We start from the raw sequence: 144,179 nt of genomic DNA on the forward strand, positions 1-144,179 counted from the left end.
TCTTTACTCTGCACTGGTGAGGCTACAGCTGGAATACTGCGTCCAGTTCTGGGCTCCCCAGTTCAAGAGAGACAGGGAACTACTGGAGAGAGTCCAACGTAGGGCAACTAAGATGATTAAGGGATTGGAGCATCTCCCTTACGAGGAAAGGCTGAGAGAGCTGGGGCTCTTTAGCCTGCAGAAGAGAAGGCTGAGGGGAGACCTTATCAATTCTTACAAGTATCTAAAGGGTGGGTTGAAGGAGGATGAAGCCGGACTCTTTTCAGTGGTTCCCAGTGACAGGATGAGGGGCAACAGGCACAAGCTGGAACATGGGAAGTTCCATTTGAATATGAGGAAGAACTTCTTTCCGGTGAGGGTGACAGAGCCCTGGAACAGGTTGCCCAGGGAGGTTGTGGAGTCCCCTTCTCTCGAGTTCTTCAAGACCTGCCTTGATGCAGTCCTGAGTAATGTGCTCTAGGCAATCTTGTTTTAGCAGGGGAGTTGGACTAGATGATCTCTAGAGGTCCCTTCAATTCTGACAATTCTGTGATTCCATGATTCTTAAGGCAGTAGGTTGCCATTTAAAGAAACAACAAAGAGAGTTGTCATTGGCTGTCATATCTTGGAATACATGAATGGGTTATATTGTGATTCAAAAAGTGAAAGTAAAACATAGGTTGGAAATGCTTTTAAAAGTGTGGATCACAATCTATAAGACACAATAGTGATCATTATTTTTGCATGATGATACAGCTACTTCTAATAATCCTAGAAAGCTGACAGTAGGTAATTTTTGGCAGTCTTGAATATGCAATGCAAATGCAATTAGCAGTTGGTGGCTAAGTCCAAAGTTGCTAGTGCAAGTCATTCCAGTTTATGAAGTGAAACAATTCCCAAAGTTCTCATTTCAGTGCACAAGATATGTAATATTAATTTCCTTAACATGACTTGGATTTTCCCTTAATAGATGTCTTCTAATATAAAACTTATTAAAAAGCAGTGGAGAAGGGGAAGAAAGACACAAGTGAAAGATAATCCACCAGTTGAATCATCCAAGCTTTCAGCATCATCCTGAGACAAATATAATAAAAATGAACCAGTAAAATTACACTGATACAAACCAAGTGCACAGAAAGGTCAAACAGCGCTTGCATTTTGAATGAAACAATTTTAAATCTGACCTTGATCTTCCACTTATTTTAGAGGGTTTTAAGTATTTAATGAAAAAAAATTCCAACAATCTCATATAAAACATATCCCAAATCAAACATATTGTCTAATAGTGTTTGACTATTAACCATCTCTTTATGATTAATTTATTAAATAGCATTGTTCCTCTTGCTGTACATTCATCGGTTTTAAGGAGCATGTCCTCTGGAGACTGGTTTTATGTCGCACAGGAGACAGAAACTGGAAGCAGAAAAGACACTTAAAATGATAAGAAAATTGAAAGAAGAGCTCTGTTCCATAAGTAGTAATGAAATGTACCATTTATGAAAAAAATAGATACCATAAAACCAAAGATAAATGCATGTGCGTCTCTCTCCAGAGACTTATGTGTTACTGAGCACTGTACAGATCAAACCCTATATATGTACAGACACACACATAGAGGCATATTATAAAATAAATAGGCACAGTAAAAAAAATAATGTGACATTTGGTATCGTCATGAGCATATGCAACGTGTTTCTTACACCTGCATAAATAAAATTCTATTTTGCATATATATATTATACATTTTAATGCAAATATTTTCACCTATAATTTATATTAATTCAGTTTATATTATATTTTGTACTCTCTGCACCTTGATTATTTGCTATTAACTGCAAAAGGATATGTAAGGAGGATTTGTTTGGGAAATTAATGTTCTTCTTTTATGTTTTCTTTCTCAGACAGAAAAAAAAAAGGAAAAATCACTCTGAATATTACTTGCCTTTTCTTTAATTAATTGGGAAAATAATAACAAGCAAGAAAGAAAAAAAAAGTAGCTGAATGAAAGAAAACAAGAAGAACAAATAGGAGAACAAATCATAGTTATTGGGGTTTTTTCATTAGGGAAAACAGCTCCCACTAATCCAATTACTCTGTTCCATAATAAAGAGAAACGAGGTCAGAAGTGATTAGTGGTTTGGAGTGAGATGTCCTGTGTGTCACCAGGGGGGTGGATGGACTCCTGACCAAACAGCCTGTTTGGAGAAAAGAGGGAGCTGGGAGAAGGAAGGGCTCTCATTCGTAGTTATGCATAGGGCTGGTGGTGGAGCAGAAATGTTGGCCCACCATGTGCAGCAGGATGTGCGTGTGTGTGTCACACCATCTCTCCTCTTGCTGTGCCAGCTGTTAGCCCCTGGCAGACCTGACAAAGCTCATCCCTTACCGACCCCAGGCTAAGTCACCTGCCATCCCGAGTGGAGTCCCAGCAGGCACAAGGCATCTCCAAGGAGCAGCTGACATGGATGGGGCTCAGATTCTCGCTCCCCAGCCTGCAGCGCAACCCATGCCCTGAGACACAGAGATGTAGGAGCTGCCACCAGCCTCATGAGCTGGTGCCACTGACATCAGTGGTCACACAGCTGATCCAAGGACCCATCAAGAACCTCAGCTCAAAAATACCTTGGCTTCTCCTATAACACCTGTCACCTGAGGTGTATGAACTCACCCATGTCAACCACACTATCAAGTCATAGACGTGTGCTGCCAATAAGAGAAAAACAAAAATGTTCTTCAGAATTTAGGGCGATCACTTTGGATGTGTGATGCAAAGTTGTTCAGAAAAAAACCCAAAACACAGCACTAGAAGCCGAATGCTCTGGGGTATGTTTTCCTGAGTGTTTTTCTAGCCCCTGTTGATTTACTTGCAATGTTTTTCCCCAGGAACTGTAGTGCAAGGCAATAACATATTTCTTTAATCTCACAGGTTGGCCTGTCCAATTGTCAGCTTTTCCAACACCAGCTCTGAGCTCAAGGGAGCACTTAATTCCAGACAAAAGCTTCCTTAACAAAAGAAACTGAAAGCAAATGACAAATATTTGCTTAGATGGTGTGCTTTTGGGAAGTGTTTTATACCGTTTCTTTACTCTTCCAACTACTTGTTTTTAAAACAAATCATTATGGCTATATCCAGATTTTCTGTTGCCAACTTACTCATAGCATTCAACAGCAATTGCATCAGGACAGTGAATACATCAGTTAACCAGAAATCCTGCTGTTCCCTCCGCTGTCACAGAAACTCTGCTAAACAAGTAAGTGGATGAGCACCAACGATTGCAAGTTGTTAGGCCATGTATGCCCAAGCAGGATATTGTCACCTGTTTGAAGGTCAACAGCAGCCTTCATGGCCTCTGATGGTCCACGGGCTGAACAAGTCTATTACCATGTCACAAATATGTCACAAAAATCTACTGAAGGGGAACAGCAAAACATGATGGTGGAGTTGCTCCCAGCCACAAGTTTGGGGTAGAAAGTTGTGTATGTAATGCAGTGGCTTAGTCTGGTCTCTGGTGGAAAACAATGTGCTGGTCCAGCTAGTCCAACTGTTGTGGCTACCTGAGCCCTGAAGCACTGCACCCTCCTCTGCACCGTGCCCTGGACTGCTCCCCCACAGCTGCAGAAAGCCCAGGAATGCAGGGATGCTCGTACTCCTAAGCCAGGATCCCCGGGGTGCTGTCCTCAAAATGAAGTCAGTCCTCCAGGTCTGACACACAGTTTGGGCACCAACACCCAAAGGTCTCTGCAAACACCCTGGGGAATAAGGGAAGACGAAACTGATGCCTCCTGTGGCTCAGAAACTGGAGGATCTTCCTGCAAATGTAATCCAAGGCCCGTCACTTATCCTGTCTTTTTTTCCAGTCAGACATCAGGTTCCCTTTGAAGGCTTTTTGTGCTGCAATCTGTTTGCTGGCTCTTAAGATTCTGATTCACATTAATTCCCACTAATCAGAGAACACTTTGTAATTTTTAAGAGTTTATTTTTAGTTGTGTACCATCTTGCATGGCTGCTGGAAAGAATAAGGAAATAGATGATTAGCCATCTTCTTGGCAGTTTGAGAGTGCTGATGAATGTTAGTTCATACTGTAGCGAATATAGAAGAAAGAGTAATGCACTGAGTATAATTTTTAATTAAAATCTTAAATAAATGAATAAAAAAGTGCTAAACTGAATTTTAGCTTCTTCTGTCACAGATCACACTAGTAATTCTGTGCATATATTTATTTTTTCTGCTTCTCTGCAAAGTTTAATGCTGATGATACCTAAATCAAGTAAATCCTCTCCCTCCACAACCACTGCACCAGCTTGGTCTCAAAATGGGTGATGACACTAAGTCTCCAACAGAGTTTACAAATGTGTCAGCTTGAAATGTTTGTGAAAATAAAACTTTTCTTTTCCTAGAAAGGTAAAAGGTTGTGAGCTCCCATTTGGGATGGCAATTCCGAGATGTGACCCACAACAGCTCCAGTCTGGTGAAAGGGAAGCTAGTGATTCCCACAGGACTCTCTTTCAAGATTCATACCAATTTGAAGGTGGCATTTGGTTGCAGAACAGCAAGTGTGAGAATTTGTGTCTTTCAGAATTGTCAAAGCCAAGAGTCTGTGCAATTTCAAGCCAAGACGTCATATGTGCACAGCAGATATGGGTTGGGTTATATCCTTGAGCTTTCCATTCACCACCATTCATGAAACAAAACCTAAGATTTTATCAATACCATATCAAGACCAGCTACATTTTCAATGCTTCAGGAATTCTGTGGGTGTAAGCCAATCACTCTTCATAGATAAAATATTGGTAGCTGATAGAACCAGTGCTAGTTGAAGTATGTCATGGATGTTGCCTGTGAAAGCACCAAGCACAATTTATTTTGCTAAGCAAGTTAGTTGTATGGGTTCTACTTTAATTGGCAATAATCCTGAATCAATCTTTATAACTAATTTTTTTCTAGAAGTTTCATGAGGCAAATAGTGATCTATGAAACAAGCTTCAAAATAATTAGTTGGAAAAGGAATAAAAAGAATTGGTAACATCATTTTAATTGGAAACAAATCAGTTTAAGAAAGGAAGAGTAGGGAGATCCAGATTACATGTATACAGCAGATAAAAGAGTCTGCTAGTGAGCTCCAAAGACAGTGCCCTTTAATTAACATGAGTGCACACGCACAAAAAAGTAACAGCTTTCCAGAGCAAATAACAGTTTTAGCCTTTGACGGCAAGGCTTCATTTTAGGGTACTGGTCTTGTAACCACTGATGCTTGTATAGGGGAACTAGTGAATTCTAGCTGAGAAGCACAACAAAAAGAAATTACTATCTCTTGGAGAAAAAGAGAAAACCTACCTCAGCTTCTATGTACTCTCCACTAAAACCCATGCAAAGACATTTTAGAACAAAATTTATGTGATTATGTGCCCAGAGAACTACATATCTGCAGTACCTTTAGTATGATATGCTTGTGAGAAAATTTCCATTTTCTTTCTGGAGCTTTAGAAGAAGCAAAAGTTGACAACAGTGGTATGAAAATCATAAGACATTTTCAGTTTATAAGTTTGTGCTATTCTCAGAAATAAAAGAATTAATGAAACTCAATTAGAAAGGTCATTGGGACTCCATAATGATTTAATACAGCAACAATATCTGAATTCATGAATTGCAAAAATGCACCAGGAAATGTATGGATATGCATACACAGATATATATGTGTATAATTTTTTCAATTTCAGAAAAATAAATCAAAAAGCAGGGAAATTGGATATTTGTAAGTTTTTGTCAACAACTTTGTTCTTAGCTTGGGACGTTGCTATGGCAATTTGCAGCCTGAAGCAAATTTTTATGGTTTGAAAAAAGTTATAAATCCCTAAAATTATGGTTTCGTAATGGAAACTGTGACAGACCCTTAACTATAGCAGCAAGAAAAAGAGATTTTTATAATACATATTAATATATCTCCTTGGAAAATATAATTGCAAAGCAATTAGGCAGGAGGCTCTCTACCTACCAATTTCCACCCCACCCCCCCAGGAGAAAGTTGGCAGCAAGATTAAGATTAATTTTAAACTAGTTAGGAAACAATATCTTGGCTCTGCGGTACAGTAGAACATTGCGTGTCCTTGCAAAACTGGTTGCCTTGGCTTTGAGACATCAGGCTACAGGCAGTGATATCCCTGACATTTGAAGGTGACACCCTGTCAGGTGAAGGATAACTGGGCGCTGCAGGGCTGCTTTGCAATCACCTTTCAACAGTCTTTTGGCCCATGTTTGTGGTATCTGCAGCATCCCTGTTGTCAAGCTGTGGAGCACAGTACCAGTCACCTTGGCTTTTTTGGGCCACAGCATCATACCTACCACTAGGTCAGAAAAACCTCTGTCCCTCCCCTCACCCAAAGAATCACAGTGAACAAACTGCTATGGTAAAAGTGGGGTGCCAGAGGTATTTCCTTGGTGTTATGTTCCAGAGTTTCATTTTTACTGCTATTTCGAGTCCAGAGAATTTGAAACACACAGAGGTTCACCTTAATATTGGACAGGTACAATCCAGTCAGGATACAACTAAGCAGACTTAATAATTGATCTTCATTGGGTTTTTTGGATCCAAAAAGCCAGCACAGACTGCAACTCACCCTGGATCCTATTGATTTTTGTCCATGGCATGCTCGCACCACTTGCTGGACATTTTTGAGCATCTCAAAAAGCCACTGGAATTTCCAGTGTTACCATTTATATTTTCTCTGGATGCTTAGTACCCTGATTAATCATGTTGACAATTCCATGGCAGTGTTGGTGTCCGGTTACATCCTGTGCAGTTCTCCTTGATCAATACCTGCGCAGCTCCTGTACCCTGACCAATCCCACAAAACATCTCTACCTAATCAGCCCTTGGACCACTCTGCAATTTCGTCTGGAAAAACGCTTACATTCCAAAGATGGATTTGCAGCGTGTGTATCGCTAAGACACTAAACAGAAATACATCTGTGTTTTTTTGATGATACTTGGGAGGAGGTGGAGAACATATCAACAGAGGACTCGCCACTAGCGGCATAGTGCTCTGTGCATCCCATCCTTTTTTTCTCTCTCTCCCTTCTCCTCCTGCCCCTGTGCACCACTTGCTACTCCTGCCACATATTTCCACGCTGATCTTGAAACCAGACTTGGCCCAAGACTTGGATGCAGGATGAAACTTCCGATTATAGCCTCTGCTCCTCACCCTGTCTTATCATAGTCATTGGGTTGAGTTGTACAGCCATGCTCCCTAAAAATCTTATTTCCCACCTTCCACAGAAGCTGCTTTGGGCTTCAGATTGGGGTTCACCGCCAATGCCTGTGAGCTCAGCTCCCAGAACACAGCAAGCTGTCCCCAGACAGAGTTTGATCTGAAAACTCCCACAAGATACAGCTCTCTTGTACATTTCTGCAGATTCGGTATAAACATACAGACTCACAAGAACACTTCCACAGCAAAAACGCGTGCTCTACATCCACTATTGTTGTCCTGGTTTGAGGTAAAACAGAACTAATTTTCTGTTCAGCAATTTTTCCTTTTTAGCTGGTCCTCTTCTAACTAACTAAACTCTGAAATTAACAGCATATTGTTCAGAAACTGCTCGCTCTCAGAGTGATAAGACCTGATTATACCAAGGAATGGTATGCAGAGAGGCCTTTGCTTATACTTATTCCTATAACAACCAAGGTCAGGTAAATTTGTTATTTGCCCCGTTGGAGGGTCGGAAGCGGAAAAGCGTAGAGGGGTCACACCTGGAGGGAGGAGCGGACAGGACAGGTGACCCAAAACTGACCAACAGGGTATTCCATCCCATCTGCATCATGCTCAGTATAAAAGATGAGGGATCAAAGGGTCATCTCTCTTCCTTCAATGGCCGACCTCTGAGGAGAACCCTGTCTGTTCGTCTGCCTTTGATCCCGATCCGAGCAATCCTGACTCCAGATCTGGAATCCAGCTCCTGCCCATCACCAAGTCCAGCCTGGGACTTTCCCCTGTGCTTGCTGGTGACGTGATCATCACCCTGGGAGCTTGATACGTTTTTGTATATACTGTATACTTTTTCCCCCCTTTTTTTCCCTTTTTTAAAATTATTTATTATTTCATTATTTATTAATATTTTCATTAAAGTAGTTTAGTTTTTTCTAAACTCATAAATCTCTTTTATCTCTTCCTCTCCTCTCTTTTCCTTAGTGGCGGGGGGGGGGGGGGCATCTGTCATTCTGATTGGTCAATCTGGTCAAAACCGTGACAATTGTATAATGCAATTTAAATCTGTAAAGTACCACTAGTAAGAGTAATACTGTCTTTATAGTGAAATTGATACTCTAGGTACTCTAACAGAAAACATGTGTTTGTTTCTGACCTCCTTATATTTTCATTTTGCTGTAATTACACCCAAAACTGTGTTAAACTATTTTGTCTTAGATATGTTTATGTTTTAAAAGGAGTTGAATATTTTGTGATTAAACAATACTTGCTTTTTAAGTAGCCAACAAAATACCAAAGTCCCTACCTAAGAAAAGTTTTTTTCCCATAAATACATAGGTTTTTGAGGTAACTGACACTCTCTGAAAAGCCTGCAAGGCTGGAAAACTTCTAACTTACTTGAAGCTGTCTCACTTTGGACTGAAAGTTAAAAGATGTATTATTGCTGAACAGTGGCAAACACCTCTGGGTAGGTCAATTTCGCCTTAGGGATACAATGTCAGATACTCTTTTAAAAAGGCAGACTATGTCATAAAAGCTGTATTTTCCCAAACTAGTAATGACACATGGTGACAGGAACAAATTAGACACCACTTATTTCTCAAAGCATAATGTTTAGAGTTAATCAGCTAATACCAGATAGAGTCTGCACTAGTGCTGAAAGGCAGCTTGCCACTAAATTTGGTGGAAAACTAAGAACACAGTTTCTCAGGCTGTCTCTGACAAAATGGGGACCTATGGAAGTTACAAAGATCTACAAAATTTCCTGAATTTTGCCTGTTTTATTATTCCTAATCTAGGTGTTTATAGAAAATGCATATAGATATATGGTTACTTTCTTTTTTAGAGAGCTTACATATGTGGCAGAGCAGATTTTGAAAAGCTGTATTGAAAAGGGACTATTATGAACAGGATGGGGGAGGTGGGGTTTATTGATAAGACTGGATATGAAATCACCCAGCACAAGACCTGTATTGTTATTGTAGATATCATGGAAGCTAAGGAAGATGGCTCGACTTTCTTCCTTTAATTATACAAAATAAAAAAAAAAAAAAGTAATGTGGCTTTTACATCTCAGAATTTGAAATTGATTTTATATCCTCTCCTTACATTTTTGAAATCCAAAATTATTGGTTTACTTCTTTGTTCAGGTAAAACATTTCATAAATGTAAATAGCAATGCCACACACACACACACACAAAAATAATCCAGTGGTTAAACCGTTTAATTAAACGCACTGCGGTATACCTACATATATCTACATGCATTTTCCAGAGGCTTTTTCTATGGGGAAACTATGTGTTTATAAGAAAACTTACATCAAAAATGTCTGGATCCCATAAATTTGCTGGTTATGGGGATACTTTTGGTGTGCTGCAGAGCTGGAATGGCATATATGGAGCGTGTGCTGTATCCTTACTGAGACATACATGCTGCGGTAAAAAAACCTGCTAGTTTTGGGGCACTCCTGTTGGTATCTCAAGCCACTCCCGGTCTGAACTGGCAGAGTTATGTAGGAAAATACTCACACACCTTCCCACAGTGCTCAGAGCCTGAACAGGGTCAGGAGCAGCTCCAGGGTTTATGATGCTCACTCCAAACAGAGAATTGCTTTCAGCATTGGATGTCTTAACGCCAAATGCATGGAGCCCCACTGCTCTGTGTGAGGAAACACAATGAACTGCTGGGATTTGAGTCAAGATGGAAAAATTTCTGACTACCACCAGGCTTGGCATATGAATTTCCCAAGACTCTGCCAAGAACTACCCCCAGGCTCTGCAGGACTCCCAGAGATATCAGTTCACCTCCACAAACACCGTGACGGTGTTGTGTATGACATGAGCCTTATCTGCACCAGTCAGCCCGCTTAGTTTAGCAGTGCTGGTGACAGTCCCAGTCCTATGGAGTCACCAGTCATTGTCTCTTCAGTGAGTCGCAGCACAGGGCTCCCAGCTGCAGTTTGTCCCTGATCCCTCAGAGAAACGTTCTTCAGTAAATGCCAAGTTGTCACCAAAACCCGGTGTTGACAGAGATTTATTACATGATAATATGAAAAAATAAATAAATAATCAGATAAGCAGAAGACACATAGAGTTTGATGCTGCTGCCTTTTTCTCATCATTCCTGATGAAGAAATGACTGAGGAAATACTACAGGGTCGGAGAACATGTTGGCAGTCGGTATAAATTCCAACATAGCACACTGACAAGGACTTTGTTGAAAAGTTTAATTAATTCAGGAATTAATTAATCTACAAACTATTGGAAGTGGTTGAAATCCTAAAGTAAAATAAGTACAGTGCATTGTAGATACATATTATGCACGTCCATGTTTCTTTAATAGAATAATTTGCTAAAATTATTAGCTAAAAGAGTAAAGGGAAACAAATCAAAACAGAAAAACGACCTATCTTTTTATATCTTTTTAGGCAGAGGAAATCAAAGAATTTCAACAGGACACAAAGTGCTCCTAATGAGATTCAGCTCTCTGAAAGTGTGGGTATTATATAGGCATGTGAGCTACAAAAAAATCATCTTTATCACACACTTGAGATGCAGTACCAGCAATTCTAAAACACTGAGCACTGTGACATCAAAACCTAGATACCACCCTCAAGCCCAAAGAGGACAAGCCACTGAGGGATAACTTGGACCTTTCCAAACCACATTTCTAGTGCTCTGGGGAACAGAACACACAGGGCTGGGTCTAGAATTGATGAATTAACTGGTACCATGAGCTGTATCTGTGTTTTGGAGGAAATGCATATACACAAAATTAGGTACGAGCTGGTTATATCTGTGGCCATCAGCACTTCATTCTAATTACTGCAAACGCTCAAGGTGAAAACTCTGCATCATTGCTGTGTTGTCCTTCTGCACGTTGCCTGTGCCGTGCTGCCCAGACTCCTTACAGGGCTTCCTCCTACCCCTGCACACACGCTGGGTCAGGAGTCTGCAGATACTTCCTCAGCACAGGCTTTCCAAAACAAGGATTCAGCCTCATGATTCCAAGAGGAAAACTACAATGTCTGCTTTAGAAAGGCTGCCTCAGTCCTTGGAAAGTGTGGGCATCTGCTGAAATCGTGCCAGGTACAGTACTGGGAGCAGAATGACGGAATGACAGAATGATATGGGTTTGGAAGGGACGTCTGGAGATCATCTAGTCCAACCCCCCTGCCAGAGCAGGTCCACCCAGAGCAGGTTGCACGGGAATGTGTCCAGGCGGGTTTGGAATGTCACCAGAGATGGAGACTCCACCACCACTCCGGGCAGCCTATTCCAGTGCTCTGCCACCCTCAAAGTAAAGTTCTTTCTCATGTTTAGATGGAAGTTCTTATGTTCACATTTGTGCCCTTTACTTCTTCCTGTCCCTGGGCACCACTGAAAAAAGACTAGCCCCATCCTCTTGACACCCACCCTTTAAGTATTTATAAGCATTGATCAGACCCCCCTCAGTCTTCTCTTCTCCAGACTAAACAGACCCAAGTCCCTCAGCCTTTCCTCAGACTATTGCCTGCTGCTGTGAAAAGCCTTTGTCTTTGCCTTGGGGCTGAAGGCAAACACCAAATGTTCAGGTTGCTGAAGACAACCACGCTATAAAGCTCCGGTTTTGTTCGTACATAGCTCTCCAAATGCATGGAATATGGACTTAAATGGAAAGAACTGCAAAAGTGTTTTTCAAAAAGGGTTAAGGTTATCTTTTCAAGAGAAAAACCATGCTATATAGCTTCCCTTCTCACCAGTAAGAGGGAAAAGCATTTCTCCAATTCCTTTTTCTTTTTGGCAATAATAAATACCTCTTTCATAACACTTGCTCTATAGATGTCTTTCAAAAAAAAAGAAAAAAACAATTGGGCAAAACATCAGGACACAAGTCTTGGTTACGACAGGGGAGTCCAAAATGTTTTCAAAATTCTGAATATTGATGGATGTGGAATAATTTTCGAGAGTACTTAACATGATAAAACCTTGCACTTCTTGAAAAAAATAGGCCAGGTCTGTGTAGCTGTGCCAGTGCTCACAAGCTAAGAGTTTGGCCACAGAAAGCTTCAAAAAGGCTCTGAAGACTAAGTCTGGAAGGAAGATAAAATTGGCAGGAGTGCTCACAGCAATACTCTTTTATTATCCCTATTGTTTTGCATTGTATCCTGAACTAGATATTACGCATTCTTCTCATGTGCAGACAAAGCAGGTTTAAATTCATTAAAGTACATACTTGGGAAACTACCAGTCTATATGAATGTGGTTTTGTGTGTGTGTGAAAAGCCTGAGCATCTGTTCCTATGGCATAATAAATGCAATCACTCCTCCTAGGCCCATGATCTTCCTTCCAGCTTTAACCAGTACGTAAGAAAGTATGAAAACCACAAATGTTGTTCCATCTAAAACAAGGGATTATTTTCACTCAAAATTACAGCATATAGCCAAATAGGAAAGGATGGCCTACTAAAAGAGAAGCAGTACATTTGTAAATGCACATCTGTTTGTGCCACCCTCATCAGAGATGTGCATTCCTGCTCATATGAGGAGCAGAATGTACAAAAAGACACGTCTTGTCCTGTTTTACAAAGGGATGTATCTATTAAGGCCACATAGGTCTGTTTGACGCCATACTGCTTATTTCTAATGTCCAGCTTGAATTTACTCTGCAGAGCCTGGATAGAAGCTGAGTCAGAGAGGAGAATCTTGTTGCAGAAAGGAAAGGACAGGCCTGGAGTAGAGAAGGTCCCCCCAGAAAGCAGATGTGTTTCTTCAGGAGGGTGGAAGAAGAATTGAAATCAGAAGTATAAACACTAGTATCTGAGAAAGTTTTGCAAAATTCTTGCTTCATTGGAAGAATAATCATAGAATCTTAGAACCATCTGGGCCGGAAGGGACCTTCAAAGGTCGTCTAATCCGACCCCCCCCGCAGTCATAATGAAGGGTGAGAATATGAATACAATACCACCATCCACCAACAGGATTTCCCATTGGTTTCAACTACCAAATGCAAGGGAATACGATTCTAGACACCCAGCAAACAGCCACATCTGACTCCTAGACACACTCTGAAAACCAGTGTCAGTTTGCCTGTTTAGAAACATGATTACCACCACGGCAACAGGGACAAAATTTAGCCTTAAAAATTTTTTCTTGCTAGGAAAAAGGAGGACTTCAGACCCGTCATAGCATATGGAGAGGTAGGCTATGTGTGAGATGGTTTACTTTTATTAGTGGACACTTGAATATAATTTTCTAAATGTAGGGAAAGTATCCTTATCCGCAAGGCCAAAAAAAAACTATCTTGCGGTTTAAGAGTGACTCACCCTGAATAATAAAATCATCCCTAAGAAAGAGCACAGCTGACTTGCACATTTGCGACTACTGGCTGTACAGGACAGGCCCTGTTGCACAGGCAGAAAGAGAAAAATTAAAGACTATAAGAAGGAAGATGTTTTGGTTGCTTCCAGAGTTTCTGTGCTGGCAGACACCCATGCAGAGAAGAGGCAGGATGCCCTGCATCTGATCTACACCTCAAACTACTACACAAATAACCACTGTCACGCTTAAGGTAGCAGAAAATAAATAAAAGCTTGGAGGCAATGAATAGTCAGTTGGAGACATGTCTGTAACCCATCACCAATACATTTTTAAGATCAAATATGATTTTATAGTCTTAGAAGGCCTGACAAATTACTACAACATTGTTTTCTAAAAAATATTTTGAGAGCTAAATCCCTCAGACTACAGTTATTTGAGACCAGTAGTTTTGTTTGTTTCTCAAATCAAGTGCCATAATTTTTCATGGGGCCGTTCTCTTTGTTCAAATAGTCCTGGACTTGTTCCTCTTCTGCCTTTTTCCTCACAAATCCGACAGCTTTTGGTTATGCCTGTAACAGCCTTTGTCAGCCTCTATCACACATTTACAACCTCCACCACGCCTTTGCCTCTGGGAGCTCAACAAGTTCCTTTCTCACTTAAGCTTTCTCAGTTCTCCTTTGACTTTCCCTTTCCCCTGGACAGAAGGCAGCATATATATCTTCACTCTAATTAGCTGCTCTACCTCCTTTTTCTACCTGGAAGGCAAAGATTACCTTGCAGGTGCCATCAAATCTGTCAACCAATAAGTTGGAGAGGTGATGGGAGAGAGGTGACCATAGTCTTTCCTTTACTGGTCCTTTGCAGAGGAGTAGGAGATTGGAAACTCTAGAGAACTGGATTTCTTGAATCCAGGACTGACAGGGATCTAGTGCAGCTCAGCAGAGATGTTATGGAACTGGGCCATCTGCTAAGGCAGGGTTTGTGGCAACTTGCATAGGGAGCAGAAGGTCAACAGGGAAAATCTTTGCTGAGAGGGGGATTTTCTAGTGAGGCTTTGTAGCTGTTCTCCAGCTCCTGTGCAGTATGTTTGAGCTACCACTCATAGTTTTCCAGAAACAGTATCTGAAAACGCAATGCAGGCAACAACACTGTAAAAGTAAGGCTGATAATTAACTTTGCCAGCCCTTAATTAAATCCTTAAGGTACATTTTAAATCAGGTTTGAAAACACCTAGTTGTTAAAATTGGCTTAAAACGATAATTTTAACTGCAGCATGAACAAAAATTAAACATTTCTACTTCAACAGGTAAGGTCTGTAATAGATCAAGCACAATCCTTGAGTAGATTAAAAAACATCCAGCCAGTGCCAGAAGGTATCCTATTGTCAGCAGAGCCAAGAGATCTATTTCATTGCCTTTTATAGAATAACCTGAGTCTGACCTACTCTGAATTGGTGGAAAGATACTCAGTCCTTTCCAACAAGCTTGGAAAAATCTCCATATCTGTAAGCTCTCTATCAGAAACACACTACTAAGTAAGACAGTAAAGGACAATAGCAAGGTAATTTAAAGGCTTATGTAATGTGGTAACTAGCACAAATTGAAATTTTCCCCACAAACCATTTATTTCTGCTGACCATTGTTCCCTGATTACATTTTCTATGGAAAAAAAAATGCACTCAGTTTCACCACTATGTTTTTGCTTTCATAATTTTTATCTATATCTATATATATTAATAATTTCCCAAGATGTTTCACAATCAGAATAAACTGTTCAACATCTTCCGTCAGCATAATCACAGAAGAAAAAAATCTACTTTTGTGCAGCCCAGTGTAGTTATTTGGAATCAGCACTTGTGCATGGGAGCAAGGCCATTCAGCAATATGTGTTAAGATATGACAGCCTGTCATGTCAAAAACATTTAATTCCAGAACTTCCAACCTCACGTCTTCTCAGACAGGACATACAAATTCAATAAAGTTTGCATTATATATTAAGCCAATAAGAACAGAATGTTTATATTGAGGTAGCATTTTATGGGTGTCTGCTTTGTATTGGCATAGAAAACCAAGGAAAATGAGTCTTACCTGTGCTGTAGCTACAGATCTACAGTCTGTTCCAGCTGATTGTGCCGCCTGAAGTCAGGAATACCTATGTGTGATGCAATTTCAAGGAATGTGTTCTACCATGATTAGTGTACTTACCCATCCAATAATCTGGGAGCCAATACCCAACCATCTGCTTATTATGCCCATACTGGGAATGATGAAACACAGGAAAAGCATTAACAGAAAAGACAAGTAAGTGAATTTTTTATCCTAAGCATAATTATAGTGCCAAAGACACAGCAGGAACAATTCTGAGAAGAAAAAAGCAAAATATTTTCTCTTTTACTCTCATTAATACGCACTCTGCTATTCCACTTAATCAGCTGTGTGGTAGCCTTTCTACGTAAATAATTGTGACATACTTCTCTCTCCTCTTCACCTTGATGGAAGGAATATATTCTTCCTTTATGACTCGGTGCCTTAAAAACACAACATGGATTTCTTTGAACAATTTATACGTGCTTAATTTTCAACACTATTAAGAGCAAGAAATTATATCCCCTCCTTCTCTGGTCCTTTTCACCAGCATTTACTTAAGAAAGCAAGGAAATAACTATATATACAGTATTGACTCTTTAAAGTTATACAGGTAATAACAATGGCTTTATTACAGAAATAACAAAACATCCCATTGAAAAGTAAAGCTCTTCGGGCACAAAAAGATGTCACCAAAACAGATATTTATATTCTATTTTAGAACTCTTTACTGCTGACATTTTAAGGGTTTGGAGATTTGGATTAGTATTTAATGGTCCTTAAGATTTTTCTTCTTTCAAGGCTCAATAGTCCCATATGATTTATAATTATACTCCGCACATTCCCGACAAATACTTCAAAAGAATTTCAGCTGTAACTCACTCCTGGAACAAGGGAGCATTGGCAGTAAGAAAACTTTTATATAAATTAATCGCAGATCTCAAAAATGAATTCAGCATCACATAGAGTGTGAGCCTTTTACTCTCAATGAGGTTAACAACAGTTACGTGTTCATGTGGACCTTGATTCAATGACATATTTAATCATTTTTGCAGCTCTGAGCATCTTTGAAGCTAATGGGAATAGGCAAAGACTTCAGGTCAGATCCATGATAATAATACTTTGTTGAAAAGGAATGTAAGTGCAGGAAGTTTTTTGCGTAACAATAACTGGGTGCTCTTAATCCCATCTCTTTGCAAATAACAGGCAAAATTTGAAGAAAAGAAAAACATTTGCACTGTAATAATAAAATGCATTGAAGGTAAGGTCTTCACCTCTGCTTTTAGTGCAAATATTTTAATTTTATATTTACAGATTGAAAGGCTTGAGAGTATTAAACTAAAGTTTTTTTCAATTTGCAGTAACACTGAGGACCTTTAAGTTACTTTAAGAATCTTGTATTTTTTACTTTTGTTCTGTAAGAGTCACTTCTGTAGCTAAATTAGTAATGACTATAGGTGCCAGGATGTGGTAGGTAGGACCATGTAATCTGCTCTGCCAGACTGAACTGAAAGTTAAACTTTGCTGTTACCCTGTCTGTACCCAAGGAACTGGAATTAACGAGAGCATCCTGTATCAACAGTGGTACAAGCTGCTTGCAACATCCTTTTGTTTCTGGTGGCTTTGAGACTGGATTGTCTGAAGGGTACAAACTTTAGTGTGCTCAATATACCAAAAGCTTCTAATTCCTTGAGTTTAAAAATGCTGTACTACACTGCTGGAAAAGTGAAGGGCATTTTGTAGCGTCTAATTCTTAATGCACGCAGAAATACTTTACACTCTGCTACCTGGTCACCCACTTAGTCTCCAAAAAACTTAAAAGTAATGGTTATGTGACTGAACATTTTCATTTCATAAAACTTAGGAAAATAGCATTTTGTTCCATCTGGTGACTGAGTCATACCTGGGAGAACTGTCAAAGTCTCACCGTGAGGTTCAGTGATTTGATCCTGCTCAGGTCCAAAAGGAATCTAAACCCCCATGAATGCATATTGTACTAACGCAGCTCTCAGAGGCAGCTCAGTCTGGCATTTCACTTAGCAGGGACCTGGAAAATAAACCTATCATCTCCTACAGGTTGAAAGCTAACAAGTTCTGCATGGAATTTTATGTTCAAACAAATATAAAAATCTGTCCACAACAGCTGTTGAACCAACCTGATGGAAATTAGATAAAAATCTAAAGATACATTTTTATCTGGTTCCTACAGGGTTTGTTTAACACTCAGCCCAAAACTATCAAAAAGTTTATGAAATTCAAAAACTTCTGGAGCTTGTAGACCACGTTTGCAATCAGCAAGGGTAAAAACATTTTCCCTTCTTCCACTGAGTCTTTACAAAAGCAATGTAAGCTTTGCCAAGAACACCTGCATTGATAAGCTTTCCAAATGAAAGAAAAAATGGCTGAGTAGCTTACTTTTATTGTGATTTAAGAGACTATGAAACTGAACACTGAATGATAAACTAATAAATAGCATTTATTAAACATTAAAGGAAAATCCAGAATCTCATCAACTCATTCTAACCTTTTTGTTCTTGCCAAGTTCAGTCAACTATCAGGATATTTGAGATACTTTATTTTCAAGCAAGGTCAGAAATACTCTAACGTTGCAACTGCAGAAATACCCTTACAGTACTATTCTCATGGTTATTTGACATATACACTCCCTACATGAATGAGAAAATATAAAAGCAATACAGTTAACCAATTGTTCTTGTTTTGAAGAACTTTCTTCCTACATCGAGATAAAAATTCCACTCAAAAAGCAACTTGTGCCCATTGTTAGAGTGTGCATTTTCATGAAGAAAGTATATCCATCTCCTCTATGGTAACTTATGAAGTATGGGAAGACTGGACTTAGATTCGTCTACCACCCAGCACTTCTCTTTTCTAGGTTGGACAAACCCAGTTCCTTCAACCTTTCTCCACATATATGCCAAGTTCCTCAATTCTCTGATCATCTTTCTAACACTCTGCTGGACCTTATTAAATTTTTAAATGTCTTGAAGTGAGAAAATCAAAATTGGACACAGTATTCCCAGTGTGGCCTGGCAGGAGGTGAGTGGAGTGGGATAATCACATCCTTGATCTCCTGGCTATCTTTGTACTAGTTCAAACCAGGATGCTGCTGGTCCTTGCTGCTGTCTCATGCTCAACTCACTCTCATTCAAGGGTCTGCAAAGGAGCCCCAGAGTCTTCCCATTACAGCTGATCTACAGGCAGTCTGGCTTTGGCTTGTTGTACAGCTGTTTCAATCCCAGGTGCAGATTCTTACACTTATCTTTGTTAAACCTCACACAGTTCTTGTTGGTCAGTCTTCCAGCCTGTTGAGGTCTCTCTAAATGGTTGCTTTCCATTCAGCATATCTACCTCTTCTTCTAGTATGACTGTCATCCAAAAAATTGGTGAGGAACTTTTAGTCCTATCACCTTGACAGGATATTTAGTATTACCAGAGTGTTATTGAATATTCTCAGATACCAGTACTGTCTCCTGAAGAACTCCTCCCTTGATTAGCTTCCGGTTTGACTCTGAGCCATTAAACACTAGCCCTTAAGCTCTGGAGTTCAGTTTGTTTTCCACATAGTCAATGGTATATCTGTCCAGGCCATATATTACCAGCTTGCCAGCAAAGACATTGTGAAAGATCAGGTCAAATGCCTTGCTAAAGTCAAGGTAGATGAGGTTCACAACTCTTCTCCTGTCTATGATCAATTTGTGTCAGTATAGAAAGTATTCTGGTCAGTCAAGGAACCATCTACCCTTCATAATTCTCTATTGCATTCTTCCATTCCTCTTTTGTCTTTCATGTGCCTGGAAATAACTTCCATAATGACTTATTTCATAATTTTCCCAGAGACTGAGTTGTGGCTGACTGATTTGTGGTTTCTCAGTTAATCTTTTTATACCTTTTCATAGATGGTTTACTCTTTTCTAGTCATCTGAGACTTGCCCTGATGCCCATGGGTTTTCAAAGATCATAGAGAGGCTTGAGAATGATGTCAGCCAACTGTCTTGATACCCTCAGATGCATCCTATTATGTTCTCTCTGTCCAACTTGTGTAAGTGGTTCCTGACTCTACCCACCTTCCTTGATAGAAAGTTGTAATATGAGTCAGGAAGTAATTGGCCTGGCTTTCTTTCATAGACAATGATGGGTGCTTTTCTATGTGTAATTGCACTAACTTAGTTTATGATTGTTTCAACTTGTCATATTTCAGTTAAAGAGAGAGGACAAAGGAGAGAAGAAGCACAAAAATTGGTTATTTTTCCCCAGCCTATTAATATTAACGTACACATAGAATCTGCTTCAGGGAAAGAAACAGACACATATCTCAAGAACATCTCAGGGGAATAAAAATTAATCAAGGCAGGGAACATGTCAAAACCAAAAGAGTGATTTAATATTAAGAGACTGGAAATTTCAACAGAGCACCTCTGACTTCACATGTCTCTGGCAGCAATTGCACAGCAGACAAACCCCCAGCCTCTGGTAGCACTACTGGAGAAAAATCAGTTTTTTGAACTGATTCAGCTGGTTCCTTATTAGCTTGAGTTGCCTGCGTACCATGTTTAATTTTGCCTTTTATTTTTTGTACTCAAGAGAATTTATTTGCAATTCCCAGTCCAATAATGAGAATTGGATTAAGACATCTCATAAAAAAAGAACCTTTGAAGTTTTCAATGAATCTCATAAATATTAACTTACTTATCTCCTTACATATATAGTGGAAATAAAAAAGCAAAGTGTTTGCTTAAGCAGATCTAGAAGTCCTATATCTATACAAATGTTTGTGAAACTCACAATTCCAAGAGCCATGAATGAAAATAAGACTCATTTCTACAAAAATCTCACTGATTCAAGCTCCAGCTGAAGTTTTCCCTATTATTTGTTTATTAACAAGACCTCCCTTAACTAAGTTGCTTGTAAAAGGCTCAAAAATACCTGGAGAGTGGTGGGAGAGGGGAAGGGGCATGGAGGGACTAAAATATGTACAGACTCGTATAATGTCTTACAGGAGTCTGACTCACTTTGGAATTCAGGCTGAAAGAAATACCCACTTTACATTTCCAGTTGCACTGGTTACAGTTACTGAATATGCCGGGGGAGACTGGTGTTCCGAATTCCAAGCACATCAATTCCAGTTTTCTCATTCAGGTTGTTCTTAAACACAGATGTAGAGAAGAAACCAGATGCCAACTACCGTGAACAGCGATAGCCTGAAGTAGGCACCACATCTCACTGAAGGCACACTTTGCAAATTGGTTTGCTTTCTGGCTGCCACCTACATGTGTTGTAATACCAAAAGCATTGCAACGGGTTTGAAATATTCCAACAGAACAAACTGATGTTCAATGAAGTCAGCAATGTGGCCAACACCACCGGAGATTGCCAGAAGCTCCAATGTCACGACGGAGGGAAGACAGGGTCACTCCATATGAGTGATCAGCAAGCTTCGTTTATTGAACAGTACAGCTGTCTTTTATGCTTCGTTATAATTAGCTAATACGTATTCTGCAATACATCTTTCTGATTGGCCTGTCCTCCAAACTTCAACCCCACCCTTAGTTCCTTCTTTACAGTTACTTTCATCCTCTTTTCCCATGCCTGAGCAGCTGCAATCTCCCTGTTATCATACAACAATTACAGTCAAGGACAGGGTGTCCTTGCCAGCTCAGCAGTTACGGGGGCTGAATCCGATATTTCTCAAGTTCTTGCTCGGCCAGCTGGATCATGTCTACGCGACCCTTCTCAGCTAGCCAGTCTCCCACACTCCAATGGTCCTTACCTCTAAGCTAAGGCCCTAAGATATGTTTCGGATGCATTCAAAGGAAGTCATTCTGGTGAACTTTGCTCAATGGAAATGTTTATTCCTTCTGTTTAGATATAAACATTATTTTCGAACCTCCAAATTTCCTTTAACCCTTGGGCTCCAGTGTGGACACATCTCACTGCTGCGAAACGAGGGAAGACCTGGTCTGTGTGCCCCCATTTCTCTCTCCTTCCCAGCCTTGCTCTCTGCCCTTGTTCCTGCAAGAAAAATCCATTCCAGCCCCTTCCTCAGTTATGGGCCTTGCTGGAGCCTGGACTGTACAGCTGGACATGACCAACATGGCAGAAAACAACCTGGGTTGAGCGAGTGCACTCACACCACAGAGCTCTCCAACAAGCAGTGGGTCACTCAGGGTCAGACAGCAGGGTGGACACCTTTAGTAATGAGTATTTTCCAGACAAATTGAGCTCCCTTTGCCCATGTTCTGGAGTGACTAACACCATGCTCAGGTAGGAGAACGACATCAGGCTTATGTTACACACCTCATCTCTGTGCAGGGCTTAGCGGCTCAGGATCACGCTGGCTTTCCCCAGCCTTGTCCGCAACAGCAGGCTGGGCATCCCATCTTCAAAGAGTCTCAATTGCATGTGAAAAATGGAATGTATGTTCCTTTATTTAATCATATCTCTAACATACACACCAGCACCCTTTCTGTGTTCTGCTTTGGCTGGAAATGTGTTACTGGAGCAGAAAACATGGCTGTGCTAGACACCTGTTTCATGAAATTATTAGTTCCAGGGACAATGCCAAAGACACTTCAGGGCTTAAAAACAAAGGTAAAATTATTGCTCCATTTGACATTCCATTTTCTTTGAAAGGTGGCAACAAGAAACCTTTTTAAAACAAAATCTTATCTCACTGTACCAGAAACTATAACTTTTGAGAGCAATTGTTTTAGCGGTACTTTTTTTGAGAAAGAGAATCCCTACAGAAAATCTCTGTCAGGGTGTTGAATAGTTACATGAAAAATTTTAGGAAGGGTCAGAAAAATTTAGGGTGTCTGCCCAGGAATCTGGGCACTGACAAAGGTGACAGCAGACGTGACCTGGTAGCATCTGTGGATATACTCACTGCGATGTGAGGGCTCTAGGCAGTGCTAAAAACAAACAAACAAACCAAAACACGCAACCAAAAACCAACAACCAAAACCAACCAACAAAACAAAACAACAACAACAACAACAAACCCTCCCAAAACCCCAAACCAAACCTTTAGCAGCAAAATTATTTTGGCTGGTTTAAATGCTGCAAAATTAACTGGAGACAACTGTGAAAACCTATCTGGGTTACAATAAATTAACATGATCAATTTAAGTGGCTTTTCATCACACACCAGCTTCAGTTTTGCTTAATGATGAGATCCTTCTGTCTGTGAACAAGACAATGACATGGTATTAAATATGCAAGCAAGAGGAGAAGGAGACAAGGTTCTTTCCACTGAAAAGAAACCACGAGTCATTTTTATGTCATTTTACTGGGAATTACTTCTTGTCTCTACTTGCCTCTCCTAAAAAGACCACTTACATGATTTCAGCATGATTTACGTGATTTCACCAGCACACTGGTGTCAGGGACACATCAGAAAAGCAAAAGTGGAATGACTGAAAGTGTCACAACTGCATAAATCCTCTTCTTTATTTTTTGTTTTGGGCTTTTGGTTTTTTGACAGCCAAATACTAGAAACTTTTTCTGATGTTTCTTCTTCCTCCCTCTTCATGACAAATATTTATCATAAAATGCCAGTGATAACTAGTTTGCTGATTGCATATTAAAAGGGGGAAAAGACATTTTCCAAGTTAGATATAAAAAATGATCAGTTGAACAGCTAAGCATGACCTTTGCATGACTCACTCCAAATTTCACTTCATTTGGAATTAGACATTAATTATAATGCTAGAATTTTGCATGCAGACTTACGAATGCAGCAATGAAAGCAATTTAAGTTGATGATGACAACGAAAGAGTTAATGAACTACTTGAGGCATAAAATGAGAAAAAATACATACATGCAGAATAAACTATAAAATCACACCACTGAAAGCTAAATACATCCAAATAGCCTCCTGTCTGAAGTGTTTGGTTTTTTTTTTCTTTGTTTTTTCCACTGTCCAAAAAGATATTATGAATTATCAGAAGCATTACATTTTGGCAAGGATGTTGACTTGGGACTTACTGGCTCATATCCTGTGGTTTACATTAAGCAAGACCAAGTCCCTTGCAGTTATTTACTGCTAACAAAACCAGAGAAGAAATCCTAACTTTTTGTTTTACTGCTCAGCAAATGTTCAGTAAAGATTGATTAAGAAAAAACAAAAAATCTTAGAAGTGCAGTTGAGGTGAATAAAAGCCTTCCCTGTGACTGCAAAACAACGCTATCAAGATGCGAAATGTCATAGTTAAAAGAAGCCTCACTGAGAGTTGACTTACAACAGAAAAAAATAGTTATGGAAACAGAAATAGGAATTGTCTTTTATTCACCAACCATTTTTAGGGTTTACATGTTACTTTTAGTTAACACACTTATGCTGTATTCTTTTGTCTCAACAGGGACTACATGGTGAAAAGATACTGCTGGATTGTTGGGTTTAAATTTTGTTGTTTAAACACTAAATAAATGGATAAAGCAAGGTACAGCATACAAGGATGAAAGATCAGTGTTCTGAGGAAAAGGTTACATTTGAAGTATATCAGACAGGAGAATGTAATGAGATCTCTGCAGCAAACACTACAGTAATGAAGCATTTCAGAACAACAGACCCTGAAGTCAGGATTGACTGGGAAAGGAAACTATTACCCTGCCAGCAGCGAGGTGACTGACTCACTCAACGCGTGTAACCAGCCCCAAAGTTACACCAGGGTCCTCATTCTGCAACCATGTCCGGCACAGCATCAGCAGCAGAGAGACAACTGCGCTTCGAGCACATACAAAACAAACCCCTTTTGAATCACCAGCTTTGGGTAAAAGCTTGTGTTCGTCAGTCAATGCCCATCTTAATCTGAAATACTGAGAAGAAGATGCCATGTTCTGGTCAACAGTCAGGAAGAGACCTGCAAGCTTGGCATATTTCTCTCTTCTGATCCGGCAGGGCAGGTCACTCATGGTCCTGTTTTATGCTCACTAGACATGAAGTTTGGATTCATGCTGTCATTTTCTTTGTAAAATGAGATGAAATCTCTTTAGTTCTTCAAGAATAAAAAGGATAGGAACATGGAAAAAAAACGCTGGCATGAGTGAGAAAGATCATAGCTGGTGAAGGAGGGTAAACAACTGAAAATTGTTTAATTATTGGCCAGAGTGGTGTTACTGTGTCAAACTCTCAATTTGGGAAAGTGCCATGAGAAAATGAATGCTGAAGGCACTCACGGCCTAGAAGGGCATTGCAGTATCCAGCACGGGGGCTGTATTTTGTGTAATAGGTGGTAAGACGCCTGTTGAATATGTAGGCTTATCTACCTGCAAATTAAAAGCAGATTTTTCAACATTCCCCTAAATATATCAAGCAGGTCTGCTTAAGTCATCATCACGTGGAGTGATAACTCACAGTTTTCAAAATAATTTCACCAGGGTGTGAGCAGTCTCCTCTTTTGAGGAGCTGCACTGATATTAATCTAGTGCTCCAGAGACTCTGTGTGGACAGGAACCAGGACTCCAGAGGAAGGCAGTGACTGAACTCCTGATTGTTCACTCCATTTCAAGACTGGTAAAGAATTGTATTTAAAGCAAGTTATGTTTAATTCCTGCCCAAACCATACACTATTGTTTTTTTGACTGGAAAAAGAAATCTGACTCCTCAGTCCAATTTGAGGATGGAGAGCCAAATACTGGTTCTAGAAAAAAATGTCAAATATTACATATTATTAAACTTAGCACAGCACATTTGATCAAATCATAAGAATCAGAAGCACACATCAAATTCCCCAAAAGATTCTGACTTAAACATGAGAATATTTTAAGCTCCATGAAAATAGTGTTGGTTTTAAAGTATAACACCAGTCAGAAAAAAATAAAAATAAATCAAACCTAAACCCAACTAACCAACCAAAAACAGAAAAAAAAAGAAATAACATTGTGTAATTCAACAAATGTGTTTTAAGTCATCCGGCTTATGTTAATGGAAAACAAGCAAGACACAATGCTAATGAGGTGCAGGATTCGTGAGCTTGCATAGTAATGTGAGGCTGGTGTACTGATTTGCTGAGAAGGAATTAGAGATGAAATCCCAGCACACAGTATCTGACTAAAGCCCAGTAAAATATTTTCATCCCACTTTTTCTGTAGGAACAAAAATTATTTTGACAACCCCTATATAAGAAATTGCACCATCTCTAATATTTTGAAATGTTGAAAATATTTTTAAGTATGTAGATCTTTAAGTTTAAAAATATTACATTATTTTCCCTTCTTCATGTAATGCTTCATGTAATGGCATCCCAGTAATGTCACTGAGGTAAAAAATAGACTGCTTTAATTATGATATGCCTTTAAGAAATGTTGATAAACCCAAGAACATTTGAAAAAGATGTTCTATAAGATTTTCTGGAGGAAACACCTGTGTGGAGACTGAGTTCTAGAAGACTAGCAGCTCCTTAGTCACTGGAACTTGTTAATTAGAAATTGTTTGGTTTTTTGAACTCTCACTGTACAGCAATTCACAGTACAGCATAGAACAAGCACCTCCTGGGACTCGGTGTGCTATGATAAGGCTGACAACTTGCCCAGCATGTCTGTGAGAAAAGCGAAAAGGTCCCTCCCAGTTGAAGAACACAGATTATTCCACCTCTTCAGGGCAAACAAAGTATTGTGGAACCAGACATGAACAAGTTGTTTGCTGCTTGTGTTGGCCATTTCATCCAGAGCTCCCTGAAACAGTTCAGGAACACCCATTCCCTTTCAGGGGGAAGTTCTGGTTAATTGCATAAAGTGGAAGAAAGACACTTTAGCTCCTGGATGATGGCTAAGCTACCAAGGGTGCTGGTGAGGCATTAGGATCCCTGTGAATTGAGCAGTCAGTCCATCGAATTTGCTGGCACAGTGACTGGGAATCACAAAATCATGACAGCAATTTTAGGAGTGGAGTTTTTTCCTCTTAAGAAAAGAAAACGGAAAAATCTGGCTAATAATGTATTTGAGATTGTTCTAGGGATGATTATAACTATCCCTCATTAAAAAATAAAGCTGTTCAGATGCACATTACTAAGATTCAATTTGCAGAAGAGATATCCTAATTTTCTGGCTCTCTGCAGTATAATTAATCTCCAAAGCAACCAAAACTTCACAGTGAATTCTGAAGGGTTCCACTCACCAGATTTTTTATTAGCCATTTTTCTGTTTAATAAAATAAAGAAAAAATATTTTCACACATTTCAGGTAGGAGGTCTAGAAATTAGGGAAAAAATGCTGAAGAAGGGAAAACTGCATGTGGATTCAGTGCTCTCCAGCCCACATTTTGGAAAAAATCCCAGAGCATGCAGTATAAAGGTTTGCACTAAGCAGTTGTTTAACATAAATTGGTATCAATATTTCATGAAGGAAACATGCAATGGAGGGTTTCATTGCCCTGAGATACTCAGGCCTGAAGTAGGTTCAATGCCTTAAGGACAACAGAAAATATGGCTGGTAGGTCCCCCTTGCAGGGCAATGGGGAACAGTTAAGGGATTGACTGATATTAGTGGTAGTTCTAGGCTTTCCTCTTTCCCCCTTTCTGGACCCCGTTCCAAATCCACACCTGGACAATAACATAGCTAGTCTCTAAATAGTAATGGCTGTGGCAGGTGATCATTCTCATTTCTCCAGTACTTTCAAAGGCAGACAAAAACTATGTCTCCTTTTACAGTTTCTCTGGTTCTTGCAGTGATTGTAGATTCCTCCTATAGCAATAGGCAGAGACCATAATTTATTGTTCACATTTATTCTCTGGTTTTGGGCAACAAGAATATTGACCTGATGTCACAGAACTACAGCAGTAGACAGCTCCATTGTTTTTCTCTAGCTAAATCCAAACTATGTGTAAATACATCTCCATCAAAGACACCACTGGGTTGTCTCTACTTTTCTCTTCCCAGATAAAAAGTAACAACCTTAGACTCATCAAAGAGAAGCGCATGAAGATGACAAGACAGGAAAGCTGCTTCCAGGGCTCATCAGCATGTGCTTCCCTTCCACAGAGGTCCGCTGACTCTCTGTTATCAGAGCACCCCAGCTTTTCTGGTCACGCTCGTCTTTTATGTCGAATGGGGATGATCACAGTGAAAGGTTGTTCTTTCACCTTGCACATGCTAAAAAAGTTTTTCGTTTTTTCCTGGATGAATGAGTCGCACTCCCACTAACCTCTAATTGCTAGCTGTGGCTTTTTACATCCATTCTGTAGATAGGACATTAAAAAGATTGAAAGCTGCTGTTTAACTGAATGTTTGGAAGCTCTCTTCCTCCACAATTATGTGTGATTCTGTTAGAACTCAAAGACTAAACTTTGAAATGCTTGTGGATTTCCATTTAGAGATGTGAGTTATTTGCATGGGGCATCCTCCTTTTGGACACTACCCATTCAGTGTTGCAATGAACAGCTGTAGTTTGGAGAGGATGTAAACTGGTTCATTGACACCGAACATCACAAATTTGGTCCTAAGAAGCTCAGGTTTTTTATAACAATTTCCAGTTGGCCAAATGCAGTAATAAAAACTACATTATGTTTTAAAGAGTTCAAAAGAACAGGTGTAACCAAATCATCTAGGAAGCACATCAGAGCGAGTAAAGTACTCTCTGTTGAAAGGCAATTAAGTAAGTGTGCTATCATAATATCTGCGGATTTCAACCAATGCCCGTGATTTACCTTTTGGAGTTATACAGACAAATCCTTACTATTGTCAAGGCCAATGAAGACATGACATTCATGACACTGGAGCTCGCATTTTAAGAACTCTCAATATTGTGGTGGTTGTCATTTGACCTCTGAATATTTAAAAAGTTTGTTGAAGTATTTTAAATAAACTGAGTAAAAGAGAGCTGAGAAAAAGGGATTGAAATTACTGAACTTGGACCTAGCACAGAACAAAAGCCTCTCTGTTTCTCAGAAACAGGAAAAAACAAACAGTGGAGGGATAGAAGGAAAATGAGATACAAACAGGGACACAAAATCCTGAGAGGCTATGGAGGATCACCCATTTAATCATTGATAAAAATGTAGCAATAGTGATAGGTTAAATATGCATGTGAGTAAAAAACAGTGATCAGGATTTAATATCTGACCTCAGGAAAACCGGGGGCCTTCATACTGGGGAAGATCTAAAAGAATGGAGAAAACAGTAGTCTGTTGAGGATGGAGTTAAAAATTTATCATCCTCAGCATTGTAAAATATTCAACCACATTAATTATATGGAGGAAAGACAGACTGACAGAGGACAATTATATCTAGAGTTGTTAATTTTTATTTGTTTCCATTCTCCAGGGTTGGTATGGTTTACTAAAGACAATTGCTTTCATTTGCTGATTAATGACGTAAAAGGGTGATTTGTGATAAATGCCACTGGTATAAAACCTTTTTAAAAAAGCAGAACATATGACATTGATCATTGGATATGAAATAAGGAGAGGACTGAGCAGTTAACGTGTGGTCTCCTGAAAGTTGTATAGTTTATATTACCAGCACAAAATAGCAAATGATTGCATTTTATTTCCTGTCATCGTCTCATTTTCTGGGTTTGATAAGCTCCATAACTAGCAAAAAAATTTACAAGGTCCTTTACAACAAGGAAGGTTGCAAATACATTATATAGTTCACTACTGGCACATCACAGGGAAGTAAGAAATCACCTGTCATATTTTTACCCTTTGAAAATTTTTTCCTGGAAGACAAGGACCTGATTCAGGGAATAATTTTTGGTTAATTTCGATGTAATCACAGAATGACAATTACTTGTTTTTAAAACCTTTTTACAGATCCCATACACTTTAACATATCACAAGATACCTCTCCAAATCATTAGATGATTTACGGAAATTACTTTCCAAGAAAATATATTTAATTCATGACTGTTTGTCTAGGAGCAATAAGAGAAAAAAATGGGGCGAGCAGAGTGTGTCAAAATCCACTCTTTAAGAGGTAAAAAATACTTGTTACATCTGCCTGCTGCAGGTCTTCCAATCTCTCCTTGTAGCTGCTACGCACTTCCAGAGAAGAGAGGACAGTTTATCCACAAGACACTGAGGAAAAATACTCACAGATCGTGCCATCCTAGTGCAGAGCTGACCACACTTTCCAGTCCCTCACATCCCTAGCATGGACACAGAAGGTTGAATATTGCTTCATTCTGTGGACACCAAGCCAAGCCAACTCAAAGAGGGTTGTTGATAAGAGTTCAGGTTACCTTACCCTTAAGACCCCAAGAGATCTTAGGTGTACCAAGAAAATCACAGCTTTCTTAGTAAGGAGATTGTCTTTCTATAGAAAATTATCTACTGTGTTTCAAGTTGGTAAGTCTGATTTTCTTCCAAATGAAGGAAAGCTTGCCCAGGGAAAAACTGAAGGCTGCAAGAGCTGCCCTGATGACAGGAGACACAAATGCATGGGGACACCTGACTAACAGTCACTCTGATCCACACAAACCAGTGTCGACAGGGGTCCTTCCGCACAGACCTCTGTCTGCCTGGGAAGGCTATTCCTGAATTCAGAAATTTGGAGAAGAGAGTTAGCAAATGATTATGCTCTAAGCTCTCCCATACAGACAAGTAAAGATCCAGAAATTGTCATTTTACTACTACTTTGAGTTTATTGTCACAGCTCATAGCAAAACAAGCTGGCAAAAAAGAAATATTTTTTCCCATTTAGATCTTTACGTAGCAATGGATTGAATCATGTCCTGTGAAGTGTAGCTACGCTGACTGCCCCAGCAAGATGCGAGCTTTCTCTGTCACACTCCAACCTTTGGAAGCTGAGTAGCCTCTGTGCCAGTCCAGGAACTGAAGCTTACACCATCACAAACATTGTTTTCTGTTAATAGAGGACAATAAACAGATGACCTTAGATAGTTTAATTAGTAAAGGATGGCTCAATACTGCTTAGATCCAGGAAGAGAGCAATGAAAAGATGACAGCTTCGGTTACTCTTCTGTTACTACCGGAGGGCAGCATTTCCCTTCTGCTGCTCTCAGTCAGCAGGGAAGTGTCTTGCATGTTTACATGTGTGCCTGAAGAGGACATTCTGCCCACCTCGGAGTCCAAATAACATGCAGAGTAAACTTTTACATTCAAGATATTACCTTGTGTTTAACAGCTGGCAGGAAAAGGGTAGGGATTTGCTGTAGGTCTTTAAGTGCAATGCTGTCCTGAGGCTCTGTGTGTGTCTGTGTGCGCAGACAACAATGTAATCGAATATATGTGTATAGACATTTATAGACATGTATGTATATGTGCATGTGCATATCTGGGAGTTAGAGATCACTGCAATGAGGGTGTTTAGACACAAGTTAGTTTAGTTTAAAATTTTAAAATAAAAGTTTATTGAATTAATTCATTGAAAAAACATTTATGCTAAAGGTTTATGTTTGCATATTTTCATGACTCACTCCATATGCTGAACTGTTAAGTTTTCAAGACTTATCCTAAATTGGCTGCATGTATGCAGCACCAGGGAGCAGATGCCATTCAGTTAGCATTGATGGCTATGGCGGTTTGGTGAAACCACCACCTTGGTGAGGTCAAAGTTCCAGAGCTAAGGTTGCCAGGCTTGGGAGACTCTTGACAAGAGCAGTGAGCACAGAAGTGGGAAACTTCTTCCCACTCCATCCCTCATTGCTTATATTTGTTCATTCTACACCACTTGCCCCCTTACTGCCAGAGAGGGTCACATCAGCTGCCAGTGCTGTTTATCTTGTTTGGTGTTTTGTGAGAAATCTTTTCTCCCTGTTCACTAACATGCCTGGCCTATTTGCCATCCCCATGTTTATCTGGTCCTTTCCCTGGAAACTCTTTGCTACATGGATGCTTTCCAAGTGCAACTATGATGTCAATGTTTGCCCTTTGGTACTTACATTTCTCATATTCATTTAAAGTGCTTATACGCTGTGTCTGCCTACAAAATACTTGCATATTCTTGTGGTTACACTCTTTTAGTATACCTGTCTTTGGTTCAAGACAAGATAGTATTACTTACATCTTCATTGGAGCACTTTAAGTCATAGGGGTCACAGGTTTTAATGATATACACCTCTCTCCCTCCACTCTATATGGTAAGTGATCAATTGTTAAAAAAAACCTCTTACATTTTTGTAGTCTACCTGGTTCTATTTTCAAACAAACAAACAAAACAGCAAACAAACCCCAGAGTTTCAGTTTCTGGTGATGTTTAAATGTGGCATGGTATCGCTTAAAGCACCACAGACAATTATTCTTCAGCGTTTGCTGGATCACAGCAATTGGATGCTCCCTGCTCTAAAGAAAACACAGCAAAAATGCACCAAGGACAGAAATGGCTCCTTAAGCTGCAAAATATGCAATTCCACTTAAACCCACTTCAAATACAAGCAGCACCACTTTAATTTTTCCTTTTTTTTTTTTTATGATACAACCCTTCCTATCTCCCATCCATCAGGAGTAGCAGGAACAATTTCTTTTCACTCTGATTACCACACCCCTTGCAGAGGTGAAGATAAACCCTGAACACCAGCTGAAGCCTTTCAACCCAATCACAGAAGTTACAGAGCTAAATGCAAGGCAACAATGTGCTAATTCCCATTTTCCCTGATAGAATGCAGTTCTTTGTGTGGCCCAAGAGAAGTGTCTATAATTTCTCCTCCTTCCTCAAGGCCAGCAGGCTGTGCCTGACAACTTTAAAATTCTTCAGCTTTTCGTGGTTATGGCAGTGACTATAGATATCACAGGGCTGAGTCCATCATAAAATGGTGCTGGTGAGAACAGAAGACTGCAAAAAGGAAAAAAGTCCTGTCTGCTTTATTTGGGAAGCTCTTACTACCCACATGTATTTATTTTCTTTCATCCATTTATTTGAAATATGACACTGAAAAATCATTGATTCCTTAATATGTTTCCCATGCAGTGGTTTGTCTGGACTTATGAAAATCCTGGCTTTCATTTTGAATGCATTTGGTTTTATTCATAGAGGCAAATTCTTCCTGGGATTCTCCTTAAGGTCAGAGTTCACTAATGACCTGAAAATTCTGCCTTCAAAGGCTTATTTACAACATTATTTACCTGTTGGTCTTTCTTTTAATAAAGTAGACAGATTTTGCTCCTTTACCACAAAATACATTGTTGATCCATTAGGAATTTTAAGACTTTTCTCTACAACCAGCCCAGGCTTGCAATCTTCATTTCAAAATGCTGACATGAGCCACCAGATCACAGGTATTTGTATTAGCAAAGCTGTATATCTGTTTCCTATATTATGCTGCCTTCTTGTTTGGTATGACCAATTAAAAAATAATTGGCAATAAGTTTCATGTTTTCCCTTAAAATCAAAACATAGATTCATAAATTAAATCTTTCTTTTCTTTTTTTAGGAAAGCTTAGATAGGTTTTAAGAAGTGTTTCCGATTTCCTAAAAATCAAGGGAAAGTTTGCCCTTTCTTTCAGAAAGAGTGGAAAGGGTTCCTTTCAGAAAGGAAAAGTGTGTCATCAGAACTTGCAAAAAAAAATCCTGGCACTTTCTCCTCAGTTTCTCTGAGCAGATTTTAATTGATATGACCCTCCTTTTAATAGACAGGACACTCTGTAGTCTCATTGCTCAGCTAGGCAATGACAATAACTGAATCAATGCATTCAGAATAGGACTAGAGATAGACATTTAGTTGTGTTGAGTTATTGATTTTATTTTCTCTGGATAAATTCAGATGGAATTATGAAGAATATTACAATCTTACTTGTTCAAAAAAATAATCGAGTGGGCTGCCCAGAGAGGTGGTTGAGGCACTATCCCTGGAGGTACTCTGAGCAGCAGGTTGGACTGGAAATCTCCTAATGACACTTCCCACACACTTGATTTTATAATTCTGTGATTCTAAATACTATCTTTTTTCTCAATTTGAAAGGCAAAATGTTGTTTTCTTTTGTTTTGTTTTTTAAACTTAGTATGTTGTATATTAGTGGCATTCCCACAGACTTGTAAAATTGCTTTGCAAATGGTTGATTAGCTCGGGAACATGAAGATAAATACCTACTGTCTGCTTGCTGATGAACACAAGCTGGAGAAATAACAGTATATAGTGGTGACCTGTTAAATCAATGTTACTTACTGTATTTCAAATCTGAATGTAAAAAGGTGTATTAGTAAATTATATTATGTCAAATAGGAATAGTGAATGATCACCTTAAAAAAAAAAGAAGATATTTAAAAATCAAAGTTCCAATTATTTTTTCTCAGAAAGCATATTTATGTTTCCACTCAATGGAGCCAGTAAAGTCTCACACTGGCTCTTCACACTTGGGTGTGTTCTATAACGTTGAACATTTCACCCATTTCACAAGGCAGAGGGGAAAACAGTTTCACTGTACTCAAAAAACCACAGATGCTGAGATGATAAATAACCAAGGTCAAATATGATTTCCTGCAAAGTCAGGTGAACACTGCAACTTTTCCCGTTATTCCCCCCCTTTACTACCCCTGCAATGGACCGAGGCATTTTGATCAAATTCCAATTTCAGAGTTCCTTTCCCTGGGTGAGCATCATAATTATCAGGCAAGTCAAGCAGTTGGTGACAAGCAGAGACATGTGATGAGCTGAGGGGAGCATCCCTGAAGGATTTCTGTGCCAGAAGGGCTGAACAGGAGAGCCCTCAGTGTCCTCCTCGGACCCACACAGTGACCTGTCGGACACAATCCCCATGGGTGCTGTGGGCCAATGCGCAGGTTCGGCAGATATTTTATTTTCTTCTGCCTGCCTTCCTCCCTGTCCTCCCCAAAAGGCTGGAGGGAAGGTTGTTCACACCATAAACTGCCCCAGTCCCACCATGTGAAAGTGCTGAGAGGTCATTGCTGCTGAACATGATTTCCTTGGTTTTGCTCTGGCAAGAAAAATGGATTTTGGAAGGAGAATCGGGAAACTTTCACAAGTTCCACAGAAATCGCCCAACATTACAGTGAAACAGCAGGGCAAATGTTGTCCCTGTGACAAGCTGTTGTCAGCCTCTGCCACTGAAGCTCATCACTTGCTCACTCTTCTGGAAGAGGAGGCTTTGGTCTGGGACGATGCCTTTGCTGACAGCTGGAGTCATGGTAGCTCCTCTGGGACTGAAAAGAAAGTTCTTCAAGCTTTCTTAAGTCTCATCAGCTCAACAGATTCCCCGACCAGGGTGTGTGATGAAAGACACCCAGAGCCCAGATGCCTTGCTGTCATGGAACTGTGAAAGGACACAGAGTCCTACACGTTTTACAACAAGAACTGACAACTTTACAAAGGGTGTAGCACTAAAATATATTGCTTAGAATAACTGTGTATATTAAAAAGGATAACATCATAATTAACTACAAATAATTGTCTACAATACTACTACAGGTTGTAGATTATGCATAATTACAAGTATAATAATAAACTAACAGTTTTATCTTACTAAGTTTGTATCTTAATGTGTATTTACTTGTTAAAACCTATGTAAAATTATTGCATTCTTTAAGCAGTTCCTAGTAAAACTCTACCTAGTCTACGTATGTATACATAGGTATATTATTTTGCAATATATGCAAGATAATTTTCATTTAATCATCTCAATAGAAAGTAGTGCCTATACAAAATACTGAAACAGGAAGGGTTTGTGAACCATTTATTTATTTATTTATTTACTAATGAATTACTATTTATAATAAATGTTAATGTAATTACCTATTATTTCTTGGTTATGAGTCTAAAGAATCTTCTGTTATCAGTGGTTTGACATTGTCAACATGAGGCAATTTCTTTTTCTCACTTCATGCATATTGCACACTTCATGCACTCAGACAGAAGAACCTTCCACGGTGTGAATTTTGAACTGCTGACTTGTAATAACAAAGAATTTCAGCTGCTCTGAATCAGAATTACCTCTTAGCACCTGCTAAGAGTCTGGCCCTGCTAATATTTCTATTTCTTCCTCTTTACAGATAGGCATTAAACAAACATTTTCTAAAATGCAAAATACTGTATTGTATATACCCCAGTACCTGCTTGCCTCCGTGTGTAATTGGGTACCTCTACCCTCAATTATTGCAGCAATTCAAACACTGATTTATTTTGTGGAGGTTCCTTATATTATTTTTGCTGACATATGCTTAAGTTACCTCTGGCAATTACATACATTGACTCTTCAGAGGAAGTCTGCTCCATTTTTCCCCTTACTTTACAAATTTTTAGAATAAACCAGTTCAACCTGGAACAAGTAGGTGAGCTCTTTAAGGTTAATTCTTGCCAACTAAAGTTGATAGCTCAATACCCGTCAATGAAGCATTTAGTGGCACATGTTTGTATCTAAACTAATTGCCAAAAACATGTGAAATCAACCAAAGAAATCCCATTAGTTCAAAGCTCTTGCATGCAAAAATCATTATAGGTCTTTAAGGAACTACTGATAAATATTTGCATGTCTTAATACTCCATGGTTCACGTTCTGTGATTTTACAGCTGACAAACCCAAGCTTTATATTATCCAGTAGCAATAAACAACTAGTTCATAGACCTTTGCTCATAGAAACATTCAGACTGAGGACCTGTGTTTAATCTGGGTTTGTTCACCTGAGGGATGATTTTGACCATTGCTTTGTGATTTGAATTTTGTGTAGGAAGCAATGATGCTCTGGTGCTGCTATGGGGAATCCCTTGAGCAGTCAATAAAAATGCCTTTTATTTCAAGTCTCCCTTTAATGCTGTGATGGGAAAACCAAAATACTCCCAAGACGTAAACTCTTACTGAAACTGTCATTTCTTCTACTGACGGTGGGTCACCAATGTACTTTGAATAGATTCTGCTGTTGGAAGAAAACCTGAACAATTATTCTTCAGTCAAAAGAGCTAAAGTTTACTTTGACTTTGCATGAATTCCGCCCTCAATCTAACAATTTTGTCTATTTTTCAAAGATTTGATAATCCTGTCTGACAGTCCTATCTGACAAGAGACATTCTCTATAGCTTCCTACAATTTCTGAATCTAATCTCACTGCAATATTCTGCACACTGCAGGTAGACACTTTTTTTTTAATCTCTTCAGTTACAGTGGACTTCAAATTCAATATCCATGGCAAATGGTCACATTAAAGAAAAACAATTCCACATAGGGTCCTTTTTCTGCTTGTATTTGGCTTATTTCTAAGAGTCATTTCGTATACCCATGACTCAACCTGATAGTCTCCAGTCCTGCACCTATCACTTCCTCTTGCTCACAAAGTCACACTTCTGACATATCAATTCAGTTGTTTTTCACCTTCTCGGTGCATATGATCTTCTGTTCTCCTTTACCAAGTGCTGCAATAATAGACCAGTCACTTTATTCACAAGCCCATTGTTCCCTGATAGGCAATCACCCTCCCTGAAATCTCTGTATTCACAGGAAAACACTGAATTCAATTAGACCTAGTTTCACAGCATTCTTATTAACCACAATCCTCCACAATTAAATGAGAAGTAGTCCCAGGGAGTGTGCTGCTCCGTTCGTCTTCTTAAAGACATTTGCATCCCTAAATACCTTGCAGAATTAGATATTTACAGCGCAATGACGCAGAATGGGCATTAGGAAGCATTGTCTCCCCCAGGCCTAACTGAGAGCAGTCAGAAAGCCAAATTCTCAATTTCTGCAGACAGAGATCCTGGAACTTAATAACCTGACTTTAACCAGTCATTTGCTTCAGCTGAGATAATGGTAGGACTGTTGTATTTCCTGAGGAAACATCCTTCCCAATTTGTGCACTGGGTTTATCGGATAACAATAGGCATCTTTCAAGGCAGTTTTGTTACTAGGCAAGTTGTCAACATTTTGTTCTTACAGAAAACAGCTATAGTCTCTCTGTTACGTTTTGCGTTACTGCCTCAGCTTTCAATAAGCACAAGAAGATTTGTCTGGGAGGCTGAAAGAAATCACACTGTTAAATATGGAGGCACAGTTCCCAGGAGTAGAGCTATTATCCAGTCTGGTTCTCCCACAGAAATCTTCTTTGAGACTTCAAGACCACTTGCAGATAAAATCTGGCAGACCCACTTCCAGAAATACAAGGTCTTCTACCCTCAGTCCTTTGCCATGGTAGACATTGGTTACCTCCTCCACAGCAGAGGCACTGGAGAGGAATCAATGACCATATCACTGCCATTCCAGCTCACTGCGATACTCTAGTTCAATGCCAACAGAGGTCAGTTTGAGAAATGGCCCCTGAGGTGGCTGAGCTGCAAGTACATGCTATTTTTCCACTTCTGTTACAGATACATCCACCTCTGGATGGGTGGGCAAGAGGGGGACCTCAGCATATTGAAAGCCTACTGGAGTTTGCTGCACAAAGCTGTAGTCAAAGCTTTTGCTTTTCTTCACTCTCAGACTTGAAATTGTCTCTAAAACCCCTGTTTTCTCATTTTAAAAGATATTTCTAGTATTTAACGTAATGTCATTGGGCCAAACAGATATATTTGTATTTCTGAGAAAGAGCAGAGAGATCAAAATACTGGTTTAACACTTGCAGAGGTCAATGCAATCTCAACTTGAATGGGAGGGTTGCATAGATTCCAACTTTTTTTCTCATAGGCACTGCAGAGCTGAGGCATCAGAAACAATCTCAGAGCAATGCTGGTGACCTAGATGCAGCAATAGTAAAGTGTCCCTCTCTGTCAGAAAATTCTTCTACCCCACAAAACGAAATTTCTTTCTCATTTGTGAATTTTACCTGGCTCCATAATCAGTAAATTTGACTCTCTAAGTTTTCTAAGTTTTGCATGTTTTAATAACTTTTTGTTAATGTATTTTCTCAATACCACTACAATTCTTGATCTAGTGCCAGTCATCTTTTTCATCTTTGGCTACTCTAACTCTACAAGATACTTTACTGACATACGTAAGAAGACCTGAGTTTAGAGCCATATCTCTACTTTCTGTATATGCTGTTCTTTCAGTTTCTCTTCATCTTCCAACAGACAAAACTCTTATTTTCTCCCTTGTTCTCTTTCAGGCTTGACAAACTCTTCAGAACCATCAAGAATTTCTTTTGCTCCTCACCCTGCCCTTCCCTTCCATAGTTACTTGGAAAGGGTTGGATTGTCTGGCAGCACCTAGTACATTCAGTTCCAGCTCAGTTTTCCCTAGAGACGACTCGACTTTTGGATGCCCATCCTATCCAGGGCTTCAAAAGACACCCTCTTTTTAATAACATTTTCCCAATACTGAGTTAATCAGACCTCATCAGAAACCTTGAAGCCTAACAGGCTGAATATAATACAATGGGTACCAACTGCACTTTATCAGCTGCTTGTCTTTTGTTTGTACTGGTGTTTTCATGGAATCACGGAATTGTCAGAGTTGGAAGGGACCTCTAGAGATCGTCTAGTCCAACTCCCCAGCTAAAGCAGAATTGCCTAGAGCACATTACTCAGGACTGCATCAAGGCGGGTCTTGAAAATCTCCAGAGAAGGGGACTCCACAACCTCCCTGGGCAGCCTGTTCCAGGGCTCTGTCATCCTCATGGGAAAGAAGTTTCTCCTCATATTTAAATGGAACTTCCTATGTTCCAGCTTGTGCCCGTTACCCCTTGTCCTGTCACTGGGAACCACTGAAAAGAGTCCAGCTCCATCATCCTTCAACCCACCCTTTAGGTAATTGTAAACATAGATAAGGTCTCCCCTCAACCTTCTCTTCTCCAGACTAAAGAGCCCCAGCTCTTTGAACCTTTCCTCATAAGGGAGATGCTCCAATCCCTTAATCATTTTAGTTGCCTTATGCTGGACTCTCTCCACTAGTTCCCTGTCTCTCTTGAATTGGGGAGCCCAGAACTGGAAGCAGTATTCCAGCTGTGGCCTCACCAGTGCAGAGTAGAGGGGGAGAATGACCTCCCTCGACCTACTGGCCACACTCCTCCTTATGCAGCCCAGGATTCCATTGGCCCTCTTGGCAACAAGGGCACATTGCTGGCTCATGGAAAGTTTGCTGTCCACCAGGACTCCCAGACCCTTCTCCTCAGTAGTGCTTTCCAGAAGATCCACCCCTAACCTATATTGATGCCTGGGGTTCTTCCTCCCCAGGTGCAGGACCTTACATTTGCCCTTGTTGAACCTCATTAGGTTCTTCTCTGCCCAGCTCTCCAGCCTGTCCAGGTCTCGCTGGATGACAGCACAGCCCTCTGGAGTGTCGGCCAGCCCTCCCCGTTTGGTATCATCAGCAACCTTGCTGAGGATACATTATGTCCCCTTGTCTGGGTCATTGATGAATATGTTGAACAAGACTGGACCAAGTATTGACCCCTGGGGGACCCCACTGGTTACAGGCCTTCAACTTGACCCTGCTCCATTAATTACAACCCTCTGAGTTCTGTCACACAGCCAGCTCTCAATCCACCTCACTGCCCCCTCATCTAAGCCACACTTCCTTAATTTTCTAATGAGGATGTCATGGGAGACAGTGTCAAAAGAAGTCTGTGCTGCTCTCAGAAAAGCAAGTACCAGCACAAAGCTGTCTTCTTTTTAATGAGTTTCTATTTGATGCGATATATCAGACCAGAAATCATTGATTTCTGTCCTTGTAAGTGCTATATCTATCTCAAAGATATGTGTGGAAGTGGATACTTAGTGCTCTAACAAAACAAAATATTTAAGACGTTTCTACCACTGTCTGTATAGAGTTTAGGTTTTACCATTTTCTTCCACCTCTCTCACGGCCACGCCATGCTGAACCACTAATAGGAAGTGAAGGCCTGCCTACCTCTTTCTTCCTTTCTAGCATTTAGGAAAAGATACCCTGATGGTTCCTTAAGCCATCTAGAAACTAGAAGTGAAACACATCAGAAGCACCTCCCAGATGGGAAAAGCTGTACACCATCTCCCTTGTGTCTCACAATTCTTAAGTTCTGAAAACAAACCCAACTAAGGCATACCTGCATGATTTTCTGTGCAGTCAGCTTCAGGAGAGGTCCAAGGAGAAGGTTAAATTTCTTGAGTGAGGAATTCCTTTGATGTGAGGAAGCCTTCTTCCAAATCTCTAGCAGCTGTGCTGCTCTGTAAAGAACCACATTCATCTTGGGTGTAGAGTGCATTTGAAAACTGTGGGGGCAGTTTAACATGAGGAGGGCCCTTCTATCCTTCTCTGTCAAATACATATGTCAACACTAATTTCATGAATCACCTTGAGATCTAAGGATCAAAGAAGAGACTTACTCCACCTGCATCCCCCTGAGCATGGTTCTTCTGGGAACAGCTTTTGCACAGTGATAACACAGAGGTCAGGTGAGGAATCGGCTTCCTTGAATTCTCCTGTCCCTTCCAAGACCCCTACAGTTAACCTTTCCAAGGGATGTAACCATTATGTTCAGGGATTGTATGTTTTTCAGATGGTAATTCAGCAACAACCTGCTCCCCAAGAAAAAAGAGGTTATGCTGGGGTAGGTTTGTCCATGAACGTAACCAAGACATTGTCTCAGCTCAGTAAGAGCAAGCTGTTTCATATGACGTGTGTGACCTTAAAAGAAAGTTGCCCCACTGAGTATATAGGGAGTATGAAAGACATGGGGTCCACACAGGAAAAACTAAGAAATATATCCCTCTCTAGAAAACTTTATTTTAGATTTATGGAACAGGAAAGATAATAGTTTAGTGATTTTTATTTTTTCAATTTTGAAAAAAAGCAGAAAATTATATGTTTTTTTTTCAGTACCAATGTCTACTTCTCAGCCATCTCCAAACAACTATTACATCAGTTTTCTCCCTCTTGTTATGAGAAGGCAGAGTAAGCTACATAATAGCCACAAATACTGGGGTACAGCTGCCTGCATAAAAGATAAAAGGATGATCTTCAGGCATGGGTGAAAGTTTAGTTGAGCCAGAAATCTGGCTTCTAGAAGAAAATGTGAGCATGAAGCACCAAAATTACAACTTTTCAAGGAACCATCCAAATGTTATGGATAGCAAAATATCTCAACTCTCAGCTGTGACACTGGCTTTTGGAACAATGTGTGAATATGGAAGAGAAACCCACTCCATTGTGTTTGTTTTCTCCAGTCTTTTGCGACAACCTGCTGAGCTGGAAATTGTTAAACCAGTTTTCTTGGAAGCCTGTCAGAGCAGAAATTAAACATTCAGACATGTGATGACTACTGAACATTAAATTATTCTTCACTGATAGGAGTGGGATTAGAGAGTCTCAGTTTATAAATTCCTGTGAACCTGTCCAAATAGGTAAATCAATTAACAAGTATGAAAAATATACTTGGTTTGCTCATCAGCTCTTCGGGTGAAACGGAGGAAGAGAAGTCCCCTCCCCTATTATGCCCAAACCCTACCCAGTTTCAAGATTAGGTTGTTGGAAAAACTCACCTCTGACATAATACTGGTGCTAGAGTACTTTAATAATGTCTTCCCTTATGAATTGTTCTTCCCTTTTCACTCTAGTTGCCTCCCTCCATAAATCTTGCTTCGTATTTTCCTGCTCCATTTCCCACATCCATCATTGTACTGCTGTCTGAGGCCACCTTCTATTCCTTTGGAAAGTAACGCAAGATCTCACTGAATTGCAGTAGCACTCGAGGGAACAGGACGTTCAAGAAGTGTTTTTTTGGAGCATTCTGACATGGTCATATTAATGATGGCTCATGACAGAGGTCAGTCACAAACTGAAACAAGTCTCCTTCCATCTCAGGGATTTCTGAGCACTCCGGTGAAAAACCAAGTTGTAGGAAGGAAAAACAATTTCCCCATTCTGATCCCTGAGTCAGAGCAGTTCATGACAGACCTATCAAGAATGAAAAATATTTCCCCAATAATGCAAACTCGTTTTGTCTAAGCAGCCTAATGGCCATTCTCTGTTGACCTCTTCTGGAGAAGTGGGTGCTCTCTAGTGTCAGCTTAGACATAGACTTTGCTTCCTGGAGGGGACAATGCTGAGAAATACTGTGCTTCCTACATGTATGAACTCTACTCTTTTTGCTACCACTCTTATCTGCCAAGCTGTAGATTGCAGAGTTAATTCATCAACTGCTCAGGCCTGTGTTGTGGTTTAACCCCAGCTGGCAACTAGGACCACACAGCCATTCAGTCACCCTCCCACCCGCCTGCCCTCAGTAGCACAGGGAGAAAAGGGAGAAAAAGAAAAAATACCCCAAAGTTGTAAGCTGGGGTAAAGACAGTTGAATAGAACAGTAATGGAAGATGATAATAATAATAATAACAACAACAACACCACCACGTAAAAGACTATACAAAATAAGTAATGCAATACAATCGCTCACCACCTGATGACCAATAGCCCAGCCCTTCCTGAGCAGTGATCACAGATTCCTGCTGTCCAGCCAAGCTCCATTTATATACTGAGCATGGTGTCTGTGGTATGGAATATTCTTTTGGCCAGCTTGTCCTGTCTATGCTCCCTCTCAGCTTCTATGGGAAGCTGAAAAAGTCTTTGATATAATATAAGCATTACTTAGCAGTAACTAACACCCTATGTGTTACTGTGATTCTCATACTAAATCCAAAACACAGTAGTTACTAGGAAGAAAATTAACACTATCCCAGCTGAAGCCAGGTCAGTCTGGTGTGTATACAGCTGAGCAATTCTTTTAGTTACTGCCACAATAGATTCGAATTTGGGCATATTTAGTACAGCTTTCTATCAACTTCAGTTTCCAGCTGTCATCATTCACAGCTGCACAGGCTCCTTGCTCACGAGTTTTCTCATGGGACATATCTCTAGCTTGCTCTGTAACAAGTATTCAAAAATAGCAGTTCATCAGCTGGAAGATACATTGCCCCTTAAAACTCTAGGAGCTGTTTTCAGGCAGAAGATTTACTTTGACTGGAAAGATCCGAGGAATGTGTTAAGAATGCAGTTTTCCTGTGACCTCGGAGTTCACCTTTTATCATGACCTGCAGCATTAATCTCACACAGACAGTTCATGCAATCTGATACAGCTTCACAGCAGCAGGGCTGAAGGACCTGTGCATACGTAAATTTGATGTTAAATGTCCATTGTCTGCAAATTGTTTATAAAATGTGCTTCAGGAAAGAACTACAGCAGCATAGGGATAACCACTCGTGTAGGGGGAACATAACACCACCACCACCCAGTACAAAAATCACCAGCCCTGTTCTGTAACCCCCCCAGAGTGTGGTGGTTTGTGCTGAACGGAGCAAACTGACCGCTTTTGCAGTGTCATAGGCTCTCTTGTCCCACAGGCCACCTCTGGAAGTCAAACTGCTAAAACTATGCAGGTTGCAAACACGTCCTCATGAATTCCCTCCACCAAATGCAAAATTTCCACTTCTCATTCTTGAAGCACACCTCCATCACTTTCTCCACAGCTTCCTACAGCTTCCCCAGACCCTACTTCTGTTAGTGATTTCCTCACCCTACCTCTCTCTGTTGTCCACAAGGCAGCCAGAGTTTGGGTTTCCCTCTGTGTAAATTCATAGGGAGATTTATGACAAATGCAGCTTTTTTTCCCTTCCTAAATGGGCATTCAGTTCAAAAACACCTTCAAAATAATCTTAAGTACATGCTCATTCCCATGGCAGGTCTAATCCTGTCACTATGTCCAAGAGACACTTCTTCCTTGTACTGTTTAAGAGTGGGAGTACTGCTGTCTTGGAGAAAGACACACTGAAATTAGTGCCTAACCCTCCTGATCTTTCCCAGAGAGGATTTCCCACCACCTTGCATGGAAAATATTCACCGACATGGTGCGCTACCTAGGAGGTCATTCTAGATAAACCATAACTGCTGTCCCCCAAACAAATTTTTCCTGCTCCACATGTGGACACAGAGAGCAACTTAACAAAAGCAATGCCTTTATGTGACTCGTTGCAAACAAAGCACTGGTTTTATTGGTACTAAAAGAAAAAGGACTTGAGATTATGTTTACAACTGCAAGAGGTTACTCACAGCAGCAGCACGGGGGGAAAGAGACAGTAGATATTTATTAATCTTCTATTCCATTCCAAAACCTGAAACGTTAAGGAATATTTGCCCTGGGTCCTCTTTCCTGAGGTTTGGCTTTTGTTAATTGTGCAGGGAGGGGGCAAAAAGTTGCAATGAAGTCTGGTATAGACAACAGAATGACAAATTGCCCTGTCTTCCAAGAAAAGCAAATGTTTCAGCTATAAAAGTGAAGTGCAGATGTAAAAATTCTGCCATTCCTTCTGTCTTTATAAAGTTAGGCCATTTCATAGCAGCAATTGTATTCTTCCTCCTCCCATTCTCTTTACAACAGAGCTGATCTGAATGAGAAATCAGAGCTTTAGCGCATAATGTGATCTGCACATTACCACCCCATTCTGAACTTGACCCTTCCAACACCATCCCTTCTGATTGCTGTTGCCAAATGAGCAAGACAGTGATGTTTGCCCATCTTAAAGCCCTGCTGGACTTGGCCAGTCAGAGCCCTTCAATGGCCATTTCCCCATGTCTTCTTCCACACTGGATTATGGTAGGGTTCTTCCAGCACCAATGCTCTACCTCCCCTGCCCTCGCCCAACCACACACAGACCCCTCCAAACAAACAGGTGGATGCAGAGTGAAGTTGGCACACACCAGCTCTGATCCTGGGGTCAAGTCCTTCCTTGTACCATCTCTGGTGCAAAAAAGGGGCAACAGGAAAGAAATATAAAGGCACAAAAATATTGTCACCAGATTCAGCTAGTATTCAGATACTTCCTAGCCGGTTGAACGGTTCTTTGCATCTCACAAAGCAATACTGTTTGTGTCCTCTCTGGGTAAGCAGAGAACACAACACGGAGAGGCTGTTCAGTACCATAGTGAATGAGAAAGCACAGGCTTTTGCCGGATCTTTCCTTGTCAACCCTCAGCACTTGCAGATCCTGCTCTGTCCACAGTCTACTCTGGTTTTAACTCGCCCCACTCATCAAGCCTAACTATCCAAAATCTCCCTTGTTGTTTAAATTTATCGCTTCCTGTTGTTCACATCAGACCCCAAGAACAATCTACTTCATTCCTCTTTTTAGCAGCCTTTCAAATGTTTGAATGTTTTCACATCTTCCCCTGGTTATTGTTTTGTTGACTAAACAACCCCTACTCTTTTGGTCTTTCCTCCAAGCATGGTCATGGACTCTCTGAAGTTGTTCCACATCGTCCTTTAAATACATGGCCTATATGGGACATGCTCACTCAACTGAGGCCTCCAGACAAATAGGTTCTTACTTTCCTGTTCAAATGTGCTGGAATGATGCTGCTGACTCAGCAGTCTGGTTCACAATCTGCTGGTAAGTGCCTGGTCTTTTTCCACCAGAATAATGCACCTTTTTAACGATTCCCTAGCTAGCCATCTCCTGGGCCAAAATTACAATTGCTAGTATACTTCTACAAAATAAAGACAGTTTAGGGTTTAGGAAGAGACCTCAGGTTGTTTCCTGCTCTGTATCACCTAACAAGAAGGAACGAGACATCACCAACGTTTTAAATGCAAGAAGAAACCACTCCTTTGGAAGCTTCCAGCTTCCTGAAAAGCAGAGATTTAGAAACTTTACTATGTCACTTTTGAAAAGGAGCTGCTACCCATAAGAAGCCATGAAATCCCTCCCTCTCCCATCCTCCATTTTCAATTCATCTGCACCAGAATGTTGCTGAGTTGGCATCCCCTGCACCGGCAGTTATCTTTGAGCTGGTGCAATGCAAGCAGTCTAACAAAGAAAATCAATTTGTGGAAGCATTTGTATTCCACCCTTCACACGTCTATCTGAGTTAAAACCACCTCTCTATGCAAATAAGGATTCACATTAAAAGTGTGTTTGTAATGACAAGTCCTTGAATGAATGCACAGTCTGCAGCTGAAACAATCTATATTAAAGAAATGCCACTGAACATTAAGGGTAGATGACTGTCTCTTTCTCACGAAGCCAAGCATATGGTTTTAGTCATGAGGGATTAGACCTCCTTCCTTCTCTCCCTCCTTCCCCCCTCCCACCCGTTTTTTTTTTTTTTTATGAAAATCTAAATAATCACAGTAAAAGTGATTCATAAGCCATGAAGAATGCAAACAGTACATCCAGGGCAGTATTGTTAACATTAATTCATCTCCAAACATTGATCCTTCAGCGCTGCTGGGGTTACAGCATTTGCAGAGCCGTGGACCTCAGCTCTTGCTTAATGTTTCATTATCACCCACTACTTTTCCCCAGACCCAGTAGAACCATGTTTGGCATGTCCTTCTTTCCCTAACTACAACCATTTCGTGAATGATATGAACACTGTTCTACAAGGCATTTACAACACCCATTAAAATATAGAGAACCACGACTAGAGTCACCTTAAATCATTTTTCCATGATAAAGCGCATGTGCTGATGATGGGTTTAGCAGCAAACTGCAGAAAAGTCTCCACTCCCCAATGCTACTCTTTCCCCAATAAGAGAAAGGCCTGGATAAATGCCTTTCTCATTATTTTAAGAGGATTTGGTTAACTCGTATTTGAATGAAGGTTGTTGATGGTACAAGAAATATACTGAAACTGAAAATGTATTAGAAGTACAAATGAGGAGTTACCACTTAGAAATGTGTTAGCCAGTTAACCTCCGAGATTACTCAATAAATCACTACTTTACTCACTATTTAAACAGAATAGATGAATGAAGCTTCTTATTTGTTCTTAAACACTCATTAAACAGCCTTTAATGAACTTCTGGTTACTGATTATTGCTTGGAGGAAAAGTGATAGATACAGATAAATAATCACGGTGGAAACCTTCCTCTCACTAAAATCAATGACGAAGAATTTAATTGATCATGTACCTATGGCCTCAAAGAGACAACAATTCCACACACCCTGTATTATTAGTGAACAAAATGTCACAGTCTGGTAAGCAATGTATTGCTTGTTAACTTTTATCTGCCTGAAAAAAAAATAAATTGCAAGATATGTAAATAAGGAAACATTGAAATAATTTACCAACTTATTATTTTTTTTCTGCGCACTGTTCTGAGGGGATAGCTGAAATTAATAGTGTGAGAATTTTGTAGATAAGAGGTTAACAATGCTGATGTCCACTAATCTCTTGTGGGAACCCTGTGGGGGGAGAGCCAACAGGTAGGTGTGAAAAACAGCCAAAGAAGGGAGTCTTCTGGAGGCAGAACGGTCCCGTTTTGGCTCAAAATTGCAGGAATAGGAAGATAAATGGCTTCAACACAGAATCTTGAAGGCCACAGTGCCTGGATTGAGACTTTTTGCTTGATTATCAGTGAAATGAATATTAAAGTTGACACCTCTGAATATGATAACAAGCTAAAAGAAGATCACGCTAAACATATACGACTATAGCTCTCCGGCCAAATCATGCTAAAACATCACCCCAGGGAGGGGGGTCAGATAAGCTTCGACTATAAGGGGCACTATGGACAGTATCTGCATATTGAGATATCTCTCCAAGGGAGAAGAAATTTGAGACCTAGAAGGGACAGTTGATGGGCTGTACTCCTCTTCCTCTACCAAGACAGGGACGCCTTCACAGTAAGTATTTCACCTTCACCTCCTGGTGAAGAACTCCCAGAATAACATTTATTCGTTTACTCATTTACTCATTTGCTCATTTATTTGTCTATTCTGCTAGCATTATTGTAGTATAATAGCGCTATTGCAGCTAGAGCATTTATCAATAGCAATTCCAGATGTCTTATAAGTGTCACTTCAATAAATCAATTTTATCTTTTCAACTTTGCAAAACTGTCTCAGTGAAATTCCCTTGCAGGGTGCGAGGATCGGCAAATTTCAAAATGTTTCAGTGAAGGCCCTTGGCAGGGCTCTGAAACAGAAATAAAACTAACACCCTTTTAATCCAACAAAGAGAATCTTTAATTACTTTTTTTATGGAGCAATTCCTATTAAAAAATGTAGATGAGTTGAAACTTCAAAAAAAACCCCACTCTGCAGAAGTATGTTACCTGGAATGACAGTTTTAAAATGGGAAAAAAATCCCAACACTTCCTTCAATAGTTTTGAATTATTGTGTTAGAATTTTTTAAGATTAATTTGAAGCAACATGTGCATATATTTAGCATATAATCATAACATTTTCTATATTTTATGCAAACATGCTAAAATTAATTAAAACCCGAAAATGACATATTTTTAATTTTTTTTCAGTTTTGATATTGACAGGCAGAGCTTTGTTTATTTATTTAATGATAAAAAACATTGAAATAAAAATAAATGTGTGTTTATTTCACTAATAAAATGCAGGTGACAAACACAGGAGAATCGTATCTTCAATTTCAGTGGTTATCAGCATTTGTTCTTAGCTACAGAGCCGGAAAGCAGTGATGATGATTAACAGAGACAGACAATTTGGTGGATGGGAAAGTAGTTTGCATATTCAGAAATACATTTTTTTGCCTTAGGTTTGCTTATCTTTTGTGCCTCAAATTGTCCCATGCTAGTTAGACTTGCTCCTGGCTTTGAAGGTGCTGTCATTGAAGACTTTCCCTGAACTTATTTCCTCTGACAATCACAGACTCTCATCCTGCCCTCAAATTAAAATATCCACTTACCACTGTATCCAGCATGGTCTGCACAGCAGCTGGGGTATCACAAATGGGGTGTGTTTCTGCCTCTCGAGCTACATGTTCTTCACAGAGCAAGGAATCTGTATCTTTACCAGCTGTGAAGTTTTCATGGACTTTTGGGGAAAACCACAAAACCTATGGTGAAAGGCCCATCCTGAGCTAGTTTCTGTAACTCACTGTACTAAAGGTTTTCAATGTACTGTAACCGAGTCAAAACATTTTTAATGGAAAATAATGTCATGCTTTACCAGAAAACATAGTTGATGTCATTCCCCAGTTATTTTCATTGTCAATGGGATAAGAAGCAATAAAAAAAAAGATAAAATCTGAAGTTTAGAAAAAAGTATATATTTTTTGATACATGAATAGAAAAAATTGTAGGTAGTCTTACAGACGCTACCAGTTTTGGCAGCTGCTTAACTGGGCCAACAGTCTTTGCATATTTATGCAAAAAAACTAGTGAATGAATTTAGGTGACACTAATACAGTTTTAGACAGAACCTCCTCGAAAGGCTGATGATGAAATATTCTACCAACACCGATCATATTAATTATGAGATGTAATGAGGAAAATCAGACAAATTGGAATGGCTGGTTCCTGTGTGACCACAGGTTTTTTTTTTTGCTATCATAAGAGATTGCAATCTAATGCATTAGTAAGACATAACTGTAATTCCGTCTGTTTAATGGTGATTTAAAAACTCATCAAAGCTAATTCTTAGAGCTGCAGTCAGGAATTTCACTGAATATTTGGAGGAATTATTTAGATAAATGCATGGGAAACTGGCCTTAGGTGTTCCAAATGCTGGCTGGAAGCCTGCAAGTGTGTTTCCCTCACCCCTTCAGTGTTTTTTCTTCTCATAAATAACTTCATTGTGTTTACAGAAATGGCATATTCTCTGGGAAATTGATATTGTAAGCAGGATAAATTGTTTGTGCACAGAGAGATTCTGGATAGCGATTGGAATTAGGTACAACAGATGTCACATTAACATTTGTCAGCCCAGATGTCAGATGAGTGATTGCAGCATGGAAGTATTAGGCAAGTTGATAATGGGCTTCCTAACACATGCTGCTGTCATCTCATATAGTTGGACTAAAAGAGCACCCCGACTGAATACAGAAGAGAAACAGAGAGGAAAGGTGTATTACATTCAGTATTATTCAATACTATTCAGTCAGGTTCAGCTTTTCATACATTTCCCTATTTATCACACCTATACATACAATAATTAAACCAAAGATATTATTAAGTAACTGGAAAAAAAAAAAAGCAGCCTTCAAAGCAGGTAAAAAAATCCCAACCCCTCAAAAAAAGCCTATATTTTCTGCTATAGATTCCTGTTAAAGTAAGTGCAGATATATTTCCCAATGTAAAACAAAACCAAAACAAGATAACCATGAAAAAAATATTTAGAAACTGTCCCTCATTCAACAGGTAATTATGTTTTAAAAGACATTGCAGTAGAATAGAATAGAATAGAATAGAATAGAATAGAATAGAATAGAATAGAATATTTTCAGTCGGAAGGGACCTACAATGATCATTTAGTTCAACTCCCTGACCACTTCAAGCCTGACCTGATACTTGGTTAAACTGCTATCTGGATTAGGCTCAGGTTCTTTTAATTAAGCATAAATCTAAGAAAATGACTCAGTCAAGTGAAGCACCTTGATCTTATGTTGCTAAAGATTCATCTGGTCCATCTTTGTACAGCTTCTAAGTAGTGATATCTTGATCTTGGCTGGTCTGTGACCACAGAGTTCTGTGATAACTCACCCAGTTATCAAGAGCTGAAACTCACTGGACTTCCTCATCATCCAGTTAATTACTCCATTTTTCCAGAGGAAAGCTCACCCCAAAACAAATGATCCACAGGAATGAAAATCCTAGATGAATTTTAAATCCTTCTTTTTCATCAAACTGTAATTTTCCAACACTTTACATATGGAAGTCAGCCTTGTGTAACTTCAGGTTCACTTTCCCTGTGGACCTGACCCAGAACAGGATGGCAAAGGAAGCCTCCTAGGGCATTCACCAGCAGGTTGCTACCACCGGATAAATAGGTCCCGACATAACACTCACAGCAAAGCTCTGTCAAACAAAGCTCTCACAACTGAACAAGAGTCCATCAAAGTAAGAACAAAACATCTAGACTGAATATATATTCCTTTCTACTTAAATTTGACTTATTGGATCACTGGAATTGTGCTTAAGTGACCTTTCTGAAAGGATGTATTGCTTTTAAATAATACTAAAAATTACTCTGTACCTCTAGAAATAGAAAGCTGGTCCTGGAAAATGGGAAGGCAATTTTTTGGGTTTCATTCTGTTAGATATAAGAAAAAGAAAGTTGTGAAGCATTTTTTGAGCAAGGACAAAGCATAACTGGGGCAATGAATAAAAATAGCTCATCAGACTGTCTGCTTTGGGGTAGACTAGGTGTGCTTGATCCCTCATTTTTGTATTTATGTCTCCAGTTCCAGCTGGAAGCTTGCTGGTTCTAGGAAGACTGAGAGGGACCTGTGTTTCTCTGACACTCTCACCGCCCATAGAAGTAAATCTGTTGTTGTGTCTCCATTCACTCGACTGTCTCAGTCAGGCTCAGTCTCTGCAAGACCAACAGAGAAATTACCCACCACCCTGGAGCAGCTGGAAGCAACCCCTCCTCCTCGCAAAGCAGCCAAACCCAGGGACCTCCTCTGAGTCACCAGCAGCAAAGTCACTTTCTTCCTGGCTCCCTCACTGAGAAAGCCAAGGAGGTGGCTGAGTACCAAACAGCTTGCTCCAGACTCTGTTTGTGGTGAAGGCTCAGATCCATACCTGGAGAGGAAAAAATAATAGTTGGGGCACTACCAGCATTTCTGATGGCCACTGCTAACGCCTCTGACAAGACAAATTAAGTACCAGTTCCAAAGTCCCTCTTGGGGATTATCCATTGCACTTGTGGCAATGTACTTTTTCTAAGACAAGAGAATGAGCTCTCAAAATATTAATTCTTCTCATCCGTTTTTACCATTTTCCCCTTTTTCTTCACCGTTGTTTTTGCTTCATTGATATTCTGCAACATTGTCTCCCTATAAATTTGAAATATATTTTGAATCAAGCTCTTGGCTTTCTTCCCTTAACACAGAGCACAAATGCTCTTCATTAATCAAAGAGATAAAAGGAGATTAAGACATTAGCAGAAATGAACTATGTGTATAAAAGAAGGAAATAAGACTGGACTGAAGAGGTACAGGAGACACACAATGCCCAGCGTGGATGCCATCTGTGCTCTCCACAGGTTTAATCTTACATTACAACAAAATGTTCAAGGCTTAATAATTCACAATGTGCCATGCAATGACACTTGCTCATCAGTTGTAGAGATGAATACCTTCTGCTAAGATTCTTATTGCTGCAGATGGGTTAGTGAAAAATGTTTCCCGCCTGACTGTCACTTTAACTGGAGATCAGAGTGTCCGTCATAGGGAACCTTTTAATTGACAGAAACTTCCCGTTTCCCTCTCTCTCAACATAAGAGACCTTTATCTAGTACAGTAACTTGGGCTTGGAATGCTGCGGGGACAAAGTGGCTTTACAACCCTCCAGCAGAGTAGTAAAGTCTCATATTAGGGGTTGGGAGAGTTCTGTTATTGACTTTCCCCATGACCTCAAACAAGCCACATTCACGGTTTTCTTCTCATTCCCTCCATCCACCTACCTCCACCCCGCACATCTCTCTGTGTGCATCTGTACAAAGGTTGCCTCCTGCAAGCTCTGCCAGTTTCACTCTGTTTGAGGACTCCAGAAACCGCTACGATACTAATAAGAATTTTCCTTCCTTTATGGCAACCTGAAGACCCATGAAGAAAGGCAGTCACCCCCTTCAGCACATCTTTCCAGTCATGTCTGTGTCGTGCATAGTTTTATTTCTTTCCAGCTTGACAGATGTAGTACATGAGATCTTTAACCAAATGTCACTATTCATGCTGCAGAACTCTCTCAACAATGTTAAATTAAAGAGCTTCTCAGGACTGCAAACACAGTGACCTTAAGTAATGCATATGTTATAAACCAAAAGATCCTAGAGACTTACTGTATGGGAGCACCCAGCCAAACGGGTTTCAGAGCACAATAGGTGAGATGCAGGGGGTTGTCATCCGACTCAGCTTCATCTCCGCCTTGCCTTGTCTATGCAGAGATAACTTGGGGGGAGCTGCAAAAACGGCTCAGCCCGGGATTGTCTCAAGATTGCATCACAATAAGAACCGAAACAGAATGGAGCCTTAACTCCCTTAACAAATAAAACGCCCTGAGTCCCATCCCACCACTATTCCCATGACTTTGAGTGCCAGACATCACAAAATTGGCAACAGAGACTGGGCCATCGCACCACCAGAGGTAAACATCCCAGATAGTGTAATCCACTCAGGCATAATCCTGCACCCCCACAGAATTAGGAAATATAAACCGCAAGGTTTGAGGAGGAAAATGGGGGGGTAATCTTCCAACGATACAGCTGGCCTGTAGGAGATTCGTCCCCCGCCTTGTCCAGGACGCTGTACAGGGTAACTTCCCAGGGATTGAGCGACCTTACCTGAGAGAAAGGGTAAGTGATAAAGAAACATACGTATGGTATATGGCATGCTATTAAGATCGTGATTTATACACTCTTTTAAGGTATCAATATCTAGCGCGCTTGTGGTTTGTGTTGTTACTTTTCGGGATCACTTGTAGGTTGCAATAGTGTATTCCGCGAATTGATTTTAAATTGCAATAGTGTAATCGCCATTGTACACATAGAACTCGCAATAGTGACATATTGGACCTGTGAGTGAAGTCCAAATAAATTGTTAATTTGAACCTCTCAGTGAAGTCCTTTTTCCCGTTTAGTCACACCTACAGCAAAGTATATTGTTCTTAGGCCTCTGCCCAGCTCCCGAGGTATAAAGGCCAGATCCTCTTGGTTGAGTGGCTCCAGGAAAATAGGGAGATTTGATTCACTCAATTTATCTGTTGAAAAAGCTGGTGCTTCTCTAAGGGTAGTGGTAAATCCATGCACTAACAGAAACACATCTGGACAGCTGTTCATCCTAGTCTAAGATAAACTGTGGGACGAGGCCTGAAGAGCACAACCCCGAGTGCTGCTCAGTTGGCAAGCCGGGACATGTTGGAACTTGTAGGCCATAAACTAAGGGTGGGCCTGACCATAAAGGGTTAGACAAGAACCTGAAAACAGGTACTTGACAAATGTTGCCACACTGAGATGGACAGCATTGAGATGGCGCCCTGCCTAAAAAGGCCTTAAGGACTGAGTCGTTAAGTCCTCAAGATAAGCTATGGTTGTTGGTATGATAATATATCACTGACCAATCAGATGCAGCTGTGCGAGCAGTGTGTGTTCAAAAAGACCAATCAGTTTAAAACACGCAGCCAAAGTAAGCATATATAAAGAAATGATGTTATACAATAAATGAACATTTTGCTTGCATCAAGCTGTGTCCCGTCTCTCAATCGCTGCAATAAACATTTACCCTTCTAATGGAAGGGGAGGACCTCAGACAACCTCTTTGAAGCTCACTGCCCAGCTTCCAGCCAGGGAAATCAAGTGAAATGAATCCCACTTTTAAAGTCTGTAAGCCAGTAAAGCTCCTCCATTGTCAAAGTGTCGCAGTTGCACGTGCTCAGGACCGGTACCCGGAGAGGTGAGCACTGGCATCCAAGCTGAAATGAGTCCCCTGGGGATGGCAGGGGGCAGGGGCTTCTCATCAGGTGTGTGTGCCCTGGCCATGCATTGCCCAACACAGATATGTCAGGTCTGAGCTGCTGTCCATCAGGGGGCATGGCCAGAGCTGCCCTTTCCGAAGTCTTCATTTAGTGTTGAGCATTTAGAGGACAAATGCACAAACAGGTCTTGGGAAGAGGCTGGGGACTCCACCTGAGGGAAAGCCCTTGCAAGCAGGTGATCGCTCCTTCTTCTGGCCCCTGTCTGATCAGCAAACTGCTCGGCTTTATCAGGACTGCCCTCACTCTTCAGCAACTCAGTCTGGTAGTGAGGTGAGAGGCAAGTCTGAAATTCCTCTGCGGGAGACAGGCCCTGGAAAATCTGTCTCTTTCATCTGTGTGGCCAAGAATCTTTGTCAGTTTTTTTAAAAGGCTGCAATTCACGTTTGAGACAGGGATCTGCATTAGGGGCATCAGCAGCTGAGACCCCAGGGGTGAGCCAGATGAAGAAATACTTACCTCTTGAGCACTTGTCATTGATGCCTCTAACAGATCATTGTTCAAAATAACACAAAAATAACACTGCAGCACACATCCAGTGTGACATTTCACCTTCATCCATTTGGTTGGCAGGGTAGTGACTAACAAATTGAAATTTAACCATAAGTAGTGTTGCTACTTCTCTTTACAATGGTAGGTGTTCCTAGTACTTGTATTCCCAAAGCGAGTTCAACTTCTGCAAATGACAATAAATTGAAGAGCAGTTTATATACTTATATTTAGCCTGGTCTGCACAAAGCAAAAGGTTCACTGACTACAGATAAGAGATTTTTAGGTCGTGTAGGCAATGACCACACTACGTAATCCCTCCAGAAGCCCAAGGGACCAGAAAAGTAATGAGTACGTGTTATTTAAAGGCTATGCAAAAGTCAAAGTGGTTTTGATTGTCAGAGATGCGTAAATAGAATGAAAGCAGACCGCAGTTCAGCTCTAAAATCACAATCCTCCTTGATTCACAGCCAAAATAATACAGAAACATACTCTGTCCCATGCATTACTCTTCTTCACATATGTTTACAGAAATAATCTATTTTTCCGCAGTATAGGTGGCTAGTAATTTCCTCATCCTGTCCTCTAGTTCTCCAAGTGGATTTATTTTCTTCTTCTTCTTCCTACTACCCACTTGACTTTTGCTATGCTCTGTGAAAGATTGACACAAACCATCACTAGAATTTATACTAGCCCATCCTTCATTTTGCAAAAACTTTATTTATAGAATCACAGAATCATAGAAAGATTTATGTTGGAAATGACCTTAAAGATCATCTAGTTTCAACCCCCCTGCCATGGGCAGGACACCTCCACTAGACCAGGTTGCTCAAAGACCCATCCAGCCTGGCCCTGAACACTTCCAGGGACGGAACATCCACAACTCCTCTGGGCAACCTGTTCCAGTGCCTCACCACCCTCATTGTGAAAAATTTCTTCCTGATGTCTAATGTAAATCTACCCTTTTCCACTACTGCTCATCCTATCACTACATGCCCTTGTAAAAAGTCCTTCTCAGCTTTCTTGTAGGCCCCCTTCAGATACAGATATTTCCCAGACCACAGCCTATTTCACCATAATAATCTTCAGATAATTTTGCAATGTAGAAGAAACATCCAGGGGCGACGTGTTTCCTCCCAGTTCACTGAAGTTCCCCAGCAGGTCTTGTCCCATGGAATGACTGAAAACTCCACAGTCTGGATGACTGCACTCACAAACCATATTTTCTACCTCCATCTCTACACATCCAACACAATTGTCCATGGAATGACCACCTAGAAATGCGGATACTTAAACACTCTGCAAGAAGTAACAACTTTCACTCTGCTTGCAGAAATTGAGTCTCATTAAGCACAATTGCCACACGGTTCCTGCCACTAAGCAGCAAGGATTGGCCACTCCACAAAGGGCAGGGAACCAGGAGTTGAGCGTGGAAACAGGTTATGTGCATATTGGGGTGTCTTAATGGAATATCTTCATGGAGAAACCCAAACCACCTGACACCTGTGATAATCTTATGGAGACAGATTTTTTTTTTTTCTTCTATTTTGAAGGGTCATTTATTATTCCTTGTTAGCAGGATTTTCCATTAGTTTGTATGCACACTTTCCTGTGTAGCTGTAGGCCTTTTTTATGTAGGTTCCTGCTGTTTTAGTAATTTCCATTCAGTGTTCATACTTGCTGTTAGACACTGATGAAGGACTATGTCCATGCATTCTCACAGCTATCAGGTCTCATCGATGGTGATTTACCCAGACATCTCAAGCAGCACTTCGGAGAACATCTTAGCACAATTTAACATCTTCCTTCAAAGATAATCTGTCTTGGATCAGTATTGTGCCTTTTACTTACAGCATCTGCTGTACAGGATACTGACTGATATTTTATTTTCTACAAATAAGAACAGCAAAAAAACTTGTCCTTTTGTTAGAAAACACCAAACTAAACAAAAACAAAGAACTGGAGGTTTTAAAAGCCTTAAAACATGAAAAAGCAAAGATTTGTTCCTGGGACTGATACCAGCATTCACAAATCTGCTTATCTGCTGGTAGCTACCTTTCAAAGAGAGGCCCAGGATAGCCTGGGACACTTAAGTCAATTAGGCTGAGATACAATAAACAGTTTTCTTCTCAGGCAGCAGACTGTCAGAATTCACTAAAAAGCACAGACACTCTGACCATTGGGTTTGCCAATAAGCCTGTCTCCAGCTGAGCTTGGCTGCTGTTTCTGCCATGAAAGAAGGGATTCAGAAAGAAGAGGGTGTTGTCACCCACATGCCCATGTCAGTGGCCCTAGTGTTCTCCTTCAGCCCCAGAATTAACTGAAGCAGCTGACAGCACACACAGTGCAGGGCTCTGCCTCCTCCCACCCTGCAGCCTTCCTCCTGCAGCTCCTCACAGTCCTCACCCTCCTCATCCCTCCGCAGGAACTGGCAAAGACAGGGAGGACCACAACCCCTCACCACCAGGGAAGCAAAATCCAATGTCCTTTATGCTGCTGAGAAGCTTTGAGATTTCATTTTTAACTAGCTATACCTTTCCAAAGGTCTTTCAAAATATTTGAACAAATTTCAAGTCCTACATCAATTAAAAACAAAAGAAACAACTAACGAAACACCAAACAGTAAACTAATTAAGAAGACAGCCAGACTTCCTTTTGGAAACAGTCAGTGAGTTGTCATGGTGCTTCAAAAATGATATTTATGTGCCCTCTCTGCTTTAGTCACAGAGTGTAAATTGAAAAGGAAATTTAGACTTTATTTGTATTTTCCCATGTAGGAGTCTAAGACAAAAAGTGAATGTCTGTGTTGTTGAAACCTGCCCCCTATAGTTACAGGCGTTACAGGCCAATGTAAATCCATAGAAGACCTACTTCACGGGCTTTGAGTCACTCAATAATTCACATTCCTCTTCCAAAATTAGGATTTCTAGTCAAATACCATGCAGTATATCTAATTTTGTGCTTCTGTGGTGTTCAAAAGTTATTTTTTTTTTTCCCCCTGACACTTGTGGATGAGGAAAAAGCAATTGTTTATGAAACAAATTTTGAAAGTGTACAACTCCAGGAACCAGAACTTTATAATCCCCAATTCATAAAATTCCTTAGGACTGACAATTAAACGAATATCAGAGACACTGGAAATGCTGCATTCATTTAGACTTTTAGTGATTCTTCTGTAACAACCTGCATTAATCTGCGTGACTGACTTCAGCCACCTTTTTTATCATCAGCAATACATTCAATTTGTCAATGATGTGTTGTGACTTCCACGGACTTCACTCTGTTATCAGCTCGCGCACTATGTTAAATAGCAGAATTAGAACTAAGCTACAAACATTTTAAAAGCATGATTTCCATCTAGTTATAAGGTCCAGAATTTATTGAGTTCACTTGGAGACTTAAAAAAGTGGGGAAAACAAAACAAAACAAAACAAGAAAAAAATTATTCAAGCACATACACCTACACACAAGCATGAATTATCTTAAGACTTTCAAGCTTGCCATATTGAATTATTTTGCTCCAAACATTGCTCATTTATTTTTCTAATTAGAAGTCATAGTAGGCTGAGGGGGATAATCACCAGGTTCATTATGGTGTGTTTCTGTGTTTGAAAAATTTCATTTAAGACTTAATGTCTAGAAATATGTAAACTCAACATTTAATCAGACAACATCAGTTTCTACAACCTATTTTCCAATCAATGCTGCAATTACAGATCAGCAAACACCACTCAGAAGCAGGTAGTAGCTACTGATAATTCTCTAGTTTAAGACCTTATGAAGAAAATTAAACAGAAATTTATAGTCTTTTTAAAGATGCATAAGCTGTCTAGAATACTACCTTTAAGAGAGCAGAAGTAAGATTTTATTTTCATTTTGGTGCAGTCAAGGTTTCTTTTACTGAATAATCTTTTCACACAAAATGTGTTTTGTATTGAAATAATAATTTTTCCTTTTTTATTCAAAAATTATTATCAGTTTTGACAAAAAATAACTTCTAATTTTAACTCAAATTCAGAAATTTTTAAACATTTTAGCTGTCACTGAAACTGTTCGCTAATGATACCCCTGTGTTACCTATGTCATTTTGGGAAAATGGTTATGTATTTTTTCAGAAGAGTCCAGGGAAGTCCTGTGGTTTCCCTTTACACATCTTGAAAAAGCATGCACTTGACAATAATTAAAACATACTCTCAAGCATTATTCTGGAATTCTGCAGTTCGTTTATTATTAGAGACTGTTTGATTAAATAGAAGGGAAAAAAAAAAAAAGCAGCAGTTTTCTTCCCTATGTTTTTATGCACTTTAATGTACTCAGGTATCTTTAAAAGAAAAACAAAAACCCACACAAATAAACCCCAAGACAAAATAAAAGGAATACATGCACTGATCAGGAACAAGAATTGTTTTGTCTTCATTTTGAAGAACAAGCCATTTCATGCCCTTTACTCAGAATATCTTTATGTTCCACAACAGATCTGGGACATGCATGAAGGTATCTGAAATTTGAGGTTGCTAAGTGATGTCATCGAGGACAAAAGAACTAGCAGTTATCTTGTGTGCAGCAGGTCTCCACCTGTATGAGGCTTTTCAGTTGCTTACACAACCCACTACTCATGTGCACTGGGATCCTCCAAAGACCTTTGTATACAACACCATCACCGGGTAAGATCCTTTACCCAGACCTTACAAATTGCAAATAAAGAATTCAGCATTTTTATGTGAACAGCAGTTGACCCAGTTGACCCTGATCCCTCCAAGAAATAGCATATGTAATTTTCAATCAGAAGAAAATCTGAAAACCAAATCTTTGACAGTATTACCACTCTGCTGATTCTTCAGGTTTTTTTTCAATCTAATTTTCATTACCCAAATTTGCATTGTCTATTAGTAATGTAATTCAGGTTAATCTTCTCCCTGAGGATATCTTGATAATTTGAATTCCTCATAACCACACTAACTTGTCATTGCATTTAAGTATCTGAAATCCCAAAATAGTCAAACATATTAGGGGAATCACGAGTTGCAAAAGCCCCAATCAATTCCACTCTGTGAAGACACCACATTTTTCCCTACAGTCCCAATGCATGAGGGGATACTTTTCATGGGTTTTACTCTTCAAGCAGCAGCACTTTTCCTTCACAGAAAAATACCTCTGGTAGTAAAATTCTCTAGGTAAATCTAAGTGTACCGCTCTCAACTTAATTAGTACTTCTACAGATGACTCTGGAAACCTTGCTCACGGTACTGTTCACTGGCTGTCAGCCAGATCACGGTTATTATCTCGGTCCTGTATTTGCCTCCATTAATTTCAGACATCCCTTTGATTTCCTCCACGATGCAAGCAAACAGTTTCCCCTAGACCAAACATCCCCCAGCCAACAAACTCAGACCTATTGTATCGGTATTTCTCTTACTGGCTTGGACTGCACAATTAAAAACTCTCACAGAATACAAATTGGTGGGACTGGGAACTCACCTGCGTGGCCAATCATGTTCCTGAGAGGGGACGTTTCCCTCTCAGAGAGCAGAGACTATACCTACCATATGACACGCACAGGGAGCTGGAGTTCAAGACCTCGGCTCAGCATAGTTAAGTTCAGACTGTAAAAGCGTGAATGCAAATGCACAGAATAATTCCCCAAGCATGGTTTCAAATGCCATCGCTGGCTTTGCGTGCCCTTTGGTAGGGAACTCTCTTTGTCTGTCACGCTGCAGGATGTCTGATACAGTCCCTGTGAAAATAATTGCCAGAAAAGCGCTTCCTTGTTTGCCAGTCATTCAAACACCAGAGCTGAAAACACCCCTTGCAAAGCTGGGTTAATTTCTCTGTAATTATCCCCTACTGCTCTGCTCTGAGATCCATAATGCATAAAGAATTCAGCACGGGAAAACAAGGGATCAAGTGATGGCATGTGAAAGGTAACTCTCTGATTTTTAAGTGCTTAAGCCCAGACACTAAGGCATAACAACATGACTGACAAGCGAGTTAGTGCTTCAAAGACCCAGACAGGAAAGTGGTTTCTCAACGTTAATCTTGATCTTAACTGACACTAAATGGAAAGATTCCCCCTAAATCCTTGCCATCCATGAAAGAACGCAAAGAGTGTACTGAGTTGTACCATATGTAAAGGGAGAAACATGAACGGATCCAACTAGAATCATAGAATCATAGAATCATAGAATGGCTAGAGTTGGAAAGGACCTTAAAGATCATCGAGTTCCAACCCCCCTGCCATGGGCAGGGACACCTCTCACTAGAGCAGGTTGCTCAAAGCCCCATCCAGCCTGGCCTTGAACACTTCCAGGGATGGGGCATCCACAACTTCCCTGGGCAACCTGTTCCAGTGCCTCACCACCCTCACTGTAAAGAATTTCTTCCTTATATCTAATCTAAATCTCTTCTCTTCCAATTTAAAACCATTGCCCCTTGTCCTGTCACCACTCTTCCTGACAAAGAGTCCCTCTTCAGCTCTTCTGTAGGCTCCCTTCAGGTATTGATAGGCTGTTATAAGGTCTCCCCGGAGCCTTCTCTTCTCCAGGCTGAACAACCCCAGCTCTCTCAGCCTGTCTTCATAGGAGAGGTGCTCCATCCCTCTGATCATCCTCGTGGCCCTCCGCTGGACCTGTTCCAACAGGTCCATGTCCTTTCTGTGTTGAGGACTCCAAAGCTGGACACAGTACTCCAGGAGGGGTCTCACGAGCGCAGAGTAGAGGGGCAGAATCACCTCGCGAGACCTGCTGGCCACACTTCTCCTGATGCAGCCCAGGACACGGTTGGCTCTCTGGGCTGCCAGTGCACGCTGCCTGCTCATGTTGAGCTTCTCATCCATCAGCACTCCCAAGTCCTTCTCCTCGGGGCTGCTCTCCAGCCATTCTCCACCCAACTTGTATTTGTGCCTGGGGTTGTCACGTCCCAGGTACAGGACCCTGCACTTGGCTTGGTTGAACTTCATGCAATTTGCACGAGCCCACCTCTCCAGCCTGTCTAGGTCCCTCTGGATGGCATCCCTTCCCTCCAGCGTGTCAACTGCTCCACTGAGCTTGGTGTCATCAGCAAACTTGCTGAGGGTGCACTCTATCCCACTGTCCATGTCACCGACAAAGATGTTAAATAGTACTGGTCCCAGTACCGACCCCTGCGGAACACCACTCGTTACTGGCCGCCACCTGGACATTGAGCCATTGATTGTAACCCTTTGGATGCGGCCATCCAGCCAGTTCCTTATCCACCGAGTGGTCCATCCATCGAATCCATGAGTTTCCAATTTTGAGACCAGGATGTCGTGCGGGACAGTGTCAAATGCTTTGCATAAGTCCAGGTAAATGACGTCAGTCGCTCTGCCCTTGTCTACCAAGTCTGTGGCAGTATTGTAAAAGGCCACCAAATTTGTCAGGCACGATTTGCCCTTGGTGAAGCCATGTTGGCTGTTTCCAATCACTTCTTTATTCTCCATGTGCCTTAGCAAGGATTTCAGGAGGATCTGCTCCATGATCTTGCCAGGCACAGAGGTGAGACTGACCGGCCTGTAGTTTCCCGGGTCTTCTTTGTTTCCTTTTTTGAATATTGGAGTTATGTTCCCTTTTTTCCAGTCAGTGGGAACTTCACCAGACTGCCACGATTTCTCAAATATGATGGAGAGGGGCTTAGCAACTTCGTCCGCCAGTTCTCTCAGGACCCGTGGATGGATTTCATCAGGTCCCATGGACTTATGCACCTTCAGGTTCTTTAAGAGGTCTCGAACCTCGTCTTCTTGTACTGAGGGTGCTTCTTCATTCCCAGAGCCCCTGTTCTTGCCCTCCGTGACTTGGGCAGTGTGGTTAGGGCCCTTGCCAGTGAAGACTGAGGCAAAGAAGTCATTCAGTAGCTCAGCCTTATCCATATCCTGGGTGACCAGGTCTCCCGTTTCCTTCCGGAGGGGACCCACAGCTTCCCTCGTCTTATTTTTATCCCTGATATATCTATAGAAGTTCTTCTTGTTATTTTTCACATCCCTGGCTAGATTTAGTTCTGCCTGGGCTTTCGCTTGCCTGATCAGGTTTCTGGTGACTCGGACAGCTTCTCTGTATTCTTCCCAGTCTACCTTTCCCTGCTTCCACCCTCTATAGGCCTCCTTTTTGGTCCTGAGTTTGTCCAGCAGTTCCTTGTTCATCCACGCCGGCCTACTGGCTATTTTGCCCGATTTCTTCTTTTTTGGAATGCACCTCTCCTGAGCTTGGAGGAGGCAATCCTTAAATACCACCCAGCTTTTTTGGGCCCCTCTCCCTTCCAGTTCTTTTTCCCACGCTATCTTACCAATCAGATCTCTCAGGAGATCAAAGTCTGCTCTTTTGAAGTCCAGGGTAGCCAGCTTGCTGCGCACCCTCCTTGCTGCCTTATGAATCTTGAATTCTATCATCTCATGGTCACTGCAGCCGAGGCTACCCTTGAATTTGACATTCCCGACCAGCCCCTCCTTGTTGGTGAGGACAAGGTCCAGCACTGCTCCTTTCCTCGTTGGTTCCTCTATTATTTGTAGAAGAAAGTTGTCGTCGACACATTCCAAGAACTTCCTGGATTTCCTGTGCTCTGCTGTGTTGTCCTTCCAACTACAGCCACATTGCAGCCAACATTTGATAAACTCTTCCAAAGCAGTGAAGCCTCTTCACTACTAATGGGGGCCAGGGTGGGGGGAGCAAAAATTTCTCCTTTGCCTTGGCTTCTCACCTAAGTCTATCCCAGCACAAGTCCCATGGCCAAATTATACCACTCTTCTCCAAAAGAACATTTGCAGAAATAGGTGTTTCAAACAAATCAGAAAGGCTGATGAATTTGAGTATTGTTTATAATTCAATATTGCCACGATAATACCCGTTATAATACAAAATGAAAGTTTTTCTTTCAATCAAAAAGATTTTGATTTTTTCTAAAATCAAAGACATTCCAATGATTCCCTCTTCTCTCAAAACACTGTTTTTGTGATGAGAGATTGATTTACCAACATTTTCCTTGAGCAGCGTTGTATTTTTTTTGTGCACAAATATTTTGCCAACATTGTTTGATGTGTTCTACATCTCTTAAAACAGAATAGCCAAGAAGAAATAATTGTTTAAGCCTTTCCACTTGTGGCTTAATTTTACTGAAGAGGCCTTGAAGAAAAGGCAGAAATGATGTGCTGTAATGAAACACCACTATCACCTCGGAATTTCAGCTGGATAGTATATGCTTAAAATATTCTACAAATAGAAAAGTTGTGATTTTTAGGTACAACTGGCCAAAGACAGCCCAAGGCATACTAACCTTAGTACAGGAAATCAAATATGGGCCAGAATTATGCTGATCTTTCGTTAATTTGGGATCAAGAATCCAATCACTAAATTGCGATAGCGTTCCACAAAAAATCTCTCAAAGGTGATTTACGTCACTCATGACAGGAAAAGTTGGAGCCTGAGTGATGTAAAAGAGCTCAGAGAGACAGTACAAAGCACAGTATAAAAAGTTATGATTAAAATTACTCCTCTTATTCCTGTGTGGACAGATCTATCTAAGCATACACATCCTCTGCTGCTTCACTTCACATCACACCATCTGGTGTTTGCTTTTTCATCACCAAAACTTTACTGCAAGGCACGTATCAAGTTAGAAACCTTGGAAAAATCCCTTCTATTTTAATTTCATGCCTCCTCTGCCAGGATGCGACCAAGAAAACCCCCTATTTAATTGACTGTAACATCTCATTGTGACATTTCTGGTTCACTTTCCCGCATCATTGTTCTTTGATGAAGACATAAAACAGAGTTCACATCGTGAACCTTGCCCCAAGCTTTTCTGAATAATACATGGTTGGCTTTTGCAAGTGTGAAACTATAGTATGTTGTATAAAAGCTAAAGTCAAAGAGGTCCTCTTGCAATTTGTACGTTATTATCTATTATACTCAATGTGAAAAGGTGATGAAATACAACAATTTTTTTTCTGCCGTGATCATCTTCACATAAAGTCAAGCTATGAAAGGAGTAACTGAGTCATAAAAAGGAGTGATATTTACATGTGTGAAATATGTCTTTCACATATCTTAGCTCCTCATGTAATTAATACATTTATCCTAAGAGTACTAATGAGATTGAGATGGTTCTTCTCTGGAGGAGTGGCATCTAAGACAACAAATGATTTTCTTGAGGTAATGCGAGGTAGTCCTGGTAGAGTACAAAATCCTCACACCTTCAGTACACTGAGGTCACATCGAACCATTGCATCGTTTATAATTCAGATACTGACATCCAAATATAAAGTGTTCAGAAGACCTTCTATATTACCCTCCCTCAAAGATGTCTTTCTGACTTATTCCATCAGGATCCTCAGAAACTCGTGCCACCTCAAGGAGCAGATGCCTGTTCCCATGTTGTCTCCCAGAAGTCAGAGACCATCCCATTGCCCAGGGATACACACTACTGACCACCACCACCACTATTCAATGTGCAGCCCTGAAAGGCCTGGGATTTTGCGGTTGGGGAAGATATTAAACAAAACTGGAGGAGTTGTTTTTTCAGCCTTTAGCTTTTCATTCAAAGCAAATCCCCATTCCCAGGTGTCTGAACTTAAGCTTGCCCTGTGTCCCAGGAATTGGCTGTTTCCCTCTGCACTCCCCAGTTACACTTGAATTGAAAGTGCAGAGTGGTTTTGGAGTCGCTCTCAAACTTAAAAGGCAAGAGGGAGTATTTCCCTCCCTCTTCTGTTTGATAGGAAGAGTTCATATTAAGAAAAGAGATAACTGCAGGAAAACGCTATTTCCCATTGACTTTAATGAAGCCAGGGGTATGTCTTCATGGCTGATGTATAATCTTGGTCAACACTTTGCTGCTGTTCCTCAGCAAAACAAGAAGCATATCAGAATGTCAATAAAATATCTAGGACATGTTTTTCAGGTACCAAGAGTTTTATAGAGCATGTGCTGTGTTGAAGCACACATTTTATCTCTGTGTGATGAAGGCCTAGAAAGCGGCATCTACAAAGATATTAAAACCATAAGGAAAAAAATATATTACAGTAATTAAGAATCATTTCTGCATCCAGTGGCACTCTTCTTAGGATGTACATAAGTGTAGGCACCATTAAAGTATAAATTTCATTTCTAGTTAAGAGTTTTTCCCCTAATAATTAACAATATGTAGAATAAGTCGGAGGTGTTTAAATGTATCACACATTTAATGGGCTATAGGTCACAAGGAGGTGGAAGTGGGTGGACAAAGAGACAAGGCTGGAAGAAGAAGAGGAAGAAGAGAATTAAAAAACATTTGTGTGTACAGTTACATTCAATTCATTCAAAGTTAAATGAGGGTCTGTGGAAGATGAGCTAACGTGAAACAGAAATGCAGCCCTGTTGTGGGAGCGTATAGCAGGTAAGCAAGCTAAGGAAGCACCCAGTACACCAGGTACCTGCAATCTATGACCATGCGCATTTCTTTATTTATAACTGCCTTCTCTGGCATTTCTCTTTCACTTCTTCAGACAGTTGGAAACTCTGTAGATCCTCATGCAAGCAATATTCTGCTTGTTTATGGGCTTTAGATTTTCCACTGAATAATGAAAATGTCAGATATATTTTAGTACACATGCTTAAATGTATAAATTGCACCTGTGATAATCTGATGTTATGGTGGGAGAGCAGGGGGAAAATTTTCAAAAACACAAGCTTGCCTTTCTTCCAGGGGAATCAATACATTCCCACCAAAGAACCACCTACTGAAGGGATTTCATATAAAATCAGTCTCAAACATTTAAATTACATCATTGATTCTTTTGGTGCTTAATAGTACTTGCCATTCTATTTAGCTTGTTTTGACCTCTTTATTTATATGGGTTGTTTTCTACCATTCTTCCTCGTATGTGCTGTACATGAGGGTGACAGGACAAAACTGGCCCCTCAGTGACCAGTTTCTGTTAGAGCAGCAACGCAATGAAGCTGTCTCAGCCCTGGTCTCTCTGCCAGCGAAGCCTGTCTGATACTCCCTTGTACACGCAGGATGTTTAAGCCTTCATCCCAAGGAACATATTCCAGCTTTTGTTTTCACTGAATCTTCTGCTCAGAAAAGAGTATTTCAGGGTGCATTTTACTTACTAATGACCTGCAGAGCTGTATCTCAGCTATTAAAGAGATTAAGCAGTAAATTTAGAGAAGAAACTAAATCTGTGATCTTGGTTCCAGGCATTATTCCCCTCCATCCTCAGCAAATACAGCAGCTGGGACTGGCATTCCAGGGGTGAGCCGCTGCAGAGATGGAAGCCAGTAGCATATGACTGAGCTGTGCATCTGGAGACCTTCTCCACTGAGAGTCCTTCCTTAAAGAGCGGGATGACATTTGTCTTCATTTCTTGAACAGAACGGCAACCAGCCTTTAGTGTAGCATGATCAATCCAGGGATACCGCCATTTGTAGTACAGATGCTCCCTTTCAAAGAGATCCTGCCTCCCAAACCTCAAAAGCTAATACCCAAGTAATCTTTAAGTCCCAAAAGCAAACATCCCTAGCTTCTTGCACTGAAAGGTGAAATTAATTCAAATGGCATTACTATACACTGCATGAGATAAAGCACACGTTTCATTCCTTGCAGGATCAGTGCCTTCTTAATATTGTTGTTCTGTTCCCAATAGACATGAGTTATTCTCAAATTACAGGACAGATGTTAAAATATCCCCTCACAGTTTAATGGGGCATGGGTTAAGTGACAGACACGTTTGCCTGAGTGTCCCAGTCTGACTGACATTGTCATTTAGCCTGTGAGACGACTCAAATATGCCTTTCCCATTTCCAATGCATATCAGTGCATTGTGACATATTGTGAAAAAATGTCAACCAAAGGCATTAAACTCTTTCCTTGGCTTGGCGGAATATCAATAACATTATAAGCTTCTGTGTTAGGAAAAGCTATGTTTGTTTATGTCTTGGTCACGTAGTCTTCAAATACACTGAATGAGCCCTCTAAGAAATCAGCAAAACTAGAGAAATTAAAATAATGACAGTTCATGTTACAGTACTAGAAAATCAAATCATTAGTTAAGATAGTATCTCCCCAAGTCCACCGGTAATCCAAAGGAAATGTTATATTTCTCTTGCAAATAAAGACAAAAAATAGCTTAACAAATTATGCTATGACCAAAAGAAGGAGCATGTGACATAAGTATGTAAAGGTGTATTCTGAAGTATATTAGCTTTTTTCTTAAAAAAAATGCCAGAAAATATTTTTTTTTGTGGGAAAACAATTGAAAGCAAATGTGAGAATTGAAACTATAATTGATTTCAACTCTAAATAAAACTGATGTCGGATTATGCATAGCATGGAAAAAGTTACATCAGAAACTGCTTTGAAAGATCCAACTTCCAGAGGGAAGAGCAGCAATTTGTGCAGTTTACAGGACCAGTTACAGAATTTGATCATGTGGAAATTATACTCATTTAGACTCCAGAAACATTTTTTTTCGTTATAATCACCTTACGATTTCTTTCACATTCTTTAGAGTCTTTTGTTAGACTGTGTTTCTTTAATCTTGCTTTATGTCCCTGACTCATATGTCTGTAGCAATTTTAATTAACAGCAACAAGAAGAAGTGGTTTATTCACAGGGAAAAAACAGTCATCATGCTCCCAAACCAATCAGCAGCTGAACTACACAACTACTCCTGGTAAGAGCTGGTTACCAACACCACCATTTTTGTGACCATCTGTCTATTTCGCCACGCCACACAATATTAACAATCCATTACCATGACACATTTACTTTCCCAATATTGCAGGTGGCTGCAAGAGCAGTGGGATTTCCTCTGGAGGGCTGCTGGTCTGATCATCTGCTGCTATGATCAAAAGGGACTGGAAATCAGCTCACTTACTGGGAATCCAGCACAGGAAGTCAGATGCCACCACTCGGAACCCAGCTGTTCCGAGGGCAATGTCGATGTTCCATCTGTCACCAGATGGGAATGTAGAAGTGAGGTATCTAAAATGTATTATCAGAATCAGAGAAAAAACCCCACAGGTACATCTGATGTGACCCAGCGCAAAACTCAACCCTAAGTTAAGCAGTTGCTTTCCATTACAAGGTTTTTCCAGCTTCCCTGAAGCATTATGATAATGCTCTCCCTTTGAAATTCAATGACTCTGGATTAAACAATGTTTCCTTTTACAGGAACCACAATTCCTATGTCTAAAAATTACTGAAGTGGAAAAGAATCCAACGCAAGGAAGATTCTGACCTTCTATTCTCAAGCAGAACATTCTGAGTTTAGAATAAATTTCTGTCCCTATGCTATGCTCAGCTCAACTCTAACTCAAGTTAAAAAAAAGGGTATTTTGGCCAACTCCTCAGGGAAACCAGCACTCAGGAAAGAGGAAGATAAGACGGCTTCAGACCAGAAGAGCTACTTTTGGCTAGACAAATATAAAGTGCCAGGAGATCAAGATATAGTCTCTCACATCCTCCTGCAGGAGAACCACCAGCCCCAGCATCACCGCCCCAGGGAGAGGATTATCAGGGAAAGAGGAGAGCAGCAGCGTGGTGATGCAGGGACCTCCTGGTGGAAGGAGAATGGATGTGCCAGCAGAAACTGACACTCGCTCTACTGAAGAAGGCAATGCCTAGACACGTGCAACAGACCATAATAACTGGTGCTGAAAGAGAGTTCAGCTGACACGACTTTTAATTTTTGGAGCTTTTTCCTTAACCAGCAGAGTAGATGAATTTAGTTTACAGATGAGCATTAATACTTTAATGGGATGGGGGATCACATCCAAGGCGAAGGATTTCTGAGAAGACAAAATCTACTTATCCTCAAGCACCTCCAACGTCACCACTACAGGAGAAGATGCCTGCATCTGTTTTCATTTTATTTTCTGAGATTTGTCTAATGTCAACAGGTACGGTATGAGTTCCATACACTACCAGTAAGGGTTTACTGTGAAATATGCAGTGCCCTGCTATTCTAAGGCTGGTAACGGTGCCAGACGCTCTAACAAGCATTTAATTTCAGTGAGCGCACACATCTCACTGAAAGCTCCTACAAAAACAGCAGCATGTTTACAACCGACACCACAGAACACCAAGACTCAAATGGCACATGCCAATAAGTGATGATTTTTTCTATGCTATTTTATATCAGAGAACATGAGCACGCATGATGAGATTAAGAGTGAGAAAATTCTTCATATCCTTCTCTGCTCTCATTCACTTTAGGCATATTCCTCTCATTCCCAAATGAGCACAAATAAGTATATTATGCAGAGCTCCCCTAAAGGAGGGAAAAAGGCAGGTTTATCCCCAGTTGCATAACACGGTTGTCACATACCAGTATTTGCAGCAAAATCCTATGCTAAAAGTGTTGTCAGGAAGTAGCTTCTTCCAATATACACTCCTCTGAAAAGGCTTTTGAACAAATAATTTTCTTAAGTAGCAAAGTGAATGGGGGAGGTCTTTCACCGAGTGGCCCACTGAGACCTCTGCCCTGGGGTCTTGGGCCTCCTATTGAGATGCAGTTCTGCGAACCTGTTATTGATTTATATTTGATAAATGGGATGTAAAATCTTTTAATGGGCTGTAAAAACTTCTAAAATGTGCTTTTCTCTGTTAAGCACTTTGTTAAGGAAAGAGTTTTTGAGAGGATTGTAGGGGAGGGACCTGGTTTGTCTAACTGGGGTGAAAAACAGAGGGTCGAATTCTGACTACTCCCTGCATATAAATTTGAAACACTTCCAAGGAAGGTTAAAAAATGGAAATTTCCTTTAAAACCAGAATTATTTGGTTTTTAGCGTGACCAGCAGGAGTAGGGAGGTGATTGTGCCCCTGTACTCAGCACTGGTGAGGCCATACCTCAAGTATTGTGTCCAGTTTTGGGCACCTCAATACAAGAGAGATGTCGAGGTGCTGGAGCGAGTGCAGAGGAGGGCAACGAAGCTGGTGAAGGGCCTGGAAAACAAATCCTATGAAGAGCGGTTGAAGGAGCTGGGACTGTTTAGTATGAGGAAGAGGAGGCTGAGGGGAGACCTCATCACTCTCTACAACTACTTGAAAGGACACTGTAGAGAGGTTGGTGCTGGTCTCTTCGCACAGGTAACTAATGACAGAACGAGAGGGAATGGCTTCAAGCTCCAACAGGGTAGGTTTAGACTGAACATTAGGAAAGAATTTTTCACAGAAAGAGTGGTCGGGCATTGGAATAGGCTGCCCAGGGAGGTAGTTGAGTCACCATCCCTGGATGTGTTTAAGAGCCGTTTAGATGTGGTGTTGGGGGATATGATATAGGGGAGAACTTTGTAACAGAGTAGGGTAGATGGTTGGACTCGATGATCCCAAGGGTCTCTTCCAACCTAGACGATACTATGATTCTATGATTCCTATATAAAGCTTCAATGATCAAAGATAGTGTCTTTTACTAATAAGCCAGCTCATATCCTGGTAAATGGAGTATTTGTTTTGCATTTTTCTAATTGGATCTAAATGCACAATGGAAACTGAGTTAACATGAGCTTTCTCTGCCATTTTGTTTACAGGTCAAGCAGATCTGCATTTGTAAAGAAAGGTGTGATTTCTATAATTTAAAGATCAGGAGAATGTCTCTGTGTAGAGAAACTACATTTCTGGCAAGGTGTGAATTGAAAGGGCATTCTAGAGAAGGACTGGAAGAGTGAGCTATAAAGACAAATTATTTGCTGAAGATTATTCCTGAAAGCATTCTTGAAATAATAAGTTTTGCATTCTTTAAGACTGAGTTTCAATCTTTACTGCTTTGCCCAAATGCCTGGACAGCAAACGCTCGCCTTTCTTCTGTAGACAACACCTCCAGTCTGAAGGCTCAGAGATCGATTCTGAAAACTTCCATTGAAGAAAAAGCTCATCCATAGTTAATTTCATTTTCTTGTTCCACACTAAGGAATTTAAATCTCTGCAAAGTAGGATTTTACTCCTTTCTTGTTCACTTTGCTTTTGTTCAGCTGCTGATACAGCTGTAGGGAATTCTGTGGGGAAAAATCCTTTGAGAGGCACAGCTGCAATAGCGCAGGATGAAGAAGCATCTGCTCAGGAGTTTGCCCTCTCACTCGCAGAAACACTCCTTGCATTTCTCTCCCAGGTCCATGGGGGCCCAACAAAGTCCCCTTGTTGAATTTAGTTTCCAGGTCAATTTATGCCCCTCTTTTTAGGTGCAAGGAGTGTAATGTTTTGAGAGGCAGGTCTTTTGGGGCAAAACCTGCTGCAGGGAGTGTCAGTGTGTTTGGGTTAAGATGCTGAATTCTGACTAGAAGCAAGGCTTATAGAAATAAAGTTCACTGTGTAGATAGTTCCAGCAAGTCAAAAATAGTACTATCCAGGTGACTTAGGAACTGCACTGTGCGCTAAGCAGGGTAATGAATATCCTCAGTTAACAAAACTTTTCTCTATAAGCCACCAAGACTGATCAATTATGGGCAACAGCCATAGGAAAGAGTAGAAAGGAGTATCTCTAATATATATATGCTGTTGAGGAAAACTGAATGGATTTGTCAAAAAAAAAAAAGTCCTCTCAAATCAATGTGACTGTTACTGATTTCCTCATATTACACTGCATCCTCATAAACACATTGGCTGCCAGTGAAATGGAAAATAAATCCCCACCCCACCTCCCACCCCCAGAATTTTTTTCCTAAAAATAGGAACTGAGGAGATTGTCTTGAAATTCTTCAGCCCTGTTTTTCATTCCACCAGAAGTGGAAAAAACCCCACAGATATGCTCTTACAGAGACAGCTTCCTCTTTTCCACCTCCTACCCACTAGTGAACATCCCACAAACTCAGGCAGGAAAACTTAAATCCTCCCCCACAAAAGATGGCATGTAGCTAAGGGTATAGTATCATTTCTAATAAAAACCTCCAAAAGTGACAGTGTGAAAATCTCACACACATGAAATAATAAGACACTTGAAAACTTCTGCTCTAAAATCCTCAGAGAAGAATTGGATGCCTCCCTTTGATTTCAGCAGCTTTCGTTCCAAACTTACATAATCATAATGCTATTCCTGTTGACCAGGTACAATGTTTTGGAGGCTTGATGTTGAAAATCAGAGCTGCTCCCCTTCCTCCTTGCTGAATGCCCATTTCTTAAGCACTCGTCTTTGAAAGACCCCAAACAGGGGCTTCCGTGCATTGAAAAGTGAAAACCTGTGATAGGAAGTGCTATTAGTTATAATTGTTCTGAACACAGGAAACTGGCTGGGAAATTCCCTAAAATGCCTGTCACATTTCACTGCCTGACACTTGCAAGTGATCAAAGTGTCAAGAGGTTTCACTGTCCATAGCTCAAATTAGATTGTAAAAAGAGAATGAACGCTGCATTTAAACACACACAGACTACCTTCAGCATCAAACAGAAAGATGTGAGGACTATGTTAATCACACAGCATTTTTTATTTTTTTTTATAGTTTACTAAAACAGTTTGATGCATTCCAGCTCTAAACTGAAGTCCCATTGTGAAATTAGAGAAGAATTGTCTTTCTATGGATTCTTTCAAAAGCTCTTGATCTCAGTGAGAGTTGTCATCCAGAGTCACACATCTCTGGCTCTGGAGAAATCCCTTCTTTCCTCTTCCAGAGTCAGTCTCCCTAGAAGGACTGTACTGAAAATACAAATGTCTACCTTGGAAAGAAATTTAAAAAGCTTCAAAACAAAAAGAAAAATCAAACATAATATTTCTGCAAGCTATGTGTCCCGGTTTGAAGTAAAACCGAACCAATTTTCTGTTCTGTAACTTTACATCTTAGCTAGGCCTCCGCTAACTCTCTGAAATTAACGGCATATTGTGGAGGAAACTGCTTGTTCTCAGAATGATAAGACCAATGTTTGTGCTCCATGCCAAGGAATGGTGTGCAGGGAGGCCCTTGCTTATACTTATTGCTATAACAACCAAGGTCAGCCCATTTCGTTATTTGCCCCTTAGAGGGTCGGAAACAGAAAAACGTAGAGGGGTCACATCGGTGGGGAGGAGTGGACAGGACAGGTGACCCAAACCTGACCAACTGGGGTATTCCATCCCATCTGCCCCATGCTCAGTATAAAGGCTGAGGGATCAAAGGGTCAGCCCCCTTCCTGCGATGGCCGACGTCCAGAGAGGACTCTGTCTGTTCGTCTGCCTTTGATCCCGATCCGTGTGTTCCTGACTCCAGAGCTGGAATCCAGCTCCCACTCATCGCTGAGTCCAGTCTGGGACTTCCCCAGTGCCTGCCGGTGACGTGACTGTCATCCTGGGAGCTTCATATGGTTTTGTATATATTATATCTATTTCATTATTTTCTTCTTTATTTTTATTTTAATATTAATTCTTCATTAAAGTAGTTTATTTCATTCAAAACTTCTAAATATTCTTATCTCTTTCTCTCTCTGTCTTTTGGCGGGGGGGAGAGGGGAGGGAAAGGGCCATCTGTCAGTCTGGTTTTGGTAAATTCGGCTGAAACCACGACACTATGCTACGCAAAAAATGTAGCTTTTTTTCACCACTTCATCCCTTACTATTAAGTGCTTAAATGAAGGGGCTCTTGAACACAGTTTAATGGCATATCCCTCCCTTCCTACGTGAGTGGCACAGTCAGGGTATCCAGCAGATGGGCTGCTGGTCTGCCCAGTCTCTAGAGAAATGTTTTGCTACCCTCTGCTCCCAGACTCAATGGACTAGCCTATCTCAGTGATGTTAGATATGTCTTTATCACCACTGCAGGCTTCAAATTCTCGATAAATCAGTGTTGAGGACAGCAATTTTCTGTGTGAAGTGGAACCCACCAATCTACCACCAATATAATTTTATCTGTAGAAATATTTGCATGGAAGAAAGGTTTAAGCAAAGACACCTTGATACCCAGGATTTATCTCCCATATCCAGGACAGCACACTTCCTGCATACCCTGTTTGGTTATTCAATGAGGCTTTACAGCTCCTAAACTTTCTGAAGAACTTTGTGATGATGTCCTGTATTGCCACTTTTACATTCACAAATAGCTGATGCAACAAAACTCAGTAGGCAGAGAAATGAGTAAATAAGATTATCACTCATAGTAATTTAAGTTCTTCAACAGAGAAAAGTCTTAGCTACTCTTAGGTGTTCTTTTGTTACAGCTTACTCTAGTTATTTCCACCTCACCCTAGAGACTAAATCATTCTTGCCCCTGAATTATTGTCTAGTTCTAGTCTTTTTTGAGACTTCCAGTCTGGAGAGTATCATGAACTGGCATCCCAGCACCAAGGAGTCAACCTTGCATCCTGTAGACAATAGTCATTCTCTGGCATATCTGGACTCTACCTGTAATGACAAAAGAAATTGTTTCTCTGTCTTGCTGTACCTCCTGCATATCAATATCAAGCCTTGTCTTGCTGGGAATTGAAAACAAAACAACAGGAGAGAAGATGAAAAGGTTCAGAAAAATACACTTATGCTTTCTTTTTTTCCCTAAGAAATTTCAACACAACCTTTCAATGTACTCCAGTAATAAAATTTATACCAAATATGAACCATTTACAGATTCATGTTATACACTTACAGAGAATGGCCATCTACTGTTTCTCCAAGCTGGAATGAAAAGAGATCATGACCAAGAACCATTTAAGCTAATTCAGTCTTAAAATATTAACTTTTACCTGTCTTCTTTCATAAGCTCTCCTTGACAACAACCTTGAAAATCCAGAGGTTAAATCATGGACAAGACATGCTATTTATTCTCTTCCATATCTGAAACACTTTACAGCAGAAAAGCACATGATTACAAGATACCTGCCAGATGGGTAATGCATTTACAGTACACTAGGGAATGGTGCTGAAACTGACTGTTGAAAAAGTATGTTAATGCTATTCCAGAAATGCCATTGCAACTGAGACTGGCACAAAGCAGACATTGCTTTGGTCTGCTACACATGAGGAAGCAATGAGCCCACCATCAGAAGCCGGAAAATCTCACCAGAACAAAAAACTGTAATGATGCAAAATGGAGTGGTTTGTTTTGGCCTTCAACACAACCCAAAGAAAAAGAATTGTATTTTGATATAATTGTATACAATCCACTCCCTCGATACTGTTGAGATTACGTTGTCTTGATTGCCTCAGTGTTTTCATCATGAGTTAGTAATTCCTAATGCTCAGAAAAACAAAATGGAATCTTAGAGATGGTTTGATTTCTAAATAGTTAATTTTGTTAGTTCTACTATCAATCACGTAAGTAGTTCTGAGATCACCATTATAACGCCAGATGCCAGTTGGACATCAGGTCTCCATTGCACTGGGAAACGTACGTATCCAAGTACGTCTTCAATGGACACCTTCTCACCTGTTAAGATATTTAAACTAGAGGTGCTTAAACTTCTAGTGTTACCTCATCATGTTGAAATCTCCAACTCTAACCTGTGGCCAGAGTCCTGCAGAAACTGCTCCTCATGCTGGGAACTGGACTGTCAGTTTCAGAGGGAGGGAAGCCAAGGTGAGGCAGAGCACTTCTGAAAACCCATTGCCTAGATACTCACATAAAGATGGTTCGCTGTGGTTAAGAGAAAAATTATCATTCCCAAGAATCTTTTTCCAGGGTGATTTCAGCTGCCCATTAATTTATGGTGTGAATTACTCTATATTTCCTCTTCTGAGTGCTCCTCTACAGAGTAAAGCCTAGGTGACATTTTTCTGGCTTCCGCTGCTTTTCTCTGTGCTTATCAGTCTGAGCTCTTACAGCTTTTTGTTCTATGTGACACATAGCACAAAACATGAACACAGGCCAGAAAACTCTGGCCTTTATATCCTTCACATTGTCTCAGTTTCTGTAGGGTCACATCTTCTAAACGCCAGTGACCATTTCTCCAGTGTATTTATAAGGTTGGTTGCTGATAAACATTGGTCAGTTTGTGTATCAACACTTGTCTCATAGTCCTCTGACCTGGGAAGTCCTGCCCGAAGTAAACTCCGGCCCAAAGTGAAAATACAAAGTGAGAGGGTAAACTGATACAGACTTCAAGGAAATAGGACAAATATTGACACATCTGCTGATTGCTTCTACTTCCAGACTCACTCTGGGTACATTTACAGGCTATTATCTCACACCACAGATCAGCAAAAGTTTCCCACTAGAATAGTGACTTTTCAGCATACTTTATCTTGTGCAAAGATCCAACCTGTATCTTTCAGAAAAGAGCATTACACATGGTGGGCAAACTGGTCCGTAAGAATCATGAGATCAAATTCCAGTACATGAAGAGAAAAGAAAAATTTGAAGTTTAAAGCTGCCATTAAAACTTGAGAGGTAATCAAAGCAGGAGAAGACAAACCTCCTCCCTGTTGAGCACCAGGTCATCTGGAGCACTGGACCTCCTGCACCAAGGTCTTTGCTGGGAACGGAGAACATGCTTAAAACTATTCAAGGGCAAGGAACCTGTGTGAGCACAGAGACACAGAGTGAAGAGCAAGATATGCTGCTGTGCAGTTTCACTGATGAGCTTGCACTTAATCACAATTAGGCAGAGGAACCATTTGCCCTAGAAAATGAGTAAAACCAGCACACAAATGCTGCCAGTTTGAACCAGCTAATTTTAACAGAATTGTGGGTTGCACGATCATGCAAAGTCACTTGTATCCAAGCAACCACATTGGTAATAGCAAACAAGTCTGAAACTGACAGAATTACAACCTGGAAACACTGGATTATGGTGCAAATGTGGCAGAATTGGGATCAGTGAGGGAAAAGTAATTGGGAGATGAGTCGTTTATTTGGGAGAAGTTTGGGTGGAGCCAGGGAGGTACATGAATGGAGAAGGGATGCATGGAAGGAGAGAACAAATGGAAAGAAAAAGTTTAATACCAGGTACGTGAAAGAAGAGGGGCAACTGCAGAGTTACACAGTCAGATTTTGTCCCCCTTAAAACTGCTTGTGCAACAAATGGGAGTGACAGCCAATTGCACCTCATCTGTTACCTGTTCCCCTCAGCAGTTAGTAAACCAGAGATTAACCTAAACTGGAGAAAAACTCAGCCATCTAAAGCACAGCAGCTTTTGCTGTCTTATTCATTTTTCACTTCATGAAGAATTTCTTCTGAAGTTTGATCTCAACAGTTTTTACTGTTTCCCTATTCAGTGCAAGACAATGACCAAAATCTTTCTTCATAACATGCCTTCTCTGGGAGTAGATGATGAAGCAAGATGGGAACGTTCTGGTCTCTGAGACACAGAGCATGTGCCATGCCAGTGCAAGTGAATGTCATAGGTTTCTATCTAAATCCTCCCACAAGAATGAAGAGAAATCGTGTTCACAGAAATGCACAAAGAGAGTCATGGTGGGTTCCTATTAGGAAGGAACTTTCTCTCTTTCAAAGAGCTCAACTTTCCTCTCCTTGAGAGCATTCCATATGGAGAAAGAACTGAGGATGTCATGGTGTGGCGTCAAGTGACAAGACAGGTGAGTCTGACCAAGAATTTTTTAGGAGAGGTGCTGGAGACTCTTTCACAAAAAGCACAGCTAAACCAAGCTTAAGGAATTTCAGAGCAATTAAAATGTTTGTTTTATGAGTTTGTTTCTTCCCATGTTCACCTTCTGAAGTGGGATCAACATCCAATGACAGGGATGATAAAAATTCCTCTCTTTGCATCCAGAGCTTTCCAATTATTCTTAAGGAAGAGAAGACAGAATCAACGCCAGCTATAGAAAATCTGCCTGTATTTTGTTAATTAGCAGAGTCTGAAAGAAATGCCCCTGAAGAATGGGGTGTAAGACCTACTTTGTGTCAGTACTCTCTTTCACATCAGGAACCTGCTCAGGGGCTTTTCTGTAAGAACAAAAATGATAAGACAAAGATTTCTCTTGATTATAGAATTAAGACCCTGTTCCTTGCCAGCCTAAGCTCAGGGCTGTCAACAAGCTAGTTTGCTCACCAAAGTCCGTTTTTGCCTTGAAAGCATAGTAACAGCAAGTTCACTTACTGACAGGTCCTGGAGGAAATGCTTTGAAAACTGGACTGACTGAAATGAACCTGCAAAGCTCTTATTGACTTCAAAGGTGGGAAAGGTTTCAGGAAGTGGTTTTGATGGGAAGATTTTTGTTTAGTGTTCTTTGAGGCTGTATATTCAGGAGAGTTTTACTACTGTATAAATGTACAAATCCCTCAGTAAAGAGTGAGTCCGACATACTAATATGTGAGCACATTTCAAAATCTAGTCCCAGATACAATTTGGCTTGTGTAAGTAAAGAGATCAAGAACCAAAGAACTGTATAGAGAAAATACCGTTCCAATGTAGTCCTTGGTTTTCGAAACTGTTGGCACTAACTAGAGATACTTTGTTTAAGTCTTGTTTAAGGACTCAAAAAAGAACCCAGTAGTTGCTAAGTGACTGTGACGTTGCTCCACAAAGACTCTTCCGTGAATGGGAAGTCAAGGGGAAACAGTCTATGATGCTTGATTCAATTACTCTGTTCCAGTCAGCACAAAAGGCATTCATCAGTGATCTCCAAACTGAAGAATCCAAAGCCAGTCAGACCAGGTGAAATTGAAGATTTAGACCCTAAACACTACATTCCTGACCTTGAGACACATGTACTGCTACAGGAAGAGGATTATCAAGTCAAGCACAAGAAAGTTCAAGATCTCATACTCACACTGAAGTTTTGAAATCCTAGCCAAATTCAACTTGCAGTAGCTATGGGCAGTGCTGCTAGTTAAAAGCCTCTGCAGAGGCTTGGTTAAATGCTTAGAGGTAGTAGGAGAGCTTGTGTGATAAATTAAACCCCTTTCAAATCACATTTTTTGTCTTGGAGAGGAGATAAGATATTGCAGCGAATAGGCTGCCATGTCCCTTTCAATGTGTTGTGTCAGAAAGCCATTGAGGATCTCCAAGGATGGAGACTCCACAACCTCTCTGGGCAACCTGTTCTGTTGTTCAGTGCCCTTCCAGTAAAAAACTATTTTCCTTGGGTTCAGAGGGAACCTGTTGTGTTTCAGTTTGTGCCTATTGCCTCTTCTCCTGTGACTGCGCACCAGTGAAAGGCGCTAGGCTCCATCTTCTTTGCACCTGTCCTTCAGATATTTATATACATTGAAAAGATCCCCCTTGTCTCTTTCACTTCTCCAAGCTAAGCAGCTCCCACTGTCTCAGCCTTTCCTCATAGGAGAGATGCTCCAGTCCTCTAATCATCCTTGTGGCCCTTTGCTGGACTGCCTCCAGTATGTCCATGTCTTTTGTACTGGGGAACGCAGGACTAGACAGTATTTGTACCCTTTATCTCTCTAGAAAATTGAGAGGACAAAATTTAATCATCTGATTTATTTTTTGTTTAGGAGAGTCTGGGAATTTGAAATCCAGTCAGCTTTGTTCTCTTTCTGTTTACATTCAAATATGTTGCAGTTTTTCTCCTTTGACTACGTTGGAAGCCCAGGACCAGGCATATGCATCTTATTTATCTTGATTTACTTCTTAATTGTATGCAGAAATATCAGAAACATTGGGTAATTGACTAGGATTAATAAAGATGTCGACAGAGAGATCATTCAAATATGCGTCACCAAAAATGGTGACCAGAATTTTATGATTATATTTACTGCTAGAAGTTGCTTAAAATGGCAATGACAACCCAATTTATCTCACAGAGAATGGTGCACGCTGCACACAGTCTGCGTGGTTGGACAGAATCTACTTGAAATAACGTTTTACTCAACTGTATCGGTAACCAGAGACAATGTGCCCAATCCTCACAGCAGCGGTGCGGAAAGGAAGGAACATAACTGTTAAATTAAAGCAAATTAACCTTTTAATCTTCAATACACTTGCTGATAGTTTTGTTATATACACACTGTAATTACTGCACAGCAAGGAGCTGTTCGCTCAGGTGGAATAATGGACAAGGAGGAGTTTTTTAATGTTTCTTTCCTCCTCCTCTCTCAAAGCTTTCCTGCACATTTCTTGCCCTCCTTCTCTCAAAGTCTTTCATGCCGAAAACTGACATGTTTTCAGGTCCTGCAAACTTTGATTTTATTGTTTAAGTTTTTGATGCAGGTTGTCCATTTTTGTTGCTCCTGGCAAGCACAGGATTTAACATGTGCATGAACATACACAGGGTATCACTACACACAGCATGGTAACAAATGCTTAGTTCACAGTCAGTTCAGAGTTAAAGAAACATGCATAAAATAAAACACATGTATTTGGAAGATTTTTATTTTATTTTGAAACTGATGGGAGCTATGTTTCAAGGTGTGACTTTTGGACTCGATCTCTCTGGAGTCAGACTCCAGACTCCCCCCAGGATACCTGATCTTAATTTTGAGGAATCCATCCACTGCGTGGGTCTACCCTGTAGGTCTTGGTCATAGAGGTATAAAATACATTGGAGCAGTGTTTCAGAAGTAGAGCACCCCAGGCTCCCACTTTCCAGTCTGTCAACCTATGAAGACCTGAGTTTCCCAGGGTGACAGTCAGGCTCAGGTTTCCTGGTTCTTTGCTGCAAAGACAGGGCTTTGGAAATCTCATGAGCTTCAGTTCTTGTTGTAACTGTCTTTTGGTTTCAAAAGTCAGGGTCATAGAAAAAAAATCAGTAGCCATTTGTGCTTTCAGTATCATGGCTTGAACAGCATATGTCATCTCAGAGTTATGTGCACTCAATTTCAGGTTTTTCCCTAGGAAAGTTTAATTCTAGGGTGCTTTCTTTGGGTCTTGAGGTTTCACACACAATTATTTTTAAATTAACTCTGCTGACATTTTTGAATTAAAAAAAAAAAGCATCCTGACTGAGGAGATGCTTGACCTGCAAACCATTGCATGAAGGAAAAAAACATAGGATAGTAGTACTCTATGCTTGCTCTGGTCTTCATTTTTTCTCTGTGTATTTGTTGCTTGTTTCTTGGAGACAGGATAATGGGTTAAATGAATATTTGGTGTGACATAGTAAAACTGTTCTCATTTGCTTGCATTCCACTCTGAATTTCTGGGAGTAACAGTCAGAGCTGAGTCTTATTAGATGGCCATTCCTCTTGACTCTGCTTTGGATTCACCATGTAGGGACACATAGTTCTGTAAGTGCAATACCCTAGAGGGGACCAAGAGCTTTCCTTGAAACTTTACCAGAACAAAATCAACAAGATTTTGGATTTTTAGATAATGAAATGACTTCCAGTTTTTTGGCATCACAGATGAAAGGGTTTCCTACAAGACCCACAAGATCTAGAAGAGAACTCTGCCTTTTGTAAGGAAGAGCTCCTCAGGATAAGAAAGGCTATGAGAAAGAAAACATAAAAGCAAAAATCTCTGTATTGTACAGATTCAAGAAAAGACTGACAGATAGGTATAGTGAAAGGCTTTAGACAAACTGTGCAATATTGACTAAAGTGCCATTTCAGTTGAGAACTCAGTGAGATCTGATGCCAGGATCTCATAATCTGTGACAGGCTGTGGGCAGCTTGCAAACTAATTAGATAAATGGCTCACATCCTTGAAACATTTAAACAAAACCAAGCAGCCCCTTTTCTCTAGAAGAACTTTTGGTAGAAACTAGCAAAAGTAATTAATCCAGCTGTTTTGTGCTATATCAAGCAGAACTTCAAATATGCTCCAGAGCACATGGGCTTTTAGACAGACACAAATCACCCGTGTATGTGAAGAAAGATTTGATGAAGGTTGGCAGAAATGAGAAACAACAGTGTCAGCATCTTTGTGATGACAGTTCTTGAGGTACATTTCCAATAAAAAAACCCTTATCGTTAGAGAGTGCAGCTGAATGGTAGGCTGGGAGTGTCCAATTCCAAATTTCACAGCTTCTGTCAAAGGAGGTAACTAACAGAACTCCCTCCAGCTTTAGTCTATGTTCTTTATCACGCTGTGATTTTTTTTGCATCCTGAACTTCCCATTAACTCCTAGACCAACTGCACCAAGAGCAACCTTGTAGCCTTCTTTTCTGTGCATGTGCACTTTTTCATTCTGTGTCCATTTTGCTCCATTCTTCTTGGATTTTGGCTCAGATTTCACTGACTTCCCTAGGGTGGCTGCCAGCATTCATAGACAACTCTTTCCTATGGCCTTCTCCTTAAAATTTTGAAGGAACCACCAACTCCTGGTCACCATAGAAATTTCCATCTTGGTCTTCTCTCTTCAGCCATCTGGCCTCAGGATCTCTGCAATATCCCCATCAAGCTCTGCAGGGAAGTGAGTAATGGGGTGTTACCCCAAAAGTGCTCTGTCAGTCACTGGACTCAGCTTACTGTGACTGACCAATAAACCTCTAAAAAGGAAGAAGGCCCAACGGAGATGGGCAAGAGTGATGTGCCTGTGAAGCTCAGGGAATAATGCAGGGTGTGACTGACCAAGCTGTTGCAAAGAAAGCTGACTTTATCTCAACACAAAGGGGACCACTGGAAGGTGGGATTTGGTTTCATTAAACAGCTACCAAAAGCTAAGCGGATCCGCTGGTGGTGTAAACATTTCTCCCTGAGTTCAGAGAGAGTTCCTTCAATGAATTCTCATTGAGTTGGCTCAGCCCAACTTGGAGTATGAAAACTAAACAACGAACAAAGGAACTTTGAAGGCAGAAATGGCCTTGACTTGGTTTCTATTCTTATTCCTTCCCAATGTTTGGGGATGCCCAGTGTCCTGATGGTGAGCAAATTATAGAGATGAGTAATGGGAATGACAGTGGCATCATGATTGAACTGTGTACTGCAATTGCTATATTTTGTGAAGTGTAACTTACATTTCTATGTAAGAAAGACAATCTTTTAGCAGTTTCACTGCACTCTTTTTAAGCCTCTCTTGTAGGAGAATACAGTAACTTGCTGTTTCTGAGGCTCATGGGTTTTCCTCCTTACTTTCTGGAGAAGGGGTACACTTGTGTTTGTCAGCATCAGAATCACAGGGAAAAAAAATTGTGTTTAGTTGGAAATTAAGTAAAGGTAAGTGGGAGATGATATAGAAAGTTTTTACAAAGCATTGATTGCTTTGTACTCCTACAAACTGTAACTCTTTCTCTACTGGAAATTCCCCAATCCATGCTTTCTGTCTATATTTTCTGATTGCTTCCAAGAATTGTCCCAAAAGGATGGCATTTTCCATCTATTTTTAGCTGCTCAGATTGTGTCTCTCTATTCTTCCTTGCTCAGTGACTGCCTTACTCTACTGTAATATGCCCAAGGAAACCTGTGGGTTTTGAAACTGTTACAGATAATCTAATCTATAAATGGTACAAGCATGCAAAAAACAACTGGACCATAATAGTTTGTACGTAATTTAGCCTAAATGGCCTCACTTTGGTTTCTGAAGGGTCATTATGTAATTTAACGGTTCACATTAATTTCTTGTGCTAAAAGATTAAACTTCTCCTAAGCTCACTGAACAGTGGTGGAGTCTTTCCAGAATCTCCCAAGATGTATGTGGAATACTCATTTTCCTAAGTGATTAATTTCCTTGTCTAATGAAATCTAGACCTCGTCTAATCTGTCTTTACAGGAAAATTAGCCTGTTGAAAAAAAAATTATTGTAATTGAACTGAAAGCCTGCTACATAAAGTTTATTCCAAAGTGTAGGTTTAATAAACTCATAGATAAAGAAAACATCAATATTGCCAGCAAGTCTTTAAACTACTAGATACTTTATATTAGTAGGAGAAATTCCCGTGGTCTATTTTCAGTCCCACAATTACAAAGGATGCTACAAAGCAAATTATATCAGATAATTTCAACTCATGCAAAAAAGATACGCAAAATAACAGAAATAGTTACATTTGAGTTGCATTTCCAAAGCAGATGGTTTACTTTAATGCTTAAGGCAAGAGAAGGGGAAAGGATCTCTTTGTTGAAGAACAACATAATGGAATTCTATAATGGAACTCTGTAAATTCATTCTGTTCCTCCCCCAAATGCATATTCTCATATTCAAAACGTATTGAAGACTGAAGCCAAAATTTCAAGTGCTCTTATTTCAATCAGCTGTCTCAAACCATAAATTTATTAGTTTTTATTGGTCTGGCTTAACAAGTATCTGAAAGAATAAACAGGGAATCTGCACATTCATAATTAAACATCCTCAAGTAAGGCCAATTTTCCAGAAGATTCAGAAAACCGCTTGTTTTTTAATTTTTCTCTCTAAACAATCCAAATGAACTCATGCTTTCAGTTAGTCATTTAAAGGCAAACAGGTTCTGAGGGGTCACTTTGCTTCTACTTAAGTCCAAGATATTGTATTCTGAACACTTTCAAAAAGATGTCCTTGATTTTCAGACTTATCATAGAAAAATATCGCCAAAGAAAAAAATGAGGTAAATTGAACTCAGACGATGCTTCACCCTCCATTAAAGCACGAACATACACTCTACCCTTCTCATTAATAAAAATATAGAAATACTGACAACATTGGTTTGGGTAAAAATGACATGGAAAACTAGCACTACCAGCCACCTCTTCTAGATGAGAGCAGTTAATGTTGGCAGCACAGTGCCAGAAATCTTGTGCTGTTCTGTATTTAAGTCTCTAGCTATCATATTGATTTATTGTATTCAGATTAAAAAGAGAAAAATACAAAATAAACATAATATTTACCCCCAAATGAGCTACTATAAATATAAATTTGCTTACATGTTTGTCATCCAGTTATTTATAACTAATGGGAATGTAACATGAATTCCACAGAGAAGACGTCTTTTCACACTAATAACACTGTTACTTTATTATCATTTAAAATGAGTTATAAATATTTAAAATATCTGTGGCTCTGCACTCTGATGATATATATCAAAATTTCTTGGATAAATCCAATTGTCATTTTAAAATGGTAATCCTGTCCTCAGGAAATAAGATACGTGTAAAAGGGCTAGTTGGAAATGAAATTTAAAGGAAAAGCTCTGAAAGATTCTGTACATTCAGGTGTATGAAAAATTTGCACATTCCGTAACACACCACTGTGAGAGAAAATGGTCATTTAAGGGAGCATCAACTATGTAATACGTGATGTTTGGTAACTCATTAGGGCACTCATTTGAATCCCTAATGCAGTACAAACCCTGCTTTTAAAAAATAAGTCATCTAGAAGATCCCATCACAAGTTCAAAGCACCATCCCCACAATAATAACATCTCCCCAAAAGAAGTCTCCAAAAATGTATGGATCTCCTGAGTGTAGTTGGAGCCTGCACTAGGAAACAATTGTTCTTGCCAAGTGCATGCACTGCCAAAGCTCCTGCAGTTGTCACACCAAGTCATGAAACGTCCCCTTAGCTCCTCACAAACATTTGTCTCTGTCCCATACGGAGCATGGCTGAGGTCTTTCATCTTTCTCATGTCCAGTGGCATCAGCAAGGGGAATCACTGCTAGCTCTCCTGCCTCCCCTCAAGAGTAAGTTTAGCCTTATGACAGTAACGGATTGATGAAGATTAAGTTTCTTCTATCAGGTATCAAGAAGGATCTTTTTCTGGCTCTGCACAGAGTACAAACAAAATGATAGATATATGGGTATGTACATATCTATCTATTTCACCCTGTAGGTACAAAGCCTGGAATCAGCCAGCTGAGGAAGTATTTTAAAAGTAGGTATTGTCCTTCTGGCCCTTTCTGAGCAGCACACAGGGCAGTCCGAAAGCAGCCCACCCCAGGAGGCTGTCTGAAGCAGGGCTTGGGTCTTGGGTATTTTCATCTGCTCCATTTTTACTGCTCATTTTCCTGCAAACTGAGAAAGGGAGAAACCCTTGTGCTGCTTTCTGATTTGCAACAGCATAATACTGCCTGGGTGTGTAGCAGGCTACAGCCACCGCCTGCTCCAAACAGCTTCAGGCATCATCCCCCTAGATGCTGAAAACGTGTTCTAGATGTTTACACAGGTAAAGACTGATGACACAGGTGCAGTGTGAACCTGCAGAACCACACAAGGAGGGTACAAACAACTGGAGGCATGGAAATTAAAGTGATGTCAAGCAGAAAAACTATACAAAACCACATTTAAATTCATGTCTTAAGAGTCTGAAAGATAAAATCAATTGTTAAATCACTGAGCTGTGACCTGGAAATAACAGGATAGATCATGTTAGTATCATCTGGATCACAGTTCACATGGATTTTCTTTTTCACGATTAAATAATCCGTAGGGTATGGATTTCATGGAGCTTCCTTCACACAGAGTCCAAATTGGAACCAGCTGTAACGTGCCTGATCTTGTGTGGTTTATTTAAGAACAGGATACATTGCTTAGGTGAGTTTTCCTGTCCATGAATCCAGAGGCAAGTCTGATGCACCACAAAGTAAAAAGAAAATTGCATACTAAAAAGGTCTCAAAAAATTTGAACCAGAAGTGCAGGTTAATTGAAACCTAGACTACAGCCATCCATTTTCAAAAGTGACCAAAGAAAAACTACTCACTAAACCACCCCTCACAAAGTGAAGGCAAACCTGAAGAAGTCTGAGAGACTCAGTTTTGTTTAGTAATTCCTGGTTTTGGAAGGGGTAGGTTCAAAAATCCTGCTGCACTCTTGCATCTCAATCTGGGCAACGTAATCCTGGGACGTTTCTGAGTCACTATTACTTGTGAAAATTCTGCTCACAATTAAAAATAGCTGGCATTTCTTGGAACACCTAAGGCAAGCCTGTTTCCTATGCGCATGCTCTCTTCGGGAGGGATACGCCTTGCTCCTGATGGAAGTGCAATCCAGTGCTGTGGGAAGGATTTATTGTTGGTCTTTGGAATGAATGTTTCTTCATACTTGTCTTTGTGATACTCATTTTGTACACTTCATTGCAATTCAGTTGGCAAGTTGGTTCAAGAGATTCCATCCCCTTCTACCATTAAAAATGGGAGATGGCATTTTGGAACTAATAGCTGTGTGAAGCATTCTGCTTCTGTTTTTGTTACTGCAGGTCTGGCATAGTCCCATAAAAGTCCCTTTGCTGTCAATGAGCATTTAACAGTAGTTGAATTTAATCAATGACAACAGCCCTACTCCATTATAATCTAACAGTCTGATGTCTTGGGAGAGTATTGAAAATTACAATATGCATAGCAGAAAGAGGGTAACATAATTTATGATTTCAAGATGGGTCACTTTCAACTGCCTGAGCTGTGGTCGGTTGTTGTTCCATCTCCCTCCCCTGCTACCGCTGACAGCTAATAACAAACCAGGAGAGCAGAGGAGAAGGCAAGGTCTCTTTCCCTGTGTCTGTACAGTGACTGCTTCAATAATTCTTTTATCAAGATCTGGGCCAGAACACGCTTGTGTCAGGCAAACAACAATATTGCTCTGATGAATTCCACTGGCTTTTTGAGAACCTGGAGTTAAGCCTTGTTTTGCTGCAGTACAAGGTATGAAGAGAATTCTTCTTTAGCACAGAGGCCTTACAATAATAAAATAAATTTCTCACCACTATTACAGTCATGGCCAGAAACTGCAGACGTCAACTTTGTGCTTTTTTTCCCCCCAACCTCTTAGTAAAATACTGTCCAATCCACAGCAGAAATTAGTAGTACCTAGTATTTCAAAAATCAACTGTCTAGTTAACATTAACAGCGTTATTATTTGGGTGATTAGCTCCCCTTGTAGCTGAGTTAAAATCACATGTTTAATGGGAACAATGAAGTGCCAAAAAAAAAAAAAAAAAAAAAAAACCAAAAGAAAAGGAGAATCCAGCTGACTTGGGTATCCTTTACCAGATCATGTTGGAAATTCAGAAGTGCAAAGATGACAGTCCTTTCCTGGCTAATTGTATAATTAATGTTGTATTACACATCCTGTAGAAGGTGTGTGCCTAATGAAATGACTAATGTGCTGTTAGGCATTCATTATCTCACTCATTGTTCATTAGCTGTGACCCTTCTTCTGCAGCAGCGGCACAGGACTGTGAGATTGTGAGCTGTCTGGCATATTCTTTGCAAGCCCGTCCAAGGTGGCAAACAAAGCTTGGGGTTTTCTTACGTGCAAGGACCCACACAAGTTCCGCAAACTCTTACTATGGGTCCCCAAAAGGTCAGTGGATCAGATGGCAGGAAAAGCAAGAATAGCTGATCATATTTGTGGATGAACCATGGCTTGAGCTCTGCCAGTGAGTAGAAAGTATCGTCAGAACCATGGTGTATAGGGAGAAGAGGGGTGCCAGCTCCAAGGACCTCTCTGAAGGGAGTCTAGGTGGGTGCAGGTATGTCTCAAGTCCTGCCATGCAGGACTCTCACACAGCAGAGTGAGGAGGAAGCGTAACTTCAGGGGAAGCCCTGGGAAGACAAGGAGGCTGCACAGGGAGTCACAGGGGGGAGGTCAAAATCGCTCCCTAAGGCTTTGGTGCAAGACACTGCCACAGGGAACCAGAAGGCCAGCCTTTGACTGATCTGAAGATGGTTCATTGTAATTGAGATGGATACTGCACCAGCACATGAAATTACTCTTCTTACAGTTATATTGAAACCTCGACTTTCTCTGATACATTGGCTTTGAACTGCATTTCCTAAACAAGCATTTTATCTAATTGGCAGGTTTCAGACCTTGAAGTTCCATTAAAAAGGCTGACACAGAAATCACTGGCTCCAAGTTACTTCCTTGAAAACTATGTGAAATCTAAGATGAAGAAAAAGAGCAAGGTAGAAAGTATGAACTTTTAGCCATGCTTGGAGCCAGAGATGTTCCCCTCCAAAGCCCTTGTAATAATTTGATTTCTTAATTTGAAAATGGTCACAAAACCTTCCCTTCTTTAAAATGGACAGCTCTTAACAGTCCAATGCCTGCTTAACCTTAAAGTAATAAAAGATTCCCCTTGTCCTTTCTATGAGCTTGCTAATTGAAGTGATAAAAGGGAAAGGAAAATGAAGCCAAAAAAGCAGGCACCTGGGGTTAAGGTCTCTTGATATCTACAAGGAACTGTTACACACTCATTAACCATTTTGCTGCTCAAAGTGCATTAGAATTTCATAGTTTGCCCTACGTAATTAATATAGCAGTCTACTTCATAATTTCTTGCACATGGCATCATTAGTATTGCGTCTCTACACCCTTATTACAATGAAGCATTTGGCATCTGTTTTTGTTTAGTTGTCAAGTGTCACCAAAGCCACATAAACCAGAGTTGGCTGCCACAACTGACCATGTAAAGCAGCTGATCACGATCTGGAAGCCACTGTCCATACGATTAATGTTTCAGTCTGCAGGTGCTGGTCAGGAGCCAACACTGTGCAGAAATTACTAGTGATGGCTCACACTTCTCCTTTCTGATATTCAATTTTTTTCCTACTCTCAGGGCAGAGCTGGCAACATAAAAGCATCAAAGGGAACTGAGACACCTTACCTCTTCCCCTGTTATTCTAATTGATTGTGGAAAAACATAGCCTACATCCTTTTTCCTATCATGTTTCCAAAGATAAGCTGCACTCTTGATGCTGAAGGTGAAGCTGCCTGTGAGGCTCAGTAGGAACTGTAGACAGACCAACCTTCGCTCTCTGCTTTTCATGTTCCCTTATCATGGGCGACGTACAACAACGAACCATCTTTTCCCCCTCAGTTTCATGCAGGAGGACCAAGGCTGTGTTTAAATGGTAAAATCTGCTAATGTCACCAACCAGAAGACACATCAGACTTCTGCTCTTTGGAAGGACCTGACTCTTAACAGGAGGAAGGCATCTTCTACTTCCAGCCCTGAACTCCCTCCGGAAAGGCTGACTTTGGGTCTTTGCCCTCCAGACCTACCTAGAAAAGTACCTTGGATGCTCTGTTTCTAAATTTGTATGTGTTGCTTGTCCCATAGGATTTGGTTAAATCTTCAGCTTAGTACAATCGAGTCAGAATTCTGGTTTGCATTAGACAAGCCTAAGCAGTTTTTAAGAAAAAAGCAAAAAAGTGTTGCCTGTCAAAAAAAGTCTGTTGGCCATCAGTAGAGCCTATTTCAAATCCGATACAGAGACCGGATCCATTTTTTGCACATTCTTTGTAAGCAACTGTATCTCTAGCAGTACATTTATTAGGCATATAAACCAAGGAACACAGGATAATGCTCTGCCAATGCACTGATGGTATTTTCTTAGCCAAATATTCCCTAGGAATAAATAATCCTCCCAGAAACTATATTAAAAAAAAACAGAAAGTGACTGCCTAATTAAGAGTGTGTTTTAAGCACCCAGGTTTATTTCATTTGCTAATAGTATTTTGAGTACCCTGAAATGATGCTCTGACATAAAACAGTCATTTGTTTCCCTCTTCCCCATGAGCCCATTTGCAATAAGTCATGCAAAAGTCAGAGGACCAACTTTGCATGGAAGAGTTTTAGTAGGAGGATAATGAAAATAACTGCCCAGATGGGAGAGTGGTCGTTTGGCAATGCCTTGATACATGAACTGCAGCAGCTCACGATCCCTCACAGCAGCCTCTGCTGAAGGGCACTCACCAGGCTGGTGAGAAGTCTTCATTGCATGCCTGATTTCAACAATGAGGTTGAGCAAAATGTTATCAGTAACGTTCAGAGTGTGTCCAGGTAGAAAAGTGGATTTGGGGGAAGTCTGAAAAGAGAATGGCTGTTCCTCTACCTTCTTGTACTTGCTCTCAAGGGACCTGTATTTCATGTACTTCCTGAGACATCTTTGCAGTGAAGATATTAAAGCTCAGTTTATCTGAACTGTCTTAGAACTGGAGCTTTCAGCCTTCAAGGCTGATGAAGAATTGTGATATGTGAGATATGTGAGAAGATGAGAAAAAAAAAAGACCAACATGTTCTTCTTAAAGACACCTTCCCCTTGCTCACAGAAGAAAGGCTGTGTGATGGCAAAAGCGTGCCTCTGCGTGGAGTCTTTCAAAGCCCTGGGCTCTCTGTGCCCAGACCCATTGCTGAGACCGTGCCTGACCATATGATCTGTCACAGACAGGGTTTTAGAGCAATCTCCTGAATATTTACCCTGGAAAGGTGTAACAGAAATGATCACAAAGGCCATGAAGCAACCAAGCCAAGAGTTTCCAGGAATTGCAATGCCCCTGTGCTCTGGTTCTTCAATGAGTGTTCAGGTCCAAAGGTTCAGTGCTACATCTTGGCCATCTGTACAAGGCAGTGTAATCTGTTTCTCTGAGCTATTAGTGAGTTATTCTAACATATGTGGGCCTGACCCTCAGAGCTTCCTTGGAGCTAAAGACATCATAGGGTTTTGGGAAAATGCAAAGATTTTCATGGGTTTTTCTGTTTACCCGCATTGCCCTCATCTGCTCCTATCCTCAGTGAAGGAAACTCAGAACAAAGCTCTGTATGGCTGGATGTAGAGAAACAGAGAGAAAGTAGTTTCTGCAAAGTCTGGTCCCAATGAGATAAGTATCTACCAGGTGGCTGAGGAAGTTTGAGGAAATTTCTTCTGCTGACATTCTTCTTTAAGTAAGAACCATGTCAACCATGAGTCAGTTGTGTAAAATGACATAACCTACCACTCTTTATGTTTGAAGCAGGTTTCTTCCTCCTCACTGTACTTTGACAAGAGGTATCTGGAATGAAAATGGCTGTTGTGATTAAGGACAGAGCAAGTGTCTTCCCTTCCCAGACCAGGCCTTTAATACCTCCACTGCTGGGTGTCTGTGTGGAAAGAGACGGAGGCCATTTGAAATCCTCAGATTCTTCTGAAAGAAAATCAATGCTCTTTGATTCATTCAATTTATGTTACATTCTAAACATTTATTTTTTCTACAGAAATACAGTGTGTTCTAAAATTAATGGTGCACGTATATAAAGAAAACATGTATTTCATTTCACACCGGCAATTCATTTTGTTCAGACTACTGTACATCAAGTAAGTCAGGTATGTGCTGAATTAATCTAGACATTGAGCAAATGTGAATTGTATTCAAAAAAGAATGGGACTTTATGTTAGCCAAATGCATTTTGCCTTGGGACTCACACTTACAGAAGCTTTGGGTAAAGACATATTGCAGGGTGAGAGACTTCCACTTTTCTTAGAAAAGCTGATGTGTAACAACATTGTTCAAAGAGCATGCAGAATCAAAGCGCCTGTGTAAATACATCTAATTCTCTTTAGCTATAAACAGAGCTTTAACAGCTCACGGGATGCTGGTGGCTCCAACTCCTGTGCTGTGCTTTCAGAGATGGGTTGACTCTGTCAGAAGAAGCTCAGACACTGAGAACAAGGATGGGTTCTGCAAGCAAACAGTCATGTCTGAATTCATAAGGAACAGGAAAAATCCACCAGGAAGTTTTGTAGCCCAGCTATCAGCAGAGCCAGAATTTTCTGCATGGCCCTTTGAACCTTACATGGCCATTTTCTGCTTCAGAATTCCTTCCTGAAGAAGATGGTTTCTGACCTATCAACCAGACAGGTAGACCAGTCCTGAGCAGATCCCTATCAAAGTGCTGTAATCTTTATAAATGTAAAATAATCGCTAACAATTTTTTTCAGTTTTTTTTTCTTTTAAATTAAATGAAGCGTATTAACCACATTTAGCCTGGGTCAGTCCTGGGTTCTGTTCTGAACATCCCTCTGGGAAAGTGGCTCTTAGCCTCAGCAGTTCAGGGATTGATCTGTCCAGGCCATTATCAACCAACACATATCTCATCATATCTCATCAAACAACCTCATCTTAGTCAGAAGTTCCAGAGATCAGCAGAGAGAACCAACTGGTCTGGCTGGATAATCTGATCCCTTCAGAAGGAAATTGGAGAAGTGTCCATAAGCAGGTCTCCACAAGACTAAATATTCAATCTTAAACCAGACAATGCTACTTGGAAAAACTCTGGAGCAGCGTACACCCTCGTGACAGCATCAGTGAAAGCTAAGAGGGGTTTTAAAATAAAACATGCTGCAGAAACAGAGAGAACAGTCAGCCCAGATAAAAGATACTCATCTGTAGTCCATGAATGGTAGGATGTGCCACTTCTACATGGGGGTTAAATGGGTGTGTTAGGTCCTGGAGGGAAGCAGCTCCAATCCATGATTAATTTCTGTGCATGTGTTATTGCTTATAGTGGTAAAATAAGTATTTGTCAGGAATCTGAAGGTAAAAGGATAGGTACAGATTTTCATGGAAAAAAAATACTTTGTTGTTAAATGTTGATGTCACTGGTCAAGGAAGTTGAAATAAATACCTGTCAGTCATCAGGTGGTATATGCAAATGAGTTTGTACAAGGAAGTTGAGTTATCAAACATAATAGCACTGAACTGCTTCTACATTGGGTTGCTGTCTCACCGATGTCCAATTTTGCATATTGATGTGGGAGCAGAAGGAAGACAACTCTCAGTCTATCAAAATGTGCTGCCCTTTCTCAGCCCATCACTGACTGCGTAGCAAATTGAGTCCAGACGAAAGCTTTCAGCATGCAGAGGATCCGATCGTCTAAATGACAACAATTTCTCCTCCCTGCTTTGGGCAGAACTATTTGTCTTACTTAATTTTGATTGATGTTCCTAGGTAGAAAATAACAGGGGAATTTATCAAGAAACAACCCACAAGCACAGTGTGAATTTGATAATCTCCCATATGCAAAAACATATTTTTCCTTTTGAGCTCAAATGCCATTAATTTGGAACATTTACCTACAACTTTTCCATCCATACTGTTTGTAAACTATGAGTTCTTATAAATGGACAAGATTATCTAAAGTCATATAGCTTATTGAGTGAATATTGCTTCCATGTGCCAATGCTGTGTTTTGTTTTATAGAATTTTCCTGCACCCTGTTCTGTTGCCTCAGAGATATGAACGTGCCAAGTCATAATTTGCTCCAGGGACAACGACAGCCCCCAATTTCTGTCTAGACATTTTCAGCATGTTGAGAACTTCTAGCTAAATAACCTTTGAGAAAGGTGAAAGATAGAACATAAAACTGACAGTACTGTATGGCCAGGAGTGGAAGACACTTCTTTCCTTGAAAGGAGATAATAGGAGAAGGAAGGGTAGACACCTAAATGACAGTTTATCTGCCCATAATAATGATGAATGGATTTCTGTGACGTTTTTTGAGTACTTAAATGCAGAATGAAATTCTACAGGCAAGATGAAACACGGAGCAAGGAAAAGGCAATTCATTAAAATTGTAGAGCAAAACTCCTGTGAGACACGTTGCAGCACTTGGGCGTTATGGGAGGTCAGCGAGGGAGATGAGGTCTCGTCTCTGGCCTAGAGCTAATTTTGGGCCTATTCCAACCCACAAGCCCTTTCTTTCACCATGTCACAGCACAGAGGCTTCCGAATTGTTCCTAACAGGGATGGCACAGTTCTCTTCACAGCTGCAGACTCTGACTTGCATGTAGATACATAGAACGAGTGTAAATCGCCCCTTCCCACTCTGAAGACTTCAATATGCAGCATGACCAGCTTTCCTTTTATCCAATTCCGATGTAGACCTCTAGACAAGAGAAAAAGCCTGTGCTCTCTTCTTAAATGATTGGCACTTTATCTAAGTAAAAATGTCAAAATTTGTTAGACACACATAACCTGACCTGTCATTGGATCTTTAAAAGGAAAACTGCCAGTACAAGTTATTTTTTAGGACCAACGCCAAGGATGTTATTTGACATAAATCACGTTACAGGCAAAACTGGGTTGGCATCTGTTGAATACAATGTTCAGTTGCAAACAGTTAAATGCTGAGTTTTAAAAAATGCTGACTACTTGTGCTTGAAATCAGTCTGAAATCTCAGTCTGACGGAAGCAATTTTCTTAGTCCATCGTTCATAAATCAGCATTCACATTCCACCATGGTTAGATGGGATACTTACATTCAGTTGGTCAGACCTTCTCTGGAACTAACCAGGTTCTAACTTGGAGTTACTGTGCAACAATCCCAGAGAGACCCTCCATCCTTGGAGTATGGACAAAGCCCTGAGCAACCTGGTCTTGTATCATGGCTAATGATGTCTTGAGCCTGAGGGTGAACTAGAGACCTCCTGAGGTCCTTTCCCATCTGACCTATTCTGTGATTCCAAGTGCCCAACTTCAGTTTAAACCTTCTTACCAAAGTGGCAGACTCTACTAAATCTGGGCTAACAGAAGCAAGGTTCATTCCCCCGGGCTGTCTTTTGGAGTGAAATCTAGTTACCCAGATGAGGAAAGGAGATTGCATGGAGACCATCAGAAAGAGGTTACTCAGCAAAGTCCAGGTGTCAGGGTCATGCAGCATTAGCAGATCACATGTTCTCCATTTGCAAAGTAGCTAGTGAATTGAGATCACAAAAGTGACAATAAAGAGGAGCAAACAAAAGATTTTGTGTTTTTCAGAACCATATTGTGTCCCTACCCTTGCTCATTTCCCAGAGACGCTCATTTTGTCTCAGGAGTGCCTTTCTTTCAGGATTTATGGCTGTGGAAATCTCCATAATAGGACCTTTATGAACCACAGATATCAGTATCAAAATTCTTTTTGTTCTGATAACTGGGGAAGTGTGTGCATCACCTTAGTCATTCTGTTTTTTTTTCAAGGGACAAGTACTAGCAAATGAGGCAAAGAGAATGCTTTGATGGGCTTCCTAAGTAGGCAAAGGAGCTGAAAGGGCTATTCTGGAACTCTCGACCTATATACTTCGATGCTTGGCTATATTTCTTCCTCTGTGTACACCCAAAAATGAAAACTCATAATTTTGTTCAGATCATCAGCCCATTTACATGGGCCGATGGCAGACGTGCTAAATTTCCCTATGCATTTAAATACCCCTACTTTCAAATTCAATTTAGCCATTGTTTGGCTGGTAGATGCACTTTAACATACAGTCTGGTTTTTATTAACCACCAAAGAAATCGTGTCAAATTAGACTTCCCACCTGCCATGGGGAAATAAATCATGAACAGCAACCTCCAAATTCCCACAAAGAAGCAGAAAACTCAGATTATAAAACATGAAGGAGGGGAAAGGGGAGAAACAGGAGAAGATATGCAGATCATTTAAATGTGTCCTGTTACTGAGATTAATTCAAGGCAGGAAGAGTAGCTGTCTAACTTATTCCCCAAGAAGGTACACCCATGGACTCTTCCCTTCCCTCTGTGATGCCACACAGTTAAGATCATGTGCGCTGTCCTAGCTTAGATCTTTTACGCTCGCACTGAAGATGATACTATTAATTGCAGCTAGAGCAGAGTTAACAGTCTCTCTTTTGCCTGAGTTGACCTAGGAAGGTAAATGACTTGTTCTTCTGGGGAAGAGTTCCACTTCATGTGTGTGTGAACGTATGTGTAAACCCAACCTCTGCCTCAATTCCCTATAGAGTCTTTTTCAGAAAGGGAAGTGAAGAGCAGATAAAAGAAAAAAGCCTTTTGAAACAAAACGTCGAGAAACTGAAAGCATTTTCTACAAATAAAACCTATTTTATCAGCACTATCACTAGAACAAATAGTAAAAGGAGCTTCAGGTTCAAATTTCCATTTATTCATTTCCATAATTTTGTTCATTATCCCAACAAGATCCAAACTTATATTCAACACTGATAAGTACCCAAATGACATAAATAAACTCTGAGAGATAAGTTGGGGCAGGGTGGAAGGGATAAATCTTTTTTCCTAATGAGTCCTGAGGGGGGAAAAAACACCAAAAACTTCACCAAAAAAATGGTTTAGAGAAGACTGGGTGGAAATTGATTTGATCTCCATTTCACGATGCCCACATAAAGAGAGGAAATATCTGAGGCTCGAGGACTCTTCATTCTTGCAAAGGAGGGTTTAATAAAGTTCAGTCTGTGAGAACAGCAGCTCTCCCTGAGAAATGACAAAGCTGCCCCGCAGCAGGTAAATAGAATTAGACAGGGATTGAAGGCACTCTCATAAACTGTAACTGAAAAACACTTGGGAGACTTATCAGCTTTCCAGTTAAGTCTTTTGTTCTCTTTCCGTCCCTTGGTAATTTGCTATTTGAGAGATAACCCTTGGTTTCCACAGGGTGTGTCAAAACCACAATAATGAAGCACAGTCCTGAAATCTCAGTGTGACTCGGTAACACCAGGCTGTCTGAAAAAATGAATGCCAAAGAACCTGAGAAGGATTACTGACATCGAGGCTTACGAGGCAATGACACACAGCAGAGCCCTGTGGTCCAACAAAAGGAGAAGTGTCTGTGGACCAGCACCTTGTGAACATGTGGCCTTGCCGCATCTCCAGGAACAGCACTGGAAACAAAACATTTCAACTGAAGCAGAACCAGAGCTGAACCCCATGCAAAGCTCCCTAAAATCGTCCCTCTTCTTGACTTGGAGGCAGTATGGGGTGAACACAGTGAACCATGTTGAATTACTGCACAGTAAGATATGTTAAGCAATATCAAAGAGGTGCTCTAGCCGAAGGAAGAGGGAGCTGTTCGAGCCCCACCAGCATTGGACAGCATTTGAGCTACCATCTCACCTCAGCACCACCTCCTTTAATTTCATTTGACAATGCAAGTGACTGAAATTTTTCAGCATGTTTGTTTTGGATCAACCTCTCAGGAATGCATTTTGAAATGAAGACAAACACCTTTTTTTTATTACGCACTAGAACCAAAATAAAGAGTGGATCCCCAGGCATGCTAATCTGTTCTACTTTCTCTGAAACTCTTCGCTGAGCTCCAAATTGAATCTTCAAATTTTGGTCTATCCTCTTGAAAGTGCTTTAGTTTGGTTGGTTTTCGGCAAGCAGTAAATTATTTAAACTTTTTGATCTTCCTCTGTCGCTTCCCAACAGGAAGGTAAGTCACAGCAGCTGTAGAGCTTCTGTTGTGCACAGGGACCACTGTGCAAACGTCACCTGGTGTCAGGCTCTGAGCACTCTTTACCTAACAGACCTCAACCTGTCTGTCATCTGTTTTTGCTCTCTGCAAATCTTCAGCAGGCCATAGGATAGCTTTCCTGATATTTATTTGCTTTAAGAAGCCTTTGCTCTGCAAATCAGGAAATTTCCTACCTTCCCCTTATACAAATTATTCTTTATTTGTGTTACTTTCTGCCAGAAGTTGGCCTATAGATGCTGGTTTGCTACTAAGATGCTGTTTTGAATGCTTATCCAGAAACATGTGAAAAAGAAATGAAATAAAGTTTATGGCATTCTCTGGGCTTTTCTTTCCCACTTACAAATATTAATAAACATTGTTTATCTACCCAATGAGTCTGAAGGGGAAACAACCCTGTAATATGACAGACAACAAAACATACAGCAACTAGAGTACAAAGATTTCACAGCCCCTTTCTCCAGTTCTGTGGCAAGACACTTTGTAGGTCAAGTTTTCTTTTCCCCCCCTTCAGCAACACTGACTTACAGTCCTGAGGTCTGTTCTCCTTCCTGGTAGGCAGCAAGACCTAAATTAAGTTGCCACTTACCAGGTGGTGCCAGCTGTTCTCATCTTCCTTATTCTTTGTAATGCTTCGTTGCATCAGCTGTTCCTCGCCATTAGGCAGTCCTAGCACTTCTCACTTACCATTTCAGCTTGCGGCTATTGTCTACTACATATCATCCTTCCAGCAAAAGGTGAATGCAGCCTTCAGAACTCACACCGTCTTCCCACACACAGGAAAATCTGGAATAATATATATGTCTTTCACTTGTGACATTTTCTACTACTCAAAAATGAATTTACATGTCATTTTCTCCTTCCCAAATGTCCCATTTTGCACCCCAAACCTGCAAACCATTTCTTTGGTCAATGGTTAATAACTACCCCATACGTATTTAGACGCTGTCAGTTGGCTCAGCCTCCTCTGCTTAGACCTACAACTTTTTTTCCCAGTTCATGAAATCCCTCCTCTTTTATCAAGTTATCTTCCTGAACATAACAAAATTACATAGGTGATGAATGGATTGAGGGCATTTCTGTGGAGAAGGACTGGGGGATATTGGTGAATGAAAAATTGGACATGACCTGGCAATGTGCATTTGTAGCCCAGAAAGCCAATTGTATCCTGGGCTGCATAAACAGAAGTATGGCCAGTAGGTCGAGGAAGGTGATTGTCCCTCTACTCCAGTGAGACACTGGAGCAGATTGCCCAAAGAAGTTGTGGTTGCCCCATCACTGGCAGATTTCAAGGTCAGGTTGAATAAGGCTTGGAGCTACCTGATCTAGTGAGAGATGTTCTCTCCCATGGCAGGACTAGATGGTATTTAAAGGTCCCTTCCAACTCCAAACACTCTATCATTTTATGATTTCAGCTGAGGATTTCAGATGGGACAGAAGAGAAAAGAAGAGATAAAAAAAAGGTGATAGGGGTATTTTCTAGGATACCTGTGTGAAAAGATCTAAGGTTATCACAGCACCTTGAGGTAGAGTCCTTTTAAAGCTTGAAATGCATCTCCTGAAGTATCTGTGGACTTAGCTCCCCTAGAAATTAGGGAATATCTACGTACTCTGAAATTCCAGGTACTGCTTGCATCTTTAGACCTTACCACTCTTAAAAGCAAAACAAACTTCAGTTCCAAATGAAACAAAATACAAGTGGCATAATTTAACAAGTCCTTACTCAAGCAATGAGAAATACAACAACAACACAAAAAGTCCTCATGAACAGAATTCCATCATTGTCCACACAGAGATGGCTAAACACCAATGTATGGTAATGGACACCCTCCATTTGCACAGATTTAACAAGAAATCTCTGCCCCCTGCAGCGCAGAGAAGTACAGCATACAATTAATGCCTACAATATGTGAATCAGTGCCAAATTTTATTCTGTTCTTCTGAGGAGAGACTAAATATTCTACCAAATAAGCAAGGTCCAGTGGGAACTTGATCCTGAATCATAATTGTATCTCTATGTTCCAAACAAATAAAATTGTTTCAGCATGGATTTATGGTTATTGAACAATATTATTGAAAGAACCACTAATAGCTTTGGCTCCAGCCACTATTAAATCTTGGAAAACCACTTTATAGAGCAATGCTCTTCATTTCCTATTAATACAAAGGCTGGATTGACCAATTTGAGGGGATTTACTGAAATTATATGTGAAGCAGATACAATATCCCAGGAGAGCAGAATAAAAATGACTTGTTGCAAAAAGAAAGTAATACAATACTGCTGAATGAGAATCATATATCTGGCAGGAGTGTACATGACAAAGATTTATGGAGCCCCAGGAGTTTAGCAGTAGAGGAATCTATTATGTTGTTCAGTGTATAAGTGAGCAAATTTTAGTAATCGCATTGCCTTCTAATGAGAGCTAAGAAAATCACCTTTTCAGCAAGGAGGAAAAAAGTTATTTAAAAAAGATTGTTCTTTTAAAACATTTAAAAATATAAGTCAAATTAGAGCAGCCATTTTTATTCAATAAAGAAAAATCTACCATCAGTATGGATAGCGGACAACTTCCCTGTCAGATGTCACATATTGCAAACAAAGCAAAACAGTTGATCCTCAGTCGCTATTTACTCTTCAGAATTAATTCTGCTGGGTTCATCAAAGTGCTAGAAGTGTGCAGTCTCTCCTTTTGAGGTATAAAAGAGATTCAAATTTCACATGAAACATTCTTCCAGAACTTTTGAATCCAGAGCCTAAGCAAGTCTTTCAACTGTTTTTATTTAATTTCTTTTCAGCATTAAACTTTATTTTCTCTTGTTGATTTGAAAGAAAAACCACTTCAAAGGTAAACTCAGTGTATCTCCAAAATGAAGATGTTGGGTTTAAGTCTTTCTAGAGTCAAAATCTAATGCTTGTGCTGAAAGTGTAAGCACAGTGCTCTGGGTACAGGATAAGGAGGACTGCAGCAATAACACCAAGTGATGTTCTCATGTGGGAATTTGGGATAGATATGCCATGAGTGGGAGGTTTAACTCCACTGAATTATAGGGGATGCGGTAAAGGAAAACTAGATGGTATTCAGGGCTACTTCTCTTCCTATAGTAATTGTGAAGTCAGATCAAATATGTAGGCAGACATCAGCGCTATTTCCACTAGACCAGTTGTTGGTATTAGTGCAACCCTTGTTAAGTTTGCTAGCAGCTGTCAGGTGGTATCAGGGTGCAAGTAGTTATACACCTTGTGCTGGTGGAAGCACTTGAATGTGGGATTATTCTTAGTTAATGCTGGCAAAAGAGAGTAGGAGTGAAGAAGCAAGGCCACGGAAAAGATTTTTTTTTCCTTTTGTGTAAGGCTTTGAAGATTCTTGGCTTACATGGCTCCACCCTAAGTTTCTAAATTATGGTCAGAATTGGACATCTCCCACTAGACCAGGTTGCTCAAAGTCCTGTCCAACCTGACCTTTAACACTTCCACTGTTGGCACTTCCAAATCTTCTCTGGGCAACCTGCTCCAGTGTCTCCCCACTTTCATCGTAAATGATTTCTTCCTTATGTCCAATCTAAATCTACGCTCTTTCAGTTTAAAAGCAATGTCCCGATGTTGTCACTACAGGACCTTTGCTCTGTGCATTGACTAAATGTAGCAGGAGGAACGGCATCTCTCCAAATTACTGCACACTCTGGATTCACAGCAGGAAAGAATGAGGACAGAAAGAGAAAAGGATTTTATAGTCAAGATACAGAGGGACTGTATCCTTTGGATATCCAACTGGAGCAGTGTCAGACAATTGTGTTATAAGAGCAACTCAAAGATAAATTAGTTACAAACCAGCAGTGTCTATTTATCCATTTAAATTCAGAGAGGGGCTAGGTCTCCAGGAAATGTACATTTGCATTAGTCTTAATCTAATATTCAACGATGAAGATTTACTTAACCATTTTAGAAATTCATAATTAATATAAGGGGTTTTTCTTCCTGGTGTAACATACTTCTATTATTTTATTTAAAGAAATGAACATGCAAAGGCTTGCACGCACAAAAAAAACCTCACAGTAAGGCAGGTTCTCTCTGTATGGAGCTCAGGGTTAAACTTTCATTTCAGAATATCTTTGTCATCTCACTTAACTGAACATGCTTAAATGAAATGAAATCAGTTCCACACAAAAGAAGGAACTCTCAGGAAGGAAAATGTACATTTTCTAAAAAGGAAACTTAGGCTGAAAAAAAAAAAAAAAAGAACAATTAAAAACCCGTACCAGCTGCATTGCTTTTTTTTTCCTGCAAAGTGCTGCCTATATAAAATATTTATTAGCGTGATATTTTCCCCAAATTCAATTATCATTCTAAATGAATCGCCATAACTACAATGCACCACTGATGTTGTTTTTATAAAATGTCAGTCAAACTTTTCAGCAAGTTTAACCTTGTATTGTCCTCGCAGTAGAGCATGTAAAATTTTAAGACACAATTAACTCCGAAAAACTTGGAAAACCTTCATTGGTTTCTTAATGAAATAATGGAAATTTAACTCCTTTTCACAAGAGAAAACTAACATTTTAATTCCTAGTCAAAGATTTTACAAAACAGCTCAAAAAGTTTCTTCAATATTCAAGATCATTCCATAATATTTTCTATACTGGTAAAGGACCGTTCTCAAAGATTTGTTTTTAAAGATATTATGCACAAACAACACGGCTAACCAACCAAAGTAAAACAAAATAAAAAACCCCATCAAAAAGTCATCGAGTCATCACTTTGAAAGGAAAAAGAGGGGACTCTACTCTTGTGGCAGGGAGATAAAGCCATCAGAAAAAAACAGATATATTTATTTTGGACTATTTCAATTATTTGTACAAATAACTGGACAAAAATTGAACACAGTAAATAGTTTAAATTTTTAAAAATTTAATTTTAAAATTAATTTTTAGTTGAAAAATTTAATTTAATTTTTTTGAGTTAACTTTTGAAAGGCTTGTCTGAACTGCACAAATAAATAAATAGGGAGGGGAAAAAAAAGAAGCAAACATTTCAGACAGTCTTAAGAGGACTCAATAACATTACTAAACTTGATGCAGTTTCAAAGTCAGTGTCACCATCTGTACCAATGAGAGCAAGAGAAGGGAGAACATTTTTAGGATACATATATCTCCATTGAAAAATCTCCCTCTGAATAGTTATTAATTCTTAAGGAATGAAGGACTCAGTTACCCAGCATCCTTGTTCTCCCACAAGAAAATTAACTCTTCTGTGTCACACTGGTTCACACCAAACCAAGTAAGTTTCAATTTATTTCCAAACAAGCCAAGGTATTTTATTTATTTTTTTTTCAGGCACAAGCACTGAGAGAATACAAAATCAGCTCTCTGAAGAATCTCATATGGTAAAGTGGCCTGATTTTAGGCTAGATAAAAATACAGTTTTTCTAATTCTAAGTAATTTTCCATAAAGCTTTCTTTTCTTTTTTCCTTTTTTTTTTTTTTTCAATACATCTTTAACTGTAATAGTGAAGATACGTGGAACTCAAATTCCTATCTCCCAAATTTCTGCTATCCAGGTAGTGAAATTATAAAATTACTTATACTTTCAAAGCCTGCTATCTTTCCATCTGTTGTGATGTAAGTTATGTTTGACTTCATTTCTCCTTTCTACCCAGCAGTTTGAAAGGAGTGCAATGCCTTATGAGCGGTGCTAGTTGATACAATTCTTATTTTTCAAGCTCAAATCCCACATCATACACAAAAATCTTCGTGTTTGTCCTCTGCTGTTTAACAGCCAGCAGCAAACTACTTACTATAGTAATGTCTCAAGTACAGTGTCATTTATGACAAAGCTCAAATTCTTCCTAGTGAAGGTAATTTTCTGAGATTCCCTCTACAGTTAATGACAATTCAGAGGTCCCAAACTGAGTTCCTGAAATGCCTTAAAAACGTATATTATTTCTACTGACAACAGTGGGTTTCTGAGAAAGTAATAATAATTAAAAAAATCAGTAACCTTAGTATAGGCACCTTGATTTGCCTCCACAGTCACATCTTTCACCCAGCTTTCACCCTTATAAAGGGTGAAGCTTGTTCTTTTGAGGCTGAAGACAGGATGAGAATTTCAGAATTGCTTCTATGTCTTGGACTCAAAGTCCAATCAAGTCCCAAGAGGCTGTAGTCAGAGCTCCATTGTTAAAAAAATGCTACCCTTGGAATAAGGAGTTTCAGTCTTTTCTCAGAACAGCAGGATTCACACCTCTGTTTTTGTCATGCCTCTTACTGCTTCATAATATTGCCTATGTAGTCTGAGATCGCTGTGTTAAATATTGCTTTAACATATTGTGATTTTTTAAAATATATCTTTCCAGGAAGTTTACACAAAGGCTTTTGAAGACTTCTCTTCCTCACTATAAGGGTTTCAAGCACAGCAGCTACTTATTTTCTGAGGTAGCACAAAACATTTACATTTCACCTCCTTCTGCTACAATTTCACCAGTAGTACCAAGTCTTCCCGAGGGAAGAAGATAGAGAGATTTTAAGATTCTCATTGAAACATCCTGCTTGTGAATTGCATCTGTCTTCTAATGAAGAAGAGAGAAAAAACACCGAGAGAAACACACCAGAGAGAGAAACACACCGGCACGAGGCAGCGACTTGGAGAGGCTATAGCCGCCACACCGCAGCAGTGCGTGTTGCATCGAGCAGGGTAAAAAAAAAAAAAAAAAAAAAAAAAAAATAAATCGGTAGCCCAAAGAGATCAGCCATGGTTACAACTCGACAGAAGGCTGTTAAAAAAACTGTGGGTACCCAAACAGAGGCCACACACAAACATGCAGGCATCCAGGCAACTGGCTGCAGTGAGTGCTGGAACCTTGCAACAGAGGATGGCAGAGACACCACCTGTGTTAGGTGTGAGCAGATCAACGCTCTGCTTAACATGGTGGCTGAACTGAAGAAAGAGGTGAAAAGACTAAGGTCCATAAGGGAATGTGAAAGGGAGTTAGACCTGTGGTATCAGACCCTGCAGACCCCCTTAGCAGAGGGAGATGACCCAAGGAACAGGGGGGAATGGATACAGGTGCCTGTTAGAAGAGGCAAGGGAAACCCCTCCCAGCCCCCCTCACCTTACCATTTGCCTCTGCACAACAAGTATGGGGCACTGAAGGTTGAGGATGAGGAGGGTGAGAAGGTAGAAGAAACACCATCTGGGGGGTTGCCTATAGCAAATCAGTTCCCGCCTCGCATCAGAACTAGTATCCTAAAAAAGAAGAGAAAAAGTTCTTTACTATGAGGGTGGTGGAACACTGGAACAGGTTGCCCAACCTGGGAGGTGGTTGAGGCTCCTTCCCTTGAGATATTCAAGGTGAAGCTCGACGAGGCCCTGGGCAACCTCATCTAGTTGGAGGTGTCCCTGCAGACTGTGGGGAGGTCGGACTAGATGACCTTTGGAGGTCCCTTCCGGCCTGGACCAACCTATGAATCTATGAATCATTTTGAAAACTACCTCCCAAAGTGAATCTTTCTCCAAGTGGAAGGTCTGGCAAAACCCATCTACAATCAAATTATATGACATAGTCTCTACTCTTCGTAAATTTATCTTTCCTCCTAACAGCTCTGAAACCATCTATATTTTTCTGTTTGTTCTCCAGAATCTATGAGCAAAAGACAGGAACATTTTGCTTTTTCCTGTTGAAAGATGTCATAGCAGTGTGCTTTTGATTAGGTCTTCTGTCCTTACTATAAAGTAGAGACGCCAAACTATAGACACATCACCAGAAACCTCAGGAATTTTGTGGGAGGAGGCAGGAGACACAAAACCTGTTTCATTCTTTAAGTTCTCTTGAAAAATTTTGTAAGGTCATGAAATACACACAGATGTAGCCACTAGAATAAGGCCATTACTGACATCTAGCACTCCAAATCTTCCCTTCATGCTTCATAAGTGAGGGGTGAGTCCAAGGTTCTCTAATAGAGAATTAGTAAGAGTAAAGGTATACCCAGCTGGGGTTTCATGTGTGGTGTCCCTGTAGTCCCTGAAGATACACTGACGCCAATTTCTTTGGTTTCATTCCTGCACAGAACAAAACAAAATAATTTAAAAAAAGAACTAGCCTCAGAACAAACAAACTCACTTGTTAACAAGGTAGCATAATATATTAAATACAAAGTCATCATTTGCATTGCCATTTCTGTCTTAAGGCAGAACAATCACTGTACATGCAAACATGCCTTGTTTTGCTATCAAGTATCTGTAGGGGGTTTTATGTAGTGTGGTTCTCATAGGTTTTGTTTTTCACAAATTTAAAATACTACTAATATATAAGGTAAAAGCATCATCTTAGTTTGATTCAGTTGGTAGGCTGGACCCTACACATGATTGATTAACATCCTCATTCCAAGAAAAGAGATAAAAGTCACCAGAATTCAACCAGCAAGCTGATGGTGACAGCTGTCATGTTGGCCCACATGTTGTGGCTTGCAAATCCATGTGAAACAGAAAGCTACTGGACAGTAAGAGTATTTGCAGTACCAAATGTTACTGTCCTAGCAAGCATGGAAAAAGAAAACAGTGCTGGTCACTCAGCCTCTTTTTTTTGCAAGAACCAGATGGTAACACAGCCCAACAGCTCAACAGAAGTACCATGGGAGACACAGAGAGACTGTAGCAAATGCCACAGCCTTTCTTCCACTGGAGTACACATTTGTGAAGATGAGCAGTTCATCCATGACCGTAATTCAGATTTCACAGCAGTGCGGAGTCATTTCAGAGAAATTCATCTTTCACTATGTAAGTGGTACCAATTTTGTTTCAATGACTGAAACAAAACCTCATTTTCTCATCAAAAGACAGTCTTTTTTTTTTTTTTTCATCTGACATCAGAGGAAATTCAACATCCACAACTGTATTATATAATTATTAAAAAAACCCCAAACATAGCAACCTGCATCAGTAAGAAAAAACCACTCAGTTGCACTTCAGAGGCTTCAGTCAAAAAAGAGATCCCAGAGTGTTAGTAACTTACAGGAGATACCAATGAATGGACCACGTCCCAAAAGAATTACAATTTGAAATGGTGAGTGGTAGAAACACTGGTTCAAAAAGTGACATAAAACTGCCTAAGATGAGCACAAAAGCTGTCAGAAGCATCAAAAGCCTTTGACTCCCAGACAAAACTCTTGCCTCTTACAGATGTCGCCTGTGTGGGTGTTCACACATCAAGACAGGATCAGAAATACTCCCATCACAATGCAATCTCAGCCTCCACAGATTTAGTCCTTCCCCACCTCATGGCACTGTCTGCACCCTACTGAGATGAGCATTTATTTTGTGTTCCTGTCCAAGTTCATTCACGCTCACAGCATGTTATAGGAAGTTTACTGCTAAAAAGAGTAAAAGTACTTATCTTTACTGTCTATTACTAAACATACATATCGAGGAAGGTACAAAACACTGTCTTTAGAACACATTCAGTTGCAGTAAAATTGATTCATTTTGTGAAGGGAGGAGAGCACACCTGCAATCAGTGGCACATCTACTTTTATGGACATCCCTTCTACCCTGTGACCAATCATGACAACTGCATAGTGGGTAAAAACATGTAGTGGAAAAAAAAACCTCATAATGGAAAAAAAAAAAAAAAAAAAAAAAAAAAAAAACCGTACTGAACATCAAGGGGATAATTATTTCATGAGATGGGATTATTAAACTTCATTACTGTTTTCCCACAGGAATCCAATTTATTACATTAGAGTTTTAGTTTTTTATGTAAAATAAAAAGTTTACTTAATCTTTATTATTTCTAATCATCTCAGTGCCCCTGTTGAGCTAGATGAGAATGAAAAGGTACAGTAAGACTGGAACTGCAGAACATTGAAATTCTGGACTATGTTGGTCCCATTTGATGTGAAATACTTAAGTATCCAAATACCACATTTATGTGAACTAGTCATCACTATGTTTGGAATATTAAATCAAAAAGGCAGACAGTCTCAAATATTATGCACTGAAAAAAAAAGGGATTGCAAAGACTTGTAGTGGCATAGCATCAGGCTTTTCTCTTCAGTACCTAGCAGTAATCACTAACGTATTACATGATAAAATTTAGCACTTGTCCAATACAATTTCTCTAAAACCTGATAAATTCTAGAGGTGTGAAGGACACCTGCTTTAAAAGTTATTAGTAGATTCCTTTTTTGCCAAACAAAAACATGCTTCTTGTCTCTAAACGTAGTGAAGGGGAGAGGGCCACCTGCTTCCATAGATTTAGAGTTCAGCTAGAAGTTCCCTTGAGATATCTGTAGGGACTGTGACAATTAACTATAATCTTCCAAAACATCATTGTTTACAGCCTATAATTCAATTTCAGTTTTCCTCACAATTTCTCCTTGTTTGGAAACATTTTTCTTTCTCTCCTTTTTTTTCCTAAAACTGCTTCTGTTTTCATGGACACCCAATGAATTTAGATGACATCATGCAACAAAATATTGGTTTGGCAGGTAAGTGTAGCATTGGATAAAAACCTACTGGGCTGCTACAACATTTTCATTACCTTTTTACACCAGAAAAAATGATGATCAATACCAAGTAAATACTATTATTACTTATAGCTCATATTATGGATCTTTATCTGGGTGATGAAATGCCTATGCTTCAACACCAAATAGCTCAGCAAAGCAGCACATTGTTACTTTGGGAAAGAAATAATATGATGTATAAAAGGAGGAAAAGAACAAAAGGAAATAAATTATGTGATCTTATTAAAACATCAAAGCAGTCTTTCTCAAGCTTTTCCCATCAGACATGTTGTTTCTAGACTGTCTTTAAATGGATGATGGGGCAGAGCATACCCTCAGAAAGTTCACTGATGACACGAAACTGGGAGGAGTGGCTGATATCCCATGAGGATTGTGCTGCCATTCAGAGGGAGCTCTACAGGCTGGAGAAATGGGCCAACAGGAACCTCATGAAGTTCGACAAAGGGAAGTGCAAAGTCCTGAATCTGGGGAAGGGCAACCCAAGCCACCAAAAAATATTGGGGACCGCTGGGCTGGAAAGTGACTTTGCAGAAAAGGACCTAGGGGTCCTGGTAGACACCAAGCTGAACATGAGCCAGCAAGATATCCTTGCCGCAAAGAGGGCTAACAATATCCTGGGCTGCATTTGGAGAACTATTGCCAGCAGGTGGAGGGAGGTGATCCTTCCCTTCTGCTCACCTTGGTGAGGCCACATCTGGAGTGCTGTGTCTCCCCAGTACAAAAGAGGCATAAACGTACTGGAGACAGTCTAGGAAAGGGCCACAAGGATGATGAAGGAACTGGAACATTTCTCCTATGAGGAAAGGCTGAGAGACTAGGGGCTCTCAGGACAAGAAGGCTATCCATGTATATAAATACCTGAAAGGAAGGTGCAAAGAAGATGGAGCTTAGCTCTTTTCAGTGGTGCCCAGTGACAGGACAAAAGGCAACAGACACAAACTGAAACACAGGAAGGTCCCTCTGAATATCAGAACACAGTTTTTCACTGTGAGTGACCAAGCACTGGTCACTGGTTGCCCGGAGAGATTGTGGAGTCTCCCTTTTAGTAAAAAAGTCATCTGGATATGTGTTTGGGCAGCCTGCTCTAGGTGTCCCTGCTTGAGTACAGGGGTTGGGCCAGATGACCCTCAGAGTCCCTTTCAATGTTAAGCATTCTGTGATTCTGTTTTTATATTTAAGGCCTGTACTTACAAAGGGTGATAACCAACCACTCCAGGTACTAAGTGAGTCCTGAAAGTAAGCAGTCTTGGATGAAACCACTAAGGAATATAATAACAAGCATACACACCCCAGAGCAGAATTAAGGTCACCCAGGCAAGTTTAATTCTGATATTTAGTACATCTCAAATGATCAGTTTAGCATTCAAAATTTCTAAGGAAAACTAGAACAGTGTTTCTGGATTGCTTTAATGTATTTATCTTCCATCTTTATTCACTGGTAGGGTTTAGACCTTTCAGTCTACATTACAAAGTTCTCCTCATTGAGCTTAGGAAGTAATGGGTAGAGTCTGCACTCTGCCAATATCACTTAACCAGTGAGGGTAACGGAGAGCTAACACAATGCCAGGCAATGTTATGCAGTAAGCCCCAAAGCATTCTTAACCGTTGAAGCCAAGCAGAGACTTAAAATGAGTTGACACTGGATATCGACTGAGGAGCAGAGAAGGAAAGACAAACTATCAATAGGTTTCACAAGGTCTGATGAAAGGAAAAGAAACTGATAGAAACATTGCTATGTTCAGTTCGGTTCAGTTACCTTGGTGGCAGGAAAATGAGTCTCTAATGATTTCAGTCTCCATCACAACTGGAACCAGTACATTTGTATACTACCTGAAGTTTTCTCTGTTTTTTCAAGAGATCCCTTGCTTGATTAAGGAAAAATATATAAATAAATAATCGAGAGTTTTCTTTCTGTACTGAGAAAATAAACACATATAAAAATATTTTCTCTGTACTGAAGCATAATAGGAGCCACACCATTTTCAGTCTACCTAATTTGCCTGGATTTTTAAAAATGAACTCTTCTAGACATTTTGGATGGCTATATACAATTTTCTAGCATAATATCCAAACATTTTTAAGTAGTCTGTTCAACTAATTAATCTTTTTCCTGTGATGAAGCGGAAGAAGTGACATAGTGATGGGTTGGTTACTCATGTCTAGGTCAAGACATCAAGATGCCAGACTATAGTCTAAAGGTTGAAAAGAAAGCAACTCAAAGAAACACTTATTCTCAAGCCTCATGCATTCTATCCAGCTGTTAAGTATTCCCACTTTCAGTTTACCAGAAGTTGTTGTAATAGTGGTGTCCAACTACTAGTTAGACCCAAGATAGGTACTGTCTGACATGATAATAAGTATTCAAATTCATAGAATTTGCAAGTTATTAAATGATTAGAATTTCCTCTCTCATTCAAAAGACTGCAACAGGAAGTTAAAACTCATTCTTTGGAAAGGTTTTGATTGTTAAATGCAATCTTATTCATATCACACTTTAAGCACTTTTTTTATTTATTTCAGAAATTGATTTCACTGTCAATTATATGATGTGGTAAGGGAATAAATATGACACCCCCTTCAGCTATAAATTGACAGTTCAGCATTCAATAGTCTAAAGAAGAAATGAAAACAGACATTGTAATGATCTTGTCAGAGAAGTCAGGTGTTAAATGAAATGAAAGCACTGATTTTTCCTGCTTCCTTACTCCATTTTGTCTGTTTCAAATTCAGATAATGCTGGTTTTTTCCTCAGCTTCAATGAGAGTCAAAAGATAAATTTCTTAGTTTCATAGAAATCCAACTGTTCAAGGGTCACAAATTGACCAGAGCCAGGGAGACTAACCCATGTAGTCTCTGCTCTTTCTGTCCCCGAGGCAAAAGAGACACTTGAAAAGGTCAGATCAGACTACAGGAAGTTGAGTTGAATGAATGAGCCAGTATGTCTGGGAATGTCATCATCCCAGTGGGATACCCATGAACTTTAAAGACAATATAAACTGTGGCTATCAAGAGCATTGTTCCCATTCTGGGCACATAAAGACCTTGAAATACAGTATTACCAAGACCATTTGCCAGTCATTTTTCCATGTGGTGCTATGCAATCAAAATGGAAAGAGCATAACAAATTCCTTCAATAAAGCTATCAGGTTTTATACAATATTTATGATTTTGGGTTACACACAGAGGGACTATATGGAATGGGCAATGCAGAAATGAAAGTCTCTTTTTTTAACTCCAGAGTTCTATAGCCTCTATAAAGCACATAAAATAGCAGAAAGTATTTATAAACAATTTATGTATCATCCTAGGAAGCAAATGTTAAGAAACAGTGACATGAAAGAATGAAGAACTTTGTAGAAAACATAGGTTGATGGTTTCATGGAATTAAAAATCTCACAGGTGCTTTCCCAAAGAAGAATGAGTCTCTGGGATAGAGTCTCTCTGGACAACACCTATTTAAAGACCAATCTGTACCATCCATGGAAGAGGCAGAAATAGTATAATCAAAATCATGAGATATTTAGTCATGTGATTGATGTAATGCTCCGCCATTTCCTCAGGTCATCCATCTCTACAGTGTAGCAGTAACCATTATTATATTCAACAAAAATTACCTCAATGAGCTTTAATAGAGGATACATCACCTTCTCTATGTTTCTATTCGCAATTAGCACAACAGAAGCCTAACAACCCCCAATCAGAAATCCTTCATGTAATTGGGTTTGCCAATACTCTTCCTGTGCATTATACATTTTCTGATCTGTCACATTCAAGAGTTTATTTTTACAAAGTGGGAGGTTCACTACTCCGTATTCAGTTTTGTATCCTGATATGGTTTGAAGTGAGTCTCCAGTGAGTGCCCACATACCAGACATTGGAAATGAACCATTCTTTACCCTCTGAGAATGCATACAGATGAAGAAGCATCCTTTGTACTTTGTAGTCTGCTGCAGATAACTTGCTCATTAAAGACAAGTCCAGTCCAAATCTGACCAGTTAAGCAATAAAGGACATTGAAAGTGCTATGAGAAAAAGTTCTAGGCTTTATATGTGTTGTCCTTGAACAAACAAGTAAATTTGTTTCCCAAAGTGGTTTTTTTGTTATTGTTTTGGGGGTTTGGCTTTGGTTTTGTGTACCCTTAAAATCCAACTACAAAGCTTGTTTCAGGGGAGGAAACCTTTGTGATAGCAAGAGGTCTCCTAAACCTCCAGTTCTCACTGTATTTGTGTAAAGCAGATGAAGCCTGTCTATAGCAGTAAGGGATCTCTTGCACTGCTTTGGTTGCAGACCCAAATTGCCAAGTATCTTGCATCTCCCAGGACAAGCCTTTCTGCCTTGCCTTGTACTTCCCTCTGTCTTGTTCATGTACCAACCCAGAGTTCACTTTCCCCAGACAGAGGCAAACTCCTTCTCTCATCAATGAGCATACACTCACAAGGTGTAACAGACATGCCATATAGGCCTTGGCATTAGAAAAAATACTACATACAAATCCATGGCCAACTTTTCATGTGCAGTTAAATTTAATGTTAATTCTAAAAGCAGTGATAACATGTGACATATCTACTAACCTTACGGGATAAACTTACAGCATGCTCAGAAGTTAACATATTTTCTGACTGACTGCTATTAAAAAGTCTTTTCTAGCTTGACTGGAGTTTATGAGCAATAATTAATGGATTCCCTGGCCAATCAATTGGTTATAATTGAAGGAGAAAATTAAGTTCAAGCATGAGTAATCATGGATACCACCTGACTTAGCACAGTTAGGTAAGGGAGGTTGTTATCTGAAAAAAGCTCAAAGAATAATAATGGCAAGGAATAAGAAAAGTATTTTGGTGATATCTTAAGGAATGCAAAAGAGAGTGGTATTTTGGATAGCAAGGCAGTAGTTACTAGAAGATCGGCCATGGAGAATAACAAGGTGCAAGAAAGATTGAGAAGACAGGTGAGGCTGAAGAGGAGCTGAAGTTCAAGAAATTGAAGTGAAAAGAGACCAAAAAGGGGACAGATTATCCCAGCTCTGTCACCTCCACTCCCTCTGAAAGGACAGTGTAAGAATAATCTGATGGAAGAGAACATTAAAGCAACTTATATATATGATATGATATGATATGATATGATATGATATGATATGATATGATATGATATGATGATATGATATGATGTGATATGATATGATATATGCACAAACATTGGTTGAACACATTGTTTGAATACCTAGAAGTGGAGTCTAAAAGGTTAAGGTATTATAGGTATCAAAATTAAAAAAGCGTTAAAACAAAGGAGAGAAAGATACATGCAATGTAAACTTAATGACAGATTTATCAATGAATGAAGTTCATCAGTTTCAGATAGACATTGACCAGATTTCCAGTGGTACAGTAGATGTCTGTTAGTACATGGGTGTCGGGGATAGGGAATTCTAAAGTGCCCAGAGAGACCAGGAAAATATTAAAAGTGTGCAAATGACAATGATGCCTTACTCTGAATTACTGCACTCAGACCTCAGGGGGAAGAGAGGTAGGATTCCCTCACAAAATTAATGAGTTTCAGGGAAAAGGAATAACTGTGATGACTGAAGCTCTCACAAACCCATCATTAGGTGAGTGAGATTTAAGTTGTACCTCCCAGTAGAAACTTAGTACATATTCACCAAAATATGCTTTGGAGAACCGTAAAGCTCTTATGCATCTGGGATGCATTTCCAAAATTTTGCTTCAACTTTGCCTATCAAAGGATGGAATAAACACAAGTTTTATCAATCTTTCCTCATCCTGAGTTCACGTAGATCTGAAGCATCTTTGCCTGAGTATGTTTTTATTGCCTTTCCTGAATATGATCGAAAATAAGGATGAAAAAACAGCTCCTTAGATTGTGTTATTTTCTCCATTGAGCCTCACTTAACTGGTTAGGATCATAGTGAAGCTTTCTGTTTCAATGTCTAAGTTCTTTTATGAATCAAACTATAGCAAACAATATTTTAGGAGTAAAATGTATGGATCACAGTTTTTAGAACACCCTTTGGCTGTTCACAGTCTCCTTCAGCTATGGAAAACTAGTAACTCTCAATACTTACATGGCACTTTTAAGTTCAGCTACGTATGTACAAATGTTAACTAGAACTCACTGTTTTCTAATGTTTTCTGCTTAGCAAAACAACAAAAAAAACCACAACAGTAAGATAATATGATAATATTCTTATCTCCACAGAGAGATTTAATTTAATACAATCATAGAATCATAGAATGGTTAGAGTTGGAAGGGACCTTAAAGATCATCAAGTTCCAACCCCCCTGCCATGGGCAGGGACACCTCCACTAGAGCAGGTTGCTCAAAGCCCCACCCAGCCTGGCCTTAAACACTTCCAGGGATGGGGCATCCACAACTTCCCTGGGCAACCTGTTCCAGTGCTTCACCACCCTCATAGTAAAGAATTTCCTCCTAATATCTAATCTAAATCTCCCCTCTTCCAATTTAAAACCATTACCGCTTGTCCTGTCACTACAGGTAGATGTAGATGTGATGATGATCTACCATTGTAGATCTACAATGGTAGATGTTGAAGCACTTTAGTGTACTCTCATAAATAGTTTACTCCATTTCTGAGACACTTCAGTCTAATATCAACATCCTCTCCTTGCACATAAAATTTTCCCCAAAGCTTTCCAAAGGGCAAGAGTCAAAAGTAAAGGAGCCCTGTATGTTCTTGTCAAAACGTGTACCTTTTTCAGCTCCACAATTCCTCCCTCTGCTCCTGACCCCGCTTTAAAAAGGCATTTCTAAGTGGCCATGTAGAACGGTGTCAGGGAAGGGGCCAGCTCCTCCCCAAAGGCCAGTGAGCCAGGAGCTGTGTTTTGGCTGGTGTGAGCACCGAGGCCGCCGACAAGGAGTCAGGATGAGGCACAGCAACCACAGGTCAGGATCAGGATCAGAGAGAGAGGCCAGGGTCAGACACAGTCCAGTCACGAGACAGTCAGCAGTCGAGCCCCCCAGCCAGCAGGTCTGGGTCAAGGTGAGGACTGGGTGCCCACACATCTACTTACACAGCACAGTCAGGGACCTGCCTCAGGTTAAGAACAGCTTCCAAGGGAGAGGTGAATGAGTTGCTGAATTAATAAAAACTAAGATTTGGCTGATTGCTTGCAATTGATTTCTAGCCTGATAGATGCTTTTGTACTTTAGTGGTTTGTAGTAAAAATAATTTCTGCCATTCACTTTTCCTCCTGTGGTCTGTGTAAGAATCTGTGATTGTACTTTCATAAGATACGTTTTGTGCTGAGTTTTGGAAAAGAAAGTGTCTTTACTGATGCAAGCACAACATCCCCATCTGATGGCAATTAGCACTGTCAAGCAGCCTTCTCAAAGCAACTGAAAGCAAAGACCCTGAGGACTAAGAAGCAAGTAAAGCCTTTTGAGATCTTCCGCTTTTATTTGCAGAAAATTGGTTTTAAATGTAACATGAAAATTGTAAGACTGTAAGGAAAATAAACACTTCACAGAAGCACAGAATCATGGAATTGTCAGAGTTGGAAGGGACCTCTAGAGATCATCTAGTCTAACTCCCCTGCTGAAACAGGATTGCCCAGAGCACATTACTCAGGACTGCATCCAGGCGGGTCTTGAAAATCTCCAGAGAAGTGGACTCCACAACCTTCCTGGGCAGCCTGTTCCAGGGCTCTGTCACCCTCACTGTAAAGAAGTTTTTCCTCCTTTTAATTCCTTTAAAATTAAAAACAATGGGAAATTATTTGGGAACCATGGACTGCTATGAGAAAACACCTGGTTAATTTTCCCTCTTGTCTTGACCAGGAGTCATTTGCTATTTGTGCATTGCAATGCGGAAAAGCCAGTTATTACTATGGTCTGGAAAGAAGACCAGGTGTGCCATCACCAGCATTTGCCAAGAGCAGTTCTACCTTAATCATAACCAGGTGGGCACTAGCCCCAGGTGAACATGAGGATTATTCAGTTGTGGAAGGGATCCTGAGGAACTGAAGGAAACAGAGGTCAGTCACCAGCTCCGTGTGTAGCTGCTTTCTCCTCTTCAGTTGACTACATGCCAATGACAACTTTTCTATTCAGGCTGCAGTGTTTCCAGGTTGCTCGTTTTGATTCACTGGGCTGTAAATCAACTCTACTGTAATTTCAGACCCAGTTTCTAGCTCTCCATGCAATTATAGTGGCTCATTATAATAGAGACCAGGTAGTGTAGCAAGATTTAGCAGTATGAAAGCTAGGAAGTCCCAACACTACACTGACATCAGCTTTCAATCTCTGAGTAATAACATAAGAAATCATTACTATGTGGAATATGTAGTTCAATTTTGATTCCTTGTCTTATTCAATTTTAAGGGTGTTCACACTCCAAAAAATGTTAATGTTTTAGTTTTATGAGCTTGATATATCAGCTGTTTACTCCTTTCTCATCTGAATCCGAATGTAGAGTAGATAGTCTTATAAATGATAAGCTTCAATGCCACTTGCCTTGCATTTCAATTTCTTTTCTGTCTCTCCATGCCAAATTACATAACCCCTGAAATCAAGGTGAGCGTTAGCTTTCACATTTTTATGGCTTCCAAATAACATTGGCTAATGGCCACGTCTGCTTTTATGCGAGCAGTATACTTTGCCCAAATAATAGTAATGCTAACAGCCAAATGGTTCATTCCCCACACATGTTCTAGTTTTCATTTTACTCTATTCCACCTTACCATAGCAAACCAGGCAAGTTAAAAAAGAATTAAAAAAAAATAATCATTATTAAGAGTCAGTACCTGCTACTTATGAAGAAATAAAATCTTGTCAATAATTTCTATCCTCACAGTTACTCTCTGCTTCTGCATGCTCGTAAATCTAGTACATTATTTTCCTCACTCCTGAAGAGCTGCAATATTCTCATATTCTTTCTATACAGGTCCCAGTCCTATTGCTGTCAGTAAACCTTTATTTTTGCATTCTCCTCTCTCCCTTCCAATATTTTCTCCATAGTTTCCCTCACCACAACATAAAAAAATAAAAAAACCAGGAATCTGGCTTTTCATGTAAATGTCCACATTAAACAGACTGCTTCTGTCAATTCATTTTTCCCTCCACAGCTCTCCTTTCTTTCAGCAGCAGTTGTCTTGGTGACTCCTTGTACATCAAAACAGCCTACAAAATATAGACCATTACCTCTTCTTTCTCTTTCCACATCCTTTAAAGCATTCACTACAAGCAGGAGAGAGTTGGGGGTGGGCAAGGAAAACATTCTTCAGAGACTTTACCTGCATTATTTTGAGCTTCTGTAGGAATATTTTTAGCATGTTCTACTTTACAACAAAACTCCATTGGGACTAGCATTAAATAATATCCATTTTTTGTTAATACATATATTCACTTACAACTAATACATTTAGGCATGCAATGATGTTTTAACTGCTTTATTATAACCCTTCAGGGATGACATCTGACCTTCCCAGATTAAGTGGTCCTAGGCCGTAAAGCAGACAGTATCTCACACAACAGATCTGATGAACTCCACTGACAGATTCCTCGATACGGACAACAAACTACTCTTTTTTTTCTGTTTCAAGTTGAAGCAGTTTGGCAGTGCCTGGCCACTAAAGGTCATCAAATTAATGTGCAGCACTCAACATGGGCATGGAGGCAGGCCAGTACGAAATAGACATTCAACAGCCAATAAAAACAGGCAAAGGGAGCCTTGCAAAACAGGAATTTGGTCTTGTGGCTCTTTGTGTAGTTTGTGCCTGGGAAAATCTTTTATAGGAACAGATTGTTTTCCTATGTCACATGGCAACAAGAAGTATCAGATACCCAAAGTTTCCACCTGGAAGACACGCTCAAAATGCAATATATATATCTACATGTAGAAGAACATATTTATTTTTCAAGTGCTGTGATGACCTCAGGGAAGTGAAGACAGACGTTTTCTTGTGTTGGATGGTGTGTTGCTTACATAGAAAGAGAATTACTGCAATACTATCAAAACAACACCATCTTACAAACGCTTGAAAAGCTGTGCAAAATTTAGTTTTGGGGGGAGGAGAGTGTTCTGTGGGGTTTTTTTCCTCCCCCCTCCTAAAACCTCAGGTCCCAAAGGTGCAAAATTATTACCTTGCCTGTCATTAGAGGAAGAACAGATAAAATGCATTCTCAGCACTTGCAGTTCTAGAGAAGAGTTCATGATCATGATCCATCTAGATTCCAGAGCCACAAGACAAATTAAATTGTTTGACTTTAATATCAGTCTCGTGATTATTTTTTTTTTAATCAGCCTGAGTTGGCAAAAGTGCTGATGGAAGCCAGAATCTGCAAGTTCCAGACTATTAGTAACCGTGTAGCACACAAGAAAAATGAAGCATAAACTGGAAGCTGCCCAACGCTGTCTTAACTGTGTGTGAAGCTCTTTCATAGAAACATAAATGTGTCCAAATCAGCTACAGGTGCTGAAGAGAAGGATGCTAGTGGTTGAATATTTTTTGGCTCTCTGCCCTAAGGATATATTTTCTGCTGTAGTTGACAAGTGCATGGGAAATAGATACAGGTAACAGGTAAACAGCTTCTAGATATTTGCTGTTTTAAGAGACAAATCCCAAGCACAGCTGTATTTGGCAACAGAGGAACTGAGTGAATTCAGAGTGGAAGTTTTGATGATGCTCCAAAAATTGTTGTTCAAGAATTTGCAGAAAAGGTTATGCAGTCTGTAATAACTTTCTACAAAAAATATGATGAATTAATGAGGTTCTTAGAAATGTAATATAACAACAAAAACAACCAAGACCAACCTATTGACCGAATGTTTCTAAATTGTACTATACAATTTACACAATTTTCATCATTGCTGCTGAGTGATAAAGAGACAGCTACCAAATACCTAAGACAGAAGTTAACGCAGGAGGTACTCATGTGAAAGCTGAGTCCTGCATATACAAAATGATAAAGAAAAAAGACTTAGATTGAGACACCATTTCATCCACATGGCCATTGGCTCATTCCGCAAGACAATTTGGTCAAGCGTATATTGGACATAAATTGAGATAGTCTTTGGGTTTGTTTGAGGTCTTTTTTCCATCTTCAGGTAGGTGGTCAGGTTGTTTGATAACATTGTACAGAAATGTAAGGGTGATATTTATTATATCCTCTTACGACTTTTACAGCCTTCTTTCTGGGAAGTATGTGGGCTTGAGCTTTTGCAATTGCTTATTCCTGTAACTGACAGTTTATTGAATAAAGAAATCTTAACTAGTTATATCAAGAAATATTAAAAGGAAATAGCTCTGTCAACTGCACAATACAGAATATGAAGCATGTCATAATATATTAATTTATCATTGACAGTATTCTTAACTATTTATTTCCTCTTCTGGAGTTCTTCAGATGTGAGCGGAGCATTTCTGAATGGATGTCATTTATTCTTACTTCATCAGCTTTTCCTTTGGCCTGTGTCTTCTACCCCACATCGACTTGCATCATACCCCCCTCCATGTTTACCTACCATTTCTCTTCAACTTTAACTGTACCAGGAAGTACCTTCTTTGTTCCCGATACTAAACTCAGATTAGACCTATCTGCACAACACTGCAAATTTAAGTCCCTGCTCAAAAAAATAGTGCTTACATGTCATCTTAAATCATGTTGCAATATACATATCTATATATTACAAATTTATGTGCCTAAAAGGTAGAAATTCATCTCCCTATGTTGCTAAAGCCTGGGCCTTCAAAAGGAAAGAATAAGTCTCCAGGGATGTGCATGCTGGAAGATGGTACCTATTTCTTCCTGAAATAACTTACTTTGTTTCCTCCACCCGCTTCATTGTCTTCAGGTAAAAAAAGGAAAAAACCTGATGCTAGTTTGTAGCTGTTTTCCCTCCATGTTAATAGCCACAATATTATTTTTCAAATCCAGTTTAGTAATTCCTAAAATGTATGCAGCTGATATCTGAAAAACTGAAATTTTTTAATAAACAAGAAGAAAAAAAATATAATTATGACCTTAAAAGCATTAATAGGAATAACAGCTCCGGGACCATGATATTTTTCTATAATTTAAGGACAAATTGCAGTAATTATCTGGGTGCAGTGGGTTTCTGCACAGTGCCTTATTTATCTAGGTCAATGGTGCTTGTCTGACTTCCATATCTGTGAGCCATTTACTGCTACATTCATTAGGGCATGTGACCCAACTGAGAATGGTTAATGATTTGTTATTCAGGAAGAAGACATAATTGAAGCTGTTGATTATGAAAAAATAGCCACTATTTCCATTAGTGCTTCAGTTCTAGCATGTCTGAGTTGAAAACATATCTTAGAGACACAAAGATGATGAAGAGATGGGAGCATCTAGCATACGAGGAGAGATTGAGAGATCTGGAAATGTTCACCCTGGAGAAGAGATAGCCCAGGGCTACCTCTTTGTACATTTGGCTGCACATTCAGCCAAATGTACAAATACCTGACTCAGGCTATTAAAGAAGATGGAACAAGATGCTTCCCAAGGTCACCCAGAGACAGGACCAGGGACAACGTGCAAAAACTAAAATACAAGAAAGAAGAAGAAAGAACAAGAAAAGATAAGAAATTTATTTTTTTTTTACTGGCAGGGTTGACTAATATTGAAACAGGATACCTGGAGAGGTTACAAAATCTCTGTCCTTGAAGACATTAGAAACCTAACTGGACACAGTGTTGGGCAACCCACTCTAGCAAAGAGTGTTTGAGTGGGTGGGTAGATGCCTGCCAGCCTCAACCATGCTGTGATTTTATGAAAATGACTTATTTTCCAGTTATTGCCAAGTAGAGAGAAAGAGAAGAAAAGGAAACAAGGGAGAAAGGGAAAAAAAGAGAGGAAGAACAAATGAACTAATTAAGGAAGGAAAGAAGTAAAGAAAGTTAAAAAAAATAAAAGAAAAAAGAAAAAATCAGAACACAGCAGCCACTCAAATTAGAAAACATTTGTATGACCACCCCATCACGTAAGGATGGACTCATTTCTTACTTTATGTACCTCTAGCAGCTCTGTATTGAATCCTGCAATCCATGGGTGCAGCCAAACATTAAAAACTGAAAAAGGTAACAATTATGTGACTGTTGTCCTTTAAGCCCTCCCCAGAGATTTATGAGTGATCTATAAGAGCAGAGACACCTCATCTCTATTGAGATGTTGGAATGTTTGTACTTCTAGATTCTTCAAGAGGTGAACAGTTTTCGTTAGAAGTTTGTGGTTGTGCTTGCTCTCTACAGATGGAATTGTTAAACGCATACGAAGACGTTGCTGGATTCAAAGCCCTTTCCGAGGTTTATTCCCAAATTCTGGTAACATCTAGTCAATACCTGGCACTTTCAGGTAGTGCCTGTCACATTCCTGAGTTTTCTCAGGAGGCAAAGGAAAAGTTTTCCCATCTGGAATATTTGTGCCAGAAACTTCTACAGCAATAGCAATGCTAGTGAAAATCAATTGATCTTGCAGAACTGTCCATTTCATCCCTTGGCATCCTATAAATATCACCTTTATAATATGTTTAGAACAGAGGGATTCATAATCCTAACTGTTATTATGAGCCCTGAACAGGGAATTCAGTACATCTGGTATTTTTCTCAGCTCATAGTTATTGAACAGAACAAATAGATTTCATTTCTCTGAAGGCTTTTTATCAGCCTAACTACTAAAGCAATCTGTTTAGCTTTTCCAGCTGCAGTAAAAACAGAGCCCTCAAATAGCTTGGGGCTGGTGTTCTCCAGTTCCCTTCAGGTGAAAATAAGACCCACATACTCTCCAGAGAAGTGCCAATGCTAGCCTGAAGACACCACTTCAGTTTACACAGCTGTATCAAAAAAACGGCTGGATTTAGTAGTACATGGGTCTATATATCAACCAGGCACACAGAGTTAGCTTCCAATCACAGGCAAGTAGTTGAGCCTGTCAGGGTGTCAAGTCAGCACTACGAACTGACATCAAAAGCCACATTAAACAGATAATTATGAAAAGCCAGCTCATTTATGCCTAAATGGAAGACAATCTCACCATTTTAGTATGCTGTGCAGTGATATTTACAGAATTGAGACTACAGATGTCAGGACTTAAAGCTACGGAGGCAATTTTTTCTCTCTTCTGGCAGATTAATAAATTAACCCAAATTTTGACATACATTTCAAGTTATCTGCCTTCCCCGAAGTTCCTGGTCTCAGAGCTCTTATGCAAAGTTCTAGTTTGCTGTGATTTTTCTCATAGGATTTTTCTCAAGGATTTGACAAGTTCTTTTCACCCTCTTTTTATTTATATGTATGCTGCCCCATAAAATCATAGAACAAACTCATCCAAACTTTACTTAATCTTTGCAAATGGAGATATAATCATTGGATTAATACAAAAGACAGCCAATTTGTTGATCACAAAGGCTTTTCAGCCCAACAGAAAAGCAAGCAGCCAGATTCCTGCAAGCCTTTAAAGCTTTCCTAAACATAGTCAAGTTTAACACATTGGATGAGAAGTATACCAATATAAGCACAGTTTAGACTGAAAGTCAGTAAAAGGGAAATCAAATGGATTTTTCTTTGGGTCTAAACTATGAATCACATCTACACTGATATATCCTTCCAGACTTATCCAGTGGAGCTTATGTCTGCTCCTGTATAAGATTGATAGGCATTGTTACATTGTGCATTTCCAATAAACCAGTTTACATACTGTACCACCACTTTCTCAGAAGTTTCCCACTGTTTCCTATGTGAGATACGCAGCTTTGGTAAACCACTTAGATGTAACCTTGTCTTTACTGTAAACTTTGCAAACCAGTGTCAGTCAGGTTTTAGACAGTTTCCCTGTGTTGAGCAGACTGATGGAGCCCCTGTACTGAATATCCCAATGTAAAGGGAAAAGCTTTGGCTTCCATTATTTCCTCCTGTTTCAGTGGAACTGCAGATACTATTGCAAACAAAGTGATCATCTTAATCTCAAATTGCAAGTACCCTGGTGGAAAATTGAATCAGACCCAAAGCACATTAATAGAAGAAACAATTATATGACAACTTGTTATAGTGATTACCCCCCTAAAATAGACACAGTTGTAATAGAAAGATCTTGGGGAAACCATCAAGCATGATTTAAACTGAGCTGTATGACTATAAAAAGAACAATTTTTTTTTTCTTCATCTTCTTCTTTTTTTCTCAGAAAGAAACTGAAAAATCTGATTTCACCAAAAAGCAAATTCTCTTTTCCCTCCAGAAGAAAGCACAATCTCAGGAACAGAAAGGTGTCATGTATATATGCAAATCCTGAGGAAATAAGAATTTCCTTGCAGATGTGGTTTTCAAGAATATCAGAATAATTCCTTTCATCTTACCAATTGTGAAAATCGGGAAAGCTCACAACCCTCACAAAATACGAAGTATATGAATGTTGACTTTCCTGATGGAAACGTGCTTAGAAACTTTGCTATGTAATGGTCAAAATCAGGCGATGGATGTTATATTTTGCTTAAGGAATGGAATAACTAGGAAACAACATTGCTTCTTTAGGACTGTCTTACATAAGACAGGTATGATGGTATGATCATGTCCTGAAGGAATGTGTTTCATTACAACTGGTTACAGCCCTGAGGGTACTAATAAGCTGCTGCAGCCCTGATGAACCTCCTCTGGGGCCTCGTCCAATGTTCCTTCATGCCCAGGGGGATCCCCTGTGGTTCCAATCCTGGTACAGCCAGGCTGCAGAAGTACATCTTCTCTTTTTCAAGTTTCTGCCTTGAAGGCCTAAGAAGGCTGCTCTTCTCTGCTCATCTGTCTCTTCTATAGTCATTTATTAAGCTAATGGCTGATTTCAGGAAAATTTGGAAAAGAAAATAAGTTTTCTACAAGCATCAGGAAGATAAGCAGCCGTTCTGGAGGATGGGGCAGAGAGAGTGTCTGACTCTCACAGAGGCAGAGGGATCCATGGTGAAGTGTCCAACCTGGCAGCTGCCAGCTGTGCGGGCATCACATGTTTAGCTGATACTGTCTGTGTTGTCTCCTGCCTAGCGAACAGGTCATCCAGGAAAACCTAGGTTTGTCTTGGGGAAATCATAGCACACGGGCTGTGGACTAGAAAGGCTTTTTGTTTTGCTTCTTTTTGTTTTGTTTTGTATGAGCAGCACAACTAAACTGCTTGAAATAAGCAGCCAGCATCTACTCAAGGTACTGTACGCTTGTAATTGTCTCAAGGCACATTACATAATGTGTGTGGGAAGCCTAGAAGTTGGGCTCCAGTGTTTTCTCTCTCAACCTCACCTCTCCTTGCTCAAAATGCTTCAAGAGCTAGCTAAATTTATACTAGGCTGAAAAGAGTCAAAATTGGGTTTGGGTTTAGGCCTTCAAAAGAGTCATATTGATTCCAGAAACCATATACAAATGAAGTCTGAGGATTCAGTTTCCTTAGTGCCTGTAGATTCTCTCCTGAAAGGGGATTTCCCAGCTCCTGGGGGAGAGAATGTAAGAGTGGAAGAGACCAAGAAGACAGAGCTACATATGGCTGTGAAAAGGATGATATTTTATAGCGACCTGAAAGCATCGGAAACTGGTAAATATCTCCCAAGTATGTGAATAATACAGATAATTATGGAGGAGGGGTGTTCTTGCATAGATCTGAGCTTACTTGTGACAACAGAAACACATGAAGTCGCCACTGTCATACAACCACCTCTCAGAGAAAGAAGAGTACAATTATCTGCACTCATAAAGTGGACAACTATCGCCACCGAGCAGGAAGGACTGCAGTTGAATATTTTATCCAAAGTCTGAAAGCTGGAAAATCATACTGCTTTCTCCAGGCTTTTTGTTGTGCTATCACTGTTTTATAACTCCACATCCTTATTCCTGTGTTTTCATTGTAACAGCTCTTAGAGTATTACAGCCCCCAAAACAACTTGTTTCCTCACCCGAGCACTTTCTCAGAACTGACTCGCTGGAAAATATATTTTATATAGCTTCCTGTACTGGTTGGAAAGCTAAAACTATAATTAACTTTGGTAATTAGAGTTAGAATATTGCAATAACTCTTCTCCCAGAACTACATTTACCATGAAGTTATTCATCTTTGGAGCCTATTCTTGCATGAGCCAATTAATTCTTTGACAACATTGTGATGCTCCATAAATAGTCTTGAAAAATTAAACCCTCGAGCACTGCAGTCACAAGGATTCATGAACAACAACGTGGACATCAGGTTTTAATAACGGCAGACACTGCTTTTGAAATTTCTCTATGAATGTTAATGAGTTAAGGGCCAGGTTCAGCCCTCAAAGGAGCAATGGGAGGAAGAACCTGGCAGTAAAACTTTTAACTTTATTACTTGCAGTCATGTACTATTGAGGCTCTGCAGGTTTACAAGAGCGGAGATCTTGATATGTTTTCAGAGCATCTTTCCACCACGTCATGGGTTTCCACATGAATAACCCAGCACTAACTCCCATCTATTCAAGGCCAGGCTGGGTGGAGCTCTGAGCAACCTGGCCTAGTGGGAGGTGTCCCTGCCCAAGGCAGAGGGGTTGGAACTCGATGATCTTTAAGGTCCCTTCCAACTCTAACCATTCTATGATTCCAACAACAGTCCTGCACTACAGCTGCGAAGAAAAGTTGTTCAGAAAGTCCTCAGCAGAGACCAAGCTCTGCTGACACTGTGGTGCCAACTGAATTGTCATCCTGAACTGCAGGAGGAGCAAAGCAAAGGTAATGCTGAGGGGTTTCATAAGTTTCTATGAGGAACACACAAATGTATTTGGCTGAGTTGTTTCAAAATATAAACTAGGCTGGAATTTTGACCCAAAATCCATTTACTGCTCTACAGAAGTCATCTTTACAACATAAATCCTTCTTTCGTACAATATTTTTATAAAAACTTTAGGCTTTGACAGAGTTTCCAAGATTCAGAAATACCAGTTTTAACATGTCACGGTCCAGACAGAAGACTTTCCAACACAATATGGAGCCATCATAATCCAGAGCACTTCCACACTTCCTATCTCTGACATCTTTTTTTAGTGTTTGTTCTTATTTTTTTTTTCTTTTTCCAGAAGCACTTTAGCACTTTTTTTCATCCTAGAATTAAGCTCCCACAGTCAACAGGGAACAGAAAAATACCCTCTTTTTTTTTTTTTTTTTTGTTTTTTTTCCCTACTTACTCAAGCCTCACATTTTCTACAGCGGATAGATAAATAAAACCAATTTAATACCAGAATGAAGAAACAAGGATGGTGAAAATGCCAAGCAGTTAAGAAATGACCTGGCTAGCACGGCTCACACATTATCAAATTACATGACAGGAATCGTCTATCTTTTTCTCTCCTTGCCCATACTTTGTTTTTGTTAAGAGTTTTGCAACACTGCAAGGAAAAAGTGATCTTTTCTGACATCTACAGAGAAACTTGCAAACTTCTGTTTGGGTTTCAGGTGGAAATGACATCCGGATTTTAAGTGGGAAGTTTGAGAAATAGGAAAATAAAACCAATTTAAAGGTACCTTTAGCAGAAGCAGTAGAGCTTTTATCTGCATAATTAAATCAACCGTAATTCTTCAGCATGTTCTCAGGAAATAGGTTGTATTAATTTATCAAAGTCTGTTTAAATAAAAAAAAAAATTAAAATTAGTGGCCCACCATTATTCAGACAGCCCAGTTTTCATACTAAACCCATTCTTTAAAAAGTATGTCATTAGGGGTTCAAGGATTCCTAAAGTATCAGGAAAAAATACATTTCTTCTGAGGTTGAACCAGAAGAGGCTATGCCTGCTGTGAGAGGAGAAGGCAGAGGAGAGGGTACAAGTGTGGAGAGTCAGTCCTGCTCCTGATGCCAAAGCTGCCACAGGGGCATTGGAGGGCCCAGGGCATCATCACAGGCTGCCAGATAAACTACTGCAGTTTCTGCTCGGCACATGCCATTCACCCCACTCATGGCCAGGAGGAAGCCTGGCTTTGCAAGACTTTGGCATAAGAAACACGGTTAGAGAACTGTGGTTGTTTTGTTACCTACCCTACATTTGGCTGCCTATTTCACTTGGTGCCTGGAGCCATCTCTGGTCTGCTTCCCATCAGACAGGGAATAAAAGGAATAAAAATTCACAGGGCAAAGGTCCAAGTGCAGCCAGCTAACAACGTCCTGACAGCACACCATTTGTCTGGATAATGCACGTATTTGGAAAGAAAACATTGTAAATTCTATATTTCACTTCTATATTTAAAAAAGGAAGCACCATTGTTCAGCATGAAATTGCTTTTATAAGATGTCTCTAATGCTTGTAAAAATTGTACTAAGTGGTCAAAAGAGAACTAAAATGTTTCAACTTTTTCAATTATATTTCTGTCAGTGTCTCATTTCCTGATTTGAGTACCTACACACAGATAGAAATGCACACACACAGACACACACATATATGTATGTACAGTATCTCTTTTAAGAACTTTTCTAATGTTTTGATTTTGGGGGGACTGGACAACCTGGGGAGATCCATATGTGCTTATGGATAAGCCATTAGTAGCCGTGCTGGTTTTCTGAAAGCCTGGATTAACATATCATTTACAAAAGAATTATCATTGCTAAACAGTTAGATATTCATTTGATCTTTAAAAATTTAAGAAGTGTTTCCCTGTAAGTCAGGTCTGCCTTCTCTAGTTTCCATTGTCCCACAGCACTCATGTTCCAAAATATTTATGAGATCTGGGTTGGGGGGGTGGATGATATTTTCCCTGCAAGACGTGTCTTCTGAATTTTACTTTGAACTCTATCTGTCAAATAATCTATTTATGTTTAGTGACATGTCATGCTGAAGTCACTATTCAGTGTGTAATGTTGCATTTCAATTTAATTAATTTTAGACCTTCCCTCCCATCTCCCTCCTTAGATGCCTGTCATAAATGATTGTCTCTTTTAATACAGCCTCTAGAATAAACAAATGTACTAGTTTTTGTAATCATATTGTTTGCCTTTTTAATATGATGGAACAGACATCAGAGAAAAAAGTAATAATCAGACTTATTTAAATAAAAAGATTCTGGAAAAGAAAACTCATAGGTTATTTTGAAAGTGAAAATACTTTAAAAAAATATTTCTGCTAAATATACCGCTTCATTTTGCCCTCTTAAAAAACAATTTTCTCACAACAGTATAAAACCCATGCAAATTAGAAAGCCCTCACAAATTTACTAATAGCCTCAAACATGTATGTTTTTGCAAATGAAAGCTTTGTCCCTGAAACTCCTTCTAATCTCAAGAAATGCTGTCGTATAGATACTATTTCTGAAATCACTTATGTAAAGCCTTACTCATCTATATCAGGAAATTGCCCAGTAAGTACAAGAAAAACCAAACTAGGAGTGGAAGGGGCAGTGCCCTAAACGGTTCAAGTGAACTTTTATTTGTTTGCATGAGAACAATATGAAATCAGACATCCTTTCATTGTTAGCATAAGTTTTCAACTGACAAGCCTTAAAGGCTAGTCAGAAATGACGTGATCGTAATAAACTTGTGACTGCACAGTCCAGCCTGCATTTTATTTGGTCAGATTTTTGTAGGCAGTTGAGGTTAATTTGAACTGAGTCCGAGAACCTCAATTTTCCACCTAAATGACAGATTATTCTGATGGCAGAGAACCAACAACAATTTCACGCACTCTGAGCCTCTTTGGAAACTATTAACTAGATGTCACATTATTAACAGAACTAGCCAAAAATTAACACAAAACAGGCTTGCTTCAGTTTCTTTAATTATTTTTCTCGTTTCCATCAAACCTGCTTAAAGCAAAGATGTTTAGAGAAAATGATATCCTTTTCTCCACAATTAGTACCAGCAGTTGCTGTCAAACAAGATATCAGTTTCACCAAGTAGCTGCAGGGAGCTTCCAGAATGCAAAGTGCTGAGGCAGGATATGTTACAAACCACTGCTTTTGACTAGAAAGATCCCAATAAGCTCCAGTTATCAGCTGATAAGAAGAGAAAAAGTTTTAGTTAGATGCATATATCAACATCATCAGTACAGCAGAGCAAGAGCCATCCTCATCATACCACCTGAGAAAAACCTTCATTTATAGTCCACATAGTTTGGTAGCTTTAGGAAATAATACTATGCACATTTGGAGACTTTGTTTTCAGAGCATGTAACATTAAAACAAACATTAAAAAACAAAACCAAACACCAAAACTGAAGCAAACCAACCTCTCACATAACATCTAAGTTGTAATGGACAGCTCGGGATGCATAGAATGACTTGTCATTTAATATTTTATTGAATAGTGGGTTTACCTCTTTGAGCAGCTGGTGTCTCTGGATAGTGCATTACCATTCATGTGTTTTTTTTAGGAGTGTGTGCAAACAAAGGTTATACTTCTGTCTGATAATTGTTGAAGTCCTGTAAATAGGACTATTACGGGCAAAAGCTGTGTTGTGCTGCTGTGGGTACAAGCTGTAAGAGTTGAGACCATGACACTGAAAAAAGTTTTCAAATAGAGGCCTCCAAGATTATTTGCCACAATAATGTCAAACAAATTTAAGGGAGAGAAAGTAAAAACAAGAACTTTCAAAATATTTCTTATGGAGAAGCTGTACCTACTGTTAGTATCTGTTGTTTAAAATGATCTTCAGTAGTGCTGTGCAGTAAGTAATTCACGCTTACTCTCCACTCACATTTTTCCTAAAATCTCACATTTCGATGTCAGTTCTAACATCACAGATAGCAGTTATCCAAATCCGAAACAGTAAACCAAACTGTTATAATTCACTCTAGTTCAGATATAATTCACCATGCTACCTTCCAAAGCTGAACATGGATGTTCCATTTCTTTCCTTACTAGGAATTAACTATTTGGATCTTCCAAGCAGCTTGGCTGTCTCATCACAAGCTAAGGGGAAGGAGAGTGATAGGAAGGAACTGTATCAAAATAAAAATGCTCAAAAGAATGCAGAATTTGCTCTGATATTCTGCTAACATGCTTTAAATCCAAAGACATTGCAGAGACTATGTAAAGGCTCAAACTCTAGGGTCTTTTTGCATGCAAAGTTTTCAGCCATGCCAAGAGACCACTTGCAATGTATCACAGAAAATCACAGACGAAATTCTGTGGTAAGGTTATTACAAAGCCAGAGCTGCTATTTTGTTATCCCATTTTTAATTCTGAATAACCTGACCTGTGGAAAGTCTTTCTTTTGCAGAAAAACTTCGGGCGAAGCCTCATACATCCTAAATCCATTCAAACAAATCTTCACTGTAGGCAAGTACTATGGTAAAGTCATGTGCACAAACTCTCCTTCTGTTCTAGGGGGTTGAAAGAAAACTGAACACTGTTTAAATTATGCAAGGTTCTTTAACATAGGAAAATTAAGATTCTTCACATCTTAAATCAGTCATAATTTCTGCTGGGTATTACCTAGCACACTAGAGTCCCTTATCTGTGCATAATTCAGATTGGCCATAAGGGTGTTAGATAAGGAGTGAAAGCCTTGCATAAACAAAAGCCAGGGAGTTTGAAGTTGGTATGTTATATACAGACACATGCCTGCAGTTCAGACTAGGATCTAGAGTGCTGCTGCTGATCCCCTAAACACAGATTTAGCCCAATATGCTGGCACTTGTGAAATAATCACACCTTCTCCACTCTTGTTCCCCATTTCCACTGCAGTTGTACTGAAATACTGCTGCCTATCCCATACCTCCTGATATTTCCTTACCACCCTGACTTCTGAGGTAACCCTGCCACCACCCTTAGCCTGCTCATGTTCTTCTCTGGATCAGACCAAGGGACTGTGCTGCCACTCTGGGCTGATTTCAGTGATTCTGGCGAAGAACTGTGTCTCTTCTTGGAAAAAAAAAAAAAAGAAAGAGATTGCCTGAAGACAGCTTTCCCTTCTTTCGCACAGAAACAGGCTGGTAACTTGGATATCTCTGGCATTTCATTGCAGTTGAGCTGCCACTGCCTAGACATAGGTTGCGTGACAGCATCTCAGAGCGTATGGGGAGATTTGGAAGGCAGAAAATTGTGTGCAGAATGAAAGTGCAGGAACAGAAAGCACTAGAGGAGATTAAAATAAAGGTAATAAAGGTAAAGAAATTCTGAGAAATCTGTTCATGACCATTAAAAAGCTAAATTCCTATATGGCAGAATGGAAAAAAAATACCAAACAAAAATAGCAGTATCAGATTCGTCTCTGTCAGAAAGTTACTGAGCTTCCTCCTAGAAGTAATAGGTAAAATAGTCCCCTGGAAGCAGAAACATTACTAGTCAGAGCATAACTTCCCCTGAGATTAATCTCACATCTGGCAGCCAAAGATCAATTGCATGCAAATTCATAAAGAACAGACATAATGCAGATTTTCTGGACTCAGATATCTGGAATATCAAATGTCCTTGATAACCTGTGGATCATCAGCTCAGAACCGAGATACTTCCCCATTCCTGCAAGCTATTCCAATATTGTAAAAAAAAGATGCAAAGCACAGGCTTTACTGATACTCATTCTGTCTTCATCCTCATTTATGAGAAGTATATGTACATATATAAGCTAATACACAAATATATATACCCATATACATCATATACATACTTGTAAAAACGCACTATACACACACACACACATTAAAAATATGATTCTCAGTCTTATAGCACTGTCGGATAGAAATGGATCAGCTTTACAGAGGTGATCAGCCACTACTTTCTTGATTCAATCAACACAGCCACTCTTCCCATCGAAGTACTTCCAACCCATTCCTCTAGAAACTCAAAGCTGTTGCCACCCAGCAACCTGCCCTCCACATCACCTCTGCAGGATCAGGAAAGAGCAACTTCATTTTGCAAATGAAAGGTGAGAAAGATTAACCTTAACAGGGAGTCTGTGTCAAAACCAGTACTACAACCAAGCCTTCCTTCTCCTAGAGCAAAGTCTGAATAATCAAGTCATCATGCAGCAGAGAAGCCAACCAAAGTAATTTTAAATACCTAGGTGATAAGCAAGTTTATATGTGACCCACAAAAGATGAAAGGATGAGACAGTGTTTAGCAATTGAAGCCTACATCCCTTACAAGGAATCATAGAAGTCATAGAATTGTCTCGGTTGGAAGGGACCTTTCAGATCATCAAGTCTGACCATCAACCTAGCACTGCCCAAACCACCACTATACTATGTCCCTAAACACAAAGTCTACCCATCTTTTGCAAACCTCAAGGAACGGGAATTCTACCACTTCCCTGGGCTGCCTTTTCCAATGCTTGATAACCCTTTCAGAAAATAAATTTTTCCTTGTATCTAATATAAACCTCCCCTGGCATAACCTCCAGCTACTTTCTGTGCATTTGAATGCAATAGAGAAGGAGTTTTATCAAGGGTTTTTAAATGGAAAATGTTAATTCATGCTTAACAACAACAAGAAAACCACCAAACATCAGATACCAGTTTATTATTTAACAAGCATCCTAGCACAGAAGTTAATCCCATCTTCAGTCCATCTTCAACTGCCTATTCTGAAGATTGGTTTCTAAATTGCTCCCTCTTTTTAAGACAGTGAACATTTCAGTATTGGTTCTACCAGAGGTATAGGGACGTGGAGTTGTCTTAACAATTGTTGAAACAACAGACAACCCTGCAGTGTACACAGACATTCACCTTTGTCAGAAGACATTTCAGATGTGTGCCTGCTAAACATAATGGGGTGAACCAAGAAGGAAAGAGAGGCGTCTAGTGGCATATCTGGGCTGTTCTTTGCATCTTGTGAAAATACTCTAGTGTTCCAATATTCCACATATGACCTACCACTTCTATTCAACATTTGCTTGCTATTAGAAGTAAAAGCACATGAAAAATTGTAGGGGATTTTTTTTTTTCTTTACAACACCAATCAAGACTATTTGAAAAAGGGCTTCATTTTTATTCTCTAATTCAACAATAGCTCCTTGCATTTATGTTATTCTTCAATGGAGAGAGACCATGCTGCACAGGTTTGATAATATTTCTGCCTATGAAACCATTTACAAGATTAAAACCACTTGTGAAGTTCAGCACTTGGCAGTCTAAAGGTCAGCTTCTGGAACTGTAGAAGCAAAAAAGCAAACTGTCCTGAGCATCCTTGATAAGCAGAAAATAATACTAAGGAACAATCATTGTGACTGACAAAAAGTTTTCAAGTGTTATAGTTATTGCTGCCTGGTTTTAAAGATCTTGTCTGTTAGAATATATTGCTGTACACTGGTAGAAACATCATGAAAGGAAGCCATAGTAACACAGATATCTGAAGTCACAAAGAAATAACCTTTTCAACAGAGACTTTTCTGAAGTCAGTCTTATTACCTAGACCTGTCCAACCGCTATATTTCTTTAGCATGAAACTGATTCATTCTTTATGCTGTGAGACACTTTAATATTAATGGTTACTTAAAATGCTTTAAGAGTTCTGACTATTTAGCCTTACTGCTAAAAATTTCAAGCATCAGAAATAAGGATTTTAACAGAAAATTTACAGCCTAATAAACTAAAAGAGGAGAAACCTAAGGAAACAATGTCAGCATTAAGATTCCATAGAAGGTGTATGGAAAATGTTTCAAGCGTACCACAAAACATAGCCAGCTTGAGTTTTCTCAACTGCAAAGGCAAATCCAGTTTTCTTACCATGGGGTGAAAGCCTGAGAACACACAAGGTTTCTAGAAAAAAAAAGAGGGGCTGAATTCGGAGGCAAGCTTTGTTTTTGCTACCATGGGAGGGATGGAGAGATCCTCTCTCAAAACTTCAGAAGGAACAAGAAACAGGTTTACTGCAGGAACTGTTTCCAGTGCATACAAGTGTCAGACTAAACTGTTTCTCTTTCTGTAGATTACACTTCCCTCCAGGAGCAGCTGGATTGCAAGTCAGTGTATCATATCAACAGACAGCAAATACAGGCAGAATGAAAAGCTCATAAAGAAGAAGAAGCCTTAGGAAAATAAACTGAAGGAAATACATGTACTACCGAACAGAAGTCAGCTCTAATCAGATGAAGAATCTGGACATGCTTTGTCTATTGTAGATGTGTCTCGGGCCCTTGACTACTGCTGTACGGCAAAGAAACTCGCATATTTTCATAGCAACACATCTGGCTCTAAGCAGATCACCAAAAATCAACAACTGTGCGTTTCCGCCTTATTTTGCTTGGGCTGATAGATGACAAATAGTTGCAAATGTCTTTTAGAATGTGTTCACTAGAAGACTTTCCACATACTTTGTGAGATTAGGAACATCTTAAAAGGAACAGTTTTCACTCAGAGAGAAAACAGCTGACTCAGAAGCCTAGAAAATGTCTCAGAAGGTAAATATTGCAGGCCAGTTGAATCATCTGCAGCTCAGACTGATGATATATGTATTTCTTAATAAAACACTCAGAATTGATATTGGCAGATTATTAGAAAATACGTGCAGAAGTCATGCTGGACTAGTAACAAACAAAGACAAAGTTGGGACAATATAAAAACAGTGGTTCTAAAGAGTTCATAAGATAGAGTAAAATTAATCTGCATCACCTTGCACAGTGCAGATAAGTACTGATGACATCTTTTTTCCACAATGGCCCAAATGGGCAATCTTTCTTCCCTGAAAAGTTAAATATTTCAGTCAGTAGCAACACAACAAGAACAAGGAGACTTGCAATCCTAGTCCCAATTCTTCCAACAATCAGCTACAGACATCCTTAGTACAACCAGTTTGTTTGGAAGTACCTCCTGGCATTTTGCCAAGGTCTTCAGGCAAAAGTCCAGTTCACTGAGGTATTCACATTGCACTGAAAATTACTTTTCCCAGTCTCAGTTGAGGCTGGTTGGCACTGTTTAATGAAATCAAATATACTTGAGTTCATATTTGATGTAAACTACCAAACTACCAAAAAAAAAAAAAAAAAAAAAAAAAGTAGCACCAGTGCTACATCTATTGTATATGAAATGTTGGCATTGGATATACAATGCCATATACATGACATTGGATCAACAGAAGTTTGTCCAGTTCCTGAGACAAATGTAAAAAGTGAGCAGTATAGTAATGCCATTTTCTCTCCTCATTTCTTACACAAAAACTCAGTGGAGATAAATAATTTTAAATACCATTTTAGAGACAGCCTTTTTGGAGGCTGGACCTTTTAGTTGCAGGACCACATCAGAAAGATAAGTAAAAAATTGTTTTTCCTGTTATGCATCTCTATTATTATGCATATCTATTATTATTATCTCTATTATGTTAAATCAAGAAATATGAGCACTTCAAAACAGAAAGTGAAATAAAGGTATTGCCATTACTGATTACCATTAACTGCTCAATGTTCTTCTATTCAGTAAGAAGGCAAAGCAAGCAGCTGTGGGGACAGCTACTGGTATGTGCATTCAGAATATGTAAGAGTTTCTCCCTCCACAGATGTGCACACACAAACACAAGAGAAACACACAGCCAGACACTTACTTCCTTAACATTAATTACAGCTTGGAAAAAAAAATCCAGCAGATGACTCATAATTCTTCAGGACATATCAACTGCTGGATGGCGACATTTTGCTAAAAAATAAAATAGCGTGGTTGATAAATCAATTCTACTGGGAACATCACTTAGTGAACATTTTGTTCTAGCAGTAGAAGTACTCTCGGAAGCGCATACATAGTCGTCCATTAGTCTGGACAACATACTAGGTTTTTTCACAAAACACTCAAGAACTATATAAAAATTTGCGAGAGAGACTGTACGAAAAAGACACATCATGTACTCAGTCAGATTAATTATTTATTGCTCACTGCATTGAAAGTGTTGTGTGGAGACTTGAGTATCAGAATCAAAGTCACCACCTACTAATTTAAACACAGTGTTGAAATCACATTATTATATCAAATGGACGTCATGGCAAGCAAATAGATCACATTATAGTTAAAAGTTGACACGATTTCGGTGGTACTGAATCTACTAAGTCAAAACACACCACTTCTTCCAAAATTTATTTATGATGGAGAAGCAAAATGTCAGTATTAAACATTCAAGTGAAACAAACTAGAAAAATGTACAGATTAAATAATCAACTTCTCCCCTTATAAAACTGAGAATACAGAAGATGTTATGTAGGCTGGTATCTACCTATCCCACTCAGGATTGAATACAAGCCTGGCAAAAAGCTGCTGATAACTCCTCCAAAAATTCAGATATTGTGGACATATACAAGTGGAACTTGAGGAGTTTGGAGACAAAAAAGCAAGATATCTATAAGTCTGTAAATTATATAGTATCAAAACAAGCGAAGCAAGATTTTCCCTTATAACAGTGTATGACTCACATGCTTATACGCACCATCTTACTTTAGGCAGTGAGTAATGTACTATACAGGTGAGAAGATACGGGTCTGAACTCATTCAGACAAGAGAAACTGGTTGTTATATCCTTATTTGGTGTTAGTTTTATATCTCTTCCTTGCAATGGTTTTAGCTGTGCAACATTTTGCCTCTGACCACTGTCAGGTTGGGTATTTCACTTTGAACATTGGCAATCAGATTGCCTCTTTTTCCAGAAAACATTTAGCTATTCTGAAAATTACCCTGTTGCAGTCAGAAGGAAATATAATGCAGGGAGGAAAGGAAAAGTGATCATTTTGTCTTTTTCCTCTGCTTTTTTATTTTTATTTTGTTCACCTACTTCCCAAGTAAAAGCAACTCAGACTGAAAACACCTCCCTTATGACTTCAGAAGGAACATCATGAAAACGGCAAACTTTCAGCCAGTTATTACAAGCACTGAGTAGCCTTTACTGAACTATTCCCAACAATGATTGTAAGTCCATGCATAAATGCTTGCAGTAACTGTGGACCTCTAGTTTGCAGAAGTCTCCTAAGTGTAAATATGTAGCCATAATGCACATTATGCTACTGCCAGCTGTTAAATGATATTGCTTTTGGTATTGCATTCACTCCTATATATACTTTCTCTGGAGTGGGAAGATCACAGATAAGATAGATGCTTTTGGAAAATCCCAGCCTTATGCAATTCAAGATCACTTGTAGTCAGAGTATGACTTCTTTGTCCTCACAAACTACTTCATAAATATGCACCAACATATGCAATAAAGCTACTTCAAAATGATATACAGACTTGTTTTAGCTGAGGTATTGTCATAAACAAAGCTTCACTTAACAAATCTTCTGAACAAAGAGCCTCAATGTTAATTGTAACACTGCATGCAAGAATAGTAGACAGATGAAAAGAGACAAATTAAAACAGAAGTTCAACATGATAAACTATTCCATTAAGTCCTGTCATGAATCATGACCTTAACCTTTTTGAAAAATTTAATGGCAACATGGGACTGAATATGAATATTTTACAACACTGTGAATCTGAACTTCAAAATTAATTAGAGTTTTCCAGAATTTCTTGAAAAATTTTCTTTCAATTCAGAAGTAGCTGCAACCTTCAGATGAGAATCTGGAAAAAGAACTGTTTCGTAACCAGGAGAGACATAAAAGACCTGGATTTGTCTTTGTATGTGTGCGTATTTTCAGGCATCCCCCTTCAGCAAAGGGAGAAATGTCAACCCTGATCCCTTCAGGGAATGTTTTAAAAATTCAGGCCCAAAACTCAGGGAATAGATGATCTGAAACTTTCCTTTGTTCACAAAAGGCTACAGTGGTTATATGCAGTTCAGCTTGCTCCTTTGAACCTATGGGTAAAGATGAGTTTTGGAAATAGGAGTGGCATATGAAGAGGTCGCAGTCCTCCCTCAGTTGTTTATAACTGTGAGAAACCATTGCTTTTTCAGATCAATATATTCAATGCCTTATAAGTGCACTTTCTAACCCATTTAAGTAAAAATTATTATTGTTTGCAAAACCAAAACATTTGAACTGATCAAGCCAAGCAGGTACGTCTAACCAAATTCATATCTAGGAATGTAGGTAAAGCAGTTCACCCATCTTACACAAGAGGACAATAACTTTCAGCTAGAATGGACACTTGGGGACATAATCTCTTCACTAGAAGAGGATGTCTGACTCCATCTTAAATGTCATTTAAGTGGGACATGAAGCAGAAAGTCTTCTTTCAGACTACTTCCAATTTGATGTCTCTGCTGAGACCTCAGTAGAAAACTCTCCAGCTTGGCTGGACCACCTCTTCGTCCTCAAATCTCCTCTCACCTGAACCTCAAAGGGAAAAAAAAAAAAAGGAACTTAAATTTATAACCAAGGGAAACTACAGAGTAATGCAGAATTTTGCCATTACCTATTATTAAAAGCCATTTATCAATGACACTGGAAATTATTCTAAATTACTTTTTTATACTGCCTTTACTGTCAACTAGGAGAAAAAGGTATTCTCCTTGGAAATCTACATTTTAATGTAATTAATTCAGCTTCTTTTTGAGACTTGGCATTGGTGGAATAGATTTGATGATGTTCTTTACAAGTTCTTTTATATCTTTTCTACTGATCCATTTCATATACTGGTCATAGCTTCTCCAAGTCAAATGTTTTAATCAAAATCCATATGTATTGTTAGATGGGCAGAAGACTAAAAGCCATCTTCTATTGGTTTTTTCCCCCTGCTAGAGCATGCTATTGCTTCATTAATTGTGTTTTTTTTATTTGTTTTATTTAAGGATTTGTGCAAGACAGGAAATAATAATATCCCCAAACTGCATCTAACAAAACCTAGCTACTCATCTTCTATTGATGTTGTATGCCCCCAAGCAATTTCTGGCAGTTAGTAGAAGTCCTCCTTGTGAAAAGGTGGTAGAAATTAATAAAGTCCACTTAAGGAAGCCTTGAGCCTTTCTTTGGAGTAAAAGAGTTATGTCAAGAAAGCTTGATCTCACAAAACAGTTTTGTCCCCTCCTCTTTACCCAGAACAGGGTTTAGAGCACACTCTGGTGAGAGACGCAGCTTCAGATTTGTCTTTAAAGTCAGTTTTGGAGCACACATTTGAATGCTAGTGTTTTATATGCTGCTGAGAGCTCCAGGACAGCAAACGTAGCTGTCCTTTTCTTGAGAAAAGATACCTTTACCCAGATTAGAGCTAAGCACTTAAGCTTTTAGTGACATGGACATAAAGATCCAACATATTTAGGAGGAAGAATGTTCCATCCCTGCTTTTAATAAGCCCATTCAAAGTCATTCTTCCTTTATGCATTTTAGATTGCCTTTCCTGAGGACTGCTGAGACTCAATGCTGTAGTACCTCATTCTAAATCCCTTTTGTGGTCTAATTGGGTTTTCAAATCTTGGACTTTTTGCTCCAGTGAAAATCATTAGTAGCTAGTTCTCATTTTCAGCTGGCCATTCTCATTATCAACTATCCAATTAGGCTTTTGAAAGCCCTACTTGACATTTTAGTTCACGGTTGGAAAGCTCCTTTCCTTAAAAATTTGACTATTGGCCCTAATTTTCTTGATGTTTGGTCTTGGAAGAGAAATAAGCACAAAGTTCAGAAAGATCAGACACAGTCAAAGCTTCTTCCCTGTATTAACATTCTTAGTCAGTATGGAACCTCATACAACTCTTATTTCAGTGCTTCAGCATGATGCAAGAAATCCAGTGTAAATGAGATAAATCATGCTGTGTTCCTTTCTGTGCTGTTCTGACCTCGTATCCCATTAAGTTTAATGATACATAGTATTTGCTAATAACATTCTTGCAAAAAAACCCTTTTTCATAATGTTTTCAAGGGTATTAAATCATATCTGTGGCATTTCAGCTGAGAATTACAGGCAATTACTGGACTGAAATGGAGTCTCAAAATGTGGCAGAGGGGAGATTTAACCCTCCAGTAACTCACATGAACTCCAGTCACTCTCTCTGTCAGTATAACCCTTACATCATATCATAGGGAAAAAAAAACAAGCCACATTTTAAGTTTGCTCAATAAGAATAGTTCACTTCATAAAACTTCTAGAAACAGACCCAAGTGACACATAAAAGACACTACAGTTTGCCAGACTCAAAATAACAAAAAAAAAAAAAAAAAAAAGCCAGTTCATTGACAGCCCATTATGTGAATTTTCTATTTGGGTTTTCTCCATGGAAACTTCTCTCCCCACTGCCATCTTTAATGACTCTCAGCTGTAAGGGACATTTTGTTTTCCCACTTGAGGCATGAGCGAGACTGTAGGCAAGTCCCTGGTAGAGGTTCAACTGAGAAGTTCTTGCTTAAACATTAATCTCAGTGATGCTCTCTCTGATACCTTTTGTTGCATACCTCCTTCATTATTCTTCTACCAAAACCAACTGAACTTGGAAAAAAAAAAAAAAAAGCTTTTAAAAACCTTATTGGACTACCAAGTTCAAAATACTATCTAAAAGTATGCTCAAACACACAATCAAGCAGAACAAAACAAAATCCTACTGTCTGCAAACTGCAACTCCTTTGTTTCGTTACTGAAGTCTCTTGTGAGAAATGAACCTCAGCATTGTAACTTCAGATAAGGCACAAAATTAAGACCTATCCTTAATTACAGAAGTTTTACTGTATGCATTTGGAATCCTATCAAATTTGTAGTTGATACTTTTTCACATATATTAAAAGAAAATGTGCAGTATTATGTTAAACAAACTGAGTAAATAATGGAAATTACGCCTCCCGTGCTCCAAAGACTGTCTCTGTACTTCTTGCAAAAATAAAGCAAGAGACTTTATTTAGGATTCTTTGTGGCAATCCCTCCTCACAACCTGCTTTTCTTCTTTTGCTACATGCATGAATAGTGTGCAAAAATTTTCGAAAAATGTTACCTAATTATCTGATATATTTTTGAAGCTTATCCCATTTTTATTGCCCTAATCAACAAGTCAAACAGATGGAGAAAATTTATGTTGAGACATATGTTTAATTAAAGTAACCAGGATTGTCACAGCTCATCACAAGTTGAATTCACAATAGAAAAGACAGTTAATTCCTCTAGGACCTTTTGAAAAGAATTAGATTTGTGGACCTGAAGCAAAACAATCTGTTCACCAGCAGAGTATATCCCAGTCTAAAAGGAGGTTGATCTGGAAAAGGTATAATTCAGAAACTCTTTTGCTCCTTAGGATGGGGTTAAACCACTTAGAGGAGCTGTAGTGACCTTGTGGTTTTCATCTGTTTTTTCTGTCAGATGTTTCTAATCTGGATTTAGTTTAGCTAAAAAAGTTAAAAAACTTTTCAGTTAATTACAGCTGTATATGAGAGTAAGTATCCATCCCTCAATTCTGAATTCAACAGTGCAAATTCATGTTTATAAATTATGAACTCAAAGAAATTGGAAAAGCAGCCTAAGCAGCAGGCTGTGCATTACTTGGTGCACATCTGGGGTGCAATTTCTTAACTTACTTTTTTAACCTGAAATACTGAGAACATAGAAATTTCATATTTTGGTTTAAAATTCAGGTGTTAATAATCCCAGAAGCTGTAGTATTAGGCAAATATTGTCAGGCTGACATGAGACGTGGCAGCACTAAAACTGTATACGCGGATGCACCCAACACAAAGAAGCCAGTAAGCGCGTAGCTTCAAAGGCAGGCCGCGTACCAGGGTGTTGCATTCTCAACAGTGTTCAGAAACAAAGCAACAAAAAAAAAAATCTGACCATCTTTCTTTTAAAATATTTTCTTTTTCAGCAGAATTTGCTCAATTAAATACCTCGCAATTGGTAAAACTCATCAAAAACATTTTAAAAGCAAACAAATATCAGTAACATAAATTGGTGCATGCAGAGCAGGCTTTAATGATGCCACTTAGTGGACAAGGATATCAGTCTTAAACTGTTGCAGTGCATCTGCAATGTGCAATTGGGAAATTCTGGTAAAAATTAAATCCTTTACAGTATTCATAAACTGAAAGAGATGAACATACACCCCTGCAGAAGAAGGGTAAGAGTCTTGAACTGGAGCCAGGCTAAAGCAAGATTTCAAAGAAAGTAGCATATGAAGCCACCTCCTGTATCTTCACAAGAAGAGATCACGAGGACAGATACCAATGTCCATCTCGATCTCAGTGATACCACTCATTTAAAAAGTAATCAGCAGGTTTTCTATTTCAGTGCAATATTTTCATTCTAGTTCTTTTTTTATTATTCATGGTAACGCTGTCCTTTGCAACTGTAGCCTATGAAGCTGCATGGCAAGGAGTTTAATCTAAAAGTTCTGTGAAACCAGCCAACAGACTGTCTGGCACACAAAGTATTTACACTTCAAATGAACTGTCACAAATAAGTGTTTAGTTTTAATAAAACATTTGCGAAAGGTTAATTGCTAGCTGATAAAAATATGTGCTTTGGTGAGCAGCAAGGAAAAATGAAGCCAGTCAATCTACTCTTCATCTAGGAGTTACACAGGCCATAAAATCTTTTAATCATTCGAACATTAAAACTTTATGGATTTAATGTTTGCACTTGGAGATAAATGAGCAATTATTACTTCATTGAACAGGCTTCATAACAATGCTCTCCAAGATTAAATCATATGACAGATGTGACACAGAGAGAACAGGTCCAACAGGAGACTGAGTGAAAGTTGCCAGAACATCTCATTTTTTGCAGTGTCTTTCAGTACTAGCAGAACAAACAACTGAACTTGGAAAGTTTGGAGGCTTTTGCTATGGTTTATAAAAATTGGTCCTGGTAAAGTACCTGCTGACTTTGACTTTTGCTGCTCTGCACTGTTATGAATATTTCAGACTGTTCACAGCAGAGAAAGAAATTTCCTAACACAGAAAATGACACAGGGTTATAACATTTAGGATGGTACTCCTTAAG

Source organism: Numenius arquata, chromosome Z (genome assembly GCF_964106895.1).
Source record: "Numenius arquata chromosome Z, bNumArq3.hap1.1, whole genome shotgun sequence".
In the NCBI taxonomy this organism is placed as follows: domain Eukaryota; kingdom Metazoa; phylum Chordata; class Aves; order Charadriiformes; family Scolopacidae; genus Numenius; species Numenius arquata.